The sequence below is a fragment of the Lathyrus oleraceus genome, chromosome 1, assembly GCF_024323335.1.
Source record: "Lathyrus oleraceus cultivar Zhongwan6 chromosome 1, CAAS_Psat_ZW6_1.0, whole genome shotgun sequence".
NCBI lineage: Eukaryota > Viridiplantae > Streptophyta > Magnoliopsida > Fabales > Fabaceae > Lathyrus > Lathyrus oleraceus.
This window is the reverse complement of record NC_066579.1, coordinates 285,781,589-285,925,767: the sequence shown is the minus strand read 5'-3', so window position 1 is coordinate 285,925,767 and position 144,179 is coordinate 285,781,589. Positions and strand designations below refer to the sequence as shown.

General features: G+C 36.3%; 30 non-coding genes across 30 annotated transcripts; all 30 read left to right on the top strand.

Annotated features, from left to right (window-relative positions):
* The first annotated feature begins 33,236 nt into the window (after window positions 1-33,236).
* On the top strand, window positions 33,237-33,309 carry TRNAA-AGC (transfer RNA alanine (anticodon AGC)). The gene has a single exon. It is a non-coding gene; the product is annotated as a tRNA-Ala (tRNA).
* A 3,232-nt stretch (window positions 33,310-36,541) lies between these two features.
* Window positions 36,542-36,614, top strand: TRNAA-AGC (transfer RNA alanine (anticodon AGC)). The gene has a single exon. It is a non-coding gene; the product is annotated as a tRNA-Ala (tRNA).
* A 1,408-nt stretch (window positions 36,615-38,022) lies between these two features.
* On the top strand, window positions 38,023-38,095 carry TRNAA-AGC (transfer RNA alanine (anticodon AGC)). The gene has a single exon. It is a non-coding gene; the product is annotated as a tRNA-Ala (tRNA).
* Window positions 38,096-40,982: 2,887 nt separating this feature from the next.
* TRNAA-AGC (transfer RNA alanine (anticodon AGC)) lies at window positions 40,983-41,055 on the top strand. The gene has a single exon. It is a non-coding gene; the product is annotated as a tRNA-Ala (tRNA).
* Window positions 41,056-42,461: 1,406 nt separating this feature from the next.
* On the top strand, window positions 42,462-42,534 carry TRNAA-UGC (transfer RNA alanine (anticodon UGC)). The gene has a single exon. It is a non-coding gene; the product is annotated as a tRNA-Ala (tRNA).
* A 1,407-nt stretch (window positions 42,535-43,941) lies between these two features.
* TRNAA-AGC (transfer RNA alanine (anticodon AGC)) lies at window positions 43,942-44,014 on the top strand. Its single transcript has one exon. It is a non-coding gene; the product is annotated as a tRNA-Ala (tRNA).
* Window positions 44,015-45,422: 1,408 nt separating this feature from the next.
* On the top strand, window positions 45,423-45,495 carry TRNAA-AGC (transfer RNA alanine (anticodon AGC)). The gene has a single exon. It is a non-coding gene; the product is annotated as a tRNA-Ala (tRNA).
* A 1,406-nt stretch (window positions 45,496-46,901) lies between these two features.
* TRNAA-AGC (transfer RNA alanine (anticodon AGC)) lies at window positions 46,902-46,974 on the top strand. Its single transcript has one exon. It is a non-coding gene; the product is annotated as a tRNA-Ala (tRNA).
* A 1,408-nt stretch (window positions 46,975-48,382) lies between these two features.
* Window positions 48,383-48,455, top strand: TRNAA-AGC (transfer RNA alanine (anticodon AGC)). The gene has a single exon. It is a non-coding gene; the product is annotated as a tRNA-Ala (tRNA).
* A 12,517-nt stretch (window positions 48,456-60,972) lies between these two features.
* Window positions 60,973-61,045, top strand: TRNAA-AGC (transfer RNA alanine (anticodon AGC)). The gene has a single exon. It is a non-coding gene; the product is annotated as a tRNA-Ala (tRNA).
* A 1,406-nt stretch (window positions 61,046-62,451) lies between these two features.
* TRNAA-AGC (transfer RNA alanine (anticodon AGC)) lies at window positions 62,452-62,524 on the top strand. Its single transcript has one exon. It is a non-coding gene; the product is annotated as a tRNA-Ala (tRNA).
* Window positions 62,525-67,333: 4,809 nt separating this feature from the next.
* TRNAA-AGC (transfer RNA alanine (anticodon AGC)) lies at window positions 67,334-67,406 on the top strand. Its single transcript has one exon. It is a non-coding gene; the product is annotated as a tRNA-Ala (tRNA).
* Window positions 67,407-68,813: 1,407 nt separating this feature from the next.
* Window positions 68,814-68,886, top strand: TRNAA-AGC (transfer RNA alanine (anticodon AGC)). Its single transcript has one exon. It is a non-coding gene; the product is annotated as a tRNA-Ala (tRNA).
* A 1,534-nt stretch (window positions 68,887-70,420) lies between these two features.
* TRNAA-AGC (transfer RNA alanine (anticodon AGC)) lies at window positions 70,421-70,493 on the top strand. The gene has a single exon. It is a non-coding gene; the product is annotated as a tRNA-Ala (tRNA).
* A 1,789-nt stretch (window positions 70,494-72,282) lies between these two features.
* Window positions 72,283-72,355, top strand: TRNAA-AGC (transfer RNA alanine (anticodon AGC)). The gene has a single exon. It is a non-coding gene; the product is annotated as a tRNA-Ala (tRNA).
* A 1,448-nt stretch (window positions 72,356-73,803) lies between these two features.
* Window positions 73,804-73,876, top strand: TRNAA-AGC (transfer RNA alanine (anticodon AGC)). Its single transcript has one exon. It is a non-coding gene; the product is annotated as a tRNA-Ala (tRNA).
* Window positions 73,877-75,326: 1,450 nt separating this feature from the next.
* TRNAA-AGC (transfer RNA alanine (anticodon AGC)) lies at window positions 75,327-75,399 on the top strand. The gene has a single exon. It is a non-coding gene; the product is annotated as a tRNA-Ala (tRNA).
* A 1,405-nt stretch (window positions 75,400-76,804) lies between these two features.
* Window positions 76,805-76,877, top strand: TRNAA-AGC (transfer RNA alanine (anticodon AGC)). The gene has a single exon. It is a non-coding gene; the product is annotated as a tRNA-Ala (tRNA).
* Window positions 76,878-78,407: 1,530 nt separating this feature from the next.
* Window positions 78,408-78,480, top strand: TRNAA-AGC (transfer RNA alanine (anticodon AGC)). Its single transcript has one exon. It is a non-coding gene; the product is annotated as a tRNA-Ala (tRNA).
* Window positions 78,481-81,430: 2,950 nt separating this feature from the next.
* On the top strand, window positions 81,431-81,503 carry TRNAA-AGC (transfer RNA alanine (anticodon AGC)). The gene has a single exon. It is a non-coding gene; the product is annotated as a tRNA-Ala (tRNA).
* A 4,660-nt stretch (window positions 81,504-86,163) lies between these two features.
* Window positions 86,164-86,236, top strand: TRNAA-AGC (transfer RNA alanine (anticodon AGC)). Its single transcript has one exon. It is a non-coding gene; the product is annotated as a tRNA-Ala (tRNA).
* Window positions 86,237-87,848: 1,612 nt separating this feature from the next.
* Window positions 87,849-87,921, top strand: TRNAA-AGC (transfer RNA alanine (anticodon AGC)). Its single transcript has one exon. It is a non-coding gene; the product is annotated as a tRNA-Ala (tRNA).
* Window positions 87,922-91,212: 3,291 nt separating this feature from the next.
* On the top strand, window positions 91,213-91,285 carry TRNAA-AGC (transfer RNA alanine (anticodon AGC)). Its single transcript has one exon. It is a non-coding gene; the product is annotated as a tRNA-Ala (tRNA).
* Window positions 91,286-92,897: 1,612 nt separating this feature from the next.
* On the top strand, window positions 92,898-92,970 carry TRNAA-AGC (transfer RNA alanine (anticodon AGC)). The gene has a single exon. It is a non-coding gene; the product is annotated as a tRNA-Ala (tRNA).
* A 1,609-nt stretch (window positions 92,971-94,579) lies between these two features.
* On the top strand, window positions 94,580-94,652 carry TRNAA-AGC (transfer RNA alanine (anticodon AGC)). Its single transcript has one exon. It is a non-coding gene; the product is annotated as a tRNA-Ala (tRNA).
* Window positions 94,653-96,262: 1,610 nt separating this feature from the next.
* On the top strand, window positions 96,263-96,335 carry TRNAA-AGC (transfer RNA alanine (anticodon AGC)). Its single transcript has one exon. It is a non-coding gene; the product is annotated as a tRNA-Ala (tRNA).
* A 1,609-nt stretch (window positions 96,336-97,944) lies between these two features.
* TRNAA-AGC (transfer RNA alanine (anticodon AGC)) lies at window positions 97,945-98,017 on the top strand. Its single transcript has one exon. It is a non-coding gene; the product is annotated as a tRNA-Ala (tRNA).
* Window positions 98,018-101,309: 3,292 nt separating this feature from the next.
* Window positions 101,310-101,382, top strand: TRNAA-AGC (transfer RNA alanine (anticodon AGC)). Its single transcript has one exon. It is a non-coding gene; the product is annotated as a tRNA-Ala (tRNA).
* Window positions 101,383-102,993: 1,611 nt separating this feature from the next.
* TRNAA-AGC (transfer RNA alanine (anticodon AGC)) lies at window positions 102,994-103,066 on the top strand. Its single transcript has one exon. It is a non-coding gene; the product is annotated as a tRNA-Ala (tRNA).
* Window positions 103,067-107,992: 4,926 nt separating this feature from the next.
* TRNAA-AGC (transfer RNA alanine (anticodon AGC)) lies at window positions 107,993-108,065 on the top strand. Its single transcript has one exon. It is a non-coding gene; the product is annotated as a tRNA-Ala (tRNA).
* Window positions 108,066-144,179: the final 36,114 nt, after the last annotated feature.

Here is a 144,179-nt window from a genome sequence, read left to right as displayed (position 1 = left end):
TACCAGTGCCAAAGAAGGATGGTAAGGTGCGAATGTGTGTAGATTACCGAGACCTGAATAAAGCGAGTCCCAAGGATGACTTCCCACTCCCGCACATTGATGTTCTGGTAGATAACACCGCTCAACACAAGGTGTTTTCATTCATGGATGGATTCTCAGGTTACAACCAGATTAAGATGGCGCCTGAGGACATGGAGAAAACTACGTTTGTGACGCAATGGGGCACGTTCTGTTATAAAGTAATGCCATTTGGTTTAAAGAATGCAGGGGCAACGTACCAACGTGCTATGGTGGTTTTGTTCCATGATATGATCCATCATGAAATAGAAGTATATGTGGATGACATGATAGCCAGATCTCATACTGAGGAGGAACATCTCGATCATTTATACAAATTGTTCGAGAGGTTGAAGAAATACAAGTTGAGGTTGAACCCGAACAAATGCACCTTTGGGTAAGGTCCGGCAAACTCCTGGGCTTTATTGTCAGTGGTAAAGGGATTGAGGTTGACCCGGCCAAGGTGAGAGCTATTCAAGAAATGCCAGTTCCCAGTACAGATAAAGAAGTCAGAGGTTTCTTGGGACGCTTGAATTACATTGCCCGATTTATCTCCCATTTGACCGCCACCTGCAAACCCCTCTTCAAGCTACTGAGGAAAAATCAAGAGATGATATGGAATGAGGAATGTCAAGAAGCTTTTGACAAAATCAAGAAGTATCTTCAAGAACCTCCAATTCTGATGCCACCAGTTGAAGGAAGACCTCTAATCATGTATTTAACCGTGTTAGAAAATTCAATGGGGTGCGTGTTGGGACAACATGACGAGTCTGGTCGAAAAGAGCATGCCATATACTACCTTAGCAAAAAGTTTACCGACTGTGAAACAAGATACTCACTGCTCGAGAAAACTTGTTGTGCTTTGGCCTGGGCTGCTCGCCGACTGAGACAGTATATGTTGAATCACACCACTTTATTGATTTCTAAGATGGATCCTATCAAATACATATTTGAGAAACCCGCTCTCTCCGGAAGAATAGCAAGATGGCAGATGATTCTAACAGAGTACGACATCCAGTATACTACCCAGAAAGCAATCAAAGGAAGCGTGCTAGCTGATCATTTGGCTCATCAAGCAGTGGATGATTACCAATCTATGAACTTTGAGTTCCCAGATGAGGATGTCATGCTTGTTACTGATTATGAAGAACCTGGACCGGAGGAAGGACCCGAACTAGGATCCCGATGGACTATGGTTTTCGATGGGTCTTCTAATGCATTGGGCAATGGTGTTGGTGTGGTAATCATTTCTCCCGAGGGTCACCATACGCCTTTCACTACTAGACTATGTTTTCATTGTACCAATAATATGGCTGAGTATGAAGCATGTATTTTGGGACTCAAGGCTGCTATAGACCGGCGGGTCAAGTTTTTGAGTGTGTACGGAGACTCAGCATTAGTAATCAGTCAGATCAAAGGAGAATGGGACACTAAACATCCGAATCTCATCCCTTATCGAGAGAAGGTGTTGTCACTAATCCCATACTTTGGAGAGATTACATTCGAACATATCCCACGAGAAGAGAATCGGTTGGCAGACGCATTGGCTACCATGTTATCTATGTTCAGAGTCAGATGGGACAATGAAGCTCCCAGGATCACCATTGAGCGACTAGATGAACCGGCATACTGTTATGAACTTAACACTGAGGGAGTACGGGAAAAACCTTGGTTCCACGAAGTAAAAAGGTATTTAGAAACTCAGGAGTACCCTGAGGGGGCATCTATCAATGATAGAAAATTCCTGAGGAAGTTCTCTGCTAAATTCTTTTTGAGTAACGGAGTATTATATAAACGTAATCATGACTCAACTTTGCTTCGCTGTGTGGATAAAAAGGAAGCAGAAGAGATTATCAAAGACATGCACGACGGTATTTTCGGGACTCATTCTAGTGGACATACGATGGCCAAGAAGATTCTGAGATCAGGGTATTATTGGTCTACCATGGAAGCTGATTGCCACCATCACTCCAGAACCTGTCACAAGTGCCAGATATATGCGGATAAAGTACATGCACCTCCTGCTCCATTGAACATGTTGACCGCACCTTGGCCCTTTGCAATGTGGGGCATTGATATGATTGGGGAGATTAAACCTACTGCTTCTAACGGGCATCGTTTCATCCTTGTTGCTATTGATTACTTTACAAAGTGGGTAGAGGCCGCCTCATTCGCTTCTGTCACCAAGAATATGGTGGCACGATTCATCAAGAATAATCTCATTTGTCGATATGGCATCCCTGAAAGAATTATTACTGACAATGGTACTAATTTGAACAACAAGATGATTACTGAACTCTGCACGCAGTTCAACGTAAAGCACCATAACTCTTCTCCGTACCGACCAAAGATGAATGGCGCTGTAGAAGCTGCTAATAAGAATATCAAGAAGATCATACAAAAGATGACGGTGACGTACAAAGACTGGCATGAGATGTTACCGTTTGCTCTTCACGGTTATCGCACTTCAGTACGCACTTCGACAGGAGCAACTCCTTTCTCTTTAGTCTACGGAATGGAAGCCGTTTTACCAGTGGAAGTTCAGATTCCCTCTCTACGAATCATGAAAGAGGCGGGCTTAGATGAAGATGAATGGATTCAGACTCGACTCGACCAGATAAACTTGATCGATGAGAAGAGACTTGCGGCTGTGTGTCATGGACAGATATATCAGAAGCACATGACCCAGGCATTTAACAAAAGAGTCAAGAGACAGGTGTATCAAATTGGCGACTTGGTGATCAAGCGTATCATTCTACCACAAGGTGATCCCAGAGGCAAGTGGACTCCCACATACGATGGGCCATTTGTGGTTAAGAAAGTATTCTCTGGTGGAGCCATGATACTTGCTACAATGGATGGCGAAGACTTCCCGCATCCCGTGAACGCAGACATAGTCAAAAAATACTACGCATAAAAGAGACCTGCTAGGTCGACGTACCTAGGCAAAAGTAAGGGCATCCCGGCGAACCAAAAGGTTCGGGCAAAAATTAGGGATAAACATAAAAAATGTGCACCCGGCAAGTCGAAAACCTGAAAAGGCGGCTTGGGCAAAAAGGGGGTATCCTGGTGGATTGAAACCCTGAAAAGGCGGTCCAGGCAAAAGTTAGGGATTAAAGCGTATGACTATGTCCCGTTCTCAGACAGCTTCATCCAAGTTCAAAGGACTGAACAAGCTAATCACTTCTATCCGACAGCAGGAGATGAGAAGCTTGAAGACATAATGGCAGTAGCGGAATTAAAGTCAATAGGACGTTTTCGGCATAGCTTTCTCTTTGTTTTCTTGACAATTTCCTCTTACTAGGATTTTTGTCTCCTTGTACACAAATTGCCTGTTTATAGGCCCTCTTTCGAAATCAATATAATTTTAGTTTCAAAAAAAAAATGCTCTTGTTTTACTTTCTCTGTTTTGTTTGCATAAACGTCCATTGATTTAATTCGAATTAATATATGCATTTGGATATGATCAATGTTTACCAAAAATGCGTGCATAAAATAGAAATAGCGATTACTACTAGGCTTCAGGATCGAGGAGAAGGTCTAATCATGCTTTCCAATGAATCCGTTGCTAATCCTATCCCCCAGCAAAGCCAGTCATTCCCAGAAGAGAGTGGCATTACTAGACAAATGGGTCATCTCTTCCACCCCCAGCCGGGCTTCTGTTGAACATTTCTACCATCAGACAGAAATCAAGCATCCCCGGCTAAGAAAGGGTCATCGATACCAGTATCTCCCAACCAGAAGATTGAGATTTATTTTCCCCAGTAGAGTCCTCAGGAAGAACTTTTCAGATGCATAATTCATTCATTACATCATTTCACAACATACGCATGCATACATTGTTCGCATTTAGTTTCAGAAGCATAAAACATCTCATGCATCATGACATGGCATGAAGCTAACTTTATTTTTCAGGTTAATTATCTTCCTGGTACAGTCAAAATAGAGAGCCATTCAGACGGACATCTTCATCGATTACGTTCAGGATTCAACTACATCTTTCAGATATACTCCATGTCAACATGGTACTGCCTAGCATATGGTCCATCCTGATTCATCTCAACATATGACTCCTTCAACTCAGATGCGATCTAACGTACGGTCCATTCTGGCCTTCAACAACTCCAATACGGTCTAACATACGACCCAGTTAGACCTTCGATCCCTCAGATGCTACCTAGCGTACGGTACATTTCTGAAGTGTAGTCTAGCGTACGACTACCCCTTTCATCAGATTCAGCCTAACGGATGGCTCATTCTGCTCAAATACGGTCTAATGTACGACCCAGTTAGACCTTCAAGTCCTCACATGCTTCCTAGCGTACGGTACATTTCTGAAGTGTAGTCTAGTGTATGACTACCCCCTTTATCACCAGGTACAGCCTAACGGATGGCTCAGTCTACAACTCAGATACGATCTAGCATACGATCCATTCTGATCCTTCACCCTCAGTAACGGTACAGCCTAACGGACGGCTCGTTCCGCAACTCAGATACGATCTAGCGTACGATCCATTCTGATCCTTTATCCCCAGTAGTGTATGACTCATTCGTATTCTTATCTCATTTTGATTCGGCACCACATATTACTCCTCCAACAATACGGTCTAGCGTACGACCCATTCGGATCTTCATTCCTACCTAGCGTACGGTACATCCCGAGGTGTAGTCTAGCGTACGACTACTTTTCGTCAGATACAACCTAACAGACGGCCCATTCTGCAACTCAGATACGATCTAGCGTATGATCCATTCTGATCTGTTATCCCTAGCGGCGTATGACCCATTCTAAATCCCCAGGGAAGTCGACGGCCTAATGAATGACCCACTATACGGTCTAGCGTATGACCCAGTGACACCCATGACTTCAGATATCTTCTAACGTACGACGTACTCTGAAGCTCTCATCATCAAACTTCCTAGATGGCATCTTTAAGCCCATCTCCATCAAGACTAACTAATTGACAAGTGCAAATTTTTGGGGCATTCTAAGTGTTCAATAATCTTCCACCTCCAGACCACGAATGGCGTACATACCATTCTGACTCTCTCTGTTCAAGAATATTGAACAGGGGCAGCTGTCATACCCCAAAATTTGCCCATTAATATTTCAAGACCTTTTTTTCAGGGCACTCCGACTCATTTTTATGACACTGATCTCAAAGGAACGAAGGCCCAGCTCACGAATGGCCCAATCCAGAAAATGGCCCAAACTGGCCTGTTCGCTACACGCTCGCCTAGCGAACGTTCGCTACACGTTCGCTACACGCTCGCCTAGCGAAGCTGACAGACAACAGAAAATTTCGGGCTTCATTCTGAGCCCATTAGGTCATCAAAGGAGTATTATAAATACCCCAACTCCAGAACGAAAAGGGGAGAACGAAAAAGGACGAAAGGAGAACCCTAGCAAGCAAACCCTCGCGCTCACAGACAGAAAACCCTGGAGGCTAACCCTGAGAATTCCGAGAAACCCTGAAGGAAAAGCCGGCGGCAGCAAGGTCACTTCCGCTCAATTCGATCCGGTCGGCCAATTCAAGGTTACAATTCGATTACAAACAGGTTGGCATTGCTATTACTACCTTATGTTCTTAATTTGCATATGGCATTATGATTAAATTTATGAAAATATCTTAAGTTTGTCATGTGAATTGTAGTGTGCACTTGAATACCTTAAATGATTAACCATATAATTGCTGTAATGAAAGCCATAAGGCATAAAATTGGTTGAAATTGTACTGATATCAAAACCAGAATTTGCAGTCGCTCGCTAGCACGTCGCTAAGCGAGCATGAAGCGAGTATACGCTAAGCCTTCGCTAGGCGAGGCAGGCGCGAACCTGACAGTAGCCGACTTTTCTATTCTGATTTTTCATTCATGTTTTATCATAGCCAGGCATTGTTTATCTGATCATATTACTGTTGTGATTTCTTTTGCGGTGTAATCCTCGATTGCACCCTGATTGGTATTCTAACCCGTTTGCTGAATTTTGTAAAGGTTCACATATCCCAGGAAAAGAGTGTTGTTTAGGCCTTCCACTTTATTTGTGGGATACCCTTATGAAGATCCACCCTAAATTGCTTAATTAATTTTAATGTATTAATTTTAATGTATTATTTTTAATGTATTGATTTTAATGTGGAGATTCACCCTAATTACCTAATTAACTTTAAAACATGGCCTCTAAATATGTGATCTTGGACCTCTCTTTTGCCCTACGGTATTACGGTATAACGGTCATGTCCCGCGAATGTAGGGATACACTTAGCAACGGCCCTTCGGTTAAATCATCATAAAATAAATCATGGTCCCTCGGATGTTGCCTTCGAAGATACGATTTTGTCCCTCGATGACCCTTCGGTGTAGCCTACGGTTAAATGATGATCGTCCCTTCGAATGCTAAGGTATCCTTACAACTGTTGCCTTCAATGACCTATCGATGACCCTACGATGACCCTTTTACATCCAAAGGATAAAACTACTTACTTCTCAATAGTAAGGACAGTTTTACCCTCATAAGGATAGGAAATGCCCATAACGACCTTAGGAAGGTATAACTCTCAATTACTGGATCATAACCTAAAACATTTTCCACCCCTCACACCTTGCAAGTCCTAGAAAATCACCACTTGGTATACATTCATACTAGAATCATTACCAAGTTACATTTTTCTAAACGGTTTTCTTCAAAATCAAACGAGATAAATACTTTGTATACATTCATACGAGAATCATTACAAAGTTAAACTCTCTTTTCGAAACATTTTTAAACAATTCACGAACACTTTTCGGACAAAAATATAAGTGATCCAGCAATTAAGAGCCCATGGATAACCATGGATACAAAGGGTGCTAATACCTTCTCTTTGTATAATGTACCTCCCGAACCCAAAATCTATTGAGGTCTTTCCTGTTCTTTTCCACCTTTCCTTATTGGATAAAAGAAAAGTCAGTGGCGAGTCTTGCTATCCGCGACATTGCGATAAAAAGCAAAACACCCCAAGTCAGTTCACCGTATGACAGAATGGTTTGTGTTCTTATTTGAAATATTTTCTTCGAACAAACTTAGTTCGCCATTGTATATGGTTTTTTTAATAAAACTAACTGAGTTATAAAATGGGGATGTAGCTCAGATAGTAGAGCGCCCGCTTAGCATGCGAGAGGTACGGGGAAAGATACCCCGCATCTCCATAAATAAGTAGTTGGAGAAAAAAAAACTTTTATATCCTCATTAACTTTTTTTTTCAAATAAAAATTCCATTAACTGTAATTTTTAAGGAAATTATATCATCGTAATGAACATAACTTATCATTATCTTAAAAATGTTGCAAAATTCAAAGAGGATATTTATGATGAGTGTGAGAGAGTATGAATTAATATTTGACTGATCGAAACATTCTAATTTTCAATTATTAATTATCCATCGATTAGATATTATTCTTAGTCAAATTATCCAAATTCGGTTAGATATTATGCTTTACCGCCCATCAATTATCCATCTTGTAAATTGGATAGGGAGGTCCAATAGCATAAGATGTGGGAGAAAGCTCACCACATCATTCTAATTGTCCGAGGAAGACTTCTTACTCTACGAAAAAAATACAAAGTCGCCACCGAACTTTGTTTATTGCAAAGGAAAGGGAAAATATTGATAAAATCCTTAAAAGAAAAAAGAAGATGGTCGTTGCAACCAAATTCGGGTTTGGTCTTGCATCTCTCCATTCTACGTTAGTGAGTGCGCCTCATTTCGAAGTTGATGCAGTTCGATTGAATAAACCTTCCCCAACGGTAACAATAAGGAGTATCATGATACGTCTTAGTTCAGGAATCTCTGGAATCGTCTCTATTTGATGTAATTCTTAGATATATAGAGATCTGGAATAAAAAGATTCAATTATGATATTTAGTAGGAATCAATTGTAGATTCTCATAGACGCCGACAATGTTCAATGGTGGAATAAGAATGAGAGAGTTATGTCATAATGTGGAAGATGATGCTTGCAACTCTGATGTGGAGAAATGGGTGGACCTTCAAGGTTAGCATAACAACGCTCAAGTTAGTTATGGGAAACCTCAAGGTGAATAATATCTTGGGAAAATGAGTCTCATACCAGCTTTGGTGCGAAAGAGGAGTATTTAAAAGGAGATAATAATCGGTCCTTCATAATCTTCTTTTTGGTCTTTGGTCTGGCTCAAAATATCTGCTATTTTAAAGTAGTTTTATGGCAGCCTCCGATCGATAGATGTAAAAAGGGCAATACAAATGGTTCATCAATCAGTGCTTCTTCAGCATGTGGATGTATGTTCAGAAACATGGATGTTTATTTCCTAGGCTTCTTTTCTAAGAAGTTGAACTTTTGTACATCCTTTCAAGCATAATTGTTTGGAGAAACTCAAATATTATTGTGAATAAGAATTAATTCAACCCATGGCATGAAAGTGACTCATCTCTAGTTTTACTAGCTATTAATTATAATTTATTGGTTCCTTGGAAACGAAGAACATTTGGCATAATTGTAAAACTATAGTAAAAAATATTAAAAATTTTCGCCGCTCATATCTTTTATGGAGGGAAACTAATGTGATGATAACGTAGCAAACATTGGTCTTTCTTTCAATAATTTTACTTATTGGAATGGTTTGTGTTCTTATTTGAAATATTTGCTTCGAACAAACTTAGTTCGCCATTGTATTATGTTTTTTTAATAAAACTAACTGAGTTATAAAACGGGGATGTAGCTCAGATAGTAGAGCGCCCGCTTAGCATGCGAGAGGTACGGGGAAAGATACCCCGCATCTCCATAAATAAGTAGTTGGAGAAAAAAAAACTTTTATATCCTCATTAACTTTTTTTTTCAAATAAAAATTCCATTAACTGTAATTTTTAAGGAAATTATATCATCGTAATGAACATAACTTATCATTATCTTAAAAATGTTGCAAAATTCAAAGAGGACATTTATGATGAGTGTGAGAGAGTATGAATTAATATTTGACTGATCGAAACATTCTAATTTTCAATTATTAATTATCCATCGATTAGATATTATTCTTAGTCAAATTATCCAAATTCGGTTAGATATTATGCTTTACCGCCCATCAATTATCCATCTTGTAAATTGGATAGGGAGGTCCAATAGCATAAGATGTGGGAGAAAGCTCACCACATCATTCTAATTGTCCGAGGAAGACTTCTTACTCTACGAAAAAAATACAAAGTCGCCACCGAACTTTGTTTATTGCAAAGGAAAGGGAAAATATTGATAAAATCCTTAACAGAAAAAAGAAGATGGTCATCGCAACCAAATTCGGGTTTGGTCTTGCATCTCTCCATTCTACGTTATTGAGTGCGCCTCATTTCGAAGTTGACGCAGTTGGATTGAGTAAACCTTCCCCAACGGTAACAATAAGGAGTACCATGATACGTCTTAGTTCAGGAATCTCTGGAATCGTCTCCATTTGATGTAATTCTTAGATATATAGAGATCTGGAATAAAAAGATTCAATTATGAAATTTAGTAGGAATCAATTGTAGATTCTCATAGACGGCGACAATGTTCAATGGTGGAATAAGAATGAGAGAGGTATGTCATAATATGGAAGATGATGCTTGCAGCTCTGATGTGGAGAAACAGGTGGACCTTCAAGGTTAGCATAACAACGCTCAAGTTAGTTATGGGAAACCTAAAGGTGAATAATATCTCGGGAAAATGAGTCTCGTACCAGCTTTGGTGTGAAAGAGGAGTATTTAAAAGGAGATAATAATCGGTCCTTCATAATCTTCTTTTTGGGCTTTGGTGTGGCTCAAAATATCTGCTTTTTAAAAGTAGTTTTATGGCAGCCTCCGATCGATAGATGTAAAAAGGGCAATACAAATGGTTCATCAATCAGTGCTTCTTCAGCATGTGGATGTATGTTCAGAAACATGGATGTTTATTTCCTAGGCTTCTTTTCTAAGAAGTTGAACTTTTGTACATCCTTTCAAGCATAATTGTTTGGAGAAACTCAAATATTATTGTGAATAAGAATTAATTCAACCCATGGCATGAAAGTGACTCATCTCTAGTTTTACTAGCTATTAATTATAATTTATTGGTTCCTTGGAAATGAAGAACATTTGGCATAATTGTAAAACTATAGTGAAAAATATTAAAATTTTCGCCGCTCATATCTTTTATGGAGGGAAACTAATGTGATGATAACGTAGCAAACATTGGTCTTTCTTTCAATAATTTTACTTATTGGAATGGTTTGTGTTCTTATTTGAAATATTTGCTTCGAACAAACTTAGTTCGCCATTGTATATGGTTTTTTTAATAAAACTAACTGAGTTATAAAACGGGGATGTAGCTCAGATAGTAGAGCGCCCGCTTAGCATGCGAGAGGTACGGGGAAAGATACCCCGCATCTCCATAAATAAGTTGTTGGAGAAAAAAAACTTTTATATCCTCATTAACTTTTTTTTTAAAATAAAAATTCCATTAACTGTAATTTTTAAGGAAATTATATCATCGTAATGAACATAACTTATCATTATCTTAAAAATGTTGCAAAATTCAAAGAGGATATTTATGATGAGTGTGAGAGAGTATGAATTAATATTTGACTGATCGAAACATTCTAATTTTCAATTATTAATTATCCATCGATTAGATATTATTCTTAGTCAAATTATCCAAATTCGGTTAGATATTATGCTTTACCGCCCATCAATTATCCATCTTGTAAATTGGATAGGGAGGTCCAATAGCATAAGATGTGGGAGAAAGCTCACCACATCATTCTAATTGTCCGAGGAAGACTTCTTACTCTACGAAAAAAATACAAAGTCGCCACCGAACTTTGTTTATTGCAAAGGAAAGGGAAAATATTGATAAAATCCTTAAAAGAAAAAAGAAGATGGTCGTCGCAACCAAATTCGGGTTTGGTCTTGCATCTCTCCATTCTACGTTAGTGAGTGCGCCTCATTTCGAAGTTGATGCAGTTCGATTGAATAAACCTTCCCCAACGGTAACAATAAGGAGTATCATGATACGTCTTAGTTCAGGAATCTCTGGAATCGTCTCTATTTGATGTAATTCTTAGATATATAGAGATCTGGAATAAAAGATTCAATTATGATATTTAGTAGGAATCAATTGTAGATTCTCATAGACGCCGACAATGTTCAATGGTGGAATAAGAATGAGAGAGTTATGTCATAATGTGGAAGATGATGCTTGCAACTCTGATGTGGAGAAATGGGTGGACCTTCAAGGTTAGCATAACAACGCTCAAGTTAGTTATGGGAAACCTCAAGGTGAATAATATCTTGGGAAAATGAGTCTCATACCAGCTTTGGTGCGAAAGAGGAGTATTTAAAAGGAGATAATAATCGGTCCTTCATAATCTTCTTTTGGGCTTTGGTCTGGCTCAAAATATCTGCTATTTTAAAGTAGTTTTATGGCAGCCTCCGATCGATAGATGTAAAAAGGGCAATACAAATGGTTCATCAATCAGTGCTTCTTCAGCATGTGGATGTATGTTCAGAAACATGGATGTTTATTTCCTAGGCTTCTTTTCTAAGAAGTTGAACTTTTGTACATCCTTTCAAGCATAATTGTTTGGAGAAACTCAAATATTATTGTGAATAAGAATTAATTCAACCCATGGCATGAAAGTGACTCATCTCTATTTTTACTAGCTATTAATTATAATTTATTGGTTCCTTGGAAACGAAGAACATTTGGCATAATTGTAAAACTATAGTAAAAAATATTAAAATTTTCGCCGCTCATATCTTTTATGGAGGGAAACTAATGTGATGATAACGTAGCAAACATTGGTCTTTCTTTCAATAATTTTACTTATTGGAATGGTTTGTGTTCTTATTTGAAATATTTGCTTCGAACAAACTTAGTTCGCCATTGTATTATGTTTTTTTAATAAAACTAACTGAGTTATAAAACGGGGATGTAGCTCAGATAGTAGAGCGCCCGCTTAGCATGCGAGAGGTACGGGGAAAGATACCCCGCATCTCCATAAATAAGTAGTTGGAGAAAAAAAACTTTTATATCCTCATTAACTTTTTTTTTCAAATAAAAATTCCATTAACTGTAATTTTTAAGGAAATTATATCATCGTAATGAACATAACTTATCATTATCTTAAAAATGTTGCAAAATTCAAAGAGGACATTTACGATGAGTGTGAGAGAGTATGAATTAATATTTGACTGATCGAAACATTCTAATTTTCAATTATTAATTATCCATCGATTAGATATTATTCTTAGTCAAATTATCCAAATTCGGTTAGATATTATGCTTTACCGCCCATCAATTATCCATCTTGTAAATTGGATAGGGAGGTCCAATAGCATAAGATGTGGGAGAAAGCTCACCACATCATTCTAATTGTCCGAGGAAGACTTCTTACTCTACGAAAAAAATACAATGTCGCCACCGAAGTTTGTTTATTGCAAAGGAAAGGGAAAATATTGATAAAATCCTTAACAGAAAAAAGAAGATGGTCGTCGCAACCAAATTCGGGTTTGGTCTTGCATCTCTCCATTCTACGTTAGTGAGTGCGCCTCATTTCGAAGTTGACGCAGTTCGATTGAATAAACCTTCCCCAACGGTAACAATAAGGAGTATCATGATACGTCTTAGTTCAGGAATCTCTGGAATCGTCTCCATTTGATGTAATTCTTAGATATATAGAGATCTGGAATAAAAAGATTCAATTATGAAATTTAGTAGGAATCAATTGTAGATTCTCATAGACGCCGACAATGTTCAATGGTGGAATAAGAATGAGAGAGTTATGTCATAATGTGGAAGATGATGCTTGCAACTCTGATGTGGAGAAACGGGTGGACCTTCAAGGTTAGCATAACAACGCTCAAGTTAGTTATGGGAAACCTCAAGGTGAATAATATCTTGGGAAAATGAGTCTCATACCAACTTTGGTGCGAAAGAGGAGTATTTAAAAGGAGAGAATAATTGGTCCTTCATAATATTCTTTTTGAGCTTTGGTCTGGCTCAAAATATCTGCTATTTTAAAGTAGTTTTATGGTAGCCACCGATTGATAGATGTAAAAAGGGCAATACAAATGGTTCATCAATCAGTGCTTCTTCAGCATGTGGATGTATGTTCAGAAACATGGATGTTTATTTCCTAGGCTTCTTTTCTAAGAAGTTGAACTTTTGTACATCCTTTCAAGCATAATTGTTTGGAGAAACTCAAATATTATTGTGAATAAGAATTAATTCAACCCATGGCATGAAAGTGATTCATCTCTAGTTTTACTAGCGTTTAGTTATAATTTATTGGTTCCTTGGAAATGAAGAACATTTGGCATAATTGTAAAACTATAGTGAAAAATATTAAAATTTTCGCCGCTCATATCTTTTATGGAGGGAAACTAATGTGATGATAACGTAGCAAACATTGGTCTTTCTTTCAATAATTTTACTTATTGGAATGGTTTGTGTTCTTATTTGAAATATTTGCTTCGAACAAACTTAGTTCGCCATTGTATATGGTTTTTTTAATAAAACTAACTGAGTTATAAAACGGGGATGTAGCTCAGATAGTAGAGCGCCCGCTTAGCATGCGAGAGGTACGGGGAAAGATACCCCGCATCTCCATAAATAAGTAGTTGGAGAAAAAAAAACTTTTATATCCTCATTAACTTTTTTTTCAAATAAAAATTCCATTAACTGTAATTTTTAAGGAAATTATATCATCGTAATGAACATAACTTATCATTATCTTAAAAATGTTGCAAAATTCAAAGAGGATATTTATGATGAGTGTGAGAGAGTATGAATTAATATTTGACTGATCGAAACATTCTAATTTTCAATTATTAATTATCCATCGATTAGATATTATTCTTAGTTAAATTATCCAAATTCGGTTAGATATTATGCTTTACCGCCCATCAATTATCCATCTTGTAAATTGGATAGGGAGGTCCAATAGCATAAGATGTGGGAGAAAGCTCACCACATCATTCTAATTGTCCGAGGAAGACTTCTTACTCTATGAAAAAAATACAAAGTCGCCATCGAACTTTGTTTATTGCAAAGGAAAGGGAAAATATTGATAAAATCCTTAACAGAAAAAAGAAGATGGTCGTCGCAACCAAATTCGGGTTTGGTCTTGCATCTCTCCATTCTACGTTAGTGAGTGCGCCTCATTTCGAAGTTGATGCAGTTCGATTGAATAAACCTTCCCCAACGGTAACAATAAGGAGTATCATGATACGTCTTAGTTCAGGAATCTCTGGAATCGTCTCTATTTGATGTAATTCTTAGATATATAGAGATCTGGAATAAAAAGATTCAATTATGATATTTAGTAGGAATCAATTGTAGATTCTCATAGACGGCGACAATGTTCAATGGTGGAATAAGAATGAGAGAGTTATGTCATAATGTGGAAGATGATGCTTGAAACTCTGATGTGGAGAAACGGGTGGACCTTCAAGGTTAGCATAACAACGCTCAAGTTAGTTATGGGAAACCTCAAGGTGAATAATATCTTGGGAAAATGAGTCTCATACCAGCTTTGGTGCGAAAGAGGAGTATTTAAAAGGAGATAATAATCGGTCCTTCATAATCTTCTTTTTGGGCTTTGGTCTGGCTCAAAATATCTGCTATTTTAAAGTAGTTTTATGGCAGCCTCCGATTGATAGATGTAAAAAGGGCAATACAAATGGTTCATCAATCAGTGCTTCTTCAGCATGTGGATGTATGTTCAGAAACATGGATGTTTATTTCCTAGGCTTCTTTTCTAAGAAGTTGAACTTTTGTACATCCTTTCAAGCATAATTGTTTGGAGAAACTCAAATATTATTGTGAATAAGAATTAATTCAACCCATGGCATGAAAGTGATTCATCTCTAGTTTTACTAGCGTTTAGTTATAATTTATTGGTTCCTTGGAAATGAAGAACATTTGGCATAATTGTAAAACTATAGTGAAAAATATTAAAATTTTCGCCGCTCATATCTTTTATGGAGGGAAACTAATGTGATGATAACGTAGCAAACATTGGTCTTTCTTTCAATAATTTTACTTATTGGAATGGTTTGTGTTCTTATTTGAAATATTTGCTTCGAACAAACTTAGTTCGCCATTGTATTATATTTTTTTAATAAAACTAACTGAGTTATAAAACGGGGATGTAGCTCAGATAGTAGAGCGCCCGCTTAGCATGCGAGAGGTACGGGGAAAGATACCCCGCATCTCCATAAATAAGTAGTTGGAGAAAAAAAAACTTTTATATCCTCATTAACTTTTTTTTTCAAATAAAAATTCCATTAACTGTAATTTTTAAGGAAATTATATCATCGTAATGAACATAACTTATCATTATCTTAAAAATGTTGCAAAATTCAAAGAGGACATTTACGATGAGTGTGAGAGAGTATGAATTAATATTTGACTGATCGAAACATTCTAATTTTCAATTATTAATTATCCATCGATTAGATATTATTCTTAGTCAAATTATCCAAATTCGGTTAGATATTATGCTTTACCGCCCATCAATTATCCATCTTGTAAATTGGATAGGGAGGTCCAATAGCATAAGATGTGGGAGAAAGCTCACCACATCATTCTAATTGTCCGAGGAAGACTTCTTACTCTACGAAAAAAATACAAAGTCGCCACCGAAGTTTGTTTATTGCAAAGGAAAGGGAAAATATTGATAAAATCCTTAACAGAAAAAAGAAGATGGTCGTCGCAACCAAATTCGGGTTTGGTCTTGCATCTCTCCATTCTACGTTAGTGAGTGCGCCTCATTTCGAAGTTGACGCAGTTCGATTGAATAAACCTTCCCCAACGGTAACAATAAGGAGTATCATGATACGTCTTAGTTCAGGAATCTCTGGAATCGTCTCCATTTGATGTAATTCTTAGATATATAGAGATCTGGAATAAAAAGATTCAATTATGAAATTTAGTAGGAATCAATTGTAGATTCTCATAGACGCCGACAATGTTCAATGGTGGAATAAGAATGAGAGAGTTATGTCATAATGTGGAAGATGATGCTTGCAACTCTGATGTGGAGAAACGGGTGGACCTTCAAGGTTAGCATAACAACGCTCAAGTTAGTTATGGGAAACCTCAAGGTGAATAATATCTTGGGAAAATGAGTCTCATACCAGCTTTGGTGCGAAAGAGAAGTATTTAAAAGGAGAGAATAATCGGTCCTTCATAATCTTCTTTTTGGGCTTTGGTCTGGCTCAAAATATCTGCTATTTTAAAGTAGTTTTATGGTAGCCACCGATTGATAGATGTAAAAAGGGCAATACAAATGGTTCATCAATCAGTGCTTCTTCAGCATGTGGATGTATGTTCAGAAACATGGATGTTTATTTCCCAAGCTTCTTTTCTAAGAAGTTGAACTTTTGTACATCCTTTCAAGCATAATTGTTTGGAGAAACTCAAATATTATTGTGAATAAGAATTAATTCAACCCATGGCATGAAAGTGATTCATCTCTAGTTTTACTAGCGTTTAGTTATAATTTATTGGTTCCTTGGAAATGAAGAACATTTGGCATAATTGTAAAACTATAGTGAAAAATATTAAAATTTTCGCCGCTCATATCTTTTATGGAGGGAAACTAATGTGATGATAACGTAGCAAACATTGGTCTTTCTTTCAATAATTTTACTTATTGGAATGGTTTGTGTTCTTATTTGAAATATTTGCTTCGAACAAACTTAGTTCGCCATTGTATATGGTTTTTTTTTATAAAACTAACTGAGTTATAAAACGGGGATGTAGCTCAGATAGTAGAGCGCCCGCTTAGCATGCGAGAGGTACGGGGAAAGATACCCCGCATCTCCATCAATAAGTAGTTGGAGAAAAAAAAACTTTTATATCCTCATTAACTTTTTTTTTCAAATAAAAATTCCATTAACTGTAATTTTTAAGGAAATTATATCATCGTAATGAACATAACTTATCATTATCTTAAAAATGTTGCAAAATTCAAAGAGGATATTTATGATGAGTGTGAGAGAGTATGAATTAATATTTGACTGATCGAAACATTCTAATTTTCAATTATTAATTATCCATCGATTAGATATTATTCTTAGTTAAATTATCCAAATTCGGTTAGATATTATGCTTTACCGCCCATCAATTATCCATCTTGTAAATTGGATAGGGAGGTCCAATAGCATAAGATGTGGGAGAAAGCTCACCACATCATTCTAATTGTCCGAGGAAGACTTCTTACTCTATGAAAAAAATACAAAGTCGCCACCGAACTTTATTTATTGCAAAGGAAAGGGAAAATATTGATAAAATCCTTAACAGAAAAAAGAAGATGGTCGTCGCAACCAAATTCGGGTTTGGTCTTGCATCTCTCCATTCTACGTTAGTGAGTGCGCCTCATTTCGAAGTTGATGCAGTTCGATTGAATAAACCTTCCCCAACGGTAACAATAAGGAGTATCATGATACGTCTTAGTTCAGGAATCTCTGGAATCGTCTCTATTTGATGTAATTCTTAGATATATAGAGATCTGGAATAAAAAGATTCAATTATGAATTTTAGTAGGAATCAATTGTAGATTCTCATAGACGGCGACAATGTTCAATGGTGGAATAAGAATGAGAGAGTTATGTCATAATGTGGAAGATGATGCTTGCAACTCTGATGTGGAGAAACGGGTGGACCTTCAAGGTTAGCATAACAACGCTCAAGTTAGTTATGGGAAACCTCAAGGTGAATAATATCTTGGGAAAATGAGTCTCATACCAGCTTTGGTGCGAAAGAGGAGTATTTAAAAGGAGATAATAATCGGTCCTTCATAATCTTCTTTTTGGGCTTTGGTCTGGCTCAAAATATCTGCTATTTTAAAGTAGTTTTATGGCAGCCTCCGATCGATAGATGTAAAAAGGGCAATACAAATGGTTCATCAATCAGTGCTTCTTCAGCATGTGGATGTATGTTCAGAAACATGGATGTTTATTTCCTAGGCTTCTTTTCTAAGAAGTTGAACTTTTGTACATCCTTTCAAGCATAATTGTTTGGAGAAACTCAAATATTATTGTGAATAAGAATTAATTCAACCCATGGCATGAAAGTGATTCATCTCTAGTTTTACTAGCGTTTAGTTATAATTTATTGGTTCCTTGGAAATGAAGAACATTTGGCATAATTGTAAAACTATAGTGAAAAATATTAAAATTTTCGCCGCTCATATCTTTTATGGAGGGAAACTAATGTGATGATAACGTAGCAAACATTGGTCTTTCTTTCAATAATTTTACTTATTGGAATGGTTTGTGTTCTTATTTGAAATATTTGCTTCGAACAAACTTAGTTCGCCATTGTATATGGTTTTTTTAATAAAACTAACTGAGTTATAAAACGGGGATGTAGCTCAGATAGTAGAGCGCCCGCTTAGCATACGAGAGGTACGGGAAAGATACCCCGCATCTCCATAAATAAGTAGTTGGAGAAAAAAAACTTTTATATCCTCATTAACTTTTTTTTTCAAATAAAAATTCCATTAACTGTAATTTTTAAGAAAATTATATCATCGTAATGAACATAACTTATCATTATCTTAAAAATGTTGCAAAATTCAAAGAGGATATTTATGATGAGTGTGAGAGAGTATGAATTAATATTTGACTGATCGAAACATTCTAATTTTCAATTATTAATTATCCATCGATTAGATATTATTCTTAGTCAAATTATCCAAATTCGGTTAGATATTATGCTTTACCGCCCATCAATTATCCATCTTGTAAATTGGATAGGGAGGTCCAATAGCATAAGATGTGGGAGAAAGCTCACCACATCATTCTAATTGTCCGAGGAAGACTTCTTACTCTATGAAAAAAATACAAAGTCGCCACCGAACTTTGTTTATTGCAAAGGAAAGGGAAAATATTGATAAAATCCTTAACAGAAAAAAGAAGATGGTCGTCGCAACCAAATTCGGGTTTGGTCTTGCATCTCTCCATTCTACGTTAGTGAGTGCGCCTCATTTCGAAGTTGATGCAGTTCGATTGAATAAACCTTCCCCAAAGGTAACAATAAGGAGTATCATGATACGTCTTAGTTCAGGAATCTCTGGAATCGTCTCTATTTGATGTAATTCTTAGATATATAGAGATCTGGAATAAAAAGATTCAATTATGATATTTAGTAGGAATCAATTGTAGATTCTCATAGACGGCGACAATGTTCAATGGTGGAATAAGAATGAGAGAGTTATGTCATAATGTGGAAGATGATGCTTGCAACTCTGATGTGGAGAAACGGGTGGACCTTCAAGGTTAGCATAACAACGCTCAAGTTAGTTATGGGAAACCTCAAGGTGAATAATATCTTGGGAAAATGAGTCTCATACCAGCTTTGGTGCGAAAGAGGAGTATTTAAAAGGAGATAATAATCGGTCCTTCATAATCTTCTTTTTGGGCTTTGGTCTGGCTCAAAATATCTGCTATTTTAAAGTAGTTTTATGGCAGCCTCCGATCGATAGATGTAAAAAGGGCAATACAAATGGTTCATCAATCAGTGCTTCTTCAGCATGTGGATGTATGTTCAGAAACATGGATGTTTATTTCCTAGGCTTCTTTTCTAAGAAGTTGAACTTTTGTACATCCTTTCAAGCATAATTGTTTGGAGAAACTCAAATATTATTGTGAATAAGAATTAATTCAACCCATGGCATGAAAGTGATTCATCTCTAGTTTTACTAGCGTTTAGTTATAATTTATTGGTTCCTTGGAAATGAAGAACATTTGGCATAATTGTAAAACTATAGTGAAAAATATTAAAATTTTCGCCGCTCATATCTTTTATGGAGGGAAACTAATGTGATGATAACGTAGCAAACATTGGTCTTTCTTTCAATAATTTTACTTATTGGAATGGTTTGTGTTCTTATTTGAAATATTTGCTTCGAACAAACTTAGTTCGCCATTGTATATGGTTTTTTTAATAAAACTAACTGAGTCATAAAACGGTGATGTAGCTCAGATAGTAGAGCGCCCGCTTAGCATGCGAGAGGTACGGGGAAAGATACCCCGCATCTCCATAAATAAGTAGTTGGAGAAAAAAAACTTTTATATCCTCATTAACTTTTTTTTTCAAATAAAAATTCCATTAACTGTAATTTTTAAGGAAATTTTATCATCGTAATGAACATAACTTATCATTATCTTAAAAATGTTGCAAAATTCAAAGAGGACATTTATGATGAGTGTGAGAGAGTATGAATTAATATTTGACTGATCGAAACATTCTAATTTTCAATTATTAATTATCCATCGATTAGATATTATTCTTAGTCAAATTATCCAAATTCGGTTAGATATTATGCTTTACCGCCCATCAATTATCCATCTTGTAAATTGGATAGGGAGGTCCAATAGCATAAGATGTGGGAGAAAGCTCACCACATCATTCTAATTGTCCGAGGAAGACTTCTTACTCTACGAAAAAAATACAAAGTCGCCACCGAACTTTGTTTATTGCAAAGAAAAGGGAAAATATTGATAAAATCCTTAACAGAAAAAAGAAGATGGTCGTCGCAACCAAATTCGGGTTTGGTCTTGCATCTCTCCATTCTACGTTAGTGAGTGCGCCTCATTTCGAAGTTGACGTAGTTCGATTGAATAAACCTTCCCCAACGGTAACAATAAGGAGTATCATGATACGTCTTAGTTCAGGAATCTCTGGAATCGTCTCCATTTGATGTAATTCTTAGATATATAGAGATCTGGAATAAAAAGATTCAATTATGAAATTTAGTAGGAATCAATTGTAGATTCTCATAGACGCCGACAATGTTCAATGGTGGAATAAGAATGAGAGAGTTATGTCATAATGTGGAAGATGATGCTTGCAACTCTGATGTGGAGAAACGGGTGGACCTTCAAGGTTAGCATAACAACGCTCAAGTTAGTTATGGGAAACCTCAAGGTGAATAATATCTTGGGAAAATGAGTCTCATACCAGCTTTGGTGCGAAAGAGGATTATTTAAAAGGAGAGAATAATTGGTCCTTCATAATATTCTTTTTGAGCTTTGGTCTGGCTCAAAATATCTGCTATTTTAAAGTAGTTTTATGGCAGCCACCGATTGATAGATGTAAAAAGGGCAATACAAATGGTTCATCAATCAGTGCTTCTTCACCATGTGGATGTATGTTCAGAAACATGGATGTTTATTTCCTAGGCTTCTTTTCTAAGAAGTTGAACTTTTGTACATCCTTTCAAGCATAATTGTTTGGAGAAACTCAAATATTATTGTGAATAAGAATTAATTCAACCCATGGCATGAAAGTGATTCATCTCTAGTTTTACTAGCGTTTAGTTATAATTTATTGGTTCCTTGGAAATGAAGAACATTTGGCATAATTGTAAAACTATAGTGAAAAATATTAAAATTTTCGCCGCTCATATCTTTTATGGAGGGAAACTAATGTGATGATAACGTAGCAAACATTGGTCTTTCTTTCAATAATTTTACTTATTGGAATGGTTTGTGTTCTTATTTGAAATATTTGCTTCGAACAAACTTAGTTCGCCATTGTATATGGTTTTTTTAATAAAACTAACTGAGTTATAAAACGGGGATGTAGCTCAGATAGTAGAGCGCCCGCTTAGCATGCGAGAGGTACGGGGAAAGATACCCCGCATCTCCATAAATAAGTAGTTGGAGAAAAAAAAACTTTTATATCCTCATTAACTTTTTTTTTTCAAATAAAAATTCCATTAACTGTAATTTTTAAGGAAATTATATCATCGTAATGAACATAACTTATCATTATCTTAAAAATGTTGCAAAATTCAAAGAGGATATTTATGATGAGTGTGAGAGAGTATGAATTAATATTTGACTGATCGAAACATTCTAATTTTCAATTATTAATTATCCATCGATTAGATATTATTCTTAGTCAAATTATCCAAATTCGGTTAGATATTATGCTTTACCGCCCATCAATTATCCATCTTGTAAATTGGATAGGGAGGTCCAATAGCATAAGATGTGGGAGAAAGCTCACCACATCATTCTAATTGTCCGAGGAAGACTTCTTACTCTACGAAAAAAATACAAAGTCGCCACCGAACTTTGTTTATTGCAAAGGAAAGGGAAAATATTGATAAAATCCTTAACAGAAAAAAGAAGATGGTCGTCGCAACCAAATTCGGGTTTGGTCTTGCATCTCTCCATTCTACGTTAGTAAGTGCGCCTCATTTCGAAGTTGACGCAGTTCGATTGAATAAACCTTCCCCAACGGTAACAATAAGGAGTATCATGATACGTCTTAGTTCAGGAATCTCTGGAATCGTCTCCATTTGATGTAATTCTTAGATATATAGAGATCTGGAATAAAAAGATTCAATTATGAAATTTAGTAGGAATCAATTGTAGATTCTCATAGACGCCGACAATGTTCAATGGTGGAATAAGAATGAGAGAGTTATGTCATAATGTGGAAGATGATGCTTGCAACTCTGATGTGGAGAAACGGGTGGACCTTCAAGGTTAGCATAACAACGCTCAAGTTAGTTATGGGAAACCTCAAGGTGAATAATATCTTGGGAAATGAGTCTCATACCAACTTTGGTGCGAAAGAGGAGTATTTAAAAGGAGAGAATAATTGGTCCTTCATAATATTCTTTTTGAGCTTTGGTCTGGCTCAAAATATCTGCTATTTTAAAGTAGTTTTATGGTAGCCACCGATTGATAGATGTAAAAAGGGCAATACAAATGGTTCATCAATCAGTGCTTCTTCAGCATGTGGATGTATGTTCAGAAACATGGATGTTTATTTCCTAGGCTTCTTTTCTAAGAAGTTGAACTTTTGTACATCCTTTCAAGCATAATTGTTTGGAGAAACTCAAATATTATTGTGAATAAGAATTAATTCAACCCATGGCATGAAAGTGATTCATCTCTAGTTTTACTAGCGTTTAGTTATAATTTATTGGTTCCTTTGAAATGAAGAACATTTGGCATAATTGTAAAACTATAGTGAAAAATATTAAAATTTTCGCCGCTCATATCTTTTATGGAGGGAAACTAATGTGATGATAACGTAGCAAACATTGGTCTTTCTTTCAATAATTTTACTTATTGGAATGGTTTGTGTTCTTATTTGAAATATTTGATTCGAACAAACTTAGTTCGCCATTGTATATGGTTTTTTTAATAAAACTAACTGAGTTATAAAACGGGGATGTAGCTCAGATAGTAGAGCGCCCGTTTAGCATGCGAGAGGTACGGGGAAAGATACCCCGCATCTCCATAAATAAGTTGTTGGAGAAAAAAAACTTTTATATCCTCATTAACTTTTTTTTTAATTAAAAATTTCATTAACTGTAATTTTAAGGAAATTATATCATCGTAATGAACATAACTTATCATTATCTTAAAATGTTGCAAAATTCAAAGAGGATATTTATGATGAGTGTGAGAGAGTATGAATTAATATTTGACTGATCGAAACATTCTAATTTTCAATTATTAATTATCCATCGATTAGATATTATTCTTAGTCAAATTATCCAAATTCGGTTAGATATTATGCTTTACCGCCCATCAATTATCCATCTTGTAAATTGGATAGGGAGGTCCAATAGCATAAGATGTGGGAGAAAGCTCACCACATCATTTTAATTGTCCGAGGAAGACTTCTTACTTTACGAAAAAAATACAAAGTCGCCACCGAACTTTGTTTATTGCAAAGGAAAGGGAAAATATTGATAAAATCCTTAACAGAAAAAAGAAGATGGTCGTCGCAACCAAATTCGGGTTTGGTCTTGCATCTCTCCATTCTACGTTAGTGAGTGCGCCTCATTTCGAAGTTGATGCAGTTCGATTGAATAAACCTTCCCCAACGGTAACAATAAGGAGTATCATGATACGTCTTAGTTCAGGAATCTCTGGAATCGTCTCTATTTGATGTAATTCTTAGATATATAGAGATCTGGAATAAAAAGATTCAATTATGATATTTAGTAGGAATCAATTGTAGATTCTCATAGACGGCGACAATGTTCAATGGTGGAATAAGAATGAGAGAGTTATGTCATAATGTGGAAGATGATGCTTGCAACTCTGATGTGGAGAAACGGGTGGACCTTCAAGGTTAGCATAACAACGCTCAAGTTAGTTATGGGAAACCTCAAGGTGAATAATATCTTGGGAAAATGAGTCTCATACCAGCTTTGGTGCGAAAGAGGAGTATTTAAAGGAGATAATAATCGGTCCTTCATAATCTTCTTTTTGGGCTTTGGTCTGGCTCAAAATATCTGCTATTTTAAAGTAGTTTTATGGCAGCCTCCGATCGATAGATGTAAAAAGGGCAATACAAATGGTTCATCAATCAGTGCTTCTTCAGCATGTGGATGTATGTTCAGAAACATGGATGTTTATTTCCTAGGCTTCTTTTCTAAGAAGTTGAACTTTTGTACATCCTTTCAAGCATAATTGTTTGGAGAAACTCAAATATTATTGTGAATAAGAATTAATTCAACCCATGGCATGAAAGTGATTCATCTCTAGTTTTACTAGCGTTTAGTTATAATTTGTTGGTTCCTTGGAAATGAAGAACATTTGGCATAATTGTAAAACTATAGTGAAAAATATTAAAATTTTCGCCGCTCATATCTTTTATGGAGGGAAACTAATGTGATGATAACGTAGCAAACATTGGTCTTTCTTTCAATAATTTTACTTATTGGAATGGTTTGTGTTCTTATTTGAAATATTTGCTTCGAACAAACTTAGTTCGCCATTGTATATGGTTTTTTTAATAAAACTAACTGAGTTATAAAACGGGGATGTAGCTCAGATAGTAGAGCGCCCGCTTAGCATGCGAGAGGTACGGGGATCAATTGTTGGTGTAAGCCCTAGAGGCCAATACTTTTGGTACTTGTATCGAATTATTTATTAATAATAAAAGGCATTTTCTTTATTATGGTTGATTAATAAAGTCCCTGGAATAGATAGTCTGTTTAATGTATTAAGTGTGACTTAATCATGAGAACACATTAAACATAAGGACACTATTCTTAAAGTATCCATAGTCGAGCTTTAATGTGAAGTGGGATAACATTAAAGCATTAAGACTATTATGTTTGTAGATTGATGATCACATCTCATGGATCATGGATAAAGAGTTATCAAGTCTTAAACATAGGTATGAATATTAGGAGTAATATTTATACCGGATTGACCCGCTATGAGAATACTATATAGAAAGTTATGCAAAGTGTCATAAGTTATTCTCATGGTGATAATAGTGTATACCACTCTTCGACCTGAAACCACTATGGATCCTAGATGTAGAGTTGAGTGCTTTATTACTGATCCAACGTATCCGTAACTGGATGACCATAAAGACAGTTGATGGGTACTCCACGAAGCATGCTGAGGGACATGAGTGTCCTAGATGGAATTTGCCAATCCTGCGTAACAGGATAAATGTCTATGGGCCCAATATTGAACTGGACAAGGGTGACACGGTCTATACCTTGTGTTCAATATAGACATAAGGGCAAAGGGGTAATTATACACATAATTATTATCACAGGAGGTTTTGTCAGATCACATGACATTTTCGTGACTTGGGTAGCAGTGATGTGTTGCTAGATACCGCTCACTGTTTATTATGTTAAATGCGTGATTTAATATAATTGCCAGCGCCGCGAAAACCTATAGGGTCACACACAAAGGACGGATTGATGAGAGATAGAATAATTAAGGAACACCGTAAGGTACGGTGCACTTAAGTGGGAGACGAAATATGGTAAGGTACCAAATACTTAAGTGATTTTGGCATATTATGAGATATGGTCCAAAATGCACTTAAGTGGGCTTTTTGGCTTGAAGCCCACACAAGTGGTTCTATAAATAGAACCCCTTGGGTAAAAGCATTGTCACTCTAATTCCACTCAGACAGAAATTCAAGTAGAGACTTGGAATTTTGTTTCCCTCTTTCTCTCACTCAAAGCCTTCATTCATAACAGCTAGCACTGCGATTGAAGGAATCCGTTCGTGTGGACTGAGTAGAGACGTTGTCATCGTTCAACGTTCGTGATCCCCCCGTGGATCTGTTACAAAGGTTTTGATCATTATCAGAGATCTGCACCAAAGGTTTGAATCGCCACAAGAGGTAACGATTCTATCACTGATCATGCTCATTCATAAGGATCACTAAATGGAGAAATTTTTAAATTCCGCTGCGCCTTGGATGGCAATTCTCCAACAGTGGTATCAGAGCCACTTACGAAACCATGAATCTGATAACTGTTTTTGTTCTGTAATAATATGATTAAAGACAGAATGAATCAAAGGTTAAATTGAGATCGATCAAGTTACATATATGTGATATATGTAATCCTGATGCAAAATACATTATATATGATATAGTGTTCTTGTTTCATTCATTCAAACCCTCGAAGTGTTTATTATTGTCTTGTGGTGATCGGTTATGGCCTTAGTTTTCCTTTGTTTGATTTTGGATTTTAAAATACGACCTGCGTGTCGTGCCTCTCTCTTAATCTCCAAAATGTAACTTCTTTTCTCATCTCACTCCCTCGTATGTAAAACGAGTTTCTTTCATGTAATGTAATGATATGAAGAAAGCAAAGAAGTCAGTGCCAAAGGAGGACAACCTTGAAGGTCTTGCTTGGAGAAGCTTAGATCGTTGTAGGTTAGCTTAGGTTCTCTCATTGGCTTGGGAGAACAATTGCGCTAGGGGCCATAACTGTTTCATTATGTATGTATGTATGTTGATGCATGTGAATGTATGTTGATGCATGTGAGAGACGGTTTATATGATAAACAAGCCGGTGAGATCAGAAAAATTGCAATTCCCTCAAATTAAATATTAAATTTATGCTTTCCAAGTTTTAACACTCATCAAGACTAGTAATGGATAATGTAGGTTTCGCCTACGCGAGGTGCATGATCTATATATTAGTAAGGTGCGATGGGATAATTGTAATATCCAACTGTTAAAACAATGGGTCAAACTTAACTAAACAAATTATAATAATATTATATGTGTTTGCTTTCCAAGTTTTAGCACTCATCAAGATTGGTATAGGATATGTAGGTTTCGCCTACGCGAGGTACATGTTCTATATTAGTAGGGTGCGATGGGATAAATGTAATATCCAACTGCTAAGACAATGGTTCAAACTTAATTATAATTTTATTATATATGTTTAGAAGCAAGAGTTGGGAATAATCCATATGATGGATTGGAATAAGGAGTTATTCTCCCAATTGAAATTTTCGAGAGTTGTATGAGATACAATTGGAAGGAGTTCCTACCTAAATAACCTAGTTTTGTGTAATCCGCCTACGCGGACTTAGAACGAAGTGAAATATGGATCTCGACCCACTAGAAAATCTTCCAACGGGATTTTCCGAATCAGATGATGAGGGTCATTTGTTTTGAGTAAAATAGGGGGAGCATATTTAATTAAAGGCCTAATTGAATATGTCAATGATACTTATATTTTCATTAATCCTTATGTAGATTACCATGACAGCAAACACCTCTAACAACATCCTGCGATCAATCCTTGATAAGGAAAAATTGTCTGGGACAAATTTTCTGGATTGGCACCGAAACCTGAGGATTGTCCTCAAACATGACAAAAAGCTGTATGTCTTGGAGACACCTGTTCCTGATGAGGAACCTCCTAGTTCTGCACCTAAGGCAGAAAGAGATGCTTATAAGAAGCATGTCGATGATGCCAATGAAACTGCTTGTCTCATGCTGGCTACCATGAACTCAGAATTGCAAAAGCAACATGAGAACATGTCAGCGTTCGATATGATCGAACACCTGAAATTGCTCTATCAAGAGCAAGCAAGGCATGAGAGGTTTGAAGTTTCAAAAGCCCTTTTTCAAAGCAAGTTAGCTGGGGGAGCCCCTGTAGGTCCCCATGTACTCAAGATGATTGGGTATGTGGAAAACCTTGAGAGATTGGGTTTTCCCCTCGAAAAGGAACTTGCAACTGATTTGATCTTGCAATCGTTGCCAGATAGTTTCAGTCAATTTGTCCTAAATTTCAATATGATTGATATGGACAAATCTCTTCCTGAACTGCTCGCCATGTTAAGAACTGCCGAGCAGAATCTGAAGTCAAAAGGGAAGTCCATTCTGATGATCGGAAATGGAAAGAGACAGAACAAAAGGCCCACTAAGCAGAGTGATAAGGGGAAGGGCAAGGAAGTTGCCAATCCCAGACCCACTGCTGCTTTGAAGCCTAGTGGAGGTATAGCAAAAGAAGGCACCTGCTTCCATTGCGGTAAGACCGGACACTGGAAGAGGAACTGCCCAAAGTACCTGGAAGATAAGAAGAATGGAGTAGAGACTTCAACTTCAGGTATTTTTGTTATTAATTTATCTATTTCTGCATCATGGGTATTAGATACTGGATGCGGTTCTCACATTTGTACAAATGTGCAGGGGCTGAAAAGAAGTAGAGATTTGGCAAAAGGTGAAGTCGACCTACGAGTTGGCTATGGAGCAAAGGTTGCTGCTTTAGCCGTAGGAACTTTTGTATTGACTTTACCTAGTGGTTTAATAATTCAGTTAGAGAACTGTTATTATGTACCTGCAATTAGCAGGAATATTATTTTCATTGCTTGTTTGGACAAGTTTGGTTTTTCATTTTAATAAAGAACAATTGTTGCTCAATTTATTTGAATGATATATTCTATGCTACTGCACAAATGAACAATGGACTACATGTCCTTGATCTTGAAATGCCTATTAATAACATTAATACAAAAGGGTGAAACCTAACGAGTTAAAACCAACTAGGTAAGAATATTAAAACTCTTCGATCAGATCGAAGTGATGAGTATTTAATCCTAGAGTTTGATGACCATCTGAAAGAGTGTGGGATCCTATCCCAACTTACTCCTCCTGGAACATCCCAATGGAAGGGTGTATCTGAGAGAAGAAATCGAACCCTGTTGGACATGGTCCGATCCATGATGAGTCACACCAATCTTCCAAACTCCTTTTGAGGACATACACCATTGACATCAGCTTACACACTTAACCGTGTTCCATCCAAAAGGTTGAAAAGACACCATATGAGATATGGAGTGGTAAGAGACCACATATGTCTTACATGAAGATTTGGGGTTGCGAAGTTTATGTGAAACGACAAATTTCAACTAAGCTTCAGCCCAAATCTGACAAATGCTTATTTGTGGGGTATCCTAAAGAAACAAGAGGATATTATTTCTACAATCCTTCTGAGGGCAAAGTGTTTGTCGCTCGAACTTGAGTTTTCCTAGAAAGGGATTTTATTTCCAAAGGAATCAGTGGGAGGAAAGTAGAACTTGAAGAAATTCAAGAATCACAAAGTATCGATACACCTATGGAGGAATTAGAGCAGGAAACACAAGTAGTTGTGTAAGAGCAACCTGCTCAAGTAGAACAAGACCAGCGTAGGTCAGGCAGGATACGTCACCTACCTGAGATATATGGATATCTGATCAAGGTGATGTATTACTCATGGATCAAGATGAGCCTGTGACCTACTCATGGAATCTTCCTTTTGATGAAACAGTAAAACTGTATGGATTCATCAAGAACGAAGATGAGACTTGTGTCTACAAGAAGGTTAGTGGGAGCATGATCGTATTCCTGGTATTATATGTAGATGACATATTACTCATTGGAATCGATATCCCTACCCTGCAACAAGTAAAGTCTTGGTTGGGGAAATGCTTTTCTATGAAGGACCTGGGTGAAGCAGCCTATCAGAATCTATAGAGATAGATAATGAAATGCTTGGCCTAAGTCAGAGCACATAGACAAAGTGCTGAGACGCTTTAATATGAATGATTCCAATCTGGTTATGTGTTTTGCTTAAATGGTGGCACTGTGAGCTTGAAAAGTTCAACGCAAGATGCAGTTGCTGATTCTACAACTGAGGCTGAGTATATTGCTGCCTTAAGTGCAGCAAAGGAAGCTGTTTGGATCAATAAACTTGGCATAGTCCCTAACATTGTGGATCCCATTGGTCTCTATTATGATAACAATGGTGTTATCGCACAAGCTAAGGAGCCTAGATCTCACCAACGATCCAAACACATACTTAGGCGTTGTGCAAAAATATGTAAAGTACCTACACTAGACAATATAGCTAACCCACTGACAGAGCCTCTTGCGCAGCAGAAGCATGATGGCCATACTAGATCAATGGGCATACGGGGTATGCCAGATTGGCTCTAGTGCTAGTGGGAGATTGTTGGTGTAAGCCCTAGAGGCCAATACTTTTGGTACTTGTATCGAATTATTTATTAATAATAAAAGGCATTTTCTTTATTATGGTTGATTAATAAAGTCCCTGGAATAGATAGTCTGTTTAATGTATTAAGTGTGACTTAATCATGAGAACACATTAAACATAAGGACACTATTCTTAAAGTATCCGTAGTCGAGCTTTAATGTGAAGTGGGATAACATTAAAGCATTAAGACTATTATGTTTGTAGATTGATGATCACATCTCATGGATCATGGATAAAGAGTTATCAAGTCTTAAACATAGGTATGAATATTAGGAGTAATATTTATACCGGATTGACCCGCTATGAGAATACTATATAGAAAGTTATGCAAAGTGTCATAAGTTATTCTCATGGTGATAATAGTGTATACCACTCTTCGACCTGAAACCACTATGGATCCTAGATGTAGAGTTGAGTGCTTTATTACTGATCCAACGTTATCCGTAACTGGATGACCATAAAGACAGTTGATGGGTACTCCACGAAGCATGCTGAGGGACATGAGTGTCCTAGATGGAATTTGCCAATCCTGCGTAACAGGATAAATGTCTATGGGCCCAATATTGAACTGGACAAGGGTGACACGGTCTATACCTTGTGTTCAATATAGACATAAGGGCAAAGGGGTAATTATACACATAATTATTATCACAGGAGGTTTTGTCAGATCACATGACATTTTTGTGACTTGGGTAGCAGTGATGTGTTGCTAGATACCGCTCACTGTTTATTATGTTAAATGCGTGATTTAATATAATTGCCAGCGCCGCGAAAACCTATAGGGTCACACACAAAGGACGGATTGATGAGAGATAGAATAATTAAGGAACACCGTAAGGTACGGTGCACTTAAGTGGGAGACGAAATATGGTAAGGTACCAAATACTTAAGTGATTTTGGCATATTATGAGATATGGTCCAAAATGCACTTAAGTGGGCTTTTTGGCTTGAAGCCCACACAAGTGGTTCTATAAATAGAACCCCTTGGGTAGAAGCATTGTCACTCTAATTCCACTCAGACAGAAATTCAAGTAGAGACTTGGAATTTTGTTTCCCTCTTTCTCTCACTCAAAGCCTTCATTCATAACAGCTAGCACTGCGATTGAAGGAATCCGTTCGTGTGGACTGAGTAGAGACGTTGTCATCGTTCAACGTTCGTGATCGCCCCGTGGATCTGTTACAAAGGTTTTGATCATTATCAGAGATCTGCACCAAAGGTTTGAATCACCACAAGAGGTAACGATTCTATCACTGATCATGCTCATTCGTAAGGATCACTAAATGGAGAAATTTTTAAATTCCGCTGCGCCTTCGATGGCAATTCTCCAACATCAATACCCCGCATCTCCATAAATAAGTAATTGGAGAAAAAAACTATTATATCCCTATTAACTTTTTTTTTAAAATAAAAATTCCATTAACTGTAATTTTTAAGGAAATTATATCATCGTAATGAACATAACTGATCATTATCTTTAAATTATGATGAGTGTGAGAGAGTATGAATTAATATTTGACTGATCGAAACATTCTAATTTTCAATTATTAATTATCCATCTATTAGATATTATTCTTAGTCAAATTATCCAAATTCGGTTAGATATTATTCTTTACCGCCCATTGATTATCCATCTTGTAAATTGGATAGGGAGGTCCAATAGCATAAGATGTGGGAGAAAGCTCACCACATCATTCTAATTGTCCGAGGAAGACTTCTTACTCTACGAAAAAAATACAAAGTTGCCACCAAACTTTTTTATTGCAAAGGAAAGGGAAAATATTGATAAAATCCTTAACAGAAAAAAGAAGATGGTCGTCGCAACCAAAATCGGGTTCGGTCTTGCATCTCTCCATTCAACGTTAGTGAGTGCGCCTCATTTCGAAGTTGACGCAGTTCGATTGAATAAACCTTCCCCAACGGTAACAATAAGGAGTATCATGATACGTCTTAGTTCAGGACTCTCTGGAATCGTCTCCATTTGATGTAATTTTTAGATATATGGAGATCTCAAATAAAAAGATTCAATTATGAAATTTAGTAGGAATCAATTGTAGATTCTGATAGACGGCGACAATGTTCAATGGTGGAATAAGAATGAGAGAGGCATGTCATAATATGGAAGATGATGCTTGCAGCTCTGATGTGGAGAAACGGGTGGACCTTCAAGGTTAGCATAACAACGCTCAAGTTAGTTGTGGGAAACCTCAAGGTGAATAATATCTTGGTAAAATGTGTCTCATACCAGCTTTGGCGCGAAAGAGGAGTATTTAAAAGGAGAGAATAATTGGTCCTTCATAATCTTCTTTTTGGGCTTTGGTCTGGCTCGAATTATCTGCTATTTTAAAGTAGTTTTATGGCAACCTCCGATTGATAGATGTAAAAAGGGTAATACAAATGGTTCATCAATCAGTGCTTCTTCAGCATGTGGATGTATGTTCAGAAACATGGATGTTTATTTCCTAGGCTTCTTTTCTAAGAAGTTGAACTTTTGTACATCCTTTCAAGCATAATTGTTTGGAGAAACTCAAATATTACTGTGAATAAGAATTAATTCAACCCATGGCATGAAAGTGATTCATCTCTAGTTTTACTAGCTTTTAGTTATTATTTATTGGTTCCTTGGAAATGAAGAACATTTGGCATAATTGTAAAACTATAGTGAAAAATATTAAATTTTTCGCCGCTCATATCTTTTATGGAGGGAAACTAATGTGATGATAACGTAGCAAACATTGGTCTTTCTTTCAATAATTTTACTTATTGGAATGGTTTGTGTTCTTATTTGAAATATTTGCTTCGAACAAACTTAGTTCGCCATTGTATATGGTTTTTTTTATAAAACTAACCGAGTTATAAAATGGGGATGTAGCTCAGATGGTAGAGCGCTCGCTTAGCATGCGAGAGGTACGGGGATCGATACCCCGCATCTCCATAAATAAGTAGTTGGAGAAAAAAAACTATTATATCCTTATTAAATTTTATTTTCAAATAAAAATTCCATTAACTGTAATTTTTAAGGAAATTATATCATCGTAATGAACATAACTGATCATTATCTTAAAAATGTTGCAAAATTAAAAGAGGGCATTTATGATGACTCTGAGAGAGTATGAATTAATATTTGACTGATCGAAACATTCTAATTTTCATATATTAATTATCAATTGATTAGATATTATTCTTAGTCAAATTATCCAAATTCGGTTAGATATTATTCTTTACCGCCCATCAATTATCCATCTTGTAAATTGGACAGGGAGGTCCAATAGCATAAGATGTGGGAGAAAGCTCACCACATCATTCTAATTGTCCGAGGAAGACTTCTTACTCTACGAAAAAAATACAAAGTCGCCACTGAACTTCGTTTATTGCAAAGGAAAGGGAAAATATTGATAAAATCCTTAGCAGAAAAAAGAAGATGGTCGTCGCAACCAAATTCGGGTTCGGTCTTGCATCTCTCTATTCTACGTTAGTGAGTGCGTCTCATTTCGAAGTTGACGCAGTTCGATTGAATGAACCTTCCCCAACGGTAACAATCAGGAGTATCATGATACGTCTTAGTTCAGGAATCTCTGGAATCGTCTCCATTTGATGTAATTTTTAGATGTATGGAGATCTGGAATAAAAAGATTCAATGATGAAATTTAGTAGGAATCAATTGTAGATTCTCATAGACGGCGCCAATGTTCAATGGTGGAATAAGAATGAGAGAGGTATGTCATAATATGGAAGATGATGCTTGCAGCTCTGATGTGGAGAAACAGGTGGATCTTCAAGGTTAGCATAACAACGCTCAAGTTAGTTATGGGAAACCTCAAGGTGAATAATATCTTGGGAAAATGAGTCTCATACCAGCTTTGGCGCGAAAGAGGAGTATTTAAAAGGAGAGAATAATTGGTCCTTCATAATCTTCTTTTTGGGCTTTGGTCTGGCTCGAAATACCTGCTATTTTAAAGTAGTTTTATGGCAGCCTCCGATTGATAGATGTAAAAAGGGCAATACAAATGGTTCATCAATCAGTGCTTCTTCAACATGTGGATGTATGTTCAGAAACATGGATGTTTTTTCCTAGGCTTCTTTTCTAAGAAGTTGAACTTTTGTACATCCTTTCAAGCATAATTGTTTGGAGAAACTCAAATATTACTGTGAATAAGAATTAATTCAACCCATGGCATGAAAGTGATTCATCTCTAGTTTTACTAGCGTTTAGTTATAATTTATTGGTTCCTTGGAAATGAAGAACATTTGGCATAATTGTAAGACTGTAGTGAAAAATATTAAATTTTTCGCCGCTCATATCTTTTATGGAGGGAAACTAATGTGATGATAACGTAGCTAACATTGGTCTTTCTTTCAATAATTGTACTTATTGGAATGGTTTGTGTTCTTATTTGAAATATTTGCTTCGAACAAACTTAGTTCGCCATTGTATATGGTTTTTTTAATAAAACTAACTGAGTTATAAAATGGGGATGTAGCTCAGATGGTAGAGCGCTCGCTTAGCATGCGAGAGGTACGGGGATCAATACCCTGCATCTCTTTAAATAAGTAGTTGGAGAAAAAAAACTATTTTATCCTTATTAACTTTATTTTTCAAATAAAAATTCCATTAACTGTAATTTTTAAGGAAATTATATCATCGTAATGAACATAACTGATCATTATCTTTAAAATGTTGCAAAATTAAAAGAGGACACTTATGATGAGTGTGAAAGAGTATGAAATAATATTTGACTGATCGAAACATTCTAATTTTCATATATTAATTATCCATTGATTAGATATTATGATGAGTGTGAAAGAGTATGAAATAATATTTGACTGATCGAAACATTCTAATTTTCATATATTAATTATCCATTGATTAGATATTATTCTTAGTCAAATTATCCAAATTCGATTAGATTATTTCTTTACCGCCCATCAATTATCCGTCTTGTAAATTGGACAGGGAGGTCCAGTAGCATAAAATGTGGGAGAAAGCTCACCACATCATTCTAATTGTCCGAGGAAGACTTCTTACTCTACGAAAAAAATACAAAGTCGCCACCGAACTTTGTTTATTGCAAAGGAAAGGGAAAATATTGATAAAATCCTTAACAGAAAAAAGAAGATGGTCGTCGCAACCAAATTCGGGTTCGGTCTTGCATCTCTCCATTCTACGTTAGTTAGTGCGTCTCATTTCGAAGTTGACGCAGTTCGATTGAATAAACCATCCCCAACGGTAACAATAAGGAGTATCATGATACGTCTTAGTTCTGGAATCTCTGGAATCGTCTCCATTTGATGTAATTTTTAGATATATGGAGATCTGGAATAAAAAGATTCAATTATGAAATTTAGTAGGAATCAATTGTAGATTCTCATAGACGGCGCCAATGTTCAATGGTGGAATAAGAATGAGAGAGGTATGTCATAATATGGAAGATGATGCTTGCAGCTCTGATGTGGAGAAACGGGTGGACCTTCAAGGTTAGCATAACAACGCTCAAGTTAGTTATGGGAAACCTCAAGGTGAATAATATCTTGGGAAAATGAGTCTCATACCAGCTTTGGCGCGAAAGAGGAGTATTTAAAAGGAGAGAATAATTGGTCCTTCATAATCTTCTTTTTGGGCTTTGGTCTGGCTCGAAATACCTGCTATTTTAAAGTAGTTTTATGGCAGCCTCCGATTGATAGATGTAAAAAGGGCAATACAAATGGTTCATCAATCAGTGCTTCTTCAGCATGTGGATGTATGTTCTGAAACATGGATGTTTATTTCCTAGGCTTCTTTTCTAAGAAGTTGAACTTTTGTACATCCTTTCAAGCATAATTGTTTGGAGAAACTCAAATATTACTGTGAATAAGAATTAATTCAACCCATGGCATGAAAGTGATTCATCTCTAGTTTTACTAGCGTTTAGTTATAATTTATTGGTTCCTTGGAAATGAAGAACATTTGGCATAATTGTAAGACTATAGTGAAAAATATTAAATTTTTCGCCGCTCATATCTTTTATGGAGGGAAACTAATGTGATGATAACGTAGCTAACATTGGTTTTTCTTTCAATAATTTTACTTATTGGAATGGTTTGTGTTCTTATTTGAAATATTTGCTTCGAACAAACTTAGTTCGCCATTGTATATGGTTTTTTTAATAAAACTAACTCAGTTATAAAACGGGGATGTAGCTCAGATGGTAGAGCGCTCGCTTAGCATGCGAGAGGTACGAGGATCGATACCCCGCATCTCCATAACTAAGTAGTTGGAGAAAAAAAACTATTATATCCTTATTAACTTTTTTTTTTCAAATAAAAATTCCATCGAAACATTCTAATTTTCATATATTAATTATCCATTGATTAGATATTATTCTTAGTCAAATTATCCAAATTCGGTTAGATATTATTCTTTACCGCCCATCAATTATCCGTCTTGTAAATTGGACAGCGAGGTCCAATAGCATAAGATGTGGGAGAAAGCTCACCACATAATTCTAATTGTCCGAGGAAGACTTCTTACTCTACGAAAAAAATACAAAGTCGCCACGAACTTTGTTTATTGCAAAGGAAAGGGAAAATATTGATAAAATCCTTAACAGAAAAAAGAAGATGGTCGTCGCAACCAAATTCGGGTTCGGTCTTGCATCTCTCCATTCTACGTTAGTTAGTGCGTCTCATTTCGAAGTTGACGCAGTTCGATTGAATAAACCTTCCCCAACGGTAACAATATGGAGTACCATGATACGTCTTAGTTCTGGAATCTCTGGAATCGTCTCCATTTGATGTAATTTTTAGATATATGGAGGTCTGGAATAAACAGATTCAATTATGAAATTTATTAGGAATCAATTGTAGATTCTCATAGACGGCGCCAATGTTCAATGGTGGAATAAGAATGAGAGAGGTATGTCATAATATGGAAGATGATGCTTGCAGCTCTGATGTGGAGAAACGGGTGGACCTTCAAGGTTAGCATAACGACGCTCAAGTTAGTTATGGGAAACCTCAAGGTGAATAATATCTTGGGAAAATGAGTCTCATACCAGCTTTGGCGCAAAAGAGGAGTATTTAAAAGGAGAGAATAATTGGTCCTTCATAATCTTCTTTTTGGGCTTTGGTCTGGCTCGAAATACCTGCTATTTTAAAGTAGTTTTATGGCAGCCTCCGATTGATAGATGTAAAAAGGGCAATACAAATGGTTCATCAATCAGTGCTTCTTCAGCATGTGGATGTATGTTCAGAAACATGGATGTTTATTTCCTAGGCTTCTTTTCTAAGAAGTTGAACTTTTGTACATCCTTTCAAGCATAATTGTTTGGAGAAACTCAAATATTACTGTGAATAAGAATTAATTCAACCCATGGCATGAAAGTGATTCATCTCTAGTTTTACTAGCGTTTAGTTATAATTTATTGGTTCCTTGGAAATGAAGAACATTTGGCATAATTGTAAGACTATAGTGAAAAATATTAAATTTTTCGCCGCTCATATCTTTTATGGAGGGAAACTAATGTGATGATAACGTAGCTAACATTGGTTTTTCTTTCAATAATTTTACTTATTGGAATGGTTTGTGTTCTTATTTGAAATATTTGCTTCGAACAAACTTAGTTCGCCATTGTATATGGTTTTTTTAATAAAACTAACTCAGTTATAAAACGGGGATGTAGCTCAGATGGTAGAGCGCTCGCTTAGCATGCGAGAGGTACGAGGATCGATACCCCGCATCTCCATAACTAAGTAGTTGGAGAAAAAAAACTATTATATCCTTATTAACTTTTTTTTTCAAATAAAAATTCCATCGAAACATTCTAATTTTCATATATTAATTATCCATTGATTAGATATTATTCTTAGTCAAATTATCCAAATTCGGTTAGATATTATTCTTTACCGCCCATCAATTATCCGTCTTGTAAATTGGACAGCGAGGTCCAATAGCATAAGATGTGGGAGAAAGCTCACCACATAATTCTAATTGTCCGAGGAAGACTTCTTACTCTACGAAAAAAATACAAAGTCGCCACGAACTTTGTTTATTGCAAAGGAAAGGGAAAATATTGATAAAATCCTTAACAGAAAAAGAAGATGGTCGTCGCAACCAAATTCGGGTTCGGTCTTGCATCTCTCCATTCTACGTTAGTTAGTGCGTCTCATTTCGAAGTTGACGCAGTTCGATTGAATAAACCTTCCCCAACGGTAACAATATGGAGTACCATGATACGTCTTAGTTCTGGAATCTCTGGAATCGTCTCCATTTGATGTAATTTTTAGATATATGGAGGTCTGGAATAAACAGATTCAATTATGAAATTTATTAGGAATCAATTGTAGATTCTCATAGACGGCGCCAATGTTCAATGGTGGAATAAGAATGAGAGAGGTATGTCATAATATGGAAGATGATGCTTGCAGCTCTGATGTGGAGAAACGGGTGGACCTTCAAGGTTAGCATAACGACGCTCAAGTTAGTTATGGGAAACCTCAAGGTGAATAATATCTTGGGAAAATGAGTCTCATACCAGCTTTGGCGCAAAAGAGGAGTATTTAAAAGGAGAGAATAATTGGTCCTTCATAATCTTCTTTTTGGGCTTTGGTCTGGCTCGAAATACCTGCTATTTTAAAGTAGTTTTATGGCAGCCTCCGATTGATAGATGTAAAAAGGGCAATACAAATGGTTCATCAATCAGTGCTTCTTCAGCATGTGGATGTATGTTCAGAAACATGGATGTTTATTTCCTAGGCTTCTTTTCTAAGAAGTTGAACTTTTGTACATCCTTTCAAGCATAATTGTTTGGAGAAACTCAAATATTACTGTGAATAAGAATTAATTCAACCCATGGCATGAAAGTGATTCATCTCTAGTTTTACTAGCGTTTAGTTATAATTTATTGGTTCCTTGGAAATGAAGAACATTTGGCATAATTGTAAGACTATAGTGAAAAATATTAAATTTTTCGCCGCTCATATTATTTATGGAGGGAAACTAATGTGATGATAACGTAGCTAACATTGGTCTTTCTTTCAATAATTTTACTTATTGGAATGGTTTGTGTTCTTATTTGAAATATTTGCTTTGAACAAACTTAGTTCGCCATTGTACATGGTTTTTTTAATAAAACTAACTGAATTATAAAACGGGGATGTAGCTCAGATGGTAGAGCGCTCGCTGAGCATGTGAGAGGTACGGGGATCGATACCCCGCATCTCCATAAATAAGTAGTTGGAGAAAAAAAACTATTATATCCTTATTAACTTTTTTTTTCAAATAAAAATTCCATCGAAACATTCTAATTTTCATATATTAATTATCCATTGATTAGATATTATTCTTAGTCAAATTATCCAAATTCGGTTAGATATTATTCTTTACCGCCCATCAATTATCCATCTTGTAAATTGGACAGGGAGGTCCAATAGCATAAGATGTGGGAGAAAGCTCACCACATCATTCTAATTGTCCGAGGAAGACTTCTTACTCTACGAAAAAAATACAAAGTCGCCACCGAACTTTGTTTATTGCAAAGGAAAGGGAAAATATTGATAAAATCCTTAACAGAAAAAAGAAGATGGTCGTCGCAACCAAATTCGGGTTCGGTCTTGCATCTCTCCATTCTACGTTAGTTAGTTCGTCTCATTTCGAAGTTGACGCAGTTCGATTGAATAAACCTTCCCCAACGGTAACAATAAGGAGTATCATGATACGTCTTAATTCTGGAATCTCTGGAATCGTCTCCATTTGATGTAATTTTTAGATATATGGAGATCTGGAATAAAAAGATTCAATTATGAAATTTAGTAGGAATCAATTGTAGATTCTCATAGACGGCGCCAATGTTCAATGGTGGAATAAGAATGAGAGAGGTATGTCATAATATGGAAGATGATGCTTGCAGCTCTGATGTGGAGAAACGGGTGGACCTTCAAGGTTAGCATAACGACGCTCAAGTTAGTTATGGGAAACCTCAAGGTGAATAATATCTTGGGAAAATGAGTCTCATACCAGCTTTGGCGCGAAAGAGGAGTATTTAAAAGGAGAGAATAATTGGTCCTTCATAATCTTCTTTTTGGGCTTTGGTCTGGCTCGAAATACCTGCTATTTTAAAGTAGTTTTATGGCAGCCTCCGATTGATAGATGTAAAAAGGGCAATACAAATGGTTCATCAATCAGTGCTTCTTCAGCATGTGGATGTATGTTCAGAAACATGGATGTTTATTTCCTAGGCTTCTTTTCTAAGAAGTTGAACTTTTGTACATCCTTTCAAGCATAATTGTTTGGAGAAACTCAAATATTACTGTGAATAAGAATTAATTCAACCCATGGCATGAAAGTGATTCATCTCTAGTTTTACTAGCGTTTAGTTATAATTTATTGGTTCCTTGGAAATGAAGAACATTTGGCATAATTGTAAGACTATAGTGAAAAATATTAAATTTTTCGCCGCTCATATCTTTTATGGAGGGAAACTAATGTGATGATAACGTAGCTAACATTGGTTTTTCTTTCAATAATTTTACTTATTGGAATGGTTTGTGTTCTTATTTGAAATATTTGCTTCGAACAAACTTAGTTCGCCATTGTATATGGTTTTTTTAATAAAACTAACTCAGTTATAAAACGGGGATGTAGCTCAGATGGTAGAGCGCTCGCTTAGCATGCGAGAGGTACGAGGATCGATACCCCGCATCTCCATAACTATGTAGTTGGAGAAAAAAAACTATTATATCCTTATTAACTTTTTTTTTCAAATAAAAATTCCATCGAAACATTCTAATTTTCATATATTAATTATCCATTGATTAGATATTATTCTTAGTCAAATTATCCAAATTCGGTTAGATATTATTCTTTACCGCCCATCAATTATCCGTCTTGTAAATTGGACAGCGAGGTCCAATAGCATAAGATGTGGGAGAAAGCTCACCACATCATTCTAATTGTCCGAGGAAGACTTCTTACTCTACGAAAAAAATACAAAGTCTCCACGAACTTTGTTTATTGCAAAGGAAAGGGAAAATATTGATAAAATCCTTAACAAAAAAAGAAGATGGTCGTCGCAACCAAATTCGGGTTCGGTCTTGCATCTCTCCATTCTACGTTAGTTAGTGCGTCTCATTTCGAAGTTGACGCAGTTCGATTGAATAAACCTTCCCCAACGGTAACAATATGGAGTACCATGATACGTCTTAGTTCTGGAATCTCTGGAATCGTCTCCATTTGATGTAATTTTTAGATATATGGAGGTCTGGAATAAACAGATTCAATTATGAAATTTATTAGGAATCAATTGTAGATTCTCATAGACGGCGCCAATGTTCAATGGTGGAATAAGAATGAGAGAGGTATGTCATAATATGGAAGATGATGCTTGCAGCTCTGATGTGGAGAAACGGGTGGACCTTCAAGGTTAGCATAACGACGCTCAAGTTAGTTATGGGAAACCTCAAGGTGAATAATATCTTGGGAAAATGAGTCTCATACCAGCTTTGGCGCGAAAGAGGAGTATTTAAAAGGAGAGAATAATTGGTCCTTCATAATCTTCTTTTTGGGCTTTGGTCTGGCTCGAAATACCTGCTATTTTAAAGTAGTTTTATGGCAGCCTCCGATTGATAGATGTAAAAAGGGCAATACAAATGGTTCATCAATCAGTGCTTCTTCAGCATGTGGATGTATGTTCAGAAACATGGATGTTTATTTCCTAGGCTTCTTTTCTAAGAAGTTGAACTTTTGTACATCCTTTCAAGCATAATTGTTTGGAGAAACTCAAATATTACTGTGAATAAGAATTAATTCAACCCATGGCATGAAAGTGATTCATCTCTAGTTTTACTAGCGTTTAGTTATAATTTATTGGTTCCTTGGAAATGAAGAACATTTGGCATAATTGTAAGACTATAGTGAAAAATATTAAATTTTTCGCCGCTCATATTATTTATGGAGGGAAACTAATGTGATGATAACGTAGCTAACATTGGTCTTTCTTTCAATAATTTTACTTATTGGAATGGTTTGTGTTCTAATTTGAAATATTTGCTTTGAACAAACTTAGTTCGCCATTGTATATGGTTTTTTTAATAAAACTAACTGAATTATAAAACGGGGATGTAGCTCAGATGGTAGAGCGCTCGCTTTGCATGTGAGAGGTACGGGGATCGATACCCCGCATCTCCATAAATAAGTAGTTGGAGAAAAAAAACTATTATATCCTTATTAACTTTTTTTTTCAAATAAAAATTCTATCGAAACATTCTAATTTTCATATATTAATTATCCATTGATTAGATATTATTCTTAGTCAAATTATCCAAATTCGGTTAGATATTATTCTTTACCGCCCATCAATTATCCATCTTGTAAATTGGACAGGGAGGTCCAATAGCATAAGATGTGGGAGAAAGCTCACCACATCATTCTAATTGTCCGAGGAAGACTTCTTACTCTACGAAAAAAATACAAAGTCGCCACCGAACTTTGTTTATTGCAAAGGAAAGGGAAAATATTGATAAAATCCTTAACAGAAAAAGAAGATGGTCGTCGCAACCAAATTCGGGTTCGGTCTTGCATCTCTCCATTCTACGTTAGTTAGTTCGTCTCATTTCGAAGTTGACGCAGTTCGATTGAATAAACCTTCCCCAACGGTAACAATAAGGAGTATCATGATACGTCTTAATTCTGGAATCTCTGGAATCGTCTCCATTTGATGTAATTTTTAGATATATGGAGATCTGGAATAAAAAGATTCAATTATGAAATTTAGTAGGAATCAATTGTAGATTCTCATAGACGGCGCCAATGTTCAATGGTGGAATAAGAATGAGAGAGGTATGTCATAATATGGAAGATGATGCTTGCAGCTCTGATGTGGAGAAACGGGTGGACCTTCAAGGTTAGCATAACGACGCTCAAGTTAGTTATGGGAAACCTCAAGGTGAATAATATCTTGGGAAAATGAGTCTCATACCAGCTTTGGCGCGAAAGAGGAGTATTTAAAAGGAGAGAATAATTGGTCCTTCATAATCTTCTTTTTGGGCTTTGGTCTGGCTCGAAATACCTGCTATTTTAAAGTAGTTTTATGGCAGCCTCCGATTGATAGATGTAAAAAGGGCAATACAAATGGTTCATCAATCAGTGCTTCTTCAGCATGTGGATGTATGTTCAGAAACATGGATGTTTATTTCCTAGGCTTCTTTTCTAAGGAGTTGAACTTTTGTACATCCTTTCAAGCATAATTGTTTGGAGAAACTCAAATATTACTGTGAATAAGAATTAATTCAACCCATGGCATGAAAGTGATTCATCTCTAGTTTTACTAGCGTTTAGTTATAATTTATTGGTTCCTTGGAAATGAAGAACATTTGGCATAATTGTAAGACTATAGTGAAAAATATTAAATTTTTCGCCGCTCATATCTTTTATGGAGGGAAACTAATGTGATGATAACGTAGCTAACATTGGTCTTTCTTTCAATAATTTTACTTATTGGAATGGTTTGTGTTCTTATTTGAAATATTTGCTTCGAACAAACTTAGTTCGCCATTGTATATGGTTTTTTTAATAAAACTAACTGAATTATAAAACGGGGATGTAGCTCAGATGGTAGAGCGCTCGCTTAGCATGCGAGAGGTACGGGGATCGATACCCCGCATCTCCATAAATAAGTAGTTGGAGAAAAAAAACTATTATATCCTTATTAACTTTTCTTTTCAAATAAAAATTCCATCGAAACATTCTAATTTTCATATATTAATTATCCATTGATTAGATATTATTCTTAGTCAAATTATCCAAATTCGGTTAGATATTATTCTTTACCGCCCATCAATTATCCATCTTGTAAATTGGACAGGGAGGTCCAATAGCATAAGATGTGGGAGAAAGCTCACCACATCATTCTAATTGTCCGAGGAAGACTTCTTACTCTACGAAAAAAATACAAAGTCGCCACCGAACTTTGTTTATTGCAAAGGAAAGGGAAAATATTGATAAAATCCTTAACAGAAAAAAGAAGATGGTCGTCGCAACCAAATTCGGGTTCGGTCTTGCATCTCTCCATTCTACGTTAGTTAGTGCGTCTCATTTCGAAGTTGACGCAGTTCGATTGAATAAACCTTCCCCAACGGTAACAATATGGAGTATCATGATACGTCTTAGTTCTGGAATCTCTGGAATCGTCTCCATTTGATGTAATTTTTAGATATATGGAGATCTGGAATAAAAAGATTCAATTATGAAATTTAGTAGGAATCAATTGTAGATTCTCATAGACGGCGCCAATGTTCAATGGTGGAATAAGAATGAGAGAGGTATGTCATAATATGGAAGATGATGCTTGCAGCTCTGATGTGGAGAAACGGGTGGACCTTCAAGGTTAGCATAACGACGCTCAAGTTAGTTATGGGAAACCTCAAGGTGAATAATATCTTGGGAAAATGAGTCTCATACCAGCTTTGGCGCGAAAGAGGAGTATTTAAAAGGAGAGAATAATTGGTCCTTCATAATCTTCTTTTTGGGCTTTGGTCTGGCTCGAAATATCTGCTATTTTAAAGTAGTTTTATGGCAGCCTCCGATTGATAGATGTAAAAAGGGCAATACAAATGGTTCATCAATCAGTGCTTCTTCAGCATGTGGATGTATGTTCAGAAACATGGATGTTTATTTCCTAGGCTTCTTTTCTAAGAAGTTGAACTTTTGTACATCCTTTCAAGCATAATTGTTTGGAGAAACTCAAATATTACTGTGAATAAGAATTAATTCAACCCATGGCATGAAAGTGATTCATCTCTAGTTTTACTAGCGTTTAGTTATAATTTATTGGTTCCTTGGAAATGAAGAACATTTGGCATAATTGTAAGACTATAGTGAAAAATATTAAATTTTTCGCCGCTCATATTATTTATGGAGGGAAACTAATGTGATGATAACGTAGCTAACATTGGTCTTTCTTTCAATAATTTTACTTATTGGAATGGTTTGTGTTCTTATTTGAAATATTTGCTTTGAACAAACTTAGTTCGCCATTGTATATGGTTTTTTTAATAAAACTAACTGAATTATAAAACGGGGATGTAGCTCAGATGGTAGAGCGCTTGCTTAGCATGCGAGAGGTACGGGGATCGATACCCCGCATCTCCATAAATAAGTAGTTGGAGAAAAAAAAACTATTATATCCTTACTAACTTTTTTTTTCAATTAAAAATTCCATCGAAACATTCTAATTTTCATATATTAATTATCCATTGATTAGATATTATTCTTAGTCAAATTATCCAAATTATTCATATTATCTTATACCGCCCATCAATTATCCGATCTTGTAAATTGGACAGGGAGGTCCAATAGCATAAGATGTGGGAGAAAGCTCACCACATCATTCTAATTGTCCGAGGAAGACTTCTTACTCTACGAAAAAATACAAAGTCGCCACCGAACTTTGTTTATTGCAAAGGAAAGGGAAAATATTGATAAAATCCTTAACAGAAAAAAGAAGATGGTCGTCGCAACCAAATTCGGGTTCGGTCTTGCATCTCTCCATTCTACGTTAGTTAGTGCGTCTCATTTCGAAGTTGACGCAGTTCGATTGAATAAACCTTCCCCAACGGTAACAATAAGGAGTATCATGATACGTCTTAATTCTGGAATCTCTGGAATCGTCTCCATTTGATGTAATTTTTAGATATATGGAGATCTGGAATAAAAAGATTCAATTATGAAATTTAGTAGGAATCAATTGTAGATTCTCATAGACGGCGCCAATGTTCAATGGTGGAATAAGAATGAGAGAGGTATGTCATAATATGGAAGATGATGCTTGCAGCTCTGATGTGGAGAAACGGGTGGACCTTCAAGGTTAGCATAACAACGCTCAAGTTAGTTATGGGAAACCTCAAGGTGAATAATATCTTGGGAAAATGAGTCTCACACCAGCTTTGGCGCGAAAGAGGAGTATTTAAAAGGAGAGAATAATTGGTCCTTCATAATCTTCTTTTTGGGCTTTGGTCTGGCTCGAAATACCTGCTATTTTAAAGTAGTTTTATGGCAGCCTCCGATTGATAGATGTAAAAAGGGCAATACAAATGGTTCATCAATCAGTGCTTCTTCAGCATGTGGATGTATGTTCAGAAACATGGATGTTTATTTCCTAGGCTTCTTTTCTAAGAAGTTGAACTTTTGTACATCCTTTCAAGCATAATTGTTTGGAGAAACTCAAATATTACTGTGAATAAGAATTAATTCAACCCATGGCATGAAAGTGATTCATCTCTAGTTTTACTAGCGTTTAGTTATAATTTATTGGTTCCTTGGAAATGAAGAACATTTGGCATAATTGTAAGACTATAGTGAAAAATATTAAATTTTTCGCCGCTCATATCTTTTATGGAGGGAAACTAATGTGATGATAACGTAGCTAACATTGGTCTTTCTTTCAATAATTTTACTTATTGGAATGGTTTGTGTTCTTATTTGAAATATTTGCTTCGAACAAACTTAGTTCGCCATTGTATATGGTTTTTTTAATAAAACTAACTGAATTATAAAACGGGGATGTAGCTCAGATGGTAGAGCGCTCGCTTAGCATGCGAGAGGTACGGGGATTGATACCCCGCATCTCCATAAATAAGTAGTTGGAGAAAAAAAACTATTATATCTTTATTAACTTTTTTTTTCAAATAAAAATTCCATCGAAACATTCTAATTTTCATATATTAATTATCCATTGATTAGATATTATTCTTAGTCAAATTATCCAAATTCGGTTAGATATTATTCTTTACCGCCCATCAATTATCCATCTTGTAAATTGGACAGGGAGGTCCAATAGCATAAGATGTGGGAGAAAGCTCACCACATCATTCTAATTGTCCGAGGAAGACTTCTTACTCTACGAAAAAAATACAAAGTCGCCACCGAACTTTGTTTATTGCAAAGGAAAGGGAAAATATTGATAAAATCCTTAACAGAAAAAAGAAGATGGTCGTCGCAACCAAATTCGGGTTCGGTCTTGCATCTCTCCATTCTACGTTAGTTAGTGCGTCTCATTTCGAAGTTGACGCAGTTCGATTGAATAAACCTTCCCCAACGGTAACAATAAGGAGTATCATGATACGTCTTAATTCTGGAATCTCTGGAATCGTCTCCATTTGATGTAATTTTTAGATATATGGAGATCTGGAATAAAAAGATTCAATTATGAAATTTAGTAGGAATCAATTGTAGATTCTCATAGACGGCGCCAATGTTCAATGGTGGAATAAGAATGAGAGAGGTATGTCATAATATGGAAGATGATGCTTGCAGCTCTGATGTGGAGAAACGGGTGGACCTTCAAGGTTAGCATAACAACGCTCAAGTTAGTTATGGGAAACCTCAAGGTGAATAATATCTTGGGAAAATGAGTCTCACACCAGCTTTGGCGCGAAAGAGGAGTATTTAAAAGGAGAGAATAATTGGTCCTTCATAATCTTCTTTTTGGGCTTTGGTCTGGCTCGAAATACCTGCTATTTTAAAGTAGTTTTATGGCAGCCTCCGATTGATAGATGTAAAAAGGGCAATACAAATGGTTCATCAATCAGTGCTTCTTCAGCATGTGGATGTATGTTCAGAAACATGGATGTTTATTTCCTAGGCTTCTTTTCTAAGAAGTTGAACTTTTGTACATCCTTTCAAGCATAATTGTTTGGAGAAACTCAAATATTACTGTGAATAAGAATTAATTCAACCCATGGCATGAAAGTGATTCATCTCTAGTTTTACTAGCGTTTAGTTATAATTTATTGGTTCCTTGGAAATGAAGAACATTTGGCATAATTGTAAGACTATAGTGAAAAATATTAAATTTTTCGCCGCTCATATCTTTTATGGAGGGAAACTAATGTGATGATAACGTAGCTAACATTGGTCTTTCTTTCAATAATTTTACTTATTGGAATGGTTTGTGTTCTTATTTGAAATATTTGCTTCGAACAAACTTAGTTCGCCATTGTATATGGTTTTTTTAATAAAACTAACTGAATTATAAAACGGGGATGTAGCTCAGATGGTAGAGCGCTCGCTTAGCATGCGAGAGGTACGGGGATTGATACCCCGCATCTCCATAAATAAGTAGTTGGAGAAAAAAAACTATTATATCTTTATTAACTTTTTTTTTCAAATAAAAATTCCATCGAAACATTCTAATTTTCATATATTATTATCCATTGATTAGATATTATTCTTAGTCAAATTATCCAAATTCGGTTAGATATTATTCTTTACCGCCCATCAATTATCCATCTTGTAAATTGGACAGGGAGGTCCAATAGCATAAGATGTGGGAGAAAGCTCACCACATCATTCTAATTGTCCGAGGAAGACTTCTTACTCTACGAAAAAAATACAAAGTCGCCACCGAACTTTGTTTATTGCAAAGGAAAGGGAAAATATTGATAAAATCCTTAACAGAAAAAAGAAGATGGTCGTCGCAACCAAATTCGGGTTCGGTCTTGCATCTCTCCATTCTACGTTAGTTAGTGCGTCTCATTTCGAAGTTGACGCAGTTCGATTGAATAAACCTTCCCCAACGGTAACAATAAGGAGTATCATGATACGTCTTAATTCTGGAATCTCTGGAATCGTCTCCATTTGATGTAATTTTTAGATATATGGAGATCTGGAATAAAAAGATTCAATTATGAAATTTAGTAGGAATCAATTGTAGATTCTCATAGACGGCGCCAATGTTCAATGGTGGAATAAGAATGAGAGAGGTATGTCATAATATGGAAGATGATGCTTGCAGCTCTGATGTGGAGAAACGGGTGGACCTTCAAGGTTAGCATAAAAACGCTCAAGTTAGTTATGGGAAACCTCAAGGTGAATAATATCTTGGGAAAATGAGTCTCATACCAGCTTTGGCGCGAAAGAGGAGTATTTAAAAGGAGAGAATAATTGGTCCTTCATAATCTTCTTTTTGGGCTTTGGTCTGGCTCGAAATACCTGCTATTTTAAAGTAGTTTTATGGCAGCCTCCGATTGATAGATGTAAAAAGGGCAATACAAATGGTTCATCAATCAGTGCTTCTTCAGCATGTGGATGTATATTCAGAAACATGGATGTTTATTTCCTAGGCTTCTTTTCTAAGAAGTTGAACTTTTGTACATCCTTTCAAGCATAATTGTTTGGAGAAACTCAAATATTACTGTGAATAAGAATTAATTCAACCCATGGCATGAAAGTGATTCATCTCTAGTTTTACTAGCGTTTAGTTATAATTTATTGGTTCCTTGGAAATGAAGAACATTTGGCATAATTGTAAGACTATAGTGAAAAATATTAAATTTTTCGCCGCTCATATCTTTTATGGAGGGAAACTAATGTGATGATAACGTAGCTAACATTGGTCTTTCTTTCAATAATTTTACTTATTGGAATGGTTTGTGTTCTTATTTGAAATATTTGCTTCGAACAAACTTAGTTCGCCATTGTATATGGTTTTTTTAATAAAACTAACTGAATTATAAAACGGGGATGTAGCTCAGATGGTAGAGCGCTCGCTTAGCATGCGAGAGGTACGGGATTGATACCCCGCATCTCCATAAATAAGTAGTTGGAGAAAAAAAACTATTATATCTTTATTAACTTTTTTTTTCAAATAAAAATTCCATCGAAACATTCTAATTTTCATATATTAATTATCCATTGATTAGATATTATTCTTAGTCAATTATCCAAATTCGGTTAGATATTATTCTTTACCGCCCATCAATTATCCATCTTGTAAATTGGACAGGGAGGTCCAATAGCATAAGATGTGGGAGAAAGCTCACCACATCATTCTAATTGTCCGAGGAAGACTTCTTACTCTACGAAAAAAATACAAAGTCGCCACCGAACTTTGTTTATTGCAAAGGAAAGGGAAAATATTGATAAAATCCTTAACAGAAAAAAGAAGATGGTCGTCGCAACCAAATTCGGGTTCGGTCTTGCATCTCTCCATTCTACGTTAGTTAGTGCGTCTCATTTCGAAGTTGACGCAGTTCGATTGAATAAACCTTCCCCAACGGTAACAATAAGGAGTATCATGATACGTCTTAATTCTGGAATCTCTGGAATCGTCTCCATTTGATGTAATTTTAGATATATGGAGATCTGGAATAAAAAGATTCAATTATGAAATTTAGTAGGAATCAATTGTAGATTCTCATAGACGGCGCCAATGTTCAATGGTGGAATAAGAATGAGAGAGGTATGTCATAATATGGAAGATGATGCTTGCAGCTCTGATGTGGAGAAACGGGTGGACCTTCAAGGTTAGCATAACAACGCTCAAGTTAGTTATGGGAAACCTCAAGGTGAATAATATCTTGGGAAAATGAGTCTCATACCAGCTTTGGCGCGAAAGAGGAGTATTTAAAAGGAGAGAATAATTGGTCCTTCATAATCTTCTTTTTGGGCTTTGGTCTGGCTCGAAATACCTGCTATTTTAAAGTAGTTTTATGGCAGCCTCCGATTGATAGATGTAAAAGGGCAATACAAATGGTTCATCAATCAGTGCTTCTTCAGCATGTGGATGTATGTTCAGAAACATGGATGTTTATTTCGTAGGCTTCTTTTCTAAGAAGTTGAACTTTTGTACATCCTTTCAAGCATAATTGTTTGGAGAAACTCAAATATTACTGTGAATAAGAATTAATTCAACCCATGGCATGAAAGTGATTCATCTCTAGTTTTACTAGCGTTTAGTTATAATTTATTGGTTCCTTGAAATGAAGAACATTTGGCATAATTGTAAGACTATAGTGAAAAATATTATTTTTCGCCGCTCATATCTTTTATGGAGGGAAACTAATGTGATGATAACGTAGCTAACATTGGTCTTTCTTTCAATAATTTTACTTATTGGAATGGTTTGTGTTCTTATTTGAAATATTTGCTTCGAACAAACTTAGTTCGCCATTGTATATGGTTTTTTTAATAAAACTAACTGAATTATAAAACGGGGATGTAGCTCAGATTGTAGAGCGCTCGCTTAGCATGCGAGAGGTACGGGGATCGATACCCCGCATCTCCATAAATAAGTAGTTGGAGAAAAAAAACTATTATATCCTTATTAACTTTTTTTTTCAAATAAAAATTCCATCGAAACATTCTAATTTTCATATATTAATTATCCATTGATTAGATATTATTCTTAGTCAAATTATCCAAATTCGGTTAGATATTATTCTTTACCGCCCATCAATTATCCATCTTGTAAATTGGACAGGGAGGTTGTAACACCCTTCTAAATACCCCAAATATTTAATTAAAACAACAGCATATAAATCAATATCAGAGTAGTCATGCACCAAGGGTGTCACATAATACTTCACATAATTCACCGTAAAAATCAGTCATGCTCATTATTTAATCCAACATAAACACTTCTTTAAAAATTCGCAGCGGATAGAAACATTCAACATCTGTAATATCTTAAAATTAACATTTATTCAACAAATAAAACACCCCGTCCCGATGTTACATCTATCAGAGCATGACCCACTAAAACCACTCTAGACTTCAAGCACTAGCTTCTACTCAACTCACTGCTCGTTACCTGAAAAATATAACTGTAAGGGTGAGTTCCTCAATCGATATAACAAATATTATAAATCATCATGTTATGTTAAGTAACTTCACACGTTAATCACCCACATCATATCATGCATTCGGTAGCAGCATAATCAACTCAACATCATATTCAAACACAACGTAAATGCAACTCAAATGAGACTCGACTCTTCATGCATGTGGTACCATTTGGAGTAAAACTCCCAACTTAAAATCATTGCCAGTTTAGTGGGCATCAAGGCATAAGCCTTCAACTTTCAACTTAAAATTTTTTTGCCAATCCAGGCCAACGTGGTGTGAGCAAAAGCCCCATAATTTTTGCCAATCCAGGCCAACGTGGTGTGAGCAAAAGCCCCATAATTTTTGCCAATCCAGGCCAACGTGGTGTGAGCAAAAGCCCCGACTTAATGCATATGAATGTATATGGCATGTACGACTTGAAAGTTCAACAACATAATAACAACGACAACATAACAACTTTTCAGCAACAACAACTTAAAAATCAACTTTGGCTCATCAGCCCACAACTCAGCATTTTCAACAAAACAACTTATATTCAACTTTGGCTCATCAGCCTACAACTTAATATTTTCCACAAAACAACTTATCAACATATTTGCATCAACATTTCGCAACATAGACTCCACGAATTTATTTATCACAATTGGATACAATAGGCCAATCACCAATTACACTTACATCATAAAAATCAACCATTTTTACATACTGCAACAGTGTTAACCGGTTAACGCTATAGGTTAACCGGTTAACGCAGGAAAATTACACTTCCAGGCAAAACGCAACAGTGTTAACCGGTTAACGCTATAGGTTAACCGGTTAACGCAGGCAAAACTCAACATTTTTCACAATCTATAACAGTGTTAACCGGTTAACACCCTGGGTTAACCGGTTAACGCAGGCGAAACAGCAGTTCCTGCGCTAACACAAGGCAGAATGCAGAGTTTCCGCATTTTCCGCCGTTGGAGGACTTCCGGACCTCCGATTCAACTTCCGTAAAAAGCTATACGCTCAGAAATTCACAATACACTCAAACACAAATTCAATTTCAGCTTTAATACAACTTATTCAACATAATTTCTCAGCATTCTAAATCCCAATTAGGGTCAAACGACGGCTTATCACTACCCATTACATGTTAATCGATAATACCCATTAAACGACGATAAACCCCCCTTACCTTAACAATCCGGCAACTCTTCGAGCTTCAAGCTTTTCCGTTCTCCAACCTTTGCTCTACAGCTCTTTGCCCTTTTCCTCTTCTCTGCAGCTTCTCAGTTTTCACGTAAAAACTTTTTCCAAAAATGAAAACCTTTTCTCTTATTCCACTTATATATTTTCCAATAATAATTATTATTCCAAAATAATAATAATAATCCAATAATTCAATTTATTTAATTAAATTATTAATATATTATTAACTTAATTAAATAATTCTTTTACTTTATTTGGGGTGTTACAACTCTCCCCCACTAAAAGAGTTTTCGTCCTCGAAAACATACCTCAAACAAATAACTCTGGATAGGACTCCTTCATCTGACTCTCCAGTTCCCAAGTCACATTGCCACCTGCTGGTCCTCCCCAAGCTACCTTCACTAAGGCAATCTCTTTACCCCGCAACTGCTTCAACTCTCGATCCTCGATCCTCATAGGTGATGTTTCAACAGTCAGGTTATCTCTCACCTGTACATTATCCACTTGGACTACATGCGACGGATCATGAATGTACCTCCTCAACTGAGACACATGAAAAACCTCATGCAAATTCGCAAGTGACGGCGGTAAAGCGATACGATAGGCTACCTCTCCTATCCTCTCTAAAATCTGATAAGGACCAATAAATCGAGGTGTCAACTTCTTCGACTTCAAAGCCCGACCAACACCTGTTATCGGAGTAACACGAAGAAACACATGATCTCCCTCTTGAAACTCAAGTGACTTCCTCCTCTTGTCATGATAACTCTTCTGACGACTCTGAGCCATCCTCATCTTCTCCTGAATCATCTTAATCTTTTCTGTAGTCTGTTGAACAATTTCCGGTCCGACCACAGCACTCTCACCGGACTCACACCAACATAACGGTGTCCGACATCTCCTACCATACAAAGCTTCAAACGGCGCCATACCAATGCTCGAATGAAAACTATTGTTGTAGGTAAACTCAATCAACGGTAAATAACAATCCCAACCACCTCCTTTTTCCAAAACACAAGCTCTCAAAAGATCTTCTAATGACTGAATCGTCCTCTCAGTCTGACCGTCAGTCTGCGGATGATATGCAGAACTCAATCTCAGCTTAGTTCCCAAAGCTCTCTGCAAACCTTCCCAGAACTTCGATGTAAATCTAGGATCTCTGTCCGAAACAATACTCGACGGAATACCATGCAAACTTACAATCTTCTCGATATACAACTCAGCCAATTTTTCTAACGGATAATCCATTCTAATCGGAATGAAATGAGCCGACTTTGTTAATCTGTCAACAATCACCCAAATAGCTTCAAAATTCTTACTTGTCCTCGGTAAACCAGAAACAAAATCCATACTGATACTATCCCACTTCCACTCTGGAATAGCCAACGGTTGCATTAGCCCAGACGGCTTCTGATGCTCAATCTTTGACTTCTGACAAGTCAAACAAGAATAGACAAAACTCGCAATTTCTCTTTTCATTCCCGGCCACCAAAATAACTTCTTCAAATCATGATACATCTTCGTGGCTCCAGGATGAATACTCAGACCACTACGATGTCCTTCCTCAAGAATACTCTTCTTAAGTTCGGTAACATCCGGAATACACACCCGACTACCAAACTTCAAAATACCATTCTCATCAACTCTGAATTCGCCACCTTGACCTTGATTCACTAGAGTCAACTTATCAACCAAAAGCATATCAGATTTCTGACCCTCTCTGATCTCATCCAGAATACCACTTGTCAACTTTAACATTCCCAATTTAACACTATTGTGAGTACTCTCACACACCAAACTCAAGTCTCTAAACTGTTCAATTAAATCCAATTCCTTAACCATTAACATAGACATATGTAATGATTTCCGACTCAATGCATCAGCCACTACGTTTGCTTTACCCGGATGGTAATTCAACCCAAAGTCATAATCCTTCAGAAACTCTAACCATCTTCTCTGCCTCATATTCAGCTCTTTCTGATCAAACAAATACTTTAAACTTTTGTGGTCACTGAAAACCTCAAATCTTGACCCGTACAAGTAATGTCTCCATAACTTCAGAACAAACACCACAGCTGCCAACTCTAAATCGTGCGTCGGATAGTTCCTCTCATGAACCCTCAGCTGTCTTGAAGCATAAGCTATAACCTGCTTATTCTGCATCAACACGCCACCCAAACCCAACAATGAAGCATCGCAATAAACTTCAAATGATTCCGACGAACTCGGTAATATCAGAATAGGAGCAGTAGTCAACCTTCTCTTTAGCTCTTGGAAGCCTTCTTCACATTTTGAGTCCCAAACAAACGCTTGCCCCTTTCTAGTCAACATCGTCAACGGTAACGCCAACTTAGAAAATCCCTAAATGAACTTCCTATAATAACCAGCCAAACCAAGAAAACTTCGAATCTCAGCAATAGACTTCGGAGCTTCCCACTTAGATACCGCTTCTATCTTAGAAGGATCAACAGCCACACCACCTCTTGAAATCACATGACCAAGAAAACTTACCTCTCCTAGCCAAAATTCGCACTTGGACAATTTAGCAAATAACTTCTTTTCTCGTAGGACTTCTAAAACCACTCTCAAATGTTCAGCATGTTCTTCTCCAGATTTCGAATACACCAAAATATCATCAATAAACACCACCACAAACTTGTCTAGGTACGGATGAAAAATCCTATTCATATACTCCATAAATACTCCAGGTGCATTAGTCACACCAAAAGGCATTACAGAATACTCATAATGTCCATACCTTGTTCTGAAAGCAGTCTTCTGAACATCCTCTGTTTTCACACGGATCTGATGATACCCAGATCTCAAATCTATTTTACTGAACACACTTGCACCAACCAACTGATCCATCAAATCATCAATCCTCGGCAAAGGATACCGATTCTTGATCGTCACTTTATTCAGTTGCCTGTAGTCCACACACAACCTCATAGTACCTTCTTTCTTCTTAACCAATAGCACTGGTGCACCCCACGGTGACACACTCGGACGAATAAATTTCTTATCCAATAGATCTTCCAACTGACTCTTCAATTCAGTTAACTCAACAGCAGACATACGGTACGGAGCCATCGATATCGGCCTAGTACCAGGTACCAAGTCAATAGAGAACTCCACTTCACGCTCTGGCGGCAATTCATTCACTTCTTCCGGAAACACATCAGGAAAATCACACACCACAGCTAGATCGCAAATCATCAGTTTATCTTTAGCCTCCAAAGTCGCTAACAGCATAAACAACTCTGCCCCATCAGCTACTTCCTCATCCACTTGTCTCGCTGATAGAAACAAACTCTTTCCTTCCTCACTCTCAGGAAATATCACCGTCTTATCAAAACAATTGATAGAAACTCGGTTAAACACCAACCAGTTCATACCCAGAATAACATCAATCTGCACTAGTGGAAGACACACTAGGTCCATCCCAAAGTCCCTACCAAAAATACTCAAAGGACAATTTAAACAAACCGAAGTAGTAGTCACTGAACCCTTCGCAGGAGTATCAATTACCATACTACCAAACATCTCAGATATCTCTAACTTAAGTTTCACAGCACAATCCAAAGATATAAAGGAATGAGTCGCACCTGTGTCAATAATAGCTACAAGAGGAAAGCCATTAATATAACACGTACCTCGGATCAAACGATCATCTGCAGAAGTCTCAGAACCCGATAAAGCAAAGACCTTGCCTCCTGACTGATTCCCTTTCTTCGGCTTCTGACACTGACTTCCAATATGCCCTTCTTCTCCGCAATTAAAACAAATCACTTCCTTGTGCTTGCAATCAGCTATTGCATGGCCAATCTTACCACAGCGAAAACACCTCTTTACTTCAGCAGTGCATACATTACTCTTATGACCAGCCTGACCACACTTGAAGCAAACTATACCAGTAGGAGCACCTCCCCCACTAGCTCTCTGAGCCGGAGCAGCTCTTTGTCTCCCTTTTCCAACTGGAACATCATACGGCTTGCCACGGTTTTGATGTTGCTTGCCTCTGCGGTCACTGACAATCTTGTAATGAGCATTATTGTCTTCTTCAAATATCCTGCAGCTATCAACCAAATCAGTAAAAATGCGTATCTTCTGATACCCAACAGCCTTCTTAATTTCAGAGCGCAATCCGTTTTCAAACTTGATGCACTTCGAAAATTCAGCACCACCACCAGTGTAATGAGGATAAAATTTGGACAACTCCACAAATTTCGCAGCATAATCAGTGACAGACATGTTTCCTTGCTTCAGCTCAAGGAATTCAATTTCCTTCTTCCCACGGACATCTTCCGGATAATACTTCCTCAGAAATTCCCTACGGAATACATCCCAAGTAATGACTTCACCTGCCACGGTCAACCTCTCGTGAGTCTCTAGCCACCAGTCATCAGCTTCGACTGCTAGCATGTGAGTACCATACCGAACCTTCTGAGCTGGAGTGCAATCCATAACACGGAAGATTCTCTCAATCTCTTTCAACCATCCCAAGGCTGCATCTGGATCATGCTTCCCTTTAAACACCGGCGGATTCTCTCTCTGAAAAGTCGCCAAGCTACGTGATCCAGCATCACCACCAGCATTTGGCAAGTTCTGCACCGCTTGTGCCATTGCTTGCATTGCGGCAGCCATTGCAGCGTCATTCCTTCCATCCATTTCAACTTATCAATACAACACAACTTAACGTTAGATTAATAACAATTACACAATTGTTAGACATTAACGACACGACAACTGGCCGGACAGACCGACCTGCTCTGATACCACTAATGTAACACCCTTCTAAATACCCCAAATATTTAATTAAAACAACAGCATATAAATCAATATCAGAGTAGTCATGCACCAAGGGTGTCACATAATACTTCACATAATTCACCGTAAAAATCAGTCATGCTCATTATTTAATCCAACATAAACACTTCTTTAAAAATTCGCAGCGGATAGAAACATTCAACATCTGTAATATCTTAAAATTAACATTTATTCAACAAATAAAACATCCCGTCCCGATGTTACATCTATCAGAGCATGACCCACTAAAACCACTCTAGACTTCAAGCACTAGCTTCTACTCAACTCACTGCTCGTTACCTGAAAAATATAACTGTAAGGGTGAGTTCCTCAATCGATATAACAAATATTATAAATCATCATGTTATGTTAAGTAACTTCACACGTTAATCACCCACATCATATCATGCATTCGGTAGCAGCATATTCAACTCAACATCATATTCAAACACAACGTAAATGCAACTCAAATGAGACTCGACTCTTCATGCATGTGGTACCATTTGGAGTAAAACTCCCAACTTAAAATCATTGCCAGTTTAGTGGGCATCAAGGCATAAGCCTTCAACTTTCAACTTAAAATTTTTTTGCCAATCTAGGCCAACGTGGTGTGAGCAAAAGCCCCATAATTTTTGCCAATCCAGGCCAACGTGGTGTGAGCAAAAGCCCCATAATTTTTGCCAATCCAGGCCAACGTGGTGTGAGCAAAAGCCCCGACTTAATGCATATGAATGTATATGGCATGTACGACTTGAAAGTTCAACAACATAATAACAACGACAACATAACAACTTTTCAGCAACAACAACTTAAAAATCAACTTTGGCTCATCAGCCCACAACTCAGCATTTTCAACAAAACAACTTATATTCAACTTTGGCTCATCAGCCTACAACTTAATATTTTCCACAAAACAACTTATCAACATATTTGCATCAACATTTCGCAACATAGACTCCACGAATTTATTTATCACAATTGGATACAATAGGCCAATCACCAATTACACTTACATCATAAAAATCAACCATTTTTACATACTACAACAGTGTTAACCGGTTAACGCTATAGGTTAACCGGTTAACGCAGGAAAATTACACTTCCAGGCAAAACGCAACAGTGTTAACCGGTTAACGCTATAGGTTAACCGGTTAACGCAGGCAAAACTCAACATTTTTCACAATCTATAACAGTGTTAACCGGTTAACACCCTGGGTTAACCGGTTAACGCAGGCGAAACAGCAGTTCCTGCGCTAACACAAGGCAGAATGCAGAGTTTCCGCATTTTCCGCCGTTGGAGGACTTCCGGACCTCCGATTCAACTTCCGTAAAAAGCTATACGCTCAGAAATTCACAATACACTCAAACACAAATTCAATTTCAGCTTTAATACAACTTATTCAACATAATTTCTCAGCATTCTAAATCCCAATTAGGGTCAAACGACGGCTTATCACTACCCATTACATGTTAATCGATAATACCCATTAAACGACGATAAACCCCCCTTACCTTAACAATCCGGCAACTCTTCGAGCTTCAAGCTTTTCCGTTCTCCAACCTTTGCTCTACAGCTCTTTGCCCTTTTCCTCTTCTCTGCAGCTTCTCAGTTTTCACGTAAAAACTTTTTCCAAAAATGAAAACCTTTTCTCTTATTCCACTTATATATTTTCCAATAATAATTATTATTCCAAAATAATAATAATAATCCAATAATTCAATTTATTTAATTAAATTATTAAATATATTATTAACTTAATTAAATAATTCTTTTACTTTATTTGGGGTGTTACAGAGGTCCAATAGCATAAGATGTGGGAGAAAGCTCACCACATCATTCTAATTGTCCGAGGAGGACTTCTTACTCTACGAAAAAAATACAAAGTCGCCACCGAACTTTGTTTATTGCAAAGGAAAGGGAAAATATTGATAAAATCCTTAACAGAAAAAAGAAGATGGTCGTCGCAACCAAATTCGGGTTCGGTCTTGCATCTCTCCATTCTACGTTAGTTAGTGCGTCTCATTTCGAAGTTGACGCAGTTCGATTGAATAAACCTTCCCCAACGGTAACAATAAGGAGTATCATGATACGTCTTAATTCTGGAATCTCTGGAATCGTCTCCATTTGATGTAATTTTTAGATATATGGTGATCTGGAATAAAAAGATTCAATTATGAAATTTAGTAGGAATCAATTGTAGATTCTCATAGACGGCGCCAATGTTCAATGGTGGAATAAGAATGAGAGAGGTATGTCATAATATGGAAGATGATGCTTGCAGCTCTGATGTGGAGAAACGAGTGGACCTTCAAGGTTAGCATAACAACGCTCAAGTTAGTTATGGGAAACCTCAAGGTGAATAATATCTTGGGAAAATGAGTCTCATACCAGCTTTGGCGCGAAAGAGGAGTAATTAAAAGGAGAGAATAATTGGTCCTTCATAATCTTCTTTTTGGGTTTTGGTCTGGCTCGAAATATCTGCTATTTTAAAGTAGTTTTATGGCAGCCTCCGATTGATAGATGTAAAAAGGGCAATACAAATGGTTCATCAATCAGTGCTTCTTCAGCATGTGGATGTATGTTCAGAAACATGGATGTTTATTTCCTAGGCTTCTTTTCTAAGAAGTTGAACTTTTGTACATCCTTTCAACCATAATTGTTTGGAGAAACTCAAATATTACTGTGAATAAGAATTAATTCAACCCATGGCATGAAAGTGATTCATCTCTAGTTTTACTAGCGTTTAGTTATAATTTATTGGTTCCTTGGAAATGAAGAACATTTGGCATAATTGTAAGACTATAGTGAAAAATATTAAATTTTTCGCCGCTCATATCTTTTATGGAGGGAAACTAATGTGATGATAACGTAGCTAACATTGGTTTTTCTTTCAATAATTTTACTTATTGGAATGGTTTGTGTTCTTATTTGAAATATTTGCTTCGAACAAACTTAGTTCGCCATTGTATATGGTTTTTTTAATAAAACTAACTGAGTTATAAAACGGGGATGTAGCTCAGATGGTAGAGCGCTCGCTTAGCATGCGAGAGGTATGGGGATCGATACCCCGCATCTCCATAAATAAGTAGTTGGAGAAAAAAAAACTATTATATCCTTATTAACTTTTTTTTTTCAAATAAAAATTCCATCGAAACATTCTAATTTTCATATATTAATTATCCATTGATTAGATATTATTCTTAGTCAAATTATCCAAATTCGGTTAGATATTATTCTTTACCGCCCATCAATTATCCATCTTGTAAATTGGACAGGGAGGTCCAATAGCATAAGATGTGGGAGAAAGCTCACCACATCATTCTAATTGTCCGAGGAAGACTTCTTACTCTACGAAAAAAATACAAAGTCGCCACCGAACTTTGTTTATTGCAAAGGAAAGGGAAAATATTGATAAAATCCTTAACAGAAAAAGAAGATGGTCGTCGCAACCAAATTCGGGTTCGGTCTTGCATCTCTCCATTCTACGTTAGTTAGTGCGTCTCATTTCGAAGTTGACGCAGTTCGATTGAATAAACCTTCCCCAACGGTAACAATAAGGAGTATCATGATACGTCTTAATTCTGGAATCTCTGGAATCGTCTCCATTTGATGTAATTTTTAGATATATGGAGATCTGGAATAAAAAGATTCAATTATGAAATTTAGTAGGAATCAATTGTAGATTCTCATAGACGGCGCCAATGTTCAATGGTGGAATAAGAATGAGAGAGGTATGTCATAATATGGAAGATGATGCTTGCAGCTCTGATGTGGAGAAACGGGTGGACCTTCAAGGTTAGCATAACAACGCTCAAGTTAGTTATGGGAAACCTCAAGGTGAATAATATCTTGGGAAAATGAGTCTCATACCAGCTTTGGCGCGAAAGAGGAGTATTTAAAAGGAGAGAATAATTGGTCCTTCATAATCTTCTCTTGGGCTTTGGTCTGGCTCGAAATACCTGCTATTTTAAAGTAGTTTTATGGCAGCCTCCGATTGATAGATGTAAAAAGGGCAATACAAATGGTTCATCAATCAGTGCTTCTTCAGCATGTGGATGTATGTTCAGAAACATGGATGTTTATTTCCTAGGCTTCTTTTCTAAGAAGTTGAACTTTTGTACATCCTTTCAAGCATAATTGTTTGGAGAAACTCAAATATTACTGTGAATAAGAATTAATTCAACCCATGGCATGAAAGTGATTCATCTCTAGTTTTACTAGCGTTTAGTTATAATTTATTGGTTCCTTGGAATGAAGAACATTTGGCATAATTGTAAGACTATAGTGAAAAATATTAAATTTTTCGCCGCTGATATCTTTTATGGAGGGAAACTAATGTGATGATAACGTAGCTAACATTGGTCTTTCTTTCAATAATTTTACTTATTGGAATGGTTTGTGTTCTTATTTGAAATATTTGCTTCGAACAAACTTAGTTCGCCATTGTATATGGTTTTTTAATAAAAACTAACTGAATTATAAACGGGGATGTAGCTCAGATGGTAGAGCGCTCGCTTAGCATGCGAGAGGTACGGGGATCGATACCCCGCATCTCCATAAATAAGTAGTTGGAGAAAAAAAACTATTATATCCTTATTAACTTTTTTTTTCAAATAAAAATTCCATCGAAACATTCTAATTTTCATATATTAATTATCCATTGATTAGATATTATTCTTAGTCAAATTATCCAAATTCGGTTAGATATTATTCTTTACCGCCCATCAATTATCCATCTTGTAAATAGGACAGGGAGGTCCAATAGCATAAGATGTGGGAGAAAGCTCACCACATCATTCTAATTGTCCGAGGAAGACTTCTTACTCTACGAAAAAAATACAAAGTCGCCACCGAACTTTGTTTATTGCAAAGGAAAGGGAAAATATTGATAAAATCCTTAACAGAAAAAAGAAGATGGTCGTCGCAACCAAATTCGGGTTCGGTCTTGCATCTCTCCATTCTACGTTAGTTAGTGCGTCTCATTTCGAAGTTGACGCAGTTCGATTGAATAAACCTTCCCCAACGGTAACAATATGGAGTATCATGATACGTCTTAGTTCTGGAATCTCTGGAATCGTCTCCATTTGATGTAATTTTTAGATATATGGAGATCTGGAATAAAAAGATTCAATTATGAAATTTAGTAGGAATTGAAATTCTAGTTATCAGACTTTGGATGTCACACTGGTTGTTATGACATCCAATTCTGCACAGACAGGGATTATGCAGAACTTAATAGTAAGTGCAGTAAATAACACAAGTAATTGTTCACCCAGTTCAGTCCAACATGACCTACATCTGGGGGCTACCAAGCCAGGGAGGAAATCCACTATTAGTAGTATCAATTCAAAGCTAAACTCACCCGTTTACAACTTATCACTTAATCCCTACCCAATGCAATTTCAATCTTAATCTAAGATCAGAGTTCCTACTCACTCCCCCTCAATCACCTCAGTGATATTAAAGACACTTTGAAGTCACACTTCAAAAACAACTCTTGATTATGCTTCACAGCTTAAATCAAGATACACAGCACTCACGCTTAAAAGCTTTGAGTGACACAACACTTACAACTCAATGAACACCCTATGCCAAAGCAATCATCTACTTGATAATGGCTTGGCTTACACGATACGTCTAATACAAGACTCACAAAATACAGCAGTGACGTATGATGGACACACTGACTCTTCACGCTTCAAAATCCCCGAAACTGAATGAAGGAATGCCTTCCTTTTTATATTGCAGCACCTGGGCTTTTGCACCTGTATTTTCCTGAATTTTAGGTCACACAAGTTCCCTCAAATTCAACATTTAGGTTTCTAACAAATAGGCTATTTGTTAGGTTCATTGAATGTAGCTTGGTTGTTGATTTCCTGGATTTTCTCTCAGCTGTTGAATCCCTAAAGAATAGCCTGAGAAAAAGCTGAAACAGAAAACTGAACAACCTACAATTTAGCATATGCTGTCAGGCACGAATGTCACGACATTCAGCTTGACATCAAGGTCCATATGCTGAGTCTGTTTTTCCAGAAAACAGACTGTACAATTTGCTGACCTGTACATGATCAAAATGACCATACTACAGTAACAGCTTACATTAATAAATGTCAAAGTGTCCAACTTAACATTTATACTTTTGGCCTTAAGTTAGTTCTGTTATTCTCTTGAAGAACAAACTAAGTTTTATGCTGAAGTATAGCAGAACACCACTCTGCCTAATCTTCAGTAGCTGCTGTCAATGCTGAATGTCACAACATCCAGTTTGACATTCAGTCAGTAGGCCTTATGCCAGGTCTGGTTCTTCCTTGATAACCAGACTGCAAATGAATACTAAATTCTAACAGAACTTCTGTTCCTTAGTATCTGTTGACAGGTATGAATGTCACAGCATTCAATAATCCTGTGTTAGCTAGTCCTGCAGTAACTACAATGTAGTCACATATACATGTCATGACATCAGTCAAGACATTAGTGTTTTACCATATAATGCAGCCAATTAAACACCTACAGGAATCAATTGTAGATTCTCATAGACGGCGCCAATGTTCAATGGTGGAATAAGAATGAGAGAGGTATGTCATAATATGGAAGATGATGCTTGCAGCTCTGATGTGGAGAAACGGGTGGACCTTCAAGGTTAGCATAACAACGCTCAAGTTAGTTATGGGAAACCTCAAGGTGAATAATATCTTGGGAAAATGAGTCTCATACCAGCTTTGGCGCGAAAGAGGAGTATTTAAAAGGAGAGAATAATTGGTCCTTCATAATCTTCTTTTTGGGTTTTGGTCTGGCACGAAATATCTGCTATTTTAAAGTAGTTTTATGGCAGCCTCCGATTGATAGATGTAAAAAGGGCAATACAAATGTGTCATACGGTGAACTGACTTTTTGTGGATTTTTAATCGCAATGTCGCGGTTAGCAAGAGTCGCCACCGACTTTTCTTTTATCCCATAAGGAAAGGTGGAAAAGAACAGGAAAGACCTTATTTCAGATTCTTAGGTTCGGGAGGTACATTATACAAAGGGAAGGTATTAGCACCCTTTGTATCCATGGTTATCCATGGGCTCTTAATTGCTCAATCATTTATGTTTTCTAGTTTGAAAAAGGTGGTTGAGAAATGGGTGAAAAATGTTTTGAAAATGAGAATTTAACTTTGTAATGATTCTTGCATGAATGTATACAAAGTGGTTATCTCATTTGGATTTGAAAGTTATTTAGAAAAATATAACTCGGCAATGATCCTAGTACGGATGTATGCTAAGCGGTGATTTTCCAAAAATGATGTTTGAAATGTGTAAGGTGGAGAAATATTTTAGGTTATGAATGAGCAATTAAGGGTTATACCTGTCCGAGGTCTTTACTGTCATTTTCTATCCTTGTGAGGGTAAAACTGTCCTTACTATTGAGAAGTAAGTAGTTTATCCTTGGGATGTAAAAGGGTCATCGTGGGGTCATTGATTGGTCATTGAAGGCAACAGTTGTGAGGATACCTTAGCATTCGAAGGGACTATCATCATTTAACCGTAGGCTACACCGAAGGGTCATCGAGGGACAAAATCGTATTTTCGAAGGCAACGTCCGAGGGACTATGATGATTTTACCGAAGGGTCTTTGCTAAGGATATCCCCATATTCGCGGGACATGACCGCATTACGTAATCATGGGGTAATAAAGAGAGGTCCGATATCGCTTATTTAAAGTCCGGATTTTAACAATTAATTAAATAGCCGTAATCAGTTAGGTAATTAGGTCCACAATAAATCAATGAAATCAATACATTAAAAATCAAGCTTGGTGATTCAAGATGAATCTCCACATTAAACTTAGGTCATCCAAAAGCCATCTCCTCAAGAATGTCCACACCTAAAGCGGCATGCCTAGCCGGCTATTTCTTTGGAAGTATGCTAGCCTTTACACCATGCAACACACGGATTAGAGCATTGAGGTAAAATACAATTGGAAATTGCACCATAAAATAAATATAGCAGTCAGGAATTTAAGCCAAATAATGCAGAATCATGATTAAATAAACATAAAATGGACAACAAAGAGACAAAGCAGCCACTGTCCCGTTCGCCTCTGCTTCGCCTAGCGAAGGCTCAGCGAAGGCTCGCTGCAGGCTCGCTTAGCGATGAGCTAGCGAGCGGCCACGGGTTTGGAATTTGGCAGCAGCACGACTTCTGAAAACCTGCACTCTTATTGCGTTTGATCACAGGCATGGCATAGACAATTATATAGGATATTCATACTTGGATTCGCATGCGAAATCAACTTTCATATCAAAACTTTAATCAGAATGTATCATGTATGCAAAGAAGATCAATTGGAAACGTAAAACAGCGGTGATACGCAAACCTGTGTGCAATTGCGATAGTGAAAGGGATTGATTGCTTGGAGGCCGGATTGAGTTGGGCGGCGGTAGCTTCGGCGCGGATGGGCTGCCTTCAGGTTAGCAGGGTTTTTGCACCAGGGTTTCCGTCCTTCGCCCGTCTGTTTGTGTGTTTCTGTGTTTCTCCCTCTGGGTCTGTGTGTTCTTTTCGTGGCTGAGGAGCCGGTATTTATAGTAGTAGTGGTGGTCACGTAATGGGCTTAAGATGAGGTCCAAAACTTCAGATTTTCGCAAGCTTCGCTAGGCGAAGGAATTGCTCGCCTAGCGAGCAAGCTAGTTCTGGGCTTTTTTTCTGGATCTGATGCTTCGCTGGGCGAGTGTCATGACGAAGTGTTCGCTAGGCGAAGGGACTGCTCGCCTAGCGAGCAAGCTATTTTGGGCCGCCTTTGGATTGGGCCTGTTGTGAGCTGGGCTTTTGTTCACTTGATGTTAGTGCCTTGAAGAACAAGTCGGAATGCCTTGAAAGATGCCTTGTAATATCAACGGGCAAATTTTGGGGTATGACAAAATGGTTCATCAATCAGTGCTTCTTCAGCATGTGCATGTATGTTCAGAAACATGGATGTTTATTTCCTAGGCTTCTTTTCTAAGAAGTTGAACTTTTGTACATCCTTTCAAGCATAATTGTTTGGAGAAACTCAAATATTACTGTGAATAAGAATTAATTCAACCCATGGCATGAAAGTGATTCATCTCTAGTTTTACTAGCGTTTAGTTATAATTTATTGGTTCCTTGGAAATGAAGAACATTTGGCATAATTGTAAGACTATAGTGAAAAATATTAAATTTTTCGCCGCTCATATCTTTTATGGAGGGAAACTAATGTGATGATAACGTAGCTAACATTGGTTTTTCTTTCAATAATTTTACTTATTGGAATGGTTTGTGTTCTTATTTGAAATATTTGCTTCGAACAAACTTAGTTCGCCATTGTATATGGTTTTTTTAATAAAACTAACTGAGTTATAAAACGGGGATGTAGCTCAGATGGTAGAGCGCTCGCTTAGCATGCGAGAGGTACGGGGATCAATACCCCGCATCTCCATAAATAAGTAGTTGGAAAAAAAAAACTATTATATCCTTATTAACTTTTTTTTTCAAATAAAAATTCCATCGAAACATTCTAATTTTCATATATTAATTATCCATTGATTATATATTATTCTTAGTCAAATTATCCAAATTCGGTTAGATATTATTCTTTACCGCCCATCAATTATCCATCTTGTAAATTGGACAGGGAGGTCCAATAGCATAAGATGTGGGAGAAAGCTCACCACATCATTCTAATTGTCCGAGGAAGACTTCTTACTCTACGAAAAAAATACAAAGTCGCACCGAACTTTGTTTATTGCAAAGGAAAGGGAAAATATTGATAAAATCCTTAACAGGAAAAAGAAGATGGTCGTCGCAACCAAATTCGGGTTCGGTCTTGCATCTCTCAATTCTACGTTAGTGAGTGCGTCTCATTTCGAAGTTGACGCAGTTCGATTGAATAAACCTTCCCCAACGGTAACAATAAGGAGTATCATGATACGTCTTAGTTCAGGAATCTCTGGAATCGTCTCCATTTGATGTAATTTTTAGATATATGGAGATCTGGAATAAAAAGATTCAATTATGAAATTTAGTAGGAATCAATTGTAGATTCTCATAGACGGCGCCAATGTTCAATGGTGGAATAAGAATGAGAGAGGTATGTCATAATATGGAAGATGATGCTTGCAGCTCTGATGTGGAGAAACGGGTGGACCTTCAAGGTTAGAGTAACAACGCTCAAGTTAGTTATGGGAAACCTCAAGGTGAATAATATCTTGGGAAATGAGTCTCATACCAGATTTGGCGCGAAAGAGGAGTATTTAAAAGGAGAGAATAATTGGTCCTTCATAATCTTCTTTTTGGGCTTTGGTCTGGCTCGAAATATCTGCTATTTTAAAGTAGTTTTATGGCAGCCTCCGATTGATAGATGTAAAAAGGGCAATACAAATGGTTCATCAATCAGTGCTTCTTCAGCATGTGGATGTATGTTCAGAAACATGGATGTTTATTTCCTAGGCTTCTTTTCTAAGAAGTTGAACTTTTGTACATCCTTTCAAGCATAATTGTTTGGAGAAACTCAAATATTACTGTGAATAAGAATTAGTTCAACCCATGGCATGAAAGTGATTCATCTCTAGTTTTACTAGCGTTTAGTTATAATTTATTGGTTCCTTGGAAATGAAGAACATTTGGCATAATTGTAAGACTATAGTGAAAAATATTAAATTTTTTCGCCGCTCATATCTTTTATGGAGGGAAACTAAGGTGATGATAACGTAGCTCACATTGGTCTTTCTTTCAATAATTTTACTTATTGGAATGGTTTGTGTTCTTATTTGAAATATTTGCTTCGAACAAACTTAGTTCGCCATTGTATATGGTTTTTTTAATAAAACTAACTGAATTATAAAACGGGGATGTAGCTCAGATGGTAGAGCGCTCGCTTAGCATGCGAGAGGTATGGGGATCGATACCCCGCATCTCCATAAATAAGTTGTTGGAGAAAAAAACTATTATATCCTTATTAACCTTTTTTTTCAAATAAAAATTCCATTAATTGTAATTTTTAAGGAAATTATATCATCGTAATGAACATAACTGATCATTATCTTAAAAATGTTGCAAAATTAAAAGAGGACATTTATGATGAGTGTGAGAGAGTATGAATTAATATTTGACTGATCGAAACATTCTAATTTTAATATATTTAATTATCCATTGATTAGATATTATTCTTAGTCAAATTATCCAAATTCGGTTAGATATTATTCTGTACCGCCCATCAATTATCCATCTTGTAAATTGGACGGGGAGGTCCAATAGCATAAGATGTGGGAGAAAGCTCACCACATCATTCTAATTGTCCGAGGAAGACTTCTTACTCTACGAAAAAAATACAAAGTCGCCACCGAACTTTGTTTATTGCAAAGGAAAGGGAAAATATTGATAAAATCCTTAACAGGAAAAAGAAGATGGTCGTCGCAACCAAATTCGGATTCGGTCTTGCATCTCTCCATTCTACGTTAGTGAGTGCGTCTCATTTCGAAGTTGACGCAGTTCGATTGAATAAACCTTCCCCAACGGTAACAATAAGGAGTATCATGATACGTCTTAGTTCAGGAATCTCTGGAATCGTCTCCATTTGATGTAATTTTTAGATATATGGAGATCTGGAATAAAAAGATTCAATTATGAAATTTAGTAGGAATCAATTGTAGATTCTCATAGACGGCGCCAATGTTCAATGGTGGAATAAGAATGAGAGAGGTATGTCATAATATGGAAGATGATGCTTGCAGCTCTGATGTGGAGAAACGGGTGGACCTTCAAGGTTAGAGTAACAACGCTCAAGTTAGTTATGGGAAACCTCAAGGTGAATAATATCTTGGGAAAATGAGTCTCATACCAGATTTGGCGCGAAAGAGGAGTATTTAAAGGAGAGAATAATTGGTCCTTCATAATCTTTTTTTGGGCTTTGGTCTGGCTCGAAATATCTGCTATTTTAAAGTAGTTTTATGGCAGCCTCCGATTGATAGATGTAAAAAGGGCAATACAAATGGTTCATCAATCAGTGCTTCTTCAGCATGTGGATGTATGTTCAGAAACATGGATGTTTATTTCCTAGGCTTCTTTTCTAAGAAGTTGAACTTTTGTACATCCTTTCAAGCATAATTGTTTGGAGAAACTCAAATATTACTGTGAATAAGAATTAGTTCAACCCATGGCATGAAAGTGATTCATCTCTAGTTTTACTAGCGTTTAGTTATAATTTATTGGTTCCTTGGAAATGAAGAACATTTGGCATAATTGTAAGACTATAGTGAAAAATTTAAATTTTTCGCCGCTCATATCTTTTATGGAGGGAAACTAAGGTGATGATAACGTAGCTCACATTGGTCTTTCTTTCAATAATTTTACTTATTGGAATGGTTTGTGTTCTTATTTGAAATATTTGCTTCGAACAAACTTAGTTCGCCATTGTATATGGTTTTTTTAATAAAACTAACTGAATTATAAAACGGGGATGTAGCTCAGATGGTAGAGCGCTCGCTTAGCATGCGAGAGGTATGGGGATCGATACCCCGCATCTCCATAAATAAGTTGTTGGAGAAAAAAACTATTATATCCTTATTAACCTTTTTTTTCAAATAAAAATTCCATTAATTGTAATTTTTAAGGAAATTATATCATCGTAATGAACATAACTGATCATTATCTTAAAAATGTTGCAAAATTAAAAGAGGACATTTATGATGAGTGTGAGAGAGTATGAATTAATATTTGACTGATCGAAACATTCTAATTTTAATATATTAATTATCCATTGATTAGATATTATTCTTAGTCAAATTATCCAAATTCGGTTAGATATTATTCTTTACCGCCCATCAATTTTTTTCAAATAAAAATTCCATTAATTGTAATTTTTAAGGAAATTATATCATCGTAATGAACATAACTGATCATTATCTTAAAAATGTTGCAAAATTAAAAGAGGACATTTATGATGAGTGTGAGAGAGTATGAATTAATATTTGACTGATCGAAACATTCTAATTTTCATATATTAATTATCCATTGATTAGATATTATTCTTAGTCAAATTATCCAAATTCGGTTAGATATTATTCTGTACCGCCCATCAATTATCCATCTTGTAAATTGGACGGGGAGGTCCAATAGCATAAGATGTGGGAGAAAGCTCACCACATCATTCTAATTGTCCGAGGAAGACTTCTTACTCTACGAAAAAAATACAAAGTCGCCACCGAACTTTGTTTATTGCAAAGGAAAGGGAAAATATTGATAAAATCCTTAACAGGAAAAAGAAGATGGTCGTCGCAACCAAATTCGGATTCGGTCTTGCATCTCTCCATTCTACGTTAGTGAGTGCGTCTCATTTCGAAGTTGACGCAGTTCGATTGAATAAACCTTCCCCAACGGTAACAATAAGGAGTATCATGATACGTCTTAGTTCAGGAATCTCTGGAATCGTCTCCATTTGATGTAATTTTTAGATATATGGAGATCTGGAATAAAAAGATTCAATTATGAAATTTAGTAGGAATCAATTGTAGATTCTCATAGACGGCGCCAATGTTCAATGGTGGAATAAGAATGAGAGAGGTATGTCATAATATGGAAGATGATGCTTGCAGCTCTGATGTGGAGAAACGGGTGGACCTTCAAGGTTAGAGTAACAACGCTCAAGTTAGTTATGGGAAACCTCAAGGTGAATAATATCTTGGGAAAATGAGTCTCATACCAGATTTGGCGCGAAAGAGGAGTATTTAAAAGGAGAGAATAATTGGTCCTTCATAATCTTCTTTTTGGGCTTTGGTCTGGCTCGAAATATCTGCTATTTTAAAGTAGTTTTATGGCAGCCTCCGATTGATAGATGTAAAAAGGGCAATACAAATGGTTCATCAATCAGTGCTTCTTCAGCATGTGGATGTATGTTCAGAAACATGGATGTTTATTTCCTAGGCTTCTTTTCTAAGAAGTTGAACTTTTGTACATCCTTTCAAGCATAATTGTTTGGAGAAACTCAAATATTACTGTGAATAAGAATTAATTCAACCCATGGCATGAAAGTGATTCATCTCTAGTTTTACTAGCGTTTAGTTATAATTTATTGGTTCCTTGGAAATGAAGAACATTTGGCATAATTGTAAGACTATAGTGAAAATATTAAATTTTTCGCCGCTCATATCTTTTATGGAGGGAAACTAAGGTGATGATAACGTAGCTCACATTGGTCTTTCTTTCAATAATTTTACTTATTGGAATGGTTTGTGTTCTTATTTGAAATATTTGCTTCGAACAAACTTAGTTCGTCATTGTATATGGTTTTTTTAATAAAACTAACTGAGTTATAAAACGGGGATGTAGCTCAGATGGTAGAGCGCTCGCTTAGCATGCGAGAGGTACGGGGATCGATACCCCGCATCTCCATAAATAAGTAGTTGGAGAAAAAAAACTATTATATCCTTAAACATTCTAATTTTCATATATTAATTATCCATTGATTAGATATTATTCTTAGTCAAATTATCCAAATTCGGTTAGATATTATTCTTTACCGCCCATCAATTATCCATTGATTAGATATTATTCTTAGTCAACTTATACAAATTCGGTTATATATTATTCTTTACCACCCATCAATTATCCATCTTGTAAATTGGACAGGGAGGTCCAATAGCATAAGATGTGGGAGAAAGCTCACCACATCATTCTAATTGTCCGAGGCAGACTTCTTACTCTACGAAAAAAATACAAAGTCGCCACCGAACTTTGTTTATTGCAAAGGAAAGCGAAAATATTGATAAAATCCTTAACAGAAAAAAGAAGATGGTCGTCGCAACCAAATTCGGGTTCGGTCTTGCATCTCTCCATTCTACGTTAGTGAGTGCATCTCATTTCGAAGTTGACGCAGTTCGATTGAATAAACCTTCCCCAACGGTAACAATAAGGAGTATCATGATACGTCTTAGTTCAGGAATCTCTGGAATCGTCTCCATTTGATGTAATTTTTAGATATATGGAGATCTGGAATAAAAGATTCAATTATGAAATTTAGTAGGAATCAATTGTAGATTCTCATAGACGGCGCCAATGTTCAATGGTGGAATAAGAATGAGAGAGGTATGTCATAATATGGAAGATGATGCTTGCAGCTCTGATGTGGAGAAACGGGTGGACCTTCAAGGTTAGAGTAACAACGCTCAAGTTAGTTATGGGAAACCTCAAGGTGAATAATATCTTGGGAAAATGAGTCTCATACCAGATTTGGCGCGAAAGAGGAGTATTTAAAAGGAGAGAATAATTGGTCCTTCATAATCTTCTTTTTGGGCTTTGGTCTGGCTCGAAATATCTGCTATTTTAAAGTAGTTTTATGGCAGCCTCCGATTGATAGATGTAAAAAGGGCAATACAAATGGTTCATCAATCAGTGCTTCTCCAGCATGTGGATGTATGTTCAGAAACATGGATGTTTATTTCCTAGGCTTCTTTCTAAGAAGTTGAACTTTTGTACATCCTTTCAAGCATAATTGTTTGGAGAAACTCAAATATTACTGTGAATAAGAATTAATTCAACCCATGGCATGAAAGTGATTCATCTCTAGTTTTACTAGCGTTTAGTTATAATTTATTGGTTCCTTGGAAATGAAGAACATTTGGCATAATTGTAAGACTATAGTGAAAAATATTAAATTTTTCGCCGCTCATATCTTTTATGGAGGGAAACTAAGGTGATGATAACGTAGCTCACATTGGTCTTTCTTTCAATAATTTTACTTATTGGAATGGTTTGTGTTCTTATTTGAAATATTTGCTTCGAACAAACTTAGTTCGCCATTGTATATGGTTTTTTTAATAAAACTAACTGAGTTATAAAACGGGGATGTAGCTCAGATGGTAGAGCGCTCGCTTAGCATGCGAGAGGTACGGGGATCGATACCCCGCATCTCCATAAATAAGTAGTTGGAGAAAAAAAACTATTATATCCTTAAACATTCTAATTTTCATATATTAATTATCCATTGATTAGATATTATTCTTAGTCAAATTATCCAAATTCGGTTAGATATTATTCTTTACCGCCCATCAATTATCCATTGATTAGATATTATTCTTAGTCAACTTATCCAAATTCGGTTATATATTATTCTTTCCACCACCATCAATTATCCATCTTGTAAATTGGACAGGGAGGTCCAATAGCATAAGATGTGGGAGAAAGCTCACCACATCATTCTAATTGTCCGAGGCAGACTTCTTACTCTACGAAAAAAATACAAAGTCGCCACCGAACTTTGTTTATTGCAAAGGAAGCGAAAATATTGATAAAATCCTTACAGAAAAGAAAAAAGAAGATGGTCGTCGAAACCAAATTCGGGTTCGGTCTTGCATCTCTCCATTCTACGTTAGTGAGTGCATCTCATTTCGAAGTTGACGCAGTTCGATTGAATAAACCTTCCCCAACGGTAACAATAAGGAGTATCATGATACGTCTTAGTTCAGGAATCTCTGGAATCGTCTCCATTTGATGTAATTTTTAGATATATGGAGATCTGGAATAAAAGATTCAATTATGAAATTTAGTAGGAATCAATTGTAGATTCTCATAGACGGCGCCAATGTTCAATGGTGGAATAAGAATGAGAGAGGTATGTCATAATATGGAAGATGATGCTTGCAGCTCTGATGTGGAGAAACGGGTGGACTTCAAGGTTAGAGTAACAACGCTCAAGTTAGTTATGGGAAACCTCAAGGTGAATATATCTTGGGAAAATGAGTCTCATACCAGATTTGGCGCGAAAGAGGAGTATTTAAAAGGAGAGAATAATTGGTCCTTCATAATCTTCTTTTGGGCTTTGGTCTGGCTCGAAATATCTGCTATTTTAAAGTAGTTTTATGGCAGCCTCCGATTGATAGATGTAAAAAGGGCAATACAAATGGTTCATCAATCAGTGCTTCTTCAGCATGTGGATATATGTTCAGAAACATGGATGTTTATTTCCTAGGCTTCTTTTCTAAGAAGTTGAACTTTTGTACATCCTTTCAAGCATAATTGTTTGGAGAAACTCAAATATTACTGTGAATAAGAATTAATTCAACCCATGGCATGAAAGTGATTCATCTCTAGTTTTACTAGCGTTTAGTTATAATTTATTGGTTCCTTGGAAATGAAGAACATTTGGCATAATTGTAAGACTATAGTGAAAAATATTAAATTTTTCGCCGCTCATATCTTTTATGGAGGGAAACTAAGGTGATGATAACGTAGCTCACATTGGTTTTTCTTTCAATAATTTTACTTATTGGAATGGTTTGTGTTCATATTTGAAATATTTGCTTCGAACAAACTTAGTTCGCCATTGTATATGGTTTTTTTAATAAAACTAACTGAGTTATAAAACGGGGATGTAGCTCAGATGGTAGAGCGCTCGCTTAGCATGCGAGAGGTACGGGGATTGATACCCCGCATCTCCATAAATAAGTAGTTGGAAAAAAAAAACTATTATATCCTTATTAACTTTTTTTTTCAAATAAAAATTCCATCGAAACATTCTAATTTTCATATATTAATTATCCATTGATTAGATATTATTCTTAGTCAAATTATCCAAATTCGGTTAGATATTATTCTTTACCGCCCATCAATTATCCATATTGTAAATTGGACAGGGAGGTCCAATAACATAAGATGTGGGAGAAAGCTCACCACATCATTCTAATTGTCCGAGGAAGACTTCTTACTCTACGAAAAAAATACAAAGTCGCCACCGAACTTTGTTTATTGCAAAGGAAAGGAAAATATTGATAAAATCCTTAACAGAAAAAAGAAGATGGTCGTCGCAACCAAATTCGGGTTCGGTCTTGCATCTCTCCATTCTACGTTAGTGAGTGCGTCTCATTTCGAAGTTGACGCAGTTCGATTGAATAAACCTTCCCCAACGGTAACAATAAGGAGTATCATGATACGTCTTAGTTCAGGAATCTCTGGAATCGTCTCCATTTGATGTAATTTTTAGATATATGGAGATCTGGAATAAAAAGATTCAATTATGAAATTTAGTAGGAATCAATTGTAGATTCTCATAGACGGCGCCAATGTTCAATGGTGGAATAAGAATGAGAGAGGTATGTCATAATATGGAAGATGATGCTTGCAGCTCTGATGTGGAGAAACGGGTGGACCTTCAAGGTTAGAATAACAACGCTCAAGTTAGTTATGGGAAACCTCAAGGTGAATAATATCTTGGGAAAATGAGTCTCATACCAGATTTGGCGCGAAAGAGGAGTATTTAAAAGGAGAGAATAATTGGTCCTTCATAATCTTCTTTTTGGGCTTTGGTCTGGCTCGAAATATCTGCTATTTTAAAGTAGTTTTATGGCAGCCTCCGATTGATAGATGTAAAAGGGGCAATACAAATGGTTCATCAATCAGTGCTTCTTCAGCATGTGGATGTATGTTCAGAAACATGGATGTTTATTTCCTAGGCTTCTTTTCTAAGAAGTTGAACTTTTGTACATCCTTTCAAGCATAATTGTTTGGAGAAACTCAAATATTACTGTGAATAAGAATTAATTCAACCATGGCATGAAAGTGATTCATCTCTAGTTTTACTAGCGTTTAGTTATAATTATTGGTTCCTTGGAAATGAAGAACATTTGGCATAATTGTAAGACTATAGTGAAAAATATTAAATTTTTCGCCGCTCATATCTTTTATGGAGGGAAACTAAGGTGATGATAACGTAGCTCACATTGGTCTTTCTTTCAATAATTTTACTTATTGGAATGGTTTGTGTTCTTATTTGAAATATTTGCTTCGAACAAACTTAGTTCGCCATTGTATATGGTTTTTTTAATAAAACTAACTGAGTTATAAAACGGGGATGTAGCTCAGATGGTAGAGCGCTCGCTTAGCATGCGAGAGGTACGGGGATCGATACCCCGCATCTCCATAAATAAGTAGTGGAGAAAAAAAATTATATACCTTATTAACCTTTTTTTTAAATAAAAATCCATTAATTGTAATTTTTAAGGAAATTATATCATCGTAATGAACATAACTGATCATTATCTTAAAAATGTTGCAAAATTAAAGAGAGGACATTTATGATGAGTGTGAGAGAGTATGAATTAATTTTGACTGATCGAAACATTCTAATTTTCATATTAATTAATTATCCATTGATTAGATATTATTCTTAGTCAAATTATCCAAATTCGGTTATATATTATTCTTTACCGCCCATCAATTATCCATCTTGTAAATTGGACAGGGAGGTCCAATAGCATAAGATGTGGGAGAAAGCTCACCACATCATTCTAATTGTCCGAGGAAGACTTCTTACTCTACGAAAAAAATACAAAGTCGCCACCGAACTTTGTTTATTGCAAAGGAAAGGGAAAATATTGATAAAATCCTTAACAGAAAAAAGAAGATGGTCGTCGCAACCAAATTCGGGTTCGGTCTTGCATCTCTCCATTCTACGTTAGTGAGTGCGTCTCATTTCGAAGTTGACGCAGTTCGATTGAATAAACCTTCCCCAACGGTAACAATAAGGAGTATCATGATACGTCTTAGTTCAGGAATCTCTGGAATCGTCTCCATTTGATGTAATTTTTAGATATATGGAGATCTGGAATAAAAAGATTCAATTATGAAATTTAGTAGGAATCAATTGTAGATTCTCATAGACGGCGCCAATGTTCAATGGTGGAATAAGAATGAGAGAGGTATGTCATAATATGGAAGATGATGCTTGCAGCTCTGATGTGGAGAAACGGGTGGACCTTCAAGGTTAGAGTAACAACGCTCAAGTTAGTTATGGGAAACCTCAAGGTGAATAATATCTTGGGAAAATGAGTCTCATACCAGATTGGCGCGAAAGAGGAGTATTTAAAAGGAGAGAATAATTGGTCCTTCATAATCTTCTTTTGGGCTTGGTCTGGCTCGAAATATCTGCTATTTTAAAGTAGTTTTATGGCAGCCTCCGATTGATAGATGTAAAAAGGGCAATACAAATGGTTCATCAATCAGTGCTTCTTCAGCATGTGGATGTATGTTCAGAAACATGGATGTTTATTTCCTAGGCTTCTTTTCTAAGAAGTTGAACTTTTGTACATCCTTTCAAGCATAATTGTTTGGAGAAACTCAAATATTACTGTGAATAAGAATTATTCAACCCATGGCATGAAAGTGATTCATCTCTAGTTTTACTAGCGTTTAGTTATAATTTATTGGTTCCTTGGAAATGAAGAACATTTGGCATAATTGTAAGACTATAGTGAAAAATATTAAATTTTTCGCCGCTCATATCTTTTATGGAGGGAAACTAAGGTGATGATAACGTAGCTCACATTGGTCTTTCTTTCAATAATTTTACTTATTGGAATGGTTTGTGTTCTTATTTGAAATATTTGCTTCGAACAAACTTAGTTCGCCATTGTATATGGTTTTTTTAATAAAACTAACTGAGTTATAAAACGGGGATGTAGCTCAGATGGTAGAGCGCTCGCTTAGCATGCGAGAGGTACGGGGATCGATACCCCGCATCTCCATAAATAAGTAGTTGGAGAAAAAAAACTATTATATCCTTAAACATTCTAATTTTCATATATTAATTATCCATTGATTAGATATTATTCTTAGTCAAATTATCCAATTCGTTAGATATTATTCTTACCGCCATCAATTATCCATTGATTAGAATTATTCTTAGTCAACTTATCCAAATTCGGTTATATATTATTCTTTACCACCCATCAATTATCCATCTTGTAATTGGACAGGGAGGTCCAATAGCATAAGATGTGGGAGAAAGCTCACCACATCATTCTAATTGTCCGAGGAAGACTTCTTACTCTACGAAAAAAATACAAAGTCGCCACCGAACTTTGTTTATTGCAAAGGAAAGCGAAAATATTGATAAAATCCTTAACAGAAAAAAGAAGATGGTCGTCGCAACAAATTCGGGTTCGGTCTTGCATCTCTCCATTCTACGTTAGTGAGTGCGTCTCATTTCGAAGTTGACGCAGTTCGATTGAATAAACCTTCCCCAACGGTAACAATAAGGAGTATCATGATACGTCTTAGTTCAGGAATCTCTGGAATCGTCTCCATTTGATGTAATTTTTAGATATATGGAGATCTGGAATAAAAGATTCAATTATGAAATTTAGTAGGAATCAATTGTAGATTCTCATAGACGGCGCCAATGTTCAATGGTGGAATAAGAATGAGAGAGGTATGTCATAATATGGAAGATGATGCTTGCAGCTCTGATGTGGAGAAACGGGTGGACCTTCAAGGTTAGAGTAACAACGCTCAAGTTAGTTATGGGAAACCTCAAGGTGAATAATATCTTGGGAAAATGAGTCTCATACCAGATTTGGCGCGAAAGAGGAGTATTTAAAAGGAGAGAATAATTGGTCCTTCATAATCTTCTTTTTGGGCTTTGGTCTGGCTCGAAATATCTGCTATTTAAAGTAGTTTTATGGCAGCCTCCGATTGATAGATGTAAAAAGGGCAATACAAATGGTTCATCAATCAGTGCTTCTTCAGCATGTGGATGTATGTTCAGAAACATGGATGTTTATTTCCTAGGCTTCTTTTCTAAGAAGTTGAACTTTTGTACATCCTTTCAAGCATAATTGTTTGGAGAAACTCAAATATTACTGTGAATAAGAATTAATTCAACCCATGGCATGAAAGTGATTCATCTCTAGTTTTACTAGCGTTTAGTTATAATTTATTGGTTCCTTGGAAATGAAGAACATTTGGCATAATTGTAAGACTATAGTGAAAAATATAAATTTTTCGCCGCTCATATCTTTTATGGAGGGAAACTAAGGTGATGATAACGTAGCTCACATTGGTCTTTCTTTCAATAATTTTATTTATTGGAATGGTTTGTGTTCTTATTTGAAATATTTGCTTCGAACAAACTTAGTTCGCCATTGTATATGGTTTTTTAATAAAACTAACTGAGTTATAAAACGGGGATGTAGCTCAGATGGTAGAGCGCTCGCTTAGCATGCGAGAGGTACGGGGGTCGATACCCGCATCTCCATAAATAAGTAGTTGGAGAAAAAAACTATTATATCCTTAAACATTCTAATTTTCATATATTAATTATCCATTGATTAGATATTATTCTTAGTCAAATTATCCAAATTCGGTTAGATATATTCTTACCGCCCATCAATTATCCATTGATTAGATATTATTCTTAGTCAACTTATCCAAATTCGGTTATATATATTCTTTACACCCATCAATTATCCATCTTGTAAATTGGACAGGGAGGTCCAATAGCATAAGATGTGGGAGAAAGCTCACCACATCATTCTAATTGTCCGAGGAAGACTTCTTACTCTACGAAAAAAATACAAAGTCGCCACCGAACTTTGTTTATTGCAAAGGAAAGCGAAAATATTGATAAAATCCTTAACAGAAAAAGAAGATGGTCGTCGCAACCAAATTCGGGTTCGGTCTTGCATCTCTCCATTCTACGTTAGTGAGTGCGTCTCATTTCGAAGTTGACGCAGTTCGATTGAATAAACCTTCCCCAACGGTAATAATAAGGAGTATCATGATACGTCTTAGTTCAGGAATCTCTGGAATCGTCTCCATTTGATGTAATTTTTAGATATATGGAGATCTGGAATAAAAAGATTCAATTATGAAATTTAGTAGGAATCAATTGTAGATTCTCATAGACGGCGCCAATGTTCAATGGTGGATAAGAATGAGAGAGGTATGTCATAATATGGAAGATGATGCTTGCAGCTCTGATGTGGAGAAACGGGTGGACCTTCAAGGTTAGAGTAACAACGCTCAAGTTAGTTATGGGAAACCTCAAGGTGAATAATATCTTGGGAAAATGAGTCTCATACCAGATTTGGCGCGAAAGAGGAGTATTTAAAAGGAGAGAATAATTGGTCCTTCATAATCTTCTTTTGGGCTTTGGTCTGGCTCGAAATATCTGCTATTTTAAAGTAGTTTTATGGCAGCCTCCGATTGATAGATGTAAAAAGGGCAATACAAATGGTTCATCAATCAGTGCTTCTTCAGCATGTGGATGTATGTTCAGAAACATGGATGTTTATTTCCTAGGCTTCTTTCTAAGAAGTTGAACTTTTGTACATCCTTTCAAGCATAAATGTTTGGAGAAACTCAAATATTACTGTGAATAAGAATTAATTCAACCCATGGCATGAAAGTGATTCATCTCTAGTTTTACTAGCGTTTAGTTATAATTTATTGGTTCCTTGGAAATGAAGAACATTTGGCATAATTGTAAGACTATAGTGAAAAATATTAAATTTTTCGCCGCTCATATCTTTATGGAGGGAAACTAAGGTGATGATAACGTAGCTCACATTGGTCTTTCTTTCAATAATTTTATTTATTGGAATGGTTTGTGTTCTTATTTGAAATATTTGCTTCGAACAAACTTAGTTCGCCATTGTATATGGTTTTTTAATAAAACTAACTGAGTTATAAAACGGGGATGTAGCTCAGATGGTAGAGCGCTCGCTTAGCATGCGAGAGGTACGGGGATCGATACCCCGCATCTCCATAAATAAGTAGTTGGAGAAAAAAAACTATTATATCCTTATTAACCTTTTTTTTTCAAATAAAAATTCCATTAATTGTAATTTTTAAGGAAATTATATCATCGTAATGAACATAACTGATCATTATCTTAAAAATGTTGCAAAATTAAAAGAGGACATTTATGATGAGTGTGAGAGAGTATGAATTAATATTTGACTGATCGAAACATTCTAATTTTCATATATTAATTATCCATTGATTAGATATTATTCTTAGTCAACTTATCCAAATTCGGTTATATATTATTCTTTACCACCCATCAATTATCCATCTTGTAAATTGGACAGGGAGGTCCAATAGCATAAGATGTGGGAGAAAGCTCACCACATCATTCTAATTGTCCGAGGAAGACTTCTTACTCTACGAAAAAAATACAAAGTCGCCACCGAACTTTGTTTATTGCAAAGGAAAGCGAAAATATTGATAAAATCCTTAACAGAAAAAAGAAGATGGTCGTCGCAACCAAATTCGGGTTCGGTCTTGCATCTCTCCATTCTACGTTAGTGAGTGCGTCTCATTTCGAAGTTGACGCAGTTCGATTGAATAAACCTTCCCCAACGGTAATAATAAGGAGTATCATGATACGTCTTAGTTCAGGAATCTCTGGAATCGTCTCCATTTGATGTAATTTTTAGATATATGGAGATCTGGAATAAAAAGATTCAATTATGAAATTTAGTAGGAATCAATTGTAGATTCTCATAGACGGCGCCAATGTTCAATGGTGGAATAAGAATGAGAGAGGTATGTCATAATATGGAAGATGATGCTTGCAGCTCTGATGTGGAGAAACGGGTGGACCTTCAAGGTTAGAGTAACAACGCTCAAGTTAGTTATGGGAAACCTCAAGGTGAATAATATCTTGGGAAAATGAGTCTCATACCAGATTTGGCGCGAAAGAGGAGTATTTAAAAGGAGAGAATAATTGGTCCTTCATAATCTTCTTTTTGGCTTTGGTCTGGCTCGAAATATCTGCTATTTTAAAGTAGTTTTATGGCAGCCTCCGATTGATAGATGTAAAAAGGGCAATACAAATGGTTCATCAATCAGTGCTTCTTCAGCATGTGGATGTATGTTCAGAAACATGGATGTTTATTTCCTAGGCTTCTTTTCTAAGAAGTTGAACTTTTGTACATCCTTTCAAGCATAATTGTTTGGAGAAACTCAAATATTACTGTGAATAAGAATTAATTCAACCCATGGCATGAAAGTGATTCATCTCTAGTTTTACTAGCGTTTAGTTATAATTTATTGGTTCCTTGGAAATGAAGAACATTTGGCATAATTGTAAGACTATAGTGAAAAATATTAAATTTTTCGCCGCTCATATCTTTTATGGAGGGAAACTAAGGTGATGATAACGTAGCTCACATTGGTCTTTCTTTCAATAATTTTATTATTGGAATGGTTTGTGTTCTTATTTGAAATATTTGCTTCGAACAAACTTAGTTCGCCATTGTATATGGTTTTTTTAATAAAACTAACTGAGTTATAAAACGGGGATGTAGCTCAGATGGTAGAGCGCTCGCTTAGCATGCGAGAGGTACGGGGATCGATACCCGCATCTCCATAAATAAGTAGTTGGAGAAAAAAACTATTTATCCTTATTAACCTTTTTTTTCAAATAAAAATTCCATTAATTGTAATTTTTAAGGAAATATATCATCGTAATGAACATAACTGATCATTATCTTAAAAATGTTGCAAAATTAAAAGAGGACTTTATGATGAGTGTGAGAGAGTATGAATTAATATTTGACTGATCGAAACATTCTAATTTTCATATATTAATTATCCATTGATTAGATATTATTCTTAGTCAAATATCCAAATTCGGTTAGATATTATTCTTACCGCCCATCAATTATCCATCTTGTAAATTGGACAGGGAGGTCCAATAGCATAAGATGTGGGAGAAAGCTCACCACATCATTCTAATTGTCCGAGGAAGACTTCTTACTCTACGAAAAAAATACAAAGTCGCCACCGAACTTTGTTTATTGCAAAGGAAAGCGAAAATATTGATAAAATCCTTAACAGAAAAAAGAAGATGGTCGTCGCAACCAAATTCGGGTTCGGTCTTGCATCTCTCCATTCTACGTTAGTGAGTGCGTCTCATTTCGAAGTTGACGCAGTTCGATTGAATAAACCTTCCCCAACGGTAATAATAAGGAGTATCATGATACGTCTTAGTTCAGGAATCTCTGGAATCGTCTCCATTTGATGTAATTTTTAGATATATGGAGATCTGGAATAAAAAGATTCAATTATGAAATTTAGTAGGAATCAATTGTAGATTCTCATAGACGGCGCCAATGTTCAATGGTGGAATAAGAATGAGAGAGGTATGTCATAATATGGAAGATGATGCTTGCAGCTCTGATGTGGAGAAACGGGTGGACCTTCAAGGTTAGAGTAACAACGCTCAAGTTAGTTATGGGAAACCTCAAGGTGAATAATATCTTGGGAAAATGAGTCTCATACCAGATTTGGCGCGAAAGAGGAGTATTTAAAAGGAGAGAATAATTGGTCCTTCATAATCTTCTTTTTGGGCTTTGGTCTGGCTCGAAATATCTGCTATTTTAAAGTAGTTTTATGGCAGCCTCCGATTGATAGATGTAAAAAGGGCAATACAAATGGTTCATCAATCAGTGCTTCTTCAGCATGTGGATGTATGTTCAGAAACATGGATGTTTATTTCCTAGGCTTCTTTTCTAAGAAGTTGAACTTTTGTACATCCTTTCAAGCATAATTGTTTGGAGAAACTCAAATATTACTGTGAATAAGAATTAATTCAACCCATGGCATGAAAGTGATTCATCTCTAGTTTTACTAGCGTTTAGTTATAATTTATTGGTTCCTTGGAAATGAAGAACATTTGGCATAATTGTAAGACTATAGTGAAAAATATTAAATTTTTCGCCGCTCATATCTTTTATGGAGGGAAACTAAGGTGATGATAACGTAGCTCACATTGGTCTTTCTTTCAATAATTTTACTTATTGGAATGGTTTGTGTTCTTATTTGAAATATTTGCTTCGAACAAACTTAGTTCGCCATTGTATATGGTTTTTTTAATAAAACTAACTGAGTTATAAAACGGGGATGTAGCTCAGATGGTAGAGCGCTCGCTTAGCATGCGAGAGGTACGGGGATCGATACCCGCATCTCCATAAATAAGTAGTTGGAGAAAAAAAACTATTATATCCTTAAACATTCTAATTTTCATATATTAATTATCCATTGATTAGATATTATTCTTAGTCAAATTATCCAAATTCGGTTAGATATTATTCTTTACCGCCCATCAATTATCCATTGATTAGATATTATTCTTAGTCAACTTATCCAAATTCGGTTATATATTATTCTTTACCACCCATCAATTATCCATCTTGTAAATTGGACAGGGAGGTCCAATAGCATAAGATGTGGGAGAAAGCTCACCACATCATTCTAATTGTCCGAGGAAGACTTCTTACTCTACGAAAAAAATACAAAGTCGCCACCGAACTTTGTTTATTGCAAAGGAAAGCGAAAATATTGATAAAATCCTTAACAGAAAAAAGAAGATGGTCGTCGCAACCAAATTCGGGTTCGGTCTTGCATCTCTCCATTCTACGTTAGTGAGTGCGTCTCATTTCGAAGTTGACGCAGTTCGATTGAATAAACCTTCCCCAACGGTACAATAAGGAGTATCATGATACGTCTTAGTTCAGGAATCTCTGGAATCGTCTCCATTTGATGTAATTTTTAGATATATGGAGATCTGGAATAAAAAGATTCAATTATGAAATTTAGTAGGAATCAATTGTAGATTCTCATAGACGGCGCCAATGTTCAATGGTGGAATAAGAATGAGAGAGGTATGTCATAATATGGAAGATGATGCTTGCAGCTCTGATGTGGAGAAACGGGTGGACCTTCAAGGTTAGAGTAACAACGCTCAAGTTAGTTATGGGAAACCTCAAGGTGAATAATATCTTGGGAAAATGAGTCTCATACCAGATTTGGCGCGAAAGAGGAGTATTTAAAAGGAGAGAATAATTGGTCCTTCATAATCTTCTTTTTGGGCTTTGGTCTGGCTCGAAATATCTGCTATTTTAAAGTAGTTTTATGGCAGCCTCCGATTGATAGATGTAAAAAGGGCAATACAAATGGTTCATCAATCAGTGCTTCTTCAGCATGTGGATGTATGTTCAGAAACATGGATGTTTATTTCCTAGGCTTCTTTTCTAAGAAGTTGAACTTTTGTACATCCTTTCAAGCATAATTGTTTGGAGAAACTCAAATATTACTGTGAATAAGAATTAATTCAACCCATGGCATGAAAGTGATTCATCTCTAGTTTTACTAGCGTTTAGTTATAATTTATTGGTTCCTTGGAAATGAAGAACATTTGGCATAATTGTAAGACTATAGTGAAAAATATTAAATTTTTCGCCGCTCATATCTTTTATGGAGGGAAACTAAGGTGATGATAACGTAGCTCACATTGGTCTTTCTTTCAATAATTTTATTTATTGGAATGGTTTGTGTTCTTATTTGAAATATTTGCTTCGAACAAACTTAGTTCGCCATTGTATATGGTTTTTTTAATAAAACTAACTGAGTTATAAAACGGGGATGTAGCTCAGATGGTAGAGCGCTCGCTTAGCATGCGAGAGGTACGGGGATCGATACCCCGCATCTCCATAAATAAGTAGTTGGAGAAAAAAAACTATTATATCCTTATTAACCTTTTTTTTCAAATAAAAATTCCATTAATTGTAATTTTTAAGGAAATTATATCATCGTAATGAACATAACTGATCATTATCTTAAAAATGTTGCAAAATTAAAGAGGACATTTATGATGAGTGTGAGAGAGTATGAATTAATATTTGACTGATCGAAACATTCTAATTTTCATATATTAATTATCCATTGATTAGATATTATTCTTAGTCAAATTATCCAAATTCGGTTAGATATTATTCTTTACCGCCCATCAATTATCCATTGATTAGATATTATTCTTAGTCAACTTATCCAAATTCGGTTATATATTATTCTTTACCACCCATCAATTATCCATCTTGTAAATTGGACAGGGAGGTCCAATAGCATAAGATGTGGGAGAAAGCTCACCACATCATTCTAATTGTCCGAGGAAGACTTCTTACTCTACGAAAAAAAATACAAAGTCGCCACCGAACTTTGTTTATTGCAAAGGAAAGCGAAAATATTGATAAAATCCTTAACAAAAAAAAGAAGATGGTCGTCGCAACCAAATTCGGGTTCGGTCTTGCATCTCTCCATTCTACGTTAGTGAGTGCGTCTCATTTCGAAGTTGACGCAGTTCGATTGAATAAACCTTCCCCAACGGTAATAATAAGGAGTATCATGATACGTCTTAGTTCAGGAATCTCTGGAATCGTCTCCATTTGATGTAATTTTTAGATATATGGAGATCTGGAATAAAAAGATTCAATTATGAAATTTAGTAGGAATCAATTGTAGATTCTCATAGACGGCGCCAATGTTCAATGGTGGAATAAGAATGAGAGAGGTATGTCATAATATGGAAGATGATGCTTGCAGCTCTGATGTGGAGAAACGGGTGGACCTTCAAGGTTAGAGTAACAACGCTCAAGTTAGTTATGGGAAACCTCAAGGTGAATAATATCTTGGGAAAATGAGTCTCATACCAGATTTGGCGCGAAAGAGGAGTATTTAAAAGGAGAGAATAATTGGTCCTTCATAATCTTCTTTTTGGGCTTTGGTCTGGCTCGAAATATCTGCTATTTTAAAGTAGTTTTATGGCAGCCTCCGATTGATAGATGTAAAAAGGGCAATACAAATGGTTCATCAATCAGTGCTTCTTCAGCATGTGGATGTATGTTCAGAAACATGGATGTTTATTTCCTAGGCTTCTTTTCTAAGAAGTTGAACTTTTGTACATCCTTTCAAGCATAATTGTTTGGAGAAACTCAAATATTACTGTGAATAAGAATTAATTCAACCCATGGCATGAAAGTGATTCATCTCTAGTTTTACTAGCGTTTAGTTATAATTTATTGGTTCCTTGGAAATGAAGAACATTTGGCATAATTGTAAGACTATAGTGAAAAATATTAAATTTTTCGCCGCTCATATCTTTTATGGAGGGAAACTAAGGTGATGATAACGTAGCTCACATTGGTCTTTCTTTCAATAATTTTATTTATTGGAATGGTTTGTGTTCTTATTTGAAATATTTGCTTCGAACAAACTTAGTTCGCCATTGTATATGGTTTTTTTAATAAAACTAACTGAGTTATAAAACGGGGATGTAGCTCAGATGGTAGAGCGCTCGCTTAGCATGCGAGAGGTACGGGGATCGATACCCCGCATCTCCATAAATAAGTAGTTGGAGAAAAAAAACTATTATATCCTTATTAACCTTTTTTTTCAAATAAAAATTCCATTAATTGTAATTTTTAAGGAAATTATATCATCGTAATGAACATAACTGATCATTATCTTAAAAATGTTGCAAAATAAAAGAGGACATTTATGATGAGTGTGAGAGAGTATGAATTAATATTTGACTGATCGAAACATTCTAATTTTCATATATTAATTATCCATTGATTAGATATTATTCTTAGTCAAATTATCCAAATTCGGTTAGATATTATTCTTTACCGCCCATCAATTATCCATTGATTAGATATTATTCTTAGTCAACTTATCCAAATTCGGTATATATTATTCTTTACCACCCATCAATTATCCATCTTGTAAATTGGACAGGGAGGTCCAATAGCATAAGATGTGGGAGAAAGCTCACCACATCATTCTAATTGTCCCAGGAAGACTTCTTACTCTACGAAAAAAAAACAAAGTCGCCACCGAACTTTGTTTATTGCAAAGGAAAGCGAAAATATTGATAAAATCCTTAACAGAAAAAAAGAGATGGTCGTCGCAACCAAATTCGGGTTCGGTCTTGCATCTCTCCATTCTACGTTAGTGAGTGCGTCTCATTTCGAAGTTGACGCAGTTCGATTGAATAAACCTTCCCCAACGGTAATAATAAGGAGTATCATGATACGTCTTAGTTCAGGAATCTCTGGAATCGTCTCCATTTGATGTAATTTTTAGATATATGGAGATCTGGAATAAAAAGATTCAATTATGAAATTTAGTAGGAATCAATTGTAGATTCTCATAGACGGCGCCAATGTTCAATGGTGGAATAAGAATGAGAGAGGTATGTCATAATATGGAAGATGATGCTTGCAGCTCTGATGTGGAGAAACGGGTGGACCTTCAAGGTTAGAGTAACAACGCTCAAGTTAGTTATGGGAAACCTCAAGGTGAATAATATCTTGGGAAAATGAGTCTCATACCAGATTTGGCGCGAAAGAGGAGTATTTAAAAGGAGAGAATAATTGGTCCTTCATAATCTTCTTTTTGGGCTTTGGTCTGGCTCGAAATATCTGCTATTTTAAAGTAGTTTTATGGCAGCCTCCGATTGATAGATGTAAAAAGGGCAATACAAATGGTTCATCAATCAGTGCTTCTTCAGCATGTGGATGTATGTTCAGAAACATGGATGTTTATTTCCTAGGCTTCTTTTCTAAGAAGTTGAACTTTTGTACATCCTTTCAAGCATAATTGTTTGGAGAAACTCAAATATTACTGTGAATAAGAATTAATTCAACCCATGGCATGAAAGTGATTCATCTCTAGTTTTACTAGCGTTTAGTTATAATTTATTGGTTCCTTGGAAATGAAGAACATTTGGCATAATTGTAAGACTATAGTGAAAATTATTAAATTTTTCGCCGCTCATATCTTTTATGGAGGGAAACTAAGGTGATGATAACGTAGCTCACATTGGTCTTTCTTTCAATAATTTTACTTATTGGAATGGTTTGTGTTCTTATTTGAAATATTTGCTTCGAACAAACTTAGTTCGCCATTGTATATGTTTTTTTAATAAAACTAACTGAGTTATAAAACGGGGATGTAGCTCAGATGGTAGAGCGCTCGCTTAGCATGCGAGAGGTACGGGGATCGATACCCGCATCTCCATAAATAAGTAGTTGGAGAAAAAAAACTATTATATCCTTATTAACCTTTTTTTTCAAATAAAAATTCCATTAATTGTAATTTTTAAGGAAATTATATCATCGTAATGAACATAACTGATCATTATCTTAAAAATGTTGCAAAATTAAAAGAGGACATTTATGATGAGTGTGAGAGAGTATGAATTAATATTTGACTGATCGAAACATTCTAATTTTCATATATTAATTATCCATTGATTAGATATTATTCTTAGTCAAATTATCCAAATTCGGTTAGATATTATTCTTTACCGCCCATCAATTATCCATTGATTAGATATTATTCTTAGTCAACTTATCCAAATTCGGTATATATTATTCTTTACCACCCATCAATTATCCATCTTGTAAATTGGACAGGGAGGTCCAATAGCATAAGATGTGGGAGAAAGCTCACCACATCATTCTAATTGTCCGAGGAAGACTTCTTACTCTACGAAAAAAATACAAAGTCGCCACCGAACTTTGTTTATTGCAAAGGAAAGCGAAAATATTGATAAAATCCTTAACAGAAAAAGAAGATGGTCGTCGCAACCAAATTCGGGTTCGGTCTTGCATCTCTCCATTCTACGTTAGTGAGTGCGTCTCATTTCGAAGTTGACGCAGTTCGATTGAATAAACCTTCCCCAACGGTAATAATAAGGAGTATCATGATACGTCTTAGTTCAGGAATCTCTGGAATCGTCTCCATTTGATGTAATTTTTAGATATATGGAGATCTGGAATAAAAAGATTCAATTATGAAATTTAGTAGGAATCAATTGTAGATTCTCATAGACGGCGCCAATGTTCAATGGTGGAATAAGAATGAGAGAGGTATGTCATAATATGGAAGATGATGCTTGCAGCTCTGATGTGGAGAAACGGGTGGACCTTCAAGGTTAGAGTAACAACGCTCAAGTTAGTTATGGGAAACCTCAAGGTGAATAATATCTTGGGAAAATGAGTCTCATACCAGATTTGGCGCGAAAGAGGAGTATTTAAAAGGAGAGAATAATTGGTCCTTCATAATCTTCTTTTTGGGCTTTGGTCTGGCTCGAAATATCTGCTATTTTAAAGTAGTTTTATGGCAGCCTCCGATTGATAGATGTAAAAAGGGCAATACAAATGGTTCATCAATCAGTGCTTCTTCAGCATGTGGATGTATGTTCAGAAACATGGATGTTTATTTCCTAGGCTTCTTTTCTAAGAAGTTGAACTTTTGTACATCCTTTCAAGCATAATTGTTTGGAGAAACTCAAATATTACTGTGAATAAGAATTAATTCAACCCATGGCATGAAAGTGATTCATCTCTAGTTTTACTAGCGTTTAGTTATAATTTATTGGTTCCTTGGAAATGAAGAACATTTGGCATAATTGTAAGACTATAGTGAAAAATATTAAATTTTTCGCCGCTCATATCTTTTATGGAGGGAAACTAAGGTGATGATAACGTAGCTCACATTGGTCTTTCTTTCAATAATTTTATTTATTGGAATGGTTTGTGTTCTTATTTGAAATATTTGCTTCGAACAAACTTAGTTCGCCATTGTATATGGTTTTTTTAATAAAACTAACTGAGTTATAAAACGGGGATGTAGCTCAGATGGTAGAGCGCTCGCTTAGCATGCGAGAGGTACGGGGATCGATACCCCGCATCTCCATAAATAAGTAGTTGGAGAAAAAAAACTATTATATCCTTATTAACCTTTTTTTTCAAATAAAAATTCCATTAATTGTAATTTTTAAGGAAATTATATCATCGTAATGAACATAACTGATCATTATCTTAAAAATGTTGCAAAATTAAAAGAGGACATTTATGATGAGTGTGAGAGAGTATGAATTAATATTTGACTGATCGAAACATTCTAATTTTCATATATTAATTATCCATTGATTAGATATTATTCTTAGTCAAATTATCCAAATTCGGTTAGATATTATTCTTTACCGCCCATCAATTATCCATTGATTAGATATTATTCTTAGTCAACTTATCCAAATTCGGTTATATATTATTCTTTACCACCCATCAATTATCCATCTTGTAAATTGGACAGGGAGGTCCAATAGCATAAGATGTGGGAGAAAGCTCACCACATCATTCTAATTGTCCGAGGAAGACTTCTTACTCTACGAAAAAAATACAAAGTCGCCACCGAACTTTGTTTATTGCAAAGGAAAGCGAAAATATTGATAAAATCCTTAACAGAAAAAAGAAGATGGTCGTCGCAACCAAATTCGGGTTCGGTCTTGCATCTCTCCATTCTACGTTAGTGAGTGCGTCTCATTTCGAAGTTGACGCAGTTCGATTGAATAAACCTTCCCCAACGGTAATAATAAGGAGTATCATGATACGTCTTAGTTCAGGAATCTCTGGAATCGTCTCCATTTGATGTAATTTTTAGATATATGGAGATCTGGAATAAAAAGATTCAATTATGAAATTTAGTAGGAATCAATTGTAGATTCTCATAGACGGCGCCAATGTTCAATGGTGGAATAAGAATGAGAGAGGTATGTCATAATATGGAAGATGATGCTTGCAGCTCTGATGTGGAGAAACGGGTGGACCTTCAAGGTTAGAGTAACAACGCTCAAGTTAGTTATGGGAAACCTCAAGGTGAATAATATCTTGGGAAAATGAGTCTCATACCAGATTTGGCGCGAAAGAGGAGTATTTAAAAGGAGAGAATAATTGGTCCTTCATAATCTTCTTTTTGGGCTTTGGTCTGGCTCGAAATATCTGCTATTTTAAAGTAGTTTTATGGCAGCCTCCGATTGATAGATGTAAAAAGGGCAATACAAATGGTTCATCAATCAGTGCTTCTTCAGCATGTGGATGTATGTTCAGAAACATGGATGTTTATTTCCTAGGCTTCTTTTCTAAGAAGTTGAACTTTTGTACATCCTTTCAAGCATAATTGTTTGGAGAAACTCAAATATTACTGTGAATAAGAATTAATTCAACCCATGGCATGAAAGTGATTCATCTCTAGTTTTACTAGCGTTTAGTTATAATTTATTGGTTCCTTGGAAATGAAGAACATTTGGCATAATTGTAAGACTATAGTGAAAAATATTAAATTTTTCGCCGCTCATATCTTTTATGGAGGGAAACTAAGGTGATGATAACGTAGCTCACATTGGTCTTTCTTTCAATAATTTTATTTATTGGAATGGTTTGTGTTCTTATTTGAAATATTTGCTTCGAACAAACTTAGTTCGCCATTGTATATGGTTTTTTTAATAAAACTAACTGAGTTATAAAACGGGGATGTAGCTCAGATGGTAGAGCGCTCGCTTAGCATGCGAGAGGTACGGGGATCGATACCCCGCATCTCCATAAATAAGTTGTTGGAGAAAAAAACTATTATATCCTTATTAACCTTTTTTTTCAAATAAAAATTCCATTAATTGTAATTTTTAAGGAAATTATATCATCGTAATGAACATAACTGATCATTATCTTAAAAATGTTGCAAAATTAAAAGAGGACATTTATGATGAGTGTGAGAGAGTATGAATTAATATTTGACTGATCGAAACATTCTAATTTTCATATATTAATATCCATTGATTAGATATTTTCTTAGTCAAATTATCCAAATTCGGTTAGATATTATTCTTTACCGCCCATCAATTATCCATTGATTAGATATTATTCTTAGTCAACTTATCCAAATTCGGTTATATATTATTCTTTACCACCCATCAATTATCCATCTTGTAAATTGGACAGGGAGGTCCAATAGCATAAGATGTGGGAGAAAGCTCACCACATCATTCTAATTGTCCGAGGAAGACTTCTTACTCTACGAAAAAAATACAAAGTCGCCACCGAACTTTGTTTATTGCAAAGGAAAGCGAAAATATTGATAAAATCCTTAACAGAAAAAAGAAGATGGTCGTCGCAACCAAATTCGGGTTCGGTCTTGCATCTCTCCATTCTACGTTAGTGAGTGCGTCTCATTTCGAAGTTGACGCAGTTCGATTGAATAAACCTTCCCCAACGGTAATAATAAGGAGTATCATGATACGTCTTAGTTCAGGAATCTCTGGAATCGTCTCCATTTGATGTAATTTTTAGATATATGGAGATCTGGAATAAAAAGATTCAATTATGAAATTTAGTAGGAATCAATTGTAGATTCTCATAGACGGCGCCAATGTTCAATGGTGGAATAAGAATGAGAGAGGTATGTCATAATATGGAAGATGATGCTTGCAGCTCTGATGTGGAGAAACGGGTGGACCTTCAAGGTTAGAGTAACAACGCTCAAGTTAGTTATGGGAAACCTCAAGGTGAATAATATCTTGGGAAAATGAGTCTCATACCAGATTTGGCGCGAAAGAGGAGTATTTAAAAGGAGAGAATAATTGGTCCTTCATAATCTTCTTTTTGGGCTTTGGTCTGGCTCGAAATATCTGCTATTTTAAAGTAGTTTTATGGCAGCCTCCGATTGATAGATGTAAAAAGGGCAATACAAATGGTTCATCAATCAGTGCTTCTTCAGCATGTGGATGTATGTTCAGAAACATGGATGTTTATTTCCTAGGCTTCTTTTCTAAGAAGTTGAACTTTTGTACATCCTTTCAAGCATAATTGTTTGGAGAAACTCAAATATTACTGTGAATAAGAATTAATTCAACCCATGGCATGAAAGTGATTCATCTCTAGTTTTACTAGCGTTTAGTTATAATTTATTGGTTCCTTGGAAATGAAGAACATTTGGCATAATTGTAAGACTATAGTGAAAAATATTAAATTTTTCGCCGCTCATATCTTTTATGGAGGGAAACTAAGGTGATGATAACGTAGCTCACATTGGTCTTTCTTTCAATAATTTTATTTATTGGAATGGTTTGTGTTCTTATTTGAAATATTTGCTTCGAACAAACTTAGTTCGCCATTGTATATGGTTTTTTTAATAAAACTAACTGAGTTATAAAACGGGGATGTAGCTCAGATGGTAGAGCGCTCGCTTAGCATGCGAGAGGTACGGGGATCGATACCCCGCATCTCCATAAATAAGTAGTTGGAGAAAAAAAACTATTATATCCTTATTAACCTTTTTTTCAAATAAAAATTCCATTAATTGTAATTTTTAAGGAAATTATATCATCGTAATGAACATAACTGATCATTATCTTAAAAATGTTGCAAAATTAAAAGAGGACATTTATGATGAGTGTGAGAGAGTATGAATTAATATTTGACTGATCGAAACATTCTAATTTTCATATATTAATTATCCATTGATTAGATATTATTCTTAGTCAAATTATCCAAATTCGGTTAGATATTATTCTTTACCGCCCATCAATTATCCATTGATTAGATATTATTCTTAGTCAACTTATCCAAATTCGGTTATATATTATTCTTTACCACCCATCAATTATCCATCTTGTAAATTGGACAGGGAGGTCCAATAGCATAAGATGTGGGAGAAAGCTCACCACATCATTCTAATTGTCCGAGGAAGACTTCTTACTCTACGAAAAAAATACAAAGTCGCCACCGAACTTTGTTTATTGCAAAGGAAAGCGAAAATATTGATAAAATCCTTAACAGAAAAAAGAAGATGGTCGTCGCAACCAAATTCGGGTTCGGTCTTGCATCTCTCCATTCTACGTTAGTGAGTGCGTCTCATTTCGAAGTTGACGCAGTTCGATTGAATAAACCTTCCCCAACGGTAATAATAAGGAGTATCATGATACGTCTTAGTTCAGGAATCTCTGGAATCGTCTCCATTTGATGTAATTTTTAGATATATGGAGATCTGGAATAAAAAGATTCAATTATGAAATTTAGTAGGAATCAATTGTAGATTCTCATAGACGGCGCCAATGTTCAATGGTGGAATAAGAATGAGAGAGGTATGTCATAATATGGAAGATGATGCTTGCAGCTCTGATGTGGAGAAACGGGTGGACCTTCAAGGTTAGAGTAACAACGCTCAAGTTAGTTATGGGAAACCTCAAGGTGAATAATATCTTGGGAAAATGAGTCTCATACCAGATTTGGCGCGAAAGAGGAGTATTTAAAAGGAGAGAATAATTGGTCCTTCATAATCTTCTTTTTGGGCTTTGGTCTGGCTCGAAATATCTGCTATTTTAAAGTAGTTTTATGGCAGCCTCCGATTGATAGATGTAAAAAGGGCAATACAAATGGTTCATCAATCAGTGCTTCTTCAGCATGTGGATGTATGTTCAGAAACATGGATGTTTATTTCCTAGGCTTCTTTTCTAAGAAGTTGAACTTTTGTACATCCTTTCAAGCATAATTGTTTGGAGAAACTCAAATATTACTGTGAATAAGAATTAATTCAACCCATGGCATGAAAGTGATTCATCTCTAGTTTTACTAGCGTTTAGTTATAATTTATTGGTTCCTTGGAAATGAAGAACATTTGGCATAATTGTAAGACTATAGTGAAAAATATTAAATTTTTCGCCGCTCATATCTTTTATGGAGGGAAACTAAGGTGATGATAACGTAGCTCACATTGGTCTTTCTTTCAATAATTTATTTATTGGAATGGTTTGTGTTCTTATTTGAAATATTTGCTTCGAACAAACTTAGTTCGCCATTGTATATGGTTTTTTTAATAAAACTAACTGAGTTATAAAACGGGGATGTAGCTCAGATGGTAGAGCGCTCGCTTAGCATGCGAGAGGTACGGGGATCGATACCCTGCATCTCCATAAATAAGTAGGTGGAGAAAAAAAACTATTATATCCTTATTAACTTTTTTTTTAAATAAAAATTCCATTAACTGTAATTTTTAAGGAAATTATATCATCGTAATGAACATAACTGATCATTATCTTAAAAATGTTGCAAAATTAAAAGAGGACATTTATGATGAGTGTGAGAGAGTATGAATTAATATTTGACTGATCGAAACATTCTAATTTTCATATATTAATTATCCATTGATTAGATATTATTCTTAGTCAAATATCCAAATTCGGTTAGATATTATTCTTTACCGCCCATCAATTATCCATTGATTAGATATTATTCTTAGTCAACTTATCCAAATTCGGTTATATATTATTCTTTACCACCCATCAATTATCCATCTTGTAAATTGGACAGGGAGGTCCAATAGCATAAGATGTGGGAGAAAGCTCACCACATCATTCTAATTGTCCGAGGAAGACTTCTTACTCTACGAAAAAAATACAAAGTCGCCACCGAACTTTGTTTATTGCAAAGGAAAGCGAAAATATTGATAAAATCCTTAACAGAAAAAAGAAGATGGTCGTCGCAACCAAATTCGGGTTCGGTCTTGCATCTCTCCATTCTACGTTAGTGAGTGCGTCTCATTTCGAAGTTGACGCAGTTCGATTGAATAAACCTTCCCCAACGGTAATAATAAGGAGTATCATGATACGTCTTAGTTCAGGAATCTCTGGAATCGTCTCCATTTGATGTAATTTTTAGATATATGGAGATCTGGAATAAAAAGATTCAATTATGAAATTTAGTAGGAATCAATTGTAGATTCTCATAGACGGCGCCAATGTTCAATGGTGGAATAAGAATGAGAGAGGTATGTCATAATATGGAAGATGATGCTTGCAGCTCTGATGTGGAGAAACGGGTGGACCTTCAAGGTTAGAGTAACAACGCTCAAGTTAGTTATGGGAAACCTCAAGGTGAATAATATCTTGGGAAAATGAGTCTCATACCAGATTTGGCGCGAAAGAGGAGTATTTAAAAGGAGAGAATAATTGGTCCTTCATAATCTTCTTTTTGGGCTTTGGTCTGGCTCGAAATATCTGCTATTTTAAAGTAGTTTTATGGCAGCCTCCGATTGATAGATGTAAAAAGGGCAATACAAATGGTTCATCAATCAGTGCTTCTTCAGCATGTGGATGTATGTTCAGAAACATGGATGTTTATTTCCTAGGCTTCTTTTCTAAGAAGTTGAACTTTTGTACATCCTTTCAAGCATAATTGTTTGGAGAAACTCAAATATTACTGTGAATAAGAATTAATTCAACCCATGGCATGAAAGTGATTCATCTCTAGTTTTACTAGCGTTTAGTTATAATTTATTGGTTCCTTGGAAATGAAGAACATTTGGCATAATTGTAAGACTATAGTGAAAAATATTAAATTTTTCGCCGCTCATATCTTTTATGGAGGGAAACTAAGGTGATGATAACGTAGCTCACATTGGTCTTTCTTTCAATAATTTTATTATTGGAATGGTTTGTGTTCTTATTTGAAATATTTGCTTCGAACAAACTTAGTTCGCCATTGTATATGGTTTTTTTAATAAAACTAACTGAGTTATAAAACGGGGATGTAGCTCAGATGGTAGAGCGCTCGCTTAGCATGCGAGAGGTACGGGGATCGATACCCCGCATCTCCATAAATAAGTAGTTGGAGAAAAAAAACTATTATATCCTTATTAACCTTTTTTTTCAAATAAAAATTCCATTAATTGTAATTTTTAAGGAAATTATATCATCGTAATGAACATAACTGATCATTATCTTAAAATGTTGCAAAATTAAAAGAGGACATTTATGATGAGTGTGAGAGAGTATGAATTAATATTTGACTGATCGAAACATTCTAATTTTCATATATTAATTATCCATTGATTAGATATTATTCTTAGTCAAATTATCCAAATTCGGTTAGATATTATTCTTTACCGCCCATCAATTATCCATTGATTAGATATTATTCTTAGTCAACTTATCCAAATTCGGTTATATATTATTCTTTACCACCCATCAATTATCCATCTTGTAAATTGGACAGGGAGGTCCAATAGCATAAGATGTGGGAGAAAGCTCACCACATCATTCTAATTGTCCGAGGAAGACTTCTTACTCTACGAAAAAAATACAAAGTCGCCACCGAACTTTGTTTATTGCAAAGGAAAGCGAAAATATTGATAAAATCCTTAACAGAAAAAAGAAGATGGTCGTCGCAACCAAATTCGGGTTCGGTCTTGCATCTCTCCATTCTACGTTAGTGAGTGCGTCTCATTTCGAAGTTGACGCAGTTCGATTGAATAAACCTTCCCCAACGGTAATAATAAGGAGTATCATGATACGTCTTAGTTCAGGAATCTCTGGAATCGTCTCCATTTGATGTAATTTTTAGATATATGGAGATCTGGAATAAAAAGATTCAATTATGAAATTTAGTAGGAATCAATTGTAGATTCTCATAGACGGCGCCAATGTTCAATGGTGGAATAAGAATGAGAGAGGTATGTCATAATATGGAAGATGATGCTTGCAGCTCTGATGTGGAGAAACGGGTGGACCTTCAAGGTTAGAGTAACAACGCTCAAGTTAGTTATGGGAAACCTCAAGGTGAATAATATCTTGGGAAAATGAGTCTCATACCAGATTTGGCGCGAAAGAGGAGTATTTAAAAGGAGAGAATAATTGGTCCTTCATAATCTTCTTTTTGGGCTTTGGTCTGGCTCGAAATATCTGCTATTTTAAAGTAGTTTTATGGCAGCCTCCGATTGATAGATGTAAAAAGGGCAATACAAATGGTTCATCAATCAGTGCTTCTTCAGCATGTGGATGTATGTTCAGAAACATGGATGTTTATTTCCTAGGCTTCTTTTCTAAGAAGTTGAACTTTTGTACATCCTTTCAAGCATAATTGTTTGGAGAAACTCAAATATTACTGTGAATAAGAATTAATTCAACCCATGGCATGAAAGTGATTCATCTCTAGTTTTACTAGCGTTTAGTTATAATTTATTGGTTCCTTGGAAATGAAGAACATTTGGCATAATTGTAAGACTATAGTGAAAAATATTAAATTTTTCGCCGCTCATATCTTTTATGGAGGGAAACTAAGGTGATGATAACGTAGCTCACATTGGTCTTTCTTTCAATAATTTTATTTATTGGAATGGTTTGTGTTCTTATTTGAAATATTTGCTTCGAACAAACTTAGTTCGCCATTGTATATGGTTTTTTTAATAAAACTAACTGAGTTATAAAACGGGGATGTAGCTCAGATGGTAGAGCGCTCGCTTAGCATGCGAGAGGTACGGGGATCGATACCCGCATCTCCATAAATAAGTAGTTGGAGAAAAAAAACTATTATATCCTTATTAACCTTTTTTTCAAATAAAAATTCCATTAATTGTAATTTTTAAGGAAATTATATCATCGTAATGAACATAACTGATCATTATCTTAAAAATGTTGCAAAATTAAAAGAGGACATTTATGATGAGTGTGAGAGAGTATGAATTAATATTTGACTGATCGAAACATTCTAATTTTCATATATTAATTATCCATTGATTAGATATTTTCTTAGTCAAATTATCCAAATTCGGTTAGATATTATTCTTTACCGCCCATCAATTATCCATTGATTAGATATTATTCTTAGTCAACTTATCCAAATTCGGTTATATATTATTCTTTACCACCCATCAATTATCCATCTTGTAAATTGGACAGGGAGGTCCAATAGCATAAGATGTGGGAGAAAGCTCACCACATCATTCTAATTGTCCGAGGAAGACTTCTTACTCTACGAAAAAAATACAAAGTCGCCACCGAACTTTGTTTATTGCAAAGGAAAGCGAAAATATTGATAAAATCCTTAACAGAAAAAAGAAGATGGTCGTCGCAACCAAATTCGGGTTCGGTCTTGCATCTCTCCATTCTACGTTAGTGAGTGCGTCTCATTTCGAAGTTGACGCAGTTCGATTGAATAAACCTTCCCCAACGGTAATAATAAGGAGTATCATGATACGTCTTAGTTCAGGAATCTCTGGAATCGTCTCCATTTGATGTAATTTTTAGATATATGGAGATCTGGAATAAAAAGATTCAATTATGAAATTTAGTAGGAATCAATTGTAGATTCTCATAGACGGCGCCAATGTTCAATGGTGGAATAAGAATGAGAGAGGTATGTCATAATATGGAAGATGATGCTTGCAGCTCTGATGTGGAGAAACGGGTGGACCTTCAAGGTTAGAGTAACAACGCTCAAGTTAGTTATGGGAAACCTCAAGGTGAATAATATCTTGGGAAAATGAGTCTCATACCAGATTTGGCGCGAAAGAGGAGTATTTAAAAGGAGAGAATAATTGGTCCTTCATAATCTTCTTTTTGGGCTTTGGTCTGGCTCGAAATATCTGCTATTTTAAAGTAGTTTTATGGCAGCCTCCGATTGATAGATGTAAAAAGGGCAATACAAATGGTTCATCAATCAGTGCTTCTTCAGCATGTGGATGTATGTTCAGAAACATGGATGTTTATTTCCTAGGCTTCTTTTCTAAGAAGTTGAACTTTTGTACATCCTTTCAAGCATAATTGTTTGGAGAAACTCAAATATTACTGTGAATAAGAATTAATTCAACCCATGGCATGAAAGTGATTCATCTCTAGTTTTACTAGCGTTTAGTTATAATTTATTGGTTCCTTGGAAATGAAGAACATTTGGCATAATTGTAAGACTATAGTGAAAAATATTAAATTTTTCGCCGCTCATATCTTTTATGGAGGGAAACTAAGGTGATGATAACGTAGCTCACATTGGTCTTTCTTTCAATAATTTTATTATTGGAATGGTTTGTGTTCTTATTTGAAATATTTGCTTCGAACAAACTTAGTTCGCCATTGTATATGGTTTTTTTAATAAAACTAACTGAGTTATAAAACGGGGATGTAGCTCAGATGGTAGAGCGCTCGCTTAGCATGCGAGAGGTACGGGGATCGATATCCCGCATCTCCATAAATAAGTAGTTGGAGAAAAAAACTATTATATCCTTATTAACCTTTTTTTTCAAATAAAAATTCCATTAATTGTAATTTTTAAGGAAATTATATCATCGTAATGAACATAACTGATCATTATCTTAAAAATGTTGCAAAATTAAAAGAGGACATTTATGATGAGTGTGAGAGAGTATGAATTAATATTTGACTGATCGAAACATTCTAATTTTCATATATTAATTATCCATTGATTAGATATTATTCTTAGTCAAATTATCCAAATTCGGTTAGATATTATTCTTTACCGCCCATCAATTATCCATTGATTAGATATTATTCTTAGTCAACTTATCCAAATTCGGTTATATATTATTCTTTACCACCCATCAATTATCCATCTTGTAAATTGGACAGGGAGGTCCAATAGCATAAGATGTGGGAGAAAGCTCACCACATCATTCTAATTGTCCGAGGAAGACTTCTTACTCTACGAAAAAAATACAAAGTCGCCACCGAACTTTGTTTATTGCAAAGGAAAGCGAAAATATTGATAAAATCCTTAACAGAAAAAAGAAGATGGTCGTCGCAACCAAATTCGGGTTCGGTCTTGCATCTCTCCATTCTACGTTAGTGAGTGCGTCTCATTTCGAAGTTGACGCAGTTCGATTGAATAAACCTTCCCCAACGGTAATAATAAGGAGTATCATGATACGTCTTAGTTCAGGAATCTCTGGAATCGTCTCCATTTGATGTAATTTTTAGATATATGGAGATCTGGAATAAAAAGATTCAATTATGAAATTTAGTAGGAATCAATTGTAGATTCTCATAGACGGCGCCAATGTTCAATGGTGGAATAAGAATGAGAGAGGTATGTCATAATATGGAAGATGATGCTTGCAGCTCTGATGTGGAGAAACGGGTGGACCTTCAAGGTTAGAGTAACAACGCTCAAGTTAGTTATGGGAAACCTCAAGGTGAATAATATCTTGGGAAAATGAGTCTCATACCAGATTTGGCGCGAAAGAGGAGTATTTAAAAGGAGAGAATAATTGGTCCTTCATAATCTTCTTTTTGGGCTTTGGTCTGGCTCGAAATATCTGCTATTTTAAAGTAGTTTTATGGCAGCCTCCGATTGATAGATGTAAAAAGGGCAATACAAATGGTTCATCAATCAGTGCTTCTTCAGCATGTGGATGTATGTTCAGAAACATGGATGTTTATTTCCTAGGCTTCTTTTCTAAGAAGTTGAACTTTTGTACATCCTTTCAAGCATAATTGTTTGGAGAAACTCAAATATTACTGTGAATAAGAATTAATTCAACCCATGGCATGAAAGTGATTCATCTCTAGTTTTACTAGCGTTTAGTTATAATTTATTGGTTCCTTGGAAATGAAGAACATTTGGCATAATTGTAAGACTATAGTGAAAAATATTAAATTTTTCGCCGCTCATATCTTTTATGGAGGGAAACTAAGGTGATGATAACGTAGCTCACATTGGTCTTTCTTTCAATAATTTTATTTATTGGAATGGTTTGTGTTCTTATTTGAAATATTTGCTTCGAACAAACTTAGTTCGCCATTGTATATGGTTTTTTTAATAAAACTAACTGAGTTATAAAACGGGGATGTAGCTCAGATGGTAGAGCGCTCGCTTAGCATGCGAGAGGTACGGGGATCGATATCCCGCATCTCCATAAATAAGTAGTTGGAGAAAAAAAACTATTATATCCTTATTAACCTTTTTTTTCAAATAAAAATTCCATTAATTGTAATTTTTAAGGAAATTATATCATCGTAATGAACATAACTGATCATTATCTTAAAAATGTTGCAAAATTAAAAGAGGACATTTATGATGAGTGTGAGAGAGTATGAATTAATATTTGACTGATCGAAACATTCTAATTTTCATATATTAATTATCCATTGATTAGATTATTCTTAGTCAAATTATCCAAATTCGGTTAGATATTATTCTTTACCGCCCATCAATTATCCATTGATTAGATATTATTCTTAGTCAACTTATCCAAATTCGGTTATATATTATTCTTTACCACCCATCAATTATCCATCTTGTAAATTGGACAGGGAGGTCCAATAGCATAAGATGTGGGAGAAAGCTCACCACATCATTCTAATTGTCCGAGGAAGACTTCTTACTCTACGAAAAAAATACAAAGTCGCCACCGAACTTTGTTTATTGCAAAGGAAAGCGAAAATATTGATAAAATCCTTAACAGAAAAAGAAGATGGTCGTCGCAACCAAATTCGGGTTCGGTCTTGCATCTCTCCATTCTACGTTAGTGAGTGCGTCTCATTTCGAAGTTGACGCAGTTCGATTGAATAAACCTTCCCCAACGGTAATAATAAGGAGTATCATGATACGTCTTAGTTCAGGAATCTCTGGAATCGTCTCCATTTGATGTAATTTTTAGATATATGGAGATCTGGAATAAAAAGATTCAATTATGAAATTTAGTAGGAATCAATTGTAGATTCTCATAGACGGCGCCAATGTTCAATGGTGGAATAAGAATGAGAGAGGTATGTCATAATATGGAAGATGATGCTTGCAGCTCTGATGTGGAGAAACGGGTGGACCTTCAAGGTTAGAGTAACAACGCTCAAGTTAGTTATGGGAAACCTCAAGGTGAATAATATCTTGGGAAAATGAGTCTCATACCAGATTTGGCGCGAAAGAGGAGTATTTAAAAGGAGAGAATAATTGGTCCTTCATAATCTTCTTTTTGGGCTTTGGTCTGGCTCGAAATATCTGCTATTTTAAAGTAGTTTTATGGCAGCCTCCGATTGATAGATGTAAAAAGGGCAATACAAATGGTTCATCAATCAGTGCTTCTTCAGCATGTGGATGTATGTTCAGAAACATGGATGTTTATTTCCTAGGCTTCTTTTCTAAGAAGTTGAACTTTTGTACATCCTTTCAAGCATAATTGTTTGGAGAAACTCAAATATTACTGTGAATAAGAATTAATTCAACCCATGGCATGAAAGTGATTCATCTCTAGTTTTACTAGCGTTTAGTTATAATTTATTGGTTCCTTGGAAATGAAGAACATTTGGCATAATTGTAAGACTATAGTGAAAAATATTAAATTTTTCGCCGCTCATATCTTTTATGGAGGGAAACTAAGGTGATGATAACGTAGCTCACATTGGTCTTTCTTTCAATAATTTTATTTATTGGAATGGTTTGTGTTCTTATTTGAAATATTTGCTTCGAACAAACTTAGTTCGCCATTGTATATGGTTTTTTAATAAAACTAACTGAGTTATAAAACGGGGATGTAGCTCAGATGGTAGAGCGCTCGCTTAGCATGCGAGAGGTACGGGGATCGATACCCGCATCTCCATAAATAAGTAGTTGGAGAAAAAAAACTATTATATCCTTATTAACTTTTTTTCAAATAAAAATTCCATTAATTGTAATTTTAAGGAAATTATATCATCGTAATGAACATAACTGATCATTATCTTAAAAATGTTGCAAAATTAAAAGAGGACATTTATGATGAGTGTGAGAGAGTATGAATTAATATTTGACTGATCGAAACATTCTAATTTTCATATATAATTATCCATTGATTAGATATTATTCTTAGTCAAATTATCCAAATTCGGTTAGATATTATTCTTTACCGCCATCAATTATCCATTGATTAGATATTATTCTTAGTCAACTTATCCAAATTCGGTTATATATTATTCTTTACCACCCATCAATTATCCATCTTGTAAATTGGACAGGGAGGTCCAATAGCATAAGATGTGGGAGAAAGCTCACCACATCATTCTAATTGTCCGAGGAAGACTTCTTACTCTACGAAAAAATACAAAGTCGCCACCGAACTTTGTTTATTGCAAAGGAAAGCGAAAATATTGATAAAATCCTTAACAGAAAAAAGAAGATGGTCGTCGCAACCAAATTCGGGTTCGGTCTTGCATCTCTCCATTCTACGTTAGTGAGTGCGTCTCATTTCGAAGTTGACGCAGTTCGATTGAATAAACCTTCCCCAACGGTAATAATAAGGAGTATCATGATACGTCTTAGTTCAGGAATCTCTGGAATCGTCTCCATTTGATGTAATTTTTAGATATATGGAGATCTGGAATAAAAAGATTCAATTATGAAATTTAGTAGGAATCAATTGTAGATTCTCATAGACGGCGCCAATGTTCAATGGTGGAATAAGAATGAGAGAGGTATGTCATAATATGGAAGATGATGCTTGCAGCTCTGATGTGGAGAAACGGGTGGACCTTCAAGGTTAGAGTAACAACGCTCAAGTTAGTTATGGGAAACCTCAAGGTGAATAATATCTTGGGAAAATGAGTCTCATACCAGATTTGGCGCGAAAGAGGAGTATTTAAAAGGAGAGAATAATTGGTCCTTCATAATCTTCTTTTGGGCTTTGGTCTGGCTCGAAATATCTGCTATTTTAAAGTAGTTTTATGGCAGCCTCCGATTGATAGATGTAAAAAGGGCAATACAAATGGTTCATCAATCAGTGCTTCTTCAGCATGTGGATGTATGTTCAGAAACATGGATGTTTATTTCCTAGGCTTCTTTTCTAAGAAGTTGAACTTTTGTACATCCTTTCAAGCATAATTGTTTGGAGAAACTCAAATATTACTGTGAATAAGAATTAATTCAACCCATGGCATGAAAGTGATTCATCTCTAGTTTTACTAGCGTTTAGTTATAATTTATTGGTTCCTTGGAAATGAAGAACATTTGGCATAATTGTAAGACTATAGTGAAAAATATTAAATTTTTCGCCGCTCATATCTTTTATGGAGGGAAACTAAGGTGATGATAACGTAGCTCACATTGGTCTTTCTTTCAATAATTTTATTTATTGGAATGGTTTGTGTTCTTATTTGAAATATTTGCTTCGAACAAACTTAGTTCGCCATTGTATATGGTTTTTTTAATAAAACTAACTGAGTTATAAAACGGGGATGTAGCTCAGATGGTAGAGCGCTCGCTTAGCATGCGAGAGGTACGGGGATCGATACCCGCATCTCCATAAATAAGTAGTTGGAGAAAAAAAAAATTATATCCTTATTAACCTTTTTTTTCAAATAAAAATTCCATTAATTGTAATTTTTAAGGAAATTATATCATCGTAATGAACATAACTGATCATTATCTTAAAAATGTTGCAAAATTAAAAGAGGACATTTATGATGAGTGTGAGAGAGTATGAATTAATATTTGACTGATCGAAACATTCTAATTTTCATATATTAATTATCCATTGATTAGATATTATTCTTAGTCAAATTATCCAAATTCGGTTAGATATTATTCTTAGTCAACTTATCCAAATTCGGTTATATATTATTCTTTACCACCCATCAATTATCCATCTTGTAAATTGGACAGGGAGGTCCAATAGCATAAGATGTGGGAGAAAGCTCACCACATCATTCTAATTGTCCGAGGAAGACTTCTTACTCTACGAAAAAAATACAAAGTCGCCACCGAACTTTGTTTATTGCAAAGGAAAGCGAAAATATTGATAAAATCCTTAACAGAAAAAAGAAGATGGTCGTCGCAACCAAATTCGGGTTCGGTCTTGCATCTCTCCATTCTACGTTAGTGAGTGCGTCTCATTTCGAAGTTGACGCAGTTCGATTGAATAAACCTTCCCCAACGGTAACAATAAGGAGTATCATGATACGTCTTAGTTCAGGAATCTCTGGAATCGTCTCCATTTGATGTAATTTTTAGATATATGGAGATCTGGAATAAAAAGATTCAATTATGAAATTTAGTAGGAATCAATTGTAGATTCTCATAGACGGCGCCAATGTTCAATGGTGGAATAAGAATGAGAGAGGTATGTCATAATATGGAAGATGATGCTTGCAGCTCTGATGTGGAGAAACGGGTGGACCTTCAAGGTTAGAATAACAACGCTCAAGTTAGTTATGGGAAACCTCAAGGTGAATAATATCTTGGGAAAATGAGTCTCATACCAGATTTGGCGCGAAAGAGGAGTATTTAAAAGGAGAGAATAATTGGTCCTTCATAATCTTCTTTTTGGCTTTGGTCTGGCTCGAAATATCTGCTATTTTAAAGTAGTTTTATGGCAGCCTCCGATTGATAGATGTAAAAAGGGCAATACAAATGGTTCATCAATCAGTGCTTCTTCAGCATGTGGATGTATGTTCAGAAACATGGATGTTTATTTCCTAGGCTTCTTTTCTAAGAAGTTGAACTTTTGTACATCCTTTCAAGCATAATTGTTTGGAGAAACTCAAATATTACTGTGAATAAGAATTAATTCAACCCATGGCATGAAAGTGATTCATCTCTAGTTTTACTAGCGTTTAGTTATAATTATTGGTTCCTTGGAAATGAAGAACATTTGGCATAATTGTAAGACTATAGTGAAAAATATTAAATTTTTCGCCGCTCATATCTTTTATGGAGGGAAACTAAGGTGATGATAACGTAGCACACATTGGTCTTTCTTTCAATAATTTTACTTATTGGAATGGTTTGTGTTCTTATTTGAAATATTTGCTTCGAACAAACTTAGTTCGCCATTGTATATGGTTTTTTAATAAAACTAACTGAGTTATAAAACGGGGATGTAGCTCAAATGGTAGAGCGCTCGCTTAGCATGCGAGAGGTACGGGGATCGATACCCCGCATCTCCATAAATAAGTAGTTGGAGAAAAAAAAACTATTATATCCTTAAACATTCTAATTTTCATATATTATTTATCCATTATTAGAATTAGTCTTAGTCAATATCCAAATTCGGTTAGATATTATTCTTTACCGCCCATCATTATCCATTGATTAGATATTATTCTTAGTCAACTTATCCAAATTCGGTTATATATTATTCTTTACCACCCATCAATTATCCATCTTGTAAATTGGACAGGGAGGTCCAATAGCATAAGATGTGGGAGAAAGCTCACCACATCATTCTAATTGTCCGAGGAAGACTTCTTACTCTACGAAAAAAATACAAAGTCGCCACCGAACTTTGTTTATTGCAAAGGAAAGCGAAAATATTGATAAAATCCTTAACAGAAAAAAGAAGATGGTCGTCGCAACCAAATTCGGGTTCGGTCTTGCATCTCTCCATTCTACGTTAGTGAGTGCGTCTCATTTCGAAGTTGACGCAGTTCGATTGAATAAACCTTCCCCAACGGTAACAATAAGGAGTATCATGATACGTCTTAGTTCAGGAATCTCTGGAATCGTCTCCATTTGATGTAATTTTTAGATATATGGAGATCTGGAATAAAAAGATTCAATTATGAAATTTAGTAGGAATCAATTGTAGATTCTCATAGACGGCGCCAATGTTCAATGGTGGAATAAGAATGAGAGAGGTATGTCATAATATGGAAGATGATGCTTGCAGCTCTGATGTGGAGAAACGGGTGGACCTTCAAGGTTAGAGTAACAACGCTCAAGTTAGTTATGGGAAACCTCAAGGTGAATAATATCTTGGGAAAATGAGTCTCATACCAGATTTGGCGCGAAAGAGGAGTATTAAAAAGGAGAATAATTGGTCCTTCATAATCTTCTTTTTGGGCTTTGGTCTGGCTCGAAATATCTGCTATTTTAAAGTAGTTTTATGGCAGCCTCCGATTGATAGATGTAAAAGGGCAATACAAATGGTTCATCAATCAGTGCTTCTTCAGCATGTGGATGTATGTTCAGAAACATGGATGTTTATTTCCTAGGCTTCTTTTCTAAGAAGTTGAACTTTTGTACATCCTTTCAAGCATAATTGTTTGGAGAAACTCAAATATTACTGTGAATAAGAATTAATTCAACCCATGGCATGAAAGTGATTCATCTCTAGTTTTACTAGCGTTTAGTTATAATTTATTGGTTCCTTGGAAATGAAGAACATTTGGCATAATTGTAAGACTATAGTGAAAAATATTAAATTTTCGCCGCTCATATCTTTTATGGAGGGAAACTAAGGTGATGATAACGTAGCTCACATTGGTCTTTCTTTCAATAATTTTACTTATTGGAATGGTTTGTGTTCTTATTTGAAATATTTGCTTCGAACAAACTTAGTTCGCCATTGTATATGGTTTTTTTAATAAAACTAACTGAGTTATAAAACGGGGATGTAGCTCAGATGGTAGAGCGCTCGCTTAGCATGCGAGAGGTACGGGGATCGATACCCGCATCTCCATAAATAAGTAGTTGGAGAAAAAAAACTATTATCCTTATTAACTTTTTTTTCAAATAAAAATTCCATTAATTGTAATTTTAAGGAAATTATATCATCGTAATGAACATAACTGATCATTATCTTAAAATGTTGCAAAATTAAAAGAGGACATTTATGATGAGTGTGAGAGAGTATGAATTAATATTTGACTGATCGAAACATTCTAATTTTCATTATTAATTATCCATTGATTAGATATTATTCTTAGTCAAATTATCCAAATTCGGTTAGATATATTCTTTACCGCCCATCAATTATCCATTGATTAGATATTATTCTTAGTCAACTTATCCAAATCGGTTATATATTATTCTTTACCACCCATCAATTATCCATCTTGTAAATTGGACAGGGAGGTCCAATAGCATAAGATGTGGGAGAAAGCTCACCACATCATTCTAATTGTCCGAGGAAGACTTCTTACTCTACGAAAAAATACAAAGTCGCCACCGAACTTTGTTTATTGCAAAGGAAAGCGAAAATATTGATAAAATCCTTAACAGAAAAAAAGAAGATGGTCGTCGCAACCAAATTCGGGTTCGGTCTTGCATCTCTCCATTCTACGTTAGTGAGTGCGTCTCATTTCGAAGTTGACGCAGTTCGATTGAATAAACCTTCCCCAACGGTAACAATAAGGAGTATCATGATACGTCTTAGTTCAGGAATCTCTGGAATCGTCTCCATTTGATGTAATTTTTAGATATATGGAGATCTGGAATAAAAAGATTCAATTATGAAATTTAGTAGGAATCAATTGTAGATTCTCATAGACGGCGCCAATGTTCAATGGTGGAATAAGAATGAGAGAGGTATGTCATAATATGGAAGATGATGCTTGCAGCTCTGATGTGGAGAAACGGGTGGACCTTCAAGGTTAGCATAACAACGCTCAAGTTAGTTATGGGAAACCTCAAGGTGAATAATATCTTGGGAAAATGAGTCTCATACCAGCTTTGGCGCGAAAGAGGAGTATTTAAAAGGAGAGAATAATTGGTCCTTCATAATCTTCTTTTTGGGCTTTGGTCTGGCTCGAAATATCTGCTATTTTAAAGTAGTTTTATGGCAGCCTCCGATTGATAGATGTAAAAAGGGCAATACAAATGGTTCATCAATCAGTGCTTCTTCAGCATGTGGATGTATGTTCAGAAACATGGATGTTTATTTCCTAGGCTTCTTTTCTAAGAAGTTGAACTTTTGTACATCCTTTCAAGCATAATTGTTTGGAGAAACTCAAATATTACTGTGAATAAGAATTAATTCAACCCATGGCATGAAAGTGATTCATCTCTAGTTTTACTAGCGTTTAGTTATAATTTATTGGTTCCTTGGAAATGAAGAACATTTGGCATAATTGTAAGACTATAGTGAAAAATATTAAATTTTTCGCCGCTCATATCTTTTATGGAGGGAAACTAATGTGATGATAATGTAGCTAACATTGGTCTTTCTTTCAATAATTTTACTTATTGGAATGATTTGTGTTCTTATTTGAAATATTTGCTTCGAACAAACTTAGTTCGCCATTGTATATGGTTTTTTTAATAAAACTAACTAAGTTATAAAACGGGGATGTAGCTCAGATGGTAGAGCGCTCGCTTAGCATGCCAGAGGTACGGGGATCGATACCCCGATTTCCATAAATAAGTAGTTGGAGAATTAAAAGTATTATATCCTTATTAACTTTTTTTTTCAAATAAAAATTCCATTAACCGTAATTTTTAAGGAAATTATATCATCGTAATAAACATAACTGATTATTATCTTAAAAATGTTGCAAAATTAAAAGAGGATATTTATGATGAGTGTGAGAGAGTATGAATTAATATTTGACTGATCGAAACATTCTAATTTTCATATATTAATTATCCATTGATTAGATATTATTCTTAGTCAAATTATCCAAATTCGGTTAGATATTATTATTTACCGCCCATCAATTATCCATCTTCTAAATTGGACAAGGAGGTCCAATAGCATAAGATGTGGGAGAAAGCTCACCACATCATTCTAATTGTCCGAGGAAGACTTCTTACTCTACGAAAAAAATACAAAGTCGCCACCGAACTTTGTTTATTGCAAAGGAAAGGGAAAATATTGATAAAATCCTTAACAGAAAAAAGAAGATGGTCGTCGCAACCAAATTCGGGTTCGGTCTTGCATCTCTCCATTCTACGTTAGTGAGTGCGTCTCATTTCGAAGTTGACGCAGTTCGATTGAATAAACCTTCCCCAACGGTAACAATAAGGAGTATCATGATACGTCTTAGTTCACGAATCTCTGGAATCGTCTCCATTTGATGTAATTTTTAGATATATGGAGATCTGGAATAAAAAGATTCAATTATGAAATTTAGTAGGAATCAATTGTAGATTCTCATAGACGGCGCCAATGTTCAATGGTGGAATAAGAATGAGAGAGGTATGTCATAATATGGAAGATGATGCTTGCAGCTCTGATGTGGAGAAACGGGTGGACCTTCAAGGTTAGCATAACAACGCTCAAGTTAGTTATGGGAAACCTCAAGGTGAATAATATCTTGGGAAAATGAGTCTCATACCAGCTTTTGCGCGAAAGAGGAGTATTTAAAAGGAGAGAATAATTGGTCCTTCATAATCTTCTTTTTGGGCTTTGGTCTGGCTCGAAATATCTGCTATTTTAAAGTAGTTTTATGGCAACCTCCGATTGATTGATGTCGCAACCAAATTCGGGTTCGGTCTTGCATCTCTCCATTCTACGTTAGTGAGTGCGTCTCATTTCGAAGTTGACGCAGTTCGATTGAATAAACCTTCCCCAACGGTAACAATAAGGAGTATCATGATACGTCTTAGTTCAGGAATCTCTGGAATCGTCTCCATTTGATGTAATTTTTAGATATATGGAGATCTGGAATAAAAAGATTCAATTATGAAATTTAGTAGGAATCAATTGTAGATTCTCATAGACGGCGCCAATGTTCAATGGTGGAATAAGAATGAGAGAGGTATGTCATAATATGGAAGATGATGCTTGCAGCTCTGATGTGGAGAAACGGTGGGACCTTCAAGGTTAGCATAACAACGCTCAAGTTAGTTATGGAAACCTCAAGGTGAATAATATCTTGGGAAAATGAGTCTCATACCAGCTTTGGCGCGAAAGAGGAGTATTTAAAAGGAGAGAATAATTGGTCCTTCATAATCTTCTTTTGGGCTTGGTTCTGGCTCGAAATATCTGCTATTTTAAAGTAGTTTTATGGCAACCTCCGATTGATAGATGTAAAAAGGGCAATACAATGGTGGTTCATCAATCAGTGCTTCTTCAACCTGGATGTATGTTCAGAAACATGGATGTTTATTTCCTAGGCTTCTTTTCTAAGAAGTTGAACTTTGTGTATCCTCCTTCAAGCATAATGTTTGGAGAAACTCAAATATTACTGTGAATAAGAATAATTCAACCTATGGCATGAAAGTGATTCATCTCTAGTTTTACTAGCGTTTAGTTATAATTTATTGGTTCCTTGGAAATGAAGAACATTTGGCATAATTGTAAGACTATAGTGAAAAATATTAAATTTTTCGCCGCTCATATCTTTTATGGAGGGAAACTAATGTGATGATAACGTAGCAAACATTGGTCTTTCTTTCAATAATTTTACTTATTGGAATGGTTTGTGTTCTTATTTGAAATATTTGCTTCGAACAAACTTAGTTCGCCATTGTATATGGTTTTTTAATAAAAACTAACTGAGTTATAAAACGGGGATGTTGCTCAGATGGTAGAGTAGTCGCTTAGCATGCGAGAGGTACGTGGATCGATACCCTGCATCTCCATAAATAAGTAGTTGGAGAAAAAAAACTATTATATCTTTATTATCTTTTTTTTTCAAATAAAAATTCCATTAACTGTAACTTTTAAGGAAATTATATCATCGTAATGAACATAACTGATCATTATTTTAAAAATGTTGTGAAATTAAAAGAGGACATTTATGATGAGTGTGGGAGAGTATGAATTAATATTTGACTGATCGAAACATTCTAATTTTCAATTATTAATTATCCATCAATTAGATATTATTCTTAGTCCAATTAGCCAAATTCGGTTAGATATTATTCTTTACCGCCCATCAATTATCCATCTTGTAAATTGGACAGGGAGGTCCAATAGCATAAGATGTGGGAGAAAGCTCGCCACATCATTCTAATTGTCCGAGGAAGACTTCTTACTCTACGAAAAAAAACAAAGTTTCCACCAAACTTTATTTATTGCAAAGGAAAGGGAAAATATTGATAAAATCCTTAACAGAAAAAAGAAGATGGTCGTCGCAACCAAATTCGGGTTCGGTCTTGCATCTCTCCATTCTACGTTATTGAGTGCGCCTCATTTCGAAGTTGACGCAGTTCGATTGAATAAACCTTCCCCAACGGTATCAATAAGGAGTATCATGATACGTCTTAGTTCAGGAATATCTGGAATCGTCTCCATTTGATGTAATTTTAAGATATATGGAGGTCTGGAATAAAAAGATTCAATTATGAAATTTAGTAGGAATCAATTGTAGATTCTCATAGACGGCGCCAATGTTCAATGGTGGAATAAGAATGAGAGAGGTATGTCATAATATGGAAGATGATGCTTGCAGCTCTGATGTGGAGAAACGGGTGGACCTTCAAGGTTAGCATAACAACGCTCAAGTTAGTTATGGGAAACCTCAAGGTGAATAATATCTTGGGAAAATGAGTCTCATACCAGCTTTGGCGCGAAGAAGAGAGGAGTATTTAAAGGAGAGAATAATTGGTCCTTCATAATCTTCTTTTGGCTTTGGTCTGGCTCGAAATATCTGCTATTTTAAAGTAGTTTTATGGCAGCCTCCGATTGATAGATGTAAAAAGGGCAATACAAATGGTTCATCAATCAGTGCTTCTTCAGCATGTGGATGTATGTTCAGAAACATGGATGTTTATTTCCTAGGCTTCCTTTCTAAGAAGTTGAACTTTTGTACATCCTTTCAAGATATAATGTTTGGAGAAACCTCAAATATTACTGTGAATAAGAATTAATTCAACCCATGGCATGAAAGTGATTCATCTCTAGTTTTACTAGCGTTTAGTTATAATTATTGGTTCCTTGGAAATGAAGAACATTTGGCATAATTGTAAGACTATAGTGAAAAATATTAAATTTTTCGCCGCTCATATCTTTTATGGAGGGAAACTAATGTGATGATAACGTAGCAAACATTGGTCTTTCTTTCAATAATTTTACTTATTGGAATGGTTTGTGTTCTTATTTGAAATATTTGCTTCGAACAAACTTAGTTCGCCATTGTATATGGTTTTTTTAATAAAACTAACTGAGTTATAAAACGGGGATGTTGCTCAGATGGTAGAGTAGTCGCTTAGCATGCGAGAGGTACGGGAATCGATACTCTGCATCTCCATAAATAAGTAGTTGGAGAAAAAAAAACTATTATATCCTTATTATCTTTTTTTTTCAAATAAAAATTCCATTAACTGTAATTTTTAAGGAAATTATATCAGCGTAATGAACATAACTGATCATTATCTTAAAAATGTTGCGAAATTAAAAGAGGACATTTATGATGAGTGTGAGAGAGTATGAATTAATATTTGACTGATCGAAACATTCTAATTTTCAATTATTAATTATCCATCAATTAGATATTATTCTTAGTCCAATTAGCCAAATTCGGTTAGATATTATTCTTTACCGCACATCAATTATCCATCTTGTAAATTGGACAGGGAGGTCCAATAACATAAGATGTGGGAGAAAGCTCACCACATCATTCTAATTGTCCGAGGAAGACTTCTTACTCTACGAAAAAAAAACAAAGTTGCCACCAAACATTATTTATTGCAAAGGAAAGGGAAAATATTGATAAAATCCTTAACAGAAAAAAGAAGATGGTCGTCGCAACCAAATTCGGGTTCGGTCTTGCATCTCTCCATTCTACGTTATTGAGTGCGCCTCATTTCGAAGTTGACGCAGTTCGATTGAATAAACCTTCCCCAACGGTATCAATAAGGAGTATCATGATACGTCTTAGTTCAGGAATATCTGGAATCGTCTCCATTTGATGTAATTTTTAGATATATGGAGGTCTGGAATAAAAAGATTCAATTATGAAATTTAGTAGGAATCAATTGTAGATTCTCATAGACGGCGCCAATGTTCAATGGTGGAATAAGAATGAGAGAGGTATGTCATAATATGGAAGATGATGCTTGCAGCTCTGATGTGGAGAAACGGGTGGACCTTCAAGGTTAGCATAACAACGCTCAAGTTAGTTATGGGAAACCTCAAGGTGAATAATATCTTGGGTAAATGAGTCTCATACCAGCTTTGGCGCGAAAGAGGAGTATTTAAAAGGAGAGAATAATTGATCCTTCATAATCTTCTTTTTGGGCTTTGGTCTGGCTCGAAATATCTGCTATTTTAAAGTAGTTTTATGGCAGCCTCCGATTGATAGATGTAAAAAGGGCAATACAAATGGTTCATCAATCAGTGCTTCTTCAGCATGTGGATGTATGTTCAGAAACATGGATGTTTATTTCCTAGGCTTCCTTTCTAAGAAGTTGAACTTTTGTACATCCTTTCAAGTATAATTGTTTGGAGAAATCTCAAATATTACTGTGAATAAGAATTAATTCAACCCATGGCATGAAAGTGATTCATCTCTAGTTTTACTAGCGTTTAGTTATAATTTATTGGTTCCTTGGAAATGAAGAACATTTGGCATAATTGTAAGACTATAGTGAAAAATATTAAATTTTTCGCCGCTCATATCTTTTATGGAGGGAACCTAATGTGATGATAACTTAGCAATCATTGGTCTTTCTTTCAAGAATTTTACTTATTGAAATGGTTTGTGTTCTTATTTGAAATATTTGCTTCGAACAAACTTAGTTCGCCATTGTATATGGTTTTTTTAATAAAACTAACTGAGTTATAAAACGGGGATGTTGCTCAGATGGTAGAGTAGTCGCTTAGCATGCGAGAGGTACGGGAATCGATACTCTGCATCTCCATAAATAAGTAGTTGGAGAAAAAAAACTATTATATCCTTATTATCTTTTTTTTTCAAATAAAAATTCCATTAGCTGTAATTTTTAAGGAAATTATATCAGCGTAATGAACATAACTGATCATTATCTTAAAAATGTTGCGAAATTAAAAGAGGACATTTATGATGAGTGTGAGAGAGTATGAATTAATATTTGACTGATCGAAACATTCTAATTTTCAATTATTAATTATCCATCAATTAGATATTATTCTTAGTCCAATTAGCCAAATTCGGTTAGATATTATTCTTTACCGCACATCAATTATCCATCTTGTGAATTGGACAGGGAGGTCCAATAGCATAAGATGTGGGAGAAAGCTCACCACATCATTCTAATTGTCCGAGGAAGACTTCTTACTCTACGAAAAAAAAACAAAGTTGCCACCAAACATTATTTATTGCAAAGGAAAGGGAAAATATTGATAAAATCCTTAACAGAAAAAAGAAGATGGTCGTCGCAACCAAATTCGGGTTCGGTCTTGCATCTCTCCATTCTACGCTATTGAGTGCGCCTCATTTCGAAGTTGACGCAGTTCGATTGAATAAACCTTCCCCAACGGTATCAATAAGGAGTATCATGATACGTCTTAGTTCAGGAATATCTGGAATCATCTCCATTTGATGTAATTTTTAGATATATGGAGGTCTGGAATAAAAAGATTCAATTATGAAATTTAGTAGGAATCAATTGTAGATTCTCATAGACGGCGCCAATGTTCAATGGTGGAATAAGAATGAGAGAGGTATGTCATAATATGGAAGATGATGCTTGCAGCTCTGATGTGGAGAAACGGGTGGACCTTCAAGGTTAGCATAACAACGCTCAAGTTAGTTATGGGAAACCTCAAGGTGAATAATATCTTGGGTAAATGAGTCTCATACCAGCTTTGGCGCGAAAGAGGAGTATTTAAAAGGAGAGAATAATTGATCCTTCATAATCTTCTTTTTGGGCTTTGGTCTGGCTCGAAATATCTGCTATTTTAAAGTAGTTTTATGGCAGCCTCCGATTGATAGATGTAAAAAGGGCAATACAAATGGTTCATCAATCAGTGCTTCTTCAGCATGTGGATGTATGTTCAGAAACATGGATGTTTATTTCCTAGGCTTCCTTTCTAAGAAGTTGAACTTTTGTACATCCTTTCAAGTATAATTGTTTGGAGAAACCTCAAATATTACTGTGAATAAGAATTAATTCAACCCATGGCATGAAAGTGATTCATCTCTAGTTTTACTAGCGTTTAGTTATAATTTATTGGTTCCTTGGAAATGAAGAACATTTGGCATAATTGTAAGACTATAGTGAAAAATATTAAATTTTTCGCCGCTCATATCTTTTATGGAGGGAACCTAATGTGATGATAACTTAGCAATCATTGGTCTTTCTTTCAAGAATTTTACTTATTGAAATGGTTTGTGTTCTTATTTGAAATATTTGCTTCGAACAAACTTAGTTCGCCATTATATATGGTTTTTTTAATAAAACTAACTGAGTTATAAAACGGGGATGTTGCTCAGATGGTAGAGTAGTCGCTTAGCATGCGAGAGGTACGGGAATCGATACTCTGCATCTCCATAAATAAGTAGTTGGAGAAAAAAAACTATTATATCCTTATTATCTTTTTTTTTTCAAATAAAAATTCCATTAACTGTAATTTTTAAGGAAATTATATCAGCGTAATGAACATAACTGATCATTATATTAAAAATGTTGCAAAATTAAAAGAGGACATTTATGATGAGTGTGAGAGAGTATGAATTAATATTTGACTGATCGAAACATTCTAATTTTCAATTATTAATTATCCATCAATTAGATATCATTCTTAGTCCAATTATCCAAATTCGGTTAGATATTATTCTTTACCGCACATCAATTATCCATCTTGTAAATTGGACAGGGAGGTCCAATAGCATAAGATGTGGGAGAAAGCTCACCACATCATTCTAATTGTCCGAGGAAGACTTCTTACTCTACGAAAAAAAAACAAAGTTGCCACCAAACATTATTTATTGCAAAGGAAAGGGAAAATATTGATAAAATCCTTAACAGAAAAAAGAAGATGGTCGTCCCAACCAAATTCGGGTTCGGTCTTGCATCTCTCCATTCTACGTTATTGAGTGCGCCTCATTTCGAAGTTGACGCAGTTCGATTGAATAAACCTTCCCCAACGGTATCAATAAGGAGTATCATGATACGTCTTAGTTCAGGAATATCTGGAATCGTCTCCATTTGATGTAATTTTTAGATATATGGAGGTCTGGAATAGAAAGATTCAATTATGAAATTTAGTAGGAATCAATTGTAGATTCTCATAGACGGCGCCGATGTTCAATGGTGGAATAAGAATGAGAGAGGTATGTCATAATATGGAAGATGATGCTTGCATCTCTGATGTGGAGAAACGGGTGGACCTTCAAGGTTAGCATAACAACGCTCAAGTTAGTTATGGGAAACCTCAAGGTGAATAATATCTTGGGTAAATGAGTCTCATACCAGCTTTGGCGCGAAAGAGGAGTATTTAAAAGGAGAGAATAATTGGTCCTTCATAATCTTCTTTTTGGGCTTTCGTCTGGCTCGAAATATCTGCTATTTTAAAGTAGTTTTATGGAAGCCTTCGATTGATAGATGTAAAAAGGGCAATACAAATGGTTCATCAATCAGTGCTTCTTCAGCATGTGGATGTATGTTCAGAAACATGGATGTTTATTTCCTAGGCTTCTTTTCTAAGAAGTTGAACTTTTGTACATCCTTTCAAGCATAATTGTTTGGAGAAACTCAGATAGTACTGTGATTAAGAATTAATTCAACCCATGGCATGAAAGTGAATCATCTCTAGTTTTACTAGCGTTTAGTTATAATTTATTGGTTCCTTGGAAATGAAGAACATTTGGCATAAGTGTAAGACTTTAGTGAAAAATATTAAATTTTTCGCCGCTCATATCTTTTATGGAGGGAAACTAATGTGATGATAACGTAGCAAACATTGGTCTTTCTTTAAATAATTTTACTTATTGGAATGGTTTGTGTTCTTATTTGAAATATTTGCTTCGAACAAACTTAGTTCGCCATTGTACATGGTTTTTTTAATAAAACTAACTGAGTTATAAAACGGGGATGTTGCTCAGATGGTAGAGTAGTCGCTTAGCATGCGAGAGGTACGGGGATCGATACCCTGCATCTCCATAAATAAGTAGTTGGAGAAAAAAAACTATTATATCATTATATTAAAAATGTTGCAAAATTAAAAGAGGACATTTATGATGATTGTGAGAGAGTATGAATTAATATTTGACTGATCGAAACATTCTAATTTTCAATTATTAATTATCCATCGTTTAGATATCATTCTTAGTCCAATTATCCAAATTCGGTTAGATATTATTCTTTACCGCCCATCAATTATCCATCTTGTAAATTGGACAGGGAGGTCCAATAGCATAAGATGTGGGAGAAAGCTCACCACATCATTCTAATTGTCCGAGGAAGACTTCTTACTCTACGAAAAAAATACAAAGTCACCACCAAACTTTATTTATTGCAAAGGAAAGGGAAAATATTGATAAAATCCTTAACAGAAAAAAGAAGATGGTCGTCCCAACCAAATTCGGGTTCGGTCTTGCATCTCTCCATTCTACGTTATTGAGTACGCCTCATTTCGAAGTTGACGCAGTTCGATTGAATAAACCTTCCCCAACGGTATCAATAAGGAGTATCATGATACGTCTTAGTTCAGGAATATCTGGAATCGTCTCCATTTGATGTAATTTTTAGATATATGGAGGTCTGGAATAAACAGATTCAATTATGAAATTTAGTAGGAATCAATTGTAGATTCTCATAGAAGGCGCCAATGTTCAATGGTGGAATAAGAATGAGAGAGGTATGTCATAATATGGAAGATGATGCTTGCATCTCTGATGTGGAGAAACGGGTGGACCTTCAAGGTTAGCATAACAACGCTCAAGTTAGTTATGGGAAACCTCAAGGTGAATAATATCTTGGGAAAATGAGTCTCATACCAGCTTTGGCGTGAAAGAGGAGTATTTAAAAGGAAAGAATAATTGGTCCTTCATAATCTTATTTTTGGGCTTTGGTCTGGCTCTAAATATCTACTATTTTAAAGTAGTTTTATGGCAGCCTCCGATTGATAGATGTAAAAAGGGCAATACAAATGGTTCATCAATCAGTGCTTCTTCAGCATGTGGATGTATGTTCAGAAACATGGATGTTTATTTCCTAGGCTTATTTTCTAAGAAGTTGAACTTTTGTACATCCTTTCAAGCATAATTGTTTGGAGAAACTCAAATAGTACTGTGATTAAGAATTAATTCAACCCATGGCATGAAAGTGATTCATCTCTAGTTTTACTAGCGTTTAGTTATAATTTATTGGTTCCTTGGAAATGAAGAACATTTGGCATAATTGTAAGACTTTAGTGAAAAATATTAAATTTTTCGCCGCTCATATCTTTTATGGAGGGAAACTAATGTGATGATAACGTAGTAAACATTGGTCTTTCTTTCAATAATTTTACTTATTGGAATGGTTTGTGTTCTTATTTGAAATATTTGCTTCGAACAAACTTAGTTCGCCATTGTATATGGTTTTTTTAATAAAACTAACTGAGTTATAAAACGGGGATGTTGCTCAGATGGTAGAGTAGTCGCTTAGCATGCGAGAGGTACGGGGATCGATACCCTGCATCTCCATAAATAAGTAGTTGGAGAAAAAAAACTATTATATCATTATATTAAAAATGTTGCAAAATTAAAAGAGGACATTTATGATGATTGTGAGAGAGTATGAATTAATATTTGACTGATCGAAACATTCTAATTTTCAATTATTAATTATCCATCGTTTAGATATCATTCTTAGTCCAATTATCCAAATTCGGTTAGATATTATTCTTTACCGCCCATCAATTATCCATCTTGTAAATTGGACAGGGAGGTCCAATAGCATAAGATGTGGGAGAAAGCTCACCACATCATTCTAATTGTCCGAGGAAGACTTCTTACTCTACGAAAAAAATACAAAGTCACCACCAAACTTTATTTATTGCAAAGGAAAGGGAAAATATTGATAAAATCCTTAACAGAAAAAAGAAGATGGTCGTCCCAACCAAATTCGGGTTCGGTCTTGCATCTCTCCATTCTACGTTATTGAGTACGCCTCATTTCGAAGTTGACGCAGTTCGATTGAATAAACCTTCCCCAACGGTATCAATAAGGAGTATCATGATACGTCTTAGTTCAGGAATATCTGGAATCGTCTCCATTTGATGTAATTTTTAGATATATGGAGGTCTGGAATAAACAGATTCAATTATGAAATTTAGTAGGAATCAATTGTAGATTCTCATAGAAGGCGCCAATGTTCAATGGTGGAATAAGAATGAGAGAGGTATGTCATAATATGGAAGATGATGCTTGCATCTCTGATGTGGAGAAACGGGTGGACCTTCAAGGTTAGCATAACAACGCTCAAGTTAGTTATGGGAAACCTCAAGGTGAATAATATCTTGGGAAAATGAGTCTCATACCAGCTTTGGCGTGAAAGAGGAGTATTTAAAAGGAAAGAATAATTGGTCCTTCATAATCTTATTTTTGGGCTATGGTCTGGCTCTAAATATCTACTATTTTAAAGTAGTTTTATGGCAGCCTCCGATTGATAGATGTAAAAAGGGCAATACAAATGGTTCATCAATCAGTGCTTCTTCAGCATGTGGATGTATGTTCAGAAACATGGATGTTTATTTCCTAGGCTTATTTTCTAAGAAGTTGAACTTTTGTACATCCTTTCAAGCATAATTGTTTGGAGAAACTCAAATAGTACTGTGATTAAGAATTAATTCAACCCATGGCATGAAAGTGATTCATCTCTAGTTTTACTAGCGTTTAGTTATAATTTATTGGTTCCTTGGAAATGAAGAACATTTGGCATAATTGTAAGACTTTAGTGAAAAATATTAAATTTTTCGCCGCTCATATCTTTTATGGAGGGAAACTAATGTGATGATAACGTAGTAAACATTGGTCTTTCTTTCAATAATTTTACTTATTGGAATGGTTTGTGTTCTTATTTGAAATATTTGCTTCGAACAAACTTAGTTCGCCATTGTATATGGTTTTTTTAATAAAACTAACTGAGTTATAAAACGGGGATGTTGCTCAGATGGTAGAGTAGTCGCTTAGCATGCGAGAGGTACGGGGATCGATACCCTGCATCTCCATAAATAAGTAGTTGGAGAAAAAAAACTATTATATCATTATATTAAAAATGTTGCAAAATTAAAAGAGGACATTTATGATGATTGTGAGAGAGTATGAATTAATATTTGACTGATCGAAACATTCTAATTTTCAATTATTAATTATCCATCGTTTAGATATCATTCTTAGTCCAATTATCCAAATTCGGTTAGATATTATTCTTTACCGCCCATCAATTATCCATCTTGTAAATTGGACAGGGAGGTCCAATAGCATAAGATGTGGGAGAAAGCTCACCACATCATTCTAATTGTCCGAGGAAGACTTCTTACTCTACGAAAAAAATACAAAGTCACCACCAAACTTTATTTATTGCAAAGGAAAGGAAAATATTGATAAAATCCTTAACAGAAAAAAGAAGATGGTCGTCCCAACCAAATTCGGGTTCGGTCTTGCATCTCTCCATTCTACGTTATTGAGTACGCCTCATTTCGAAGTTGACGCAGTTCGATTGAATAAACCTTCCCCAACGGTATCAATAAGGAGTATCATGATACGTCTTAGTTCAGGAATATCTGGAATCGTCTCCATTTGATGTAATTTTTAGATATATGGAGGTCTGGAATAAACAGATTCAATTATGAAATTTAGTAGGAATCAATTGTAGATTCTCATAGAAGGCGCCAATGTTCAATGGTGGAATAAGAATGAGAGAGGTATGTCATAATATGGAAGATGATGCTTGCATCTCTGATGTGGAGAAACGGGTGGACCTTCAAGGTTAGCATAACAACGCTCAAGTTAGTTATGGGAAACCTCAAGGTGAATAATATCTTGGGAAAATGAGTCTCATACCAGCTTTGGCGTGAAAGAGGAGTATTTAAAAGGAAAGAATAATTGGTCCTTCATAATCTTATTTTGGGCTATGGTCTGGCTCTAAATATCTACTATTTTAAAGTAGTTTTATGGCAGCCTCCGATTGATAGATGTAAAAAGGGCAATACAAATGGTTCATCAATCAGTGCTTCTTCAGCATGTGGATGTATGTTCAGAAACATGGATGTTTATTTCCTAGGCTTATTTTCTAAGAAGTTGAACTTTTGTACATCCTTTCAAGCATAATTGTTTGGAGAAACTCAAATAGTACTGTGATTAAGAATTAATTCAACCCATGGCATGAAAGTGATTCATCTCTAGTTTTACTAGCGTTTAGTTATAATTTATTGGTTCCTTGGAAATGAAGAACATTTGGCATAATTGTAAGACTTTAGTGAAAAATATTAAATTTTCGCCGCTCATATCTTTTATGGAGGGAAACTAATGTGATGATAACGTAGTAAACATTGGTCTTTCTTTCAATAATTTTACTTATTGGAATGGTTTGTGTTCTTATTTGAAATATTTGCTTCGAACAAACTTAGTTCGCCATTGTATATGGTTTTTTTAATAAAACTAACTGAGTTATAAAACGGGGATGTTGCTCAGATGGTAGAGTAGTCGCTTAGCATGCGAGAGGTACGGGGATCGATACCCTGCATCTCCATAAATAAGTAGTTGGAGAAAAAAAACTATTATATCATTATATTAAAAATGTTGCAAAATTAAAAGAGGACATTTATGATGATTGTGAGAGAGTATGAATTAATATTTGACTGATCGAAACATTCTAATTTTCAATTATTAATTATCCATCGTTTAGATATCATTCTTAGTCCAATTATCCAAATTCGGTTAGATATTATTCTTTACCGCCCATCAATTATCCATCTTGTAAATTGGACAGGGAGGTCCAATAGCATAAGATGTGGGAGAAAGCTCACCACATCATTCTAATTGTCCGAGGAAGACTTCTTACTCTACGAAAAAATACAAAGTCACCACCAAACTTTATTTATTGCAAAGGAAAGGGAAAATATTGATAAAATCCTTAACAGAAAAAAGAAGATGGTCGTCCCAACCAAATTCGGGTTCGGTCTTGCATCTCTCCATTCTACGTTATTGAGTGCGCCTCATTTCGAAGTTGACGCAGTTCGATTGAATAAACCTTCCCCAACGATATCAATAAGGAGTATCATGATACGTCTTAGTTCAGGAATATCTGGAATCGTCTCCATTTGATGTAATTTTTAGATATATGGAGGTCTGGAATAAACAGATTCAATTATGAAATTTAGTAGGAATCAATTGTAGATTCTCATAGACGGCGCCGATGTTCAATGGTGGAATAAGAATGAGAGAGGTATGTCATAATATGGAAGATGATGCTTGCATCTCTGATGTGGAGAAACGGGTGGACCTTCAAGGTTAGCATAACAACGCTCAAGTTAGTTATGGGAAACCTCAAGGTGAATAATATCTTGGGAAAATGAGTCTCATACCAGCTTTGGCGCGAAAGAGGAGTATTTAAAAGGAGAGAATAATTGGTCCTTCATAATCTTCTTTTTGGGCTTTGGTCTGGCTCGAAATATCTACTATTTTAAAGTAGTTTTATGGCAGCCTCCGATTGATAGATGTAAAAAGGGCAATACAAATGGTTCATCAATCAGTGCTTCTTCAGCATGTGGATGTATGTTCAGAAACATGGATGTTTATTTCCTAGGCTTATTTTCTAAGAAGTTGAACTTTTGTACATCCTTTCAAGCATAATTGTTTGGAGAAACTCAAATATTACTGTGAATAAGAATTAATTCAACCCATGGCATGAAAGTGATTCATCTCTAGTTTTACTAGCGTTTAGTTATAATTTATTGGTTCCTTGGAAATGAAGAACATTTGGCATAATTGTAAGACTATAGTGAAAAATATTAAATTTTTCGCCGCTCATATCTTTTATGGAGGGAAACTAATGTGATGATAACGTAGCAAACATTGGTCTTTCTTTCATTAATTTTACTTATTGGAATGGTTTGTGTTCTTATTTGAAATATTTGCTTCGAACAAACTTAGTTCGCCATTGTATATGGTTTTTTTAATAAAACTAACTGAGTTATAAAACGGGGATGTTGCTCAGATGGTAGAGTAGTCGCTTAGCATGCGAGAGGTACGGGGATTGATACCCTGCATCTCCATAAATAAGTAGTTGGAGAAAAAAAACTATTATATCATTATCTTAAAAATATTGCAAAATTAAAAGAGGACATTTATGATGAGTGTGAGAGACTATGAATTAATATTTGACTGATCGAAACATTCTAATTTTCAATTATTAATTATCCATCGATTAGATATCATTCTTAGTCCAATTATCCAAATTCGGTTAGATATTGTTCTTTACCGCCCATCAATTATCCATCTTGTAAATTGGACAGGGAGGTCCAATAGCATAAGATGTGGGAGAAAGGTCACAACATCATTCTAATTGTCCGAGGAAGACTTCTTACTCTACGAAAAAAATAAAAAGTCGCCACCAAACTTTATTTGTTGCAAAGGAAAGGGAAAATAATGATAAAATCCTTAACAGAAAAAAGAAGATGGTCGTCCCAACCAAATTCAGGTTCGGTCTTGCATCTCTCCATTCTATGTTATTGAGTGCGCCTCATTTCGAAGTTGACGCAGTTCGATTGAATAAACCTTCCCCAACAGTATGAATAAGTAGTATCATGATACGTCTTAGTTCAGGAATCTCTGGAATCGTCTCCATTTGATGTAATTTTTAGATATATGGAGGTCTGGAATAAAAAGATTCAATTATGAAATTTAGTAGGAATCAATTGTAGATTCTCATAGACGGCGCCAATGTTCAATGGTGGAATAAGAATGAGAGAGGTATGTCATAATATGGAAGATGATGCTTGCATCTCTGATGTGGAGAAACGGGTGGACCTTCAAGGTTAGCATAACAACGCTCAAGTTAGTTATGGGAAACCTCAAGGTGAATAATATCTTGGGAAAATGAGTCTCATACCAGCTTTGGCGCGAAAGAGAAGTATTTAAAAGGAGAGAATAATTGGTCCTTCATAATCTTGTTTTTGGGCTTTGGTCTGGCTCTAAATATCTGCTATTTTAAAGTAGTTTTATGGCAGCCTCCGATTGATAGATGTTGTCATACCCCAAAATTTGCCCATTAATATTTCAAGACATTTGTCAGGGCACTCTGACTCATTTTTATGACACTGATCCCAAAGGAACGAAGGCCCAGCTCACGAATGGCCTAATCCAGAAAATGGCCCAAACTAGCCTGTTCGCTACACGCTCGCCTAGCGAACGTTACGTTCGCTACACGCTCGCCTAGCGAACGTTCGCTACACGCTCGCCTAGCGAAGCAAACGTTCGCTACCAGCTCGCCTAGCGAAGCTGACAGACAACAAAAAATTTCGGGCTTCGTTCTGAGCCCATTAGGTCATGAAAAAGGGCATTATAAATACCAGCACTTCAGTAATGAAAAGAAGACGAAAAGAGGAGGAAAGGAGAACCCTAGCAAGCAAACCCTAGCGCTCACAGACGGAAAACCCTAAAGGAAACCCTGAAGGAAAAGCCGGCGGCAGCAAGGTCACTTCCGCTCAATTCGATCCGATCGGCCAACTCAAGGTTACAATTCGATTGCAAACAGGTTTGCATTACTATTATCGCTTTATTTTCTTAATTTGCATGTGATACCGCTTTATGTTCTTAACTTGCATGTGATATTATAATTGAATTCATAAACATATTTGAGGTTTTGCATGTGAGTTTAAGTATGCCTTCCTGTCCTGAATGTTTGACCATATTGTTTCTGTAATTGAATACCATAAGGCTTGCAGCATGCTGAGATTATACTGCTCTGAAATTCAAAACCCGCAGCCGCTCGCTAGCATATCGCTAAGCGAGCATGCAGCGAGTATTCGCTAAGCCTTCGCTAGGCGAGGCAGGCGCGAACCTGACAGTAGCCAACTTTTCTGTTCTGACTTTTCATTCATGTTTTATCATAGCCAGGCATTGTTTATTTGATCCTATTACTGTTGTGATTTCTTTTGCGGTGTAATCCTCGATTGCACCCTGATTTGGTATGCTAACCCATTTGTTGAATTTTGCAAAGGTTCATATGTCCCAGAAAAAAGGACCGCCGTTAGGTCTTCCACTTTATTTGTGGGATACCCTTGTGGAGGCTCACCCTAAATTGCCTAATTAATTTTAATGTGTTAATTTAATAATTAATTTTAATGTGTTAATTTTAATAATTAATTTTAATGTATTAATTTTAATGTATTATTTTAATGTATTGATTTTAATGTGGAGATTCATCATAATCACCTAATTAACTTTAAAATGTGGCCTTTAAATATGTGATCTTGGACCTCTCTTTTGCCTTATGATATTACGGTATTACGGTCATGTCCCGCGAATGTAGGGATACACTTAGCAAAGACCCTTCGATTAAATCATCATAAAATAAATCATAGTCCCTCGGATGTTGCCTTCGAATATATGATTTCGCCCCTCGATGACCCTTCGGTGTAGCCTACGGTTAAATGATGATTGTCCCTTCGAATGCTAAGGTATCCTTACAACTGTTGCCTTCAATGACCTATCGATGACCCTACGATGACCCTTAAACATCCAAAGGGTAAAATTACTTACTTCTCAATAGTAAGGACAGTTTTACCCTCATAAGGATAGGAAACGTTCATAACGACCTTAGGAAGGTATAACTCTCAATTGCTGGATCATAACCTAAAACATTTCCCACCCCTCACACTTTGCAAATCCTAGAAAATCACCACTTGGTATACATTCATACTAGAATCATTACCAAGTTACATTTTTCTAAACTGTTTTTCAAAATCAAACGAGATAAATACTTTGTATACATTCATACGAGAATCATTACAAAGTTAAACTCTCTTTTCGAAACATTTTTTAAACAATTCACGAACACTTTTCAGACAAAAATATAAGTGATCCAGCAATTAAGAGCCCATGGATAACCATGGATACAAAGGGTGCTAACACCTTCCCTTTGTATAATGTACCTCCCGAACCCAAAATCTATTGAGGTCTTTCCTGTTCTTTTCCACCTTTCCTTATTGGATAAAAGAAAAGTCGGTGGCGACTCTTGCTATCCGCGACATTGCGATAAAAAGCAAAATACCCCAAGTCAGTTCACCGTATGACAGAACTGGCGACTCTGCTGGGGACACTTTAAAAAGAGAGGTTACCTTAAAAAACAAGATCACTTATTTAAAATTGTCTGATTTACTTTTAAGGGATTGCTTGGGTATTCTTGAGTGAAAGATCCTACACCCGGATCTAGTGTACCTTAGGTAAGTAGCAATAGATCATCGCGACTATCCGGCGTATACTGGAATGGTCAAAATGATGGCTACGGTTAATGTGACACTTTGGTTGTCCTGATGTTCCTCATGTTACTTGAGGAAAAATTTGGCTTCCGCGTGGTGTCATCAAAGCATTAACCAGACCTTTAGAACCCTAATTGACTCATCCTGGCCATTAGAAAGTAGTGAGATAACTGACTTCGATTCCGACTGGGGTTGGTTGAGACTCGATACTACACTCTTTGAGATTGGACTTTAGGGAAGCTTCGGTCAACCACTTGGTGTTGCACTGAAGTGGACTTGAAGGAAGGTCAATGATTGGAGATCCTTTTAGAACCCGGTTACTATTCTAGGACAGGTTGAACCAACTAAACTTCAGTGGGGAGGGTACTTACCTATGGAACTCATGCAAGCCTTAAAACCTAGGATTGATTGTTGTGTGACATGTCTCTGCTTGCATAACAGCATAACATCATAACATCATAACATCATGGCATTATACTAACCATTTCAAGGACTTAGGAATTTAGCTTTGCTCTGTTAAACAGGTTATGGCTTCCAGGAAGACTATCCGGGTCAATCTTGTAGCAATCTCTCCTCAACTCAAGGATTTGGTGTCAGAACTCCCCGATCATGCTCAGTTCAACAAGAAACATGGTCATCTTCTCAACTTAGTTACCACTGGTTTCAAGGAAGATATGATGAGAGTCCTATTCCAGTTCTTCGATCCTAAACATCATTGCTTCACTTTCCCAGATTATCAGTTGGTACCCATATTAGAAGAATTCTCCCAGCTGCTTGGGATACCTATCCTTGATCAAATACCTTTCAGTGGTTTAGAAAAGGTTCCGAAGTCTGAAGAAGTTGCCGCAGCTTTACACATGACGAAGTCCGACATTGAAGCTAATTGGGTAACAAGGAGTGGAGTTAAGGGTTTACTTGCCAAATTCCTGACAAATAAGGCCCGAGAATTCTTAAAAGTTATGAATGTCCGTGCTTTCGAAGACATCCTGGCATTGCTAATCTATGGCTTGGTGTTATTCCCTAATCCAGACCAATTCATAGACATGAATGCTATTAAGATATTTCTCACTCATAACCCTGTACCTACCTTGCTGGGAGACATTTTGCATTCCCTCCACACTCGTACCATGAAGAGGCAAGGGACTCTCATGTGCTGCATACCTCTATTGTCTAGGTGGTTTATTTCGCACCTTCCTCAATCAGTTTTAAAGAATGATCAAAATCTGAAGTGGTCTCAAAGGATAATGGCACTCTCCCATTCAGACATCCGTTGGTGTTCTAACCTCAGAGAAAATGTTATCATCATCGGCCGTTGTGGAGAATTCCCTAATGTACCACTCCTGGGGATAAGAGGAGGTATTACTTATAATCCTGCCTTAGCCCTACGTCAGTTCGGGCATGCTCGAAGAGATGGTCCACATGAAATGATCATCGAAGGCATTGTGTTCGACTATGACAACGATTCTCAAGGTCTCCGTCAAAGGTTTGTACGAGCTTGGGGCATGGTGAAAAGAAGCACTTTAGGACAGAAAAACTCTATTCCTATGGAACCTTATCTCAGATGGGTACGCGCCAGAGCTCGTGAACTTGTCATGCCATATCTTGCAATCGGACCTCAGATTGTCGAACCTGAAGCTGAAGGAGGTGCTCCTCAGATCATTCCTTATCCGGATATGCCTACCAACGTTGAGGAACTAAAGAGATCCTGGATCCAGTTGAGAGAAGAAAGGGATACTTTCGAGACTCAGTTCGTCGCAGAAAGGAAGAAAGTGTTAGAACTTACCAGTCAGCTCAATGAGGAACGAAGACTCAATGCATATCTTCGCCCAAAAAGAAGTCGCCCCTGGGAGACTTGAGCTTTCATTGTATTTTTATTATTTTTCTTTTTGTAATGAATATTGGTCAAAAAAAAAAAAATTAGCAATAAACATTTCTCCCTTGTTGGTGATTTACGCAAAGTTAAATTCCAAAAGTCCTTGAAAACATTTCATACATTGCATCGCATAACATAACATTGCATAACAGGTGTTCTAAAGGACCATATTCTCACGGTCTGCCTCTTAAACAGAAAAATGGATCTCGAACAAACTGTCAAAGATCTCCAGACTCAGAATGCTCAGTTCAAGGAGATGATGCTAAGCTTATCCAAGGGGCAGGAGGAACTGAAGGCTCTTTGGTTGAAAAGAAGAAAGACAAGAAAGCTGTGAGTTTCATTAACCCGGGAAGAAGGCGTAAAGGACAGGCTACGGGAATCAAATTTGGAATCCCGAATGGTCCAGAAGAGGGGGCGGAGAATGACTCAGAGGAAGAGAATGCTGATTTCTCCAACCCTGAGGATGACGATGAGAACTATGAAAATGAACAGTACTCTCCAAGAGATGATAAGTACAAATTGCTGGAAGAACGCATGCTAGCCATGGAGGGTCAGAAGGCGCCTGGTCTGGATTTCGAAAGTTTGGGTCTGGTCTCCGATGTGACCATTCCTCGTAAATTCAAAATCCCCACTTTCACTAAGTACGATGGTGCGTCTTGTCCTCAGATGCATCTAAGGGCTTATGTGAGAAAGATCCAGCCGCATACCACTGATAAGAAACTATGGATCCATTTCTTCCAAGAAAGTCTGTCTGGCGCTCAGTTGGAATGGTATTATCAGCTCGAGAGCTCTGACGTCCGCACCTGGACTGATTTAGCAACAGCCTTCTATAAGCAGTACCAGTACAATTCTGAGCTAGCGCCTACTCGGCTGCAGTTGCAGAGTATGGCTATGGGATCTAAAGAAAGCTTCAAAGAGTATGCTCAGAAATGGAGAGATTTGGCCGGCAGGGTCAAACCCCCTATGACTGACCGAGAATTAGTAGACCTGTTCATGGGTACCCTGACTGGCCCATTCTACAGCCACCTACTGGGGAGTTCTTCATCAGGTTTCACTGAACTTATACTGACGGGTGAACGGGTGGAGAGCGGCATTCGGAGTGGGAAGTTACAGGCAGCTACTTCTACAAGCAGCAAAAAGTCCTACCATGGGAAGAATGAATCGAATGCTGTGTATGGTCAGAAGAATCATAATAAGAAAAATGGTGACCATGCCATTGGAGCAGTGACGATCGCAGCCCCGCCGGCTCAAAACTTCCAGCAAAGACAAGACAGACCAAGAAGGCAGTTTACCAAGCTCAATATGACTTTAGCACAAGCACTGCAAAGTATGCTAAAGGTAAACTTAATCACTCTCAGAGGTCCTCCTGCAAATGTCAACACTGCTTCGCCTCGTTATAATCCCAATGCCAGGTGTGCATATCACTCCGATAGCCCCGGGCACGATACAAACGATTGTTGGTTGTTAAAGAATAAAATTCAGGACATGATCGACGCTGGAGAAATTGAGTTCGAGCCTCCAGAGACTCCTAATGTCATCACTGCTCCTATGCCTAATCATGACAAGGCTGTTAATGCTCTCGATGACAATCCTCTCATCACTACTGTAGCGGACTTAGCATCTCCTCTCCCGATCATAAAGAGGAATTTATTGCAAGCTGGTTTATTTCCAGGTTGTACTGAAGATTGCAATCTCTGCATACTCCGGCCCGAAGACTGTTTGAAATTGAAGAATGGTATCCAACGACTGATGGACGATCGTACAATCCTCTTTGAAAGGGTTTCTAAGGCGGAAAACCCTATTGAAGAAGTATCTGTGATTGCAAGGTCCAAAGGTCCAGTAAAGATTACTGCTCCCAGAGTACCTGTGAAGATCATTGCTGAGCCCAAGGTAGCCCCCCTGATCATTACTACACCTGGCCCAATACCATATTCCTCGAGCAAAGCCATTCCGTGGAATTATGGAGGTGATGTTTACATCCATGGCGTAAAGCAAGTTGGCAATTCTGCTAATCCTAATGATATTGTTGGGACTAGTAAAGTTACTCGAAGCGGAAGGATCTTCTCTCCAGAAATCTCACCTCCGGTTCCCGAAAAACGAGGAAAGGAACCAGTCAACCCTTCTCAGTCAGAGATACCGATCAAAGCTACTACTGAAGACGTTGCCAAACGAGAAATGGAAGAAATGCTGAAAATCATCCGCAAGAGTGATTTCGATGTGGTAGAACAGTTGGGGCATACTCCTTCCAAAATCTCAATGTTGTCCTTGTTGTTATCTTCCGAATCTCATGCCAATGCCTTGATAAAATTCCTGAAGACTGCCTATGTACCTCAGGAGACCTCCGTCGATCGGTTCGAAAACTATGTTGCTAATCTGACTGTCGACGGTGGCCTAGGTTTTTCCAATGCTGACCTGACGCCGGCGGGAAAGAACCACAATAAAGCCCTGCATATCTCCATTGAGTGTAAAGGGATCACCCTGTCTCATGTGTTGATCGATAATGGATCCTCTTTGAATGTGTTACCGAAAGCCGTGCTCGATAAACTTGACTGCAAGAGCATTGAATTGAAGCCTAGTGACATTGTGGTGCGTGCTTACGATGGTGCAAAGAGTGTTGTCCATGGTGAAGTGGTTCTCCCTATCAAGATAGGACCTCAGGTTTTCGACACTACTTTTCACGTAATGAACATTCGCCCCGCTTATTCCTGCTTACTGGGACGCCCTTGGATTCATGAGGCAGGTGTTGTAGCTTCGTCTCTCCATCAAAAGCTGAGGTATCCAATAGAGGGTAAGATCGTCACTGTGTGTGGGGAAGAAGAATACATTGTCAGTAGTGTGCATACCTTCAGATACGTTGAGATGGATGGTGAATTCTTCGAGACTCCGACTCAGTCATTTGAAGTGGTTCCTCCGCCTAGTCCTGTCCTTAAGCCAACTCCCCTTGTGCCCGAGGTTATTCGAGCTCCTCCTGCCATGGTTTCCCTGAAGGACGCTCAAGCTGTGGTTGAAGATGGTGGCTGTACTGGCTGGGGTCAACTGATCAGCATACCCTACAAGTCTGATAAATCTGGTCTGGGATTTAGCTCTAAAAAGATGGTCAAAGATCAAATCAATGCTGTAGAAGATGCTGACAGTGACTGCGACCTGGACAGATGGATCTACCCAACAATTGGCGACGGACTCAATAATTGGAAGGCTGAAGACACTATCCCGATCTCCTTTAGTCAGGAGTAATTGTTATTGTCCATTTAGTATTGCAAATCTTTAATTTTTCAAGTGAACTTCTTAAAGCATTGTGTCTACGCCCGGGGCACAATAGCTAATTTGTTAAGGGTTTTGTCATTTCATAAGCATATTCATATTCAATAAATCAATGGACTTTTTCGCATTCGAATATTGCGCTCTTTATTTTTCCTGTCGTCTTTCAAACAAGTTATGCTTTCTTACACACACTCACGTAACAAATTGCAGATCCGTATCCACTCTGGATCCTATTGATAATAATTCCGCTACTGTTCATTATGACTTTGAAAATCCAATCTACCAAGCCGAAGATGGAAGTGAGGAAGATTGTGAAGTCCCTGGAGAGCTTGCCAGACTATTACTGCAAGAGGAAAGGACTATACAGCCGCATGAAGAGTCCCTCGAAATTGTAAATCTGGGTACTGAGGTAGACAGAAAAGAAGTCAAAATAGGAGCAGATTTGGAAAACAGTGTAAAAGAAAGATTGATTCAGATGTTGCACGACTATGTAGAGGTTTTCGCCTGGTCTTATGAAGACATGCCCGGGTTGGATACTGATATAGTGGTGCATCGGCTGCCTACGAAGGAAGACTGCCGTCCTGTCAAGCAAAAGGTTCGCCGCATGCGTCCCGAAATGTCTGAGAAAATCAAAGCCGAGGTTATGAAACAATTCAATGCCGGTTTCCTAGCCGTTACTTCTTATCCTCAATGGGTTGCTAATGTGGTGCCAGTGCCAAAGAAGGATGGTAAGGTGCGAATGTGCGTAGATTACAGAGATTTGAATAAAGCGAGTCCCAAAGATGACTTTCCACTCCCGCACATTGATGTTCTGGTAGATAACACCGCTCAACACAAAGTGTTCTCATTCATGGATGGATTCTCAGGTTACAACCAGATTAAGATGGCGCCTGAGGACATGGAGAAAACTACGTTTGTGACGCAATGGGGCACGTTCTGTTATAAAGTAATGCCATTTGGTTTAAAGAATGCAGGGGCAACGTACCAGCGTGCTATGGTGGTTTTGTTCCATGATATGATTCATCATGAGATAGAAGTATATGTGGATGACATGATAGCTAGATCTCATACTGAAGAAGAACATCTCGATCATTTATACAAACTGTTCGAGAGGTTGAAGAAGTACAAGTTGAGATTGAATCCAAACAAATGCACTTTTGGAGTAAGATCCGGTAAACTCTTGGGCTTTATTGTCAGCGGTAAAGGAATTGAGGTTGACCCGGCTAAAGTGAGAGCTATTCAAGAAATGCCAGTTCCCCGTACGGAGAAAGAAGTCAGAAGTTTCTTGGGACGCTTGAACTACATTGCTCGATTTATCTCCCACTTGACCGCTACTTGCAAACCCATCTTCAAGCTACTGAGGAAAAATCAAGAGATGATATGGAATGAGGAATGTCAAGAAGCTTTTGACAAAATCAAGAAATATCTCCAAGAACCTCCAATTCTGGTACCGCCCGTTGAAGGAAGACCTCTAATCATGTATTTGACCGTGTTAGAAAATTCAATGGGGTGTGTGTTGGGGCAACATGACGAGTCTGGTCGAAAAGAGCATGCCATATACTACCTTAGCAAAAAGTTTACCGACTGTGAAACAAGATACTCACTGCTCGAGAGAACTTGCTGTGCTTTGGCCTGGGCTGCTCGCCGACTAAGACAATATATGTTGAATCATACCACTTTGTTGATTTCTAAGATGGATCCCATCAAATACATATTCGAGAAACCTGCCCTCTCCGGAAGAATAGCGAGATGGCAGATGATCTTAACAGAGTACGATATCCAGTATACTACCCAGAAAGCAATCAAAGGAAGCGTGCTAGCTGATCATCTGGCTCATCAAGCGGTGGACGATTACCAATCTATGAATTTTGAGTTTCCAGATGAGGATGTCATGCTTGTCACTGATTATGAAAAACCTAGACCGGATGAAGGACCCGAATGGGGATCCCGATGGACTATGGTTTTTGATGGGTCTTCTAATGCATTGGGCAATGGTGTTGGTGTGGTAATCATTTCTCCCGAGGGTTACCATACGCCTTTCACTGCTAGACTATGTTTTCATTGTACCAATAATATGGCTGAGTATGAAGCATGTATTTTGGGACTCAAGGCTGCTATAGACCGGCGGGTCAGATTTTTGAGTGTGTACGGAGACTCAGCATTAGTAATCAGTCAGATCAAAGGAGAATGGGACACTAAGCATCCGAATCTCATCCCTTACCGAGAACGGGTGATGACATTAATCCCATACTTTGAAGAGATAACATTCGAGCATATCCCACGAGAAGAGAACCAGTTGGCAGACGCATTAGCTACCATGTCATCTATGTTCAGAGTCAGATGGGACAATGAAGCTCCCAGGATCACCATTGGACGGTTAGATGAACCAGCATACTGTTATGAACTTAACACTGAGAAGGTACCGGAGAAACCTTGGTTCCACGACGTAAGAAGATATTTAGAAGCTCAGGAATACCCTGAAGGGGCATCCATCAATGATAGAAAATTCCTGAGGAAGTTCTCCGCTAAATTCTTTCTGAGTAACGGAGTATTATACAAACGTAATCATGATTCGACTCTGCTTCGCTGTGTGGATAAAAAGGAAGCAGAAAGGATTATGGAAGACATGCATGACGGTATTTTTGGGACTCATTCTAATGGACATACAATGGCCAAGAAGATTCTGAGATCAGGGTATTATTGGTCTACCATGGAAGCGGATTGCCACCATCACTCCAGAACCTGTCACAAGTGTCAGATCTATGCGGACAAAGTACATGTGCCTCCTGCTCCATTGAACGTGTTGACAGCTCCTTGGCCCTTTGCAATGTGGGGCATCGATATGATCGGAGAGATTAAACCTACGGCTTCTAATGGACATCGCTTCATTCTCGTCGCTATTGATTACTTCACAAAGTGGGTAGAGGCAGCCTCATTCGCTTCTGTCACCAAGAATGTGGTGGCACGGTTCATCAAGAATAGTCTTATTTGTCGATATGGCATCCCTGAAAGAATTATCACTGATAATGGTACTAATTTGAACAACAAGATGATTACTGAACTCTGCACGCAGTTCAAAATTAAGCACCATAACTCCTCTCCGTACCGGCCAAAGATGAATGGCGCCGTAGAGGCTGCTAATAAGAACATCAAGAAGATCATACAAAAGATGACAGTAACGTACAAAGACTGGCATGAGATGTTACCGTTTGCTCTTCACGGTTATCGCACTTCAGTACGCACTTCGACAGGGGCAACTCCTTTCTCTTTAGTCTACGGAATGGAAGCCGTTTTACCAGTGGAAGTTCAGATTCCCTCCCTAAGGATCATGAAAGAGGCGGGTTTAGGCGAGGATGAATGGATTCAGACTTGGCTCGATCAGATAAATTTGATTGATGAGAAGAGACTTGCGGCTGTTTGTCACGGGCAGATATATCAGAAACGCATGACCCAGGCGTTTAACAAAAGAGTCAAGAGACAGGTGTATCAAATTGGCGACTTAGTGATCAAGCGTATCATTCTACCACAAGGGGATCCCAGAGGCAAGTGGACTCCCACATACGAAGGGCCATTTGTGGTTAAGAAGGTATTCTCCGGTGGAGCCATGATACTTGCTACAATGGATGGCGAAGACTTCCCGCATCCTGTGAACGCGGACGTAGTTAAAAAATACTACGCATAACAGAGACCCGCTAGGGCGACGTACCCAGGCAAAAGTAAGGGCATCCCGGCGAACCAAAAGGGTTCGGGCAAAAATTAGGGATAAACCTATAAAAATGTACACCCGGCAAGTCGAAAACCTGAAAAGGCGGCTTGGGCAAAAAAAGGGTATCCCGGTGGACTGAAAACCTGAAAAGGCGGTCCAGGCAAAAATTAGGGATTAAAGCGTATGACTATGTCCCGTTCTCTGTCAGCTTCAACCAAGTTCCAAGGGACTGAACAAGCCAATCACCTCTATCCGACAGCAGGAGATGAGATGCTTGGAGACATGATGACAGTAGTGGAATTAAAATAAATAGGACTTTCTCTGCATGGCTTTCTCTTTGTTGTCTTGACAATTTCCTCTTACCAGGATTTCTGTCTCCTTGTACACAAATTGCCTGTTTATAGGCCCTCTTTCAAAATCAATACAATTTTATCCCCAAAAAAGATGCTTTTGTTTTCACTTTTTCTGTTTTGATTGCATAAACGTCCATTGATTTAATTTGAATTGATATATGCATTTGAATATGATCAATGTTTACAAAAATACATGCCTAAAATAGAAATAGCGATTACTACAAGACTTCAGGACCAAGGAGAAGGTCTAACCATGCTTTCCAATGAATCCGTTGCTAATTCGATTCCCCGGCAACGCCAATTATTCCCCAGAAGAGGTCGGCACCACCATACCGAAAGGTCATCTCTTCCATCCCCAGCCAGGCTCTGTTGAGTGTTTCCACCATCAGACAGAAATCAAGTATCCCCAGCCGAGACAGGGTCATCAATACCAATGTCTCCGACCAGCAGACTGAGATTTATCTCCCCAGTAGTGTCCCCTGGAAGAATGTTTCAGACGCCTAATGCATTCATTACATCATTTCACATCACATACCTATATACAATTTTCATTCCGCATCATATACATTACATCATTTCATATACATGCACACAATGCTCGCATTTATTCCAGACGCATAATTCACTCATCACATCGTTTCACAGCACACGCATGCATACAACATTTGCATCTCATGCATCATGACATTGCATGAAACTAACTTCATGTTTCAGGTTAATTATCCTCCTGATACAGTCAAAATAAAGATCCATTCAGACGGACATCCTTCTCAATTACAAATACGGCTTTCAGATATACCCCATGTCAACATTCATTCTGACGTCCTCCCAATGGTGGCATCTCTAAGCCCACCTCAGATATTCGCTGCAAATACAACAAATATTATCAGATACAGCCTAACGTACGGTTCATTCTGATTCAGCCCAACATATGACTCTTTTAGCTCAGATACGGTCTAACGTACGATCCATTCTGACTTTCAACCAACTCCAACACGGTCTAACGTACGACCCATTTGGACCTTCAAATCCCCAGATACTGCCTAGCGTACGGTATATTCCGGGGTGTAGTCTAGCGTACGACTGCTTTCTTCTTCAGATACAACCTAACGTACGGTTCATTCCGCAACTCCAATACGGTCTAACGTACGACCCATTTGGATACTCAAATCCTCAGATACGGCCTAACGTACGGCTCATTCTGCAACTCCAATACGGTCTAACGTACGACCCATTTGGATCTTCAGCTCAGATACGATCTAACGTACGATCCATTCTGATCTTCAACAACTCAAGTATGGTTTAATGTACGACCAAGTTAAACCTTCATCCCTTACTCAGATGCTACCTTCGGACAGGTACATTTCTGAATGGTAGTCTAGTATACGGCTACTCCCTTACTCAGATGCTACCTTCGGACAGGTACATTTCTGAATGGTAGTCTAGTATATGGCTACTCCCTTACTCAGATGCTACCTTCGGACAGGTACATTTCTGAATGGTAGTCTAGTATACGACTACTCCCTTTTCAGCAGATTCAGCCTAACGGACGGCTCGTTCGGCTCAGATATGGTTTAATGTACGACCAAGTTAAACCTTCATCTCCTCAGATGCTACCTTCGGACAGGTACATTTCTGAATGGTAGTCTAGTACACGACTACTCCCTTTAAAGTAGACACAGCCTAATGGACGGCTCATTCTGCTCAGATATGGTTTAATGTACGACCAAGTTAGACCTTCATCCCCTCAGATGCTACCTTCGGACAGGTACATTTCTGAATGGTAGTCTAGTATGCGACTACTCCCTTTTAAGCAGATTCAGCCTAACGGACGGCTCATTCTGTTACTCAGATGCTACCTTCGGACAGGTACATTTCTGAATGGTAGTCTGGTATACGACTACTCCCTCTTCAGCAGATTCAGCCTAACGGACGACTCATTCTGCAACTCAGAGACGATCTAGCGTACGATCCATTCTGATCTTTCATCCCCATCAAAGTCATCCGCCTAACGAACAGCTCACTCTGGTACTCAGATATGATCTAGCGTATGATCCATTCTGATCCCTTATCCCCAGCAGTATATAGCATACTCTGACTCCCCAGCGAAGTCAACAGCATGATGGGCGACTCACTATACGGTCTAACATACGACCCGGTATGACACCCATGTCTTCAGACATCGTCTAACGTACGACGCAATCGGAAGCTCGTCATCAAACTTCCTGGATGGCATCTCTAAGCCCATCTCCATCAAGACTAGCTCCTGATTGACAAGCACAAATTTTTGGGGCATTCTAGTGTTCAATAATCTTTCACCTCCAGACCACGAACGGCACATACCATTCTACTCTCTCGGTTCAAGAATATTGAACAGGGGCAGCTGTCATACCCCAAAATTTTCCCATTAATATTTCAAGACATTTGTCAGGGCACTCTGACTCATTTTTATGACACTGATCCCAAAGGAACGAAGGCCCAGCTCACGAATGGCCCAATCCAGAAAATGGCCCAAACTGGCCTGTTCGCTACACGCTCGCCTAGCGAACGTTACGTTCGCTACACGCTCGCCTAGCGAACATTCGCTACACGCTCGCCTAGCGAAGCAAACGTTCGCTACCAGCTCGCCTAGCGAAGCTGACAGACAACAAAAAATTTCGGGCTTCGTTCTGAGCCCATTAGGTCATGAAAAAGGGCATTATAAATACCAGCACTTCAGTAATGAAAAGAAGACGAAAAGAGGAGGAAAGGAGAACCCTAGCAAGCAAACCCTAGCGCTCACAGACGGAAAACCCTAAAGGAAACCCTGAAGGAAAAGCCGGCGGCAGCAAGGTCACTTCCGCTCAATTCGATCCGATCGGCCAACTCAAGGTTACAATTCGATTGCAAACAGGTTTGCATTACTATTATCGCTTTATTTTCTTAATTTGCATGTGATACCGCTTTATGTTCTTAACTTGCATGTGATATTATAATTGAATTCATAAACATATTTGAGGTTTTGCATGTGAGTTTAAGTATGCCTTCCTGTCCTGAATGTTTGACCATATTGTTTCTGTAATTGAATACCATAAGGCTTGCAGCATGCTGAGATTATACTGCTCTGAAATTCAAAACCCGCAGCCGCTCGCTAGCATATCGCTAAGCGAGCATGCAACGAGTATTCGCTAAGCCTTCGCTAGGCGAGGCAGGCGCGAACCTGACAGTAGCCAACTTTTCTGTTCTGACTTTTCATTCATGTTTTATCATAGCCAGGCATTGTTTATTTGATCCTATTACTGTTGTGATTTCTTTTGCGGTGTAATCCTCGATTGCACCCTGATTTGGTATGCTAACCCGTTTGTTGAATTTTGCAAAGGTTCATATGTCCCAGAAAAAAGGACCGCCGTTAGGTCTTCCACTTTATTTGTGGGATACCCTTGTGGAGGCTCACCCTAAATTGCCTAATTAATTTTAATGTGTTAATTTTAATAATTAATTTTAATGTGTTAATTTTAATAATTAATTTTAATGTATTAATTTTAATGTATTATTTTTAATGTATTGATTTTAATGTGGAGATTCATCATAATCACCTAATTAACTTTAAAATGTGGCCTTTAAATATGTGATCTTGGACCTCTCTTTTGCCTTATGATATTACGGTATTACGGTCATGTCCCGCGAATGTAGGGATACACTTAGCAAAGACCCTTCGATTAAATCATCATAAAATAAATCATAGTCCCTCGGATGTTGCCTTCGAATATATGATTTCGTCCCTCGATGACCCTTCGGTGTAGCCTACGGTTAAATGATGATTGTCCCTTCGAATGCTAAGGTATCCTTACAACTGTTGCCTTCAATGACCTATCGATGACCCTACGATGACCCTTAAACATCCAAAGGGTAAAATTACTTACTTCTCAATAGTAAGGACAGTTTTACCCTCATAAGGATAGGAAACGTTCATAACGACCTTAGGAAGGTATAACTCTCAATTGCTGGATCATAACCTAAAACATTTCCCACCCCTCACACTTTGCAAATCCTAGAAAATCACCACTTGGTATACATTCATACTAGAATCATTACCAAGTTACATTTTTCTAAACTGTTTTTCAAAATCAAACGAGATAAATACTTTGTATACATTCATACGAGAATCATTACAAAGTTAAACTCTCTTTTCGAAACATTTTTTTAAACAATTCACGAACACTTTTCAGACAAAAATATAAGTGATCCAGCAATTAAGAGCCCATGGATAACCATGGATACAAAGGGTGCTAACACCTTCCCTTTGTATAATGTACCTCCCAAACCCAAAATCTATTGAGGTCTTTCCTGTTCTTTTCCACCTTTCCTTATTGGATAAAAGAAAAGTCGGTGGCGACTCTTGCTATCCGCGACATTGCGATAAAAAGCAAAATACCCCAAGTCAGTTCACCGTATGACAGATGTAAAAAGGGCAATACAAATGGTTCATCAATCAGTGCTTCTTCAGCATGTGGATGTATGTTCAGAAACATGGATGTTTATTTCCTAGGCTTCTTTTCTAAGAAGTTGAACTTTTGTACATCCTTTCAAGCATAATTGTTTGGAGAAACTCAAATATTACTGTGAATAAGAATTAATTCAACCCATGGCATGAAAGTGATTCATCTCTAGTTTTACTAGCGTTTACTTATAATTTATTGGTTCCTTGGAAATGAAGAACATTTGGCATAATTGTAAGACTATAGTGAAAAATATTAAATTTTTCGCCGCTCATATCTTTTATGGAGGGAAACTAATGTGATGATAACGTAGCAAACATTGGTCTTTCTTTCAATAATTTTACTTATTGGAATGGTTTGTGTTCTTATTTGAAATATTTGCTTCGAACAAACTTAGTTCGCCATTGTATATGGTTTTTTTAATAAAACTAACTGAGTTATAAAACGGGGATGTTGCTTAGATGGTAGAGTAGTCGCTTAGCATGCGAGAGGTACGGGGATCGATACCTGCATCTCCATAAATAAGAAGTTGGAGAAAAAAAACTATTATATCCTTATTAACTTTTTTTTTCAAATAAAAAATCCATTAACTGTAATTTTTAAGGAAATTATATCATCGTAATGAACATAACTGATCATTATCTTAAAAATGTTGCAAAATTAAAAGAGGACATTTATGATGAGTGTGAGAGAGTATGAATTAATATTTGACTGATCGAAACATTCTAATTTTCAAGTATTAATTATCCATCAATTAGATATTATTCTTAGTCCAATTAGCCAAATTCGGTTAGATATTATTCTTTACCGCCCATCAATTATCAATCTTTTAAATTGGACAGGGAGGTCCAATAGCATAAGATGTGGGAGAAAGCTCACCACATCATTCTAATTGTCCGAGGAAGACTTCTTACTCTATGAAAAAAATACAAAGTCGCCACCAAACTTTATTTATTGCAAAGGAAAGGGAAAATATTGATAAAATCCTTAACAGAAAAAAGAAGATGGTCGTCGCAACCACTTTCGGGTTCGGTCTTGTATCTCTCCATTCTATGTTAGTGAGTGCGCCTCATTTCGAAGTTGACGCAGTTCGATTGAATAAACCTTCCCCAACGGTATCAATAGGGAGTATCATGATACGTCTTAGTTCAGGAATCTCTGGAATCGTCTCCATTTGATGTAATTTTTAGATATATGGAGGTCTGGAATAAAAAGATACAATTATGAAATTTAGTAGGAATCAATTGTAGATTCTCATAGACGACGCCAATGTTCAATGGTGGAATAAGAATGAGAGAGGCATGTCATAATATGGAAGATGATGCTTGCAACT